The sequence below is a fragment of the Aptenodytes patagonicus genome, chromosome 3, assembly GCF_965638725.1.
Source record: "Aptenodytes patagonicus chromosome 3, bAptPat1.pri.cur, whole genome shotgun sequence".
Classification (NCBI taxonomy): Eukaryota; Metazoa; Chordata; class Aves; order Sphenisciformes; family Spheniscidae; genus Aptenodytes; species Aptenodytes patagonicus.
Window position 1 is genome coordinate 96300723 of NC_134951.1, and position 109131 is coordinate 96409853.

Consider the following 109131-nt stretch of genomic DNA (forward strand, 5'->3'; position numbering starts at 1 on the left):
AGCCCCCGGGGAGGCTTGTGGGTGTCCTGGGCCCCTTGCTGAGCTGCACCCGCCCAGCGGACAATGGGGTTTGTTTCTGCTTGCCCAGCTGGAAAACACCCACGGCCCTGCCACTGGGCTGGAGGCGCTCGGGGCTGAGGCCCTTCCCTGCCACGTCTTCAGGCCGTTTGCTCACTGGAGCTGCGAGTGCTTTGGGGGTAGCGGCGTCACCCCATTGCAGCTCAGTGTAATCAGCAAGGGGGGATGCTGAGCGTGGGGAGGCGGTGAGGCTGATCGGCAGCGAGTGCCTCCCTCTCCCCTGCCTCTCCTTGCAGGTTTTCACCCAGGGTTGCTCCTCTGCTGGCAGCGAGCTCCTGCTGCCCTCAGCCCACTAGTGAAGAAGTCACAGGCAACTGCCTGACTTTATCCCAACAGGTCGGGTCGTGCGAGGAAGCAGAGGGACAGCAGTGTGCTGGAGATCTGCGTGGCTCCCTGCGAGCGGTGACGTGCCTGGCTGGATCTCCGTGCCACGGGCAGAGCTCGGGAGGGGTTCGCAGCCTGCTCCTTCCCCATCTCGTCCCAGCCAGGCTTAGGCCATCAGGTGAGCATCACCCCCGCCCTGCCACCTCTCATTCCAAAACGCAGGGCAGGGCACTGGGGTCCTGGGGAGTCACCATCAGGAGCCCCGCAAACAACGACCAGAGAACTCCCACCCCAAAAAGGGTCTGCCAGAAGCTCTGCAGCCAGGACCCTGCTCCGGGGTCAGCCAGGGCCAGTGAGGGAACAGCAAAATTAAAACGGTCCCCGAGCCATTCGCTGATCTCAGCAGCAGGCTGAGATGCTTTGTTGACTGTCAAAGCATGCAGGATCGTTGCAGTCTCATTATAACTGGATTCCCAGGAGTCTGTAGTGTTGGTTTTTTTTCCCCATTGGCTAATAGGTTAATAATCTACTGGCACTTGACAGAGGTCCAGCATCTTCTGTGTTTCCCTCCATGTGACTGAGTAAAATGCCCCTTCTCCTCCTTTCCCAACCCGGCTGTGCTCCGCTGCCTTGTCACACATGCAGAGAATCGGATACGGCTGCTAATCTGCTTGCCACCCCACTCCTGCCTGCCTGCTCGGCCTTTTAAGCACACTGGCTCTCTGTTTCTCTGCTCTGTGGCACTGAGGGCTGGCGCAGAGGCTCTCTGAGCCGAGCCACCGATGCCTTCCTCGGGGACGGGGTGGGCAGTGCCCGATGGAGGGAAATGCTGTCGCTGTGGGTCATGCTTGCAAAGGGAAGGGCCATTTTGCGATGGAAAGGGGAGCTGGACGGCGTGCAGCCCCCCCGACCTCAGCCCTGCTGCAGGCTGATGGCCTCGCTGTGCCTCAGTTTCCCCTGCCCCTAGCACAGGCACATTAGAGGGAAAGGGAAATCTCATTGTAGAGGAGGAGGGCTGGCGGGTTAATTAATGTATGTTTGCAAAGTGCTTGCAAATCTCCAAGGAAAACGGTCGACGAGGGTGCCAAGTGTAAAGGATCCTGGAAACACTAAGTGCCTGCAAATGCTGCCTAACTCCCAAGGCCTTAAAACTCAAATACTGCCCAAGAGGCACGGAAAATATTCCTTCAGCTCGTATGATGCATTACCCTCAGCCTGGAATAAATCTCCCTTTTTGCTCTTGCTTTCCAAACCAGCTGTTTGTTTGCTTTCCCCTTTTGGATTTCATCGCTTTAGCTGAAGCAGGGAATTGCTACAAGGGGGGGGAAAAAAAAGCAGCTTTTGTGAAAGCTTTGGCAGCAAGCGTCTCTGAAGGGAGAGCGCTTCGCCTGTTTGTTCTGCCTGTTACACGCTAGTTTTGAGCTGAGTGTACAAATTGGGCTCCAGGTGATGGCCTTGCAATGCCTGTGGCACACGTTTGAGGTTTCAGAAAGAAAACTTGAAGGGCTGGGCAGCTTGAGCCCCATCAGCATGTCCTGGGGAGCATGTCCATGGGGCTCCCGGCCTTATGTAAGGGAGAGGCTTTGCTGGCTGCCTTCCTCTGGGAAAGCAGGGCTCTGCCTTCTCCCTTTGCTCTGGGGAGCGCAGCAATCTGCCAACAGCAGCAGCGTATTTTGGCACCACGCTGCTGCTTCGAGGATGGAGAGGGTAGAAGAGCAACAAGCCCCTGGGCCCTGCTCAAGGCTGCCTTTTCTCCTTGCCCAAATTACACAGGGGAGAAAGATCTAGCTCTGTGTGTTGTACTGGTGTTGTACAGCGGTGGGCCTGATACCAGTGCTGGGTAAAGCACCATCTGTTTCCAGTTTGGAGCAGAAACTGTTTCCGTAGCTGTTTGCTTCTTCTGGCAGGCTTGTTACTATACTCGCAAAAGCCAACACGATAACATTGAGAGTGACTTGGGAGCAGAGGGCTCTGCAAAGGCAACGCATCCCATCAAGATGAAGCAAGGCAGCTTGGCCCTTCAGCAAGGGCTCGTGTTTGCAGGGTGATAAGTGAGTTGTCACCGGCCGTGCGATTTGTCACCTTCCCTCACAGAGGAGGTGTCATCCCCCTGAGACAACACGCTGGCGTTGGTGTCACGCAGCCCAAGGACCATGCATCGCTCTTGAGGGTGGATGTGCTCCCTGGGGGGCTGAAGTGCCTCTCCCGAGACAAGACCCTTTGGTGAGATCTCCCCTGTCCTGCATCAGCCAGGGCTGGATTTTAAGGAACTCTCCCAGCCTTAGCTTTTCTCACTCCACGGTGTCTTGCTCGCTCCGGGTCTCCTGCTTGCCCGAAGGAAAGCATCGTTAGAGCCCGTCCTGCAAGTCGGTGGTGGGTGGGAGCACAGGTCTGCACGCAGAGAAGCAGCTGGAGGCCCGCGCTGTACTTTGGAGCTGGAAGCTGCCTTTCTCCTCGCCTCCCATTGGGTATGCTGCTGGCCTCCTGTCTGCCTGCGGTCACCAGTGGCTGTGACGCTGTTCAGCGCTAATGGATTTCAAACCCCATGTCTCCACTGAGAGACAGCTCTACTGAGAGATGTTGATTCCAGTGCTTGGGAGTGGCTGTGCGGACAGGACCAGAGCTGTGAATTAGAGAACATTTAATCCTGTACTTTGGGGATGGTAAGTGCTACGCACCCCGCTGCTGAAAGCCTGGGGTGAGGCAGCGGCTACACCCACCCCATCCTGAAGTGGAGACTTCCTGGAATATCCAGTCAAAGGTAAATTTTGTGGTGTTCCTCCTCTCGATGGGGTCTGAAGCCCTTAATGGTGCTGAGAGCCTTGTCTTGGCTTCTGGAAGCGTGGTGGCGGTTTGGCTGGGCACCGCTGGTCTGGACCTGTGCTTGGGAGTCCCTGGGGGATTGGTTCCTGCAGCTTTTAGCCTGTGCTGAAGTTGGAGCTTATATAGAAAAATAAAATTGTAGCGATGCTCAAATTTTAGCTCAATGCTGCTGAGCAGTGAGTGTGGACATCTCGAGGGGAAACACGGGGCCCGAGGTGCCATGGGATCGATGTCCTGGGGATTTCCACGGGGGCTCATAGGGCTTCATAGGTGAGAGCATGGCACATCTCAAAGCTAGAGAGGAGGCAATGTGAGACATCCCAAAGCAGGCGACCTTACTCTTCTGTTTTGCTTTTTTCCCCCTTGTCTATTTTGAAGTGATCTTGGTTCATGTTTTTCCCTTCATGCTCAGGTGCAAGGAGAGGAGAGTGGAGGAGAGGAGAGTGGAGGAGAGGAGAGTGGAGGAGAGGAGAGTGGAGGAGAGGAGAGTGGAGGAGAGGAGAGGAGAGAGGTTTTGCCTGTGTTGCAGCGCACCCAGAAGATCTTCCAGATCGGAAAGGCTTAGGGAAACTAGGCTGAAGAAAGGCAGGCCCAGGGCTTGGATCCGTCATTGCCTGAGAGATGCAGCAATCTCCTTAACTGAAGATGGGAGCTTTTAAATTTAATTTTATCTGATATGAATCTTACATTTAAGACAAGAGCCTCATGTCTCATTATCTGACAACATTGCCTGCTGCTCACTTCATGTTGTCAGTGCACCCTGCTATCTGACCCCAGAAACCCATAACTGCAACAAGTATCTACCACCAGTGCAGAGAGATCCAGCGGCAGAGGCTGCTACCGAGCAGGACAGCGAAGAAGTCGCTTCCTGAGGGTGACACTCCGCAGTGTCACCACTGCGTCTCAGAAAGCACCAGTAGCTGTCTCATCCCTGTCCCCACTGCTTTTTTCTTAGGCTTTGGGGACTTTTTGCTTACATGGCAATGTTTTGCAGGTCTGTCTTAAAATACAGGCTTGGTGCTTGGATTCTGCAGGGCAATGTGTGTTAGAGATCATCTCGCTGAGAGATAGTGAGGATGGGAATCTGCCAGAGCGTTTGGGGGTGTTTTAGTTTGTGATTTTAATTTCTAACCCAAACTGATTGCTGTCTGCAGAGAATTTTCCAAGGCCGTTTATTAACGGAGCAAACGTTTTCGCAGTCGAAGCTGCTGCAGGGACTTCCTGGTGCCACTGCGGCCGCACGGCATAGGTGAAGGGAGAGAGCCGAGAAGGGCCCTGTGCTCCTGGCAGAAGCACGTTGAAACACTGAGCTACATAAAAAAAGGTTTCTACAGACCGTTTAACCACCCGGATACAAGGTTGAATTCAGATGCACTCCCCTTTGCTGCGGGACAAAGTACCCTGAGTCCTGCTCCACCTTGGCACTTAAGCAAAACAACAGTCTTTTATCACAGTGGAGTAGATATCTATTCCGGAGAGATAGGAGTCTGGAGACGGGGAGCCTGAAAAAAAACAGCTTAGAGTCCACACCTGCCCTTTGGATACTGGACACACACGATACTTATATCCTCTGGATACAGGGGAACTGCTAAATTTCAGAGGGGTCTGCACATCGTCTGCCTTCCCGGGTAGCACCTGCATGAATGCACTGTGCAAAAAGCTGCCTTCAGTCCTCTCTGCAACCCAAGATAGTTTATATATATACACACACACACACTCGTGTGTGTGTGTATATATATTTACACCCATAAGTGGTGACTGCCAGCAGAGAGGGTTTTTGTCTGGATTAGGATGCAGCGTGGGGGACAAGTGATGGACCTAGCGAATGGGGCTAGTTCACTCTCCATTTAGAGCCGTAATATAATGTATAGCTCCCTTTAGAGCTATAATATTTACTAATGTATGGGTATTAATGCAAACCCGGAGCTGAGTGCAGCTCGGGAGCATAGGGGGGTGGTGTTGCTCTCTTTCCACCAGGGCTGGGCATTGCTAAAGCAGCCGAACCCCGAGCTGGGTGTTTCCTCGCCGGCTGCGGAGCGCGGGGATGCAGGGAGGCGCGGAAAGAGGTGGGGGGGGAGCCAGGGGCGGGCGAGCCCGGGGGTAGGGCCGGGAGCAGTAAGCGGCGCGGAGTGGAAGAGCGGGGCGCAGGTGGGTTCACCCGTGGGGTGAGTACCGCTGCCCGCGGAGGATCGCGGCGCCCCTTACACGTTCTCTCCGCGGGGAGGCGGGGGGGGGGGGGGGAAGGGAAAACCCGCCGCCTCCCCCACGCGGGAACCGCGTGGTGCTGAAGGCGGCAAAAATGGAGGAGGAGTTTCTGAAGCGGGGAGGGGGGAGGCGGTTTGCCGTCCACATCGGGGACAGAAGGCGCCGGAGCCGGCAAGGAGCGGGGGGCAGAGGTGGGCGCCCGTATTTAAGGTATTGGCTCACAGTCGCTAAGTTTGCAGCCCCCTGCCCCGGGGGGGGGGGGGGGGCTGCAAGCTCAGGATCCGGCACCGCAGCATGGGGGGGAGGCGGCGTGTGGGTCGCGGTTGGGGGTGTGTGTGTGATGCATAGGTGCTGCCTTTTGGGATGGGGGCTTTTCTTCTTCGCTGCCTTGCAGGGCGACTCCAAATCCCCTTTTGTAGTTACTGCCCGGGGAGAGCATGTGGTTTTTGCGGGCGCGGAGCAGAGCAGCCAGCCCGGGGTTTTGGGGATGCAAAGCGCGCTAATGCTCTGATGCCTGGGAATGCAGGACTTCACCAAGGGGTTTGTGCAGCAGTCCTCCGGCTGCAGGGATGTGCATCTCTGCCGAGCACTCATGTGTGTGCATGTCAGCGGCTGCTGGGGTGCCGCAGCCCGGCTCACGTTGTGAGGACCTGCTGCAAGGCGCGTGGGCTGGGCGCCATGTGCTGCTGTGCAAGCAGCACGGCAGAGCCCCCTTGGCTGGCAGCAAAGCCGCTGGGCCGGGGTTGCTCCAGGTCCTGCTCAAGAAAATGCTCCGAGTTGGCTGTGGGATGCTGTGGAAGATTTCAGTAAGCGTTTCTTTCCATTCCTGCGTTAACGGAGAGCCTGGTCCAGGCAGGAGCGCCAAGAGCTCCGTGTGGAGCCCCTTTGTGCTGTCCTCCCCATCCCTGTATTTAAATCTGAAGCCTCTAGTTAACTCTGAGCCTCTCACCCCTGCTAGGTGCTAATACTGCCAGATCAACACAGTCCCTGCCTGTACTCACCAGCGCTCCCATCTGCCTCTCGGGAACAGGCTGTGGAGCTGCGGGCTGTGTGGGAAGGCAGCAGCAGCCAAGCCCTGGGGCTGTGGGATCGCAGACAAGTGAGCCTGTATCCTTGAGCCCAATAGATTCCCCAGGGCTAGGGGCTGCAGGAGGAATTCGTGCAGCTGTTGGCCACAGCTGGATGCGCTTCCCGGCTGCTCCGAAGCAGGAAGCAGCCCGACGGCCCCTTAGTTGCCTGTTGCGAGCTGACACAATTGAGGGACTTCTGTGAATGCCGACACGGGAAATCCCACTCCCCTCCTGCACCACATCCCGGCTTGGCGGCATTGTTTCCGCTCACCAGCCCCTGTGAGCTACCAGACAGCCTCGGGCTCCCTTGAGCCTGCCTTCACTACAAAGCTATCTCAGGATGTGACTAGGCAGGGATGCTTTTCTCTTGGGTTCGCTGGTTATCCAAGTGCGGCTCATGGGCCATTGATACAGTGTCAGTGCAGCGCGGACACCACATGTGTGCCCTCTGGAGCACTCCTGCTCCCACCGTTGCCTTTTGCTCCTGGAAAAGACAAGTAGGCTTGCTCTTGGCTCACCGAGAAGGTCTTCACAGAGCAGGGGTGCTTTCCGTATGGCACCGAAGGCTGTAACATAGGCTCCAGAAGATGGTTTGCAGAGTGGCTCTTCCCCCCCAGCTAGCACAAATGAGAGGCGAGGGCTGTACCAGGTACCTGGAGTGAAGAGGATGAAGATATTCACTCCAGCCTGAACCAGCAAATGTAGTGCCAGCACACAGGGCAGTGTGGCACCTCCATCCTGCAGTTGTCCCTCTTCTGCCGTCCTCCCCAAGCTGCATAATTAACTACTGGCATCATTTCCCCATCATGGCATCCTTGCTCTCATTATCTTGGGCTGGGAGGTATTAATGAGCCTCTTCCTCTTTGAAGATGAGCCATGGGCTTTGTTCTTGCCCTCGCCTGACCTGTCTCCCTCCTTGTGGTCTGGGGGGGAAGCCAGGGCACGGAGGACAATGCACCCGTTCACCTACTCCCACGCTGCACCTTCTGCCTGGCTCCACTCCCAGCTTTGCTGGCAGAGGCAGGGCTGGGGACCGGCCCGTCGGGCCTGAGGGAGCCCAGGAGCACCCACCTCCTCTGTCCATATGGGAAGGCACCAGGCATGGGCTTTGGGAAGCCAACAAGCAGCCTCTGGTGCTTTCTCTAGGGCAGATGTAGATCTCAGTTGTTTTCGTCCAGCGTATGTTAACGCCAGGTCCTTGGCGAGTGTTAAGAAAGCTGCAACACCCACTCTTATCAGCAGAGTGCCGATTGCTTGCAGTCCTTGCCAGCTCAGTACTGACCCCACAGTGCAAACTCCGCTCATCTCCTTGCACCTTCCTAAGACCCCCTAGCACCTAGCTCTGCCCTGTGACTGGGGCTGCTGGGGCTGCAGGACCATGAGCTCTCGGGGTCGCATCTCCGTGCTAACTCGTACTCAGCTGCCAGCAAGCTCAGGTGCAAAGCACTGTGCAGAGTGAGCTACAGGCATTTGCAGATGGGCAGGAGTGAGGGTTTTAACAGCCACACAGCTATTGGGATTTGATTAAGCAGTGCGATAAAGACTAGGTGCTTTCTAGGTTAACAGTGTGTAAGACGTGGGATGGGGAAAGAAGCATGTGGAGTAGGGGTAGACCCTGGGTGGGTTTGGTTACATCAGGATGTGTGGTCTGGAGGGACCCCACCAACCCCAGCTGAGGTTGCAGTGCAGCACTGCACCCCATCTCCCACTCCAGACCCTGCAGACCTGGTCAGGGCATTGGCAGTACATGGGCTCTGGGGTCCCCGTGTGGGCGAGGAGCCACAGTGCTGCGTGAGGAACGTGTACAAGGGTTGTTGCTCCCATGAGACAAGAGAAGCTGTTGTGTAGGGATAGTGCTAGCCCTTTGTAACCTCATTGCTGATGCTGGTGGTGTGAAGAACATCACTGTTGTGACATTTTGGTCCTGCTCTGGCTCGGAGCAGGCTTTTACTTGGTCTCACTGATCCCCAAGAAAGGGGTGGCTCAAAGCACTGGCTATGCGTGGCTGTCATGCACCATCCGTGACACAAATCGGTGAGCCTGGCATTCTGGGTGCAGTGCTTGAGGCTCTCTTTCAGCCTCTTAATTAAGCTGTGCGTGAGCACAGTCAGGCTTCATCTCCAGGAGACCAGCTGTTTTTGAGGCCAAAGGGGAGCGGAGACCTGTTGCCTACCTGCCGGCTCATGCAGAAGAAGCCAGCAGGAGATCAGGCAGATTTCCACAGAGCCTTCTTGCCTTCTTCCCACCACACCACTGCCAGTGGGATTTGCTTTAGTTCATTTCCTTTAGGAGTTGTCTGATGGGAAAGCACCTCGCTGTGAAATTTCCAGCTGGAAGTTGATGGAGTGAGTGGACCGGGAAGCTGCAGAGGGAGGAGGCAGGCAGGGGCTGGAGGTGGAGAAGAGCAAGGCTGGGAGGGATGCAGCTGGGTCAGGAGCAGTGGCGGGACCGGGGGATCATGCGGTCAGCCTCCTGCCCAGCGAGCAGCCACTCCGGCCACGTACCAAGGCTGAGTCACGGCAGCAGGACTGGGTCATCAACCTTGCTGTGCCGAGGGCAAGCCATCGACCTGAATGCATACCAGTGTCCCCGGACTGCCACTGAAATGGCCCCAGCCCCAGCAAGGCTGCTGGGGAGAGGGGAGTCCTGCCTGGGCCACCCCACTTGGCTTCTCCCGCTGCTGCCCATGCTGCGGCTCCAAGTGTGGTCCTCACCCCTGCCTGGTTCATCATGCCTAGCACAGCCACCCACCAATGCCACGCAGGGACAGGGAGCGATTTACAGCTGCGGCCAAGGGCCAGCTTGCCTGGAGGAGCTCAAAGATGGTGAGGGCTTTGGGGTGAGCAGCCCTGTTTGATTTTTGCTCCAGGTTTGCTTTTGGGAAACCCTCGTGAGAGGAGCTCCCTCCTTTCAGGCTTGGGGATTACCCCTGGAGAACAGCTCAGGGAGGAGGGAGGCACTAGTGGCACAGCTCCCTTCTTGGTCCTGGCTAGGGGCTCAGGGTTGAAGGAGCTGCTTGCCCTGCCTGCCCTGCCTTTGACAGGCCTTGTCTTTTCCTGGCCTCAGGACCAAGCTGGAGGCAATTCCATTTTTTTGCCTGGGATATCCTCCCTCGGTGCTGTGGATGAGCTCCCCGATGGTGTTTGCTCCGGACGGGACCTCTGCCCTCTCAGGGAGACTGCTGCTGAGGGGTACACATGTGGAGCACAGTGCTTTCAGCCCATCAGGGTTTGTAGGTGTTGGGCTGTGGCTGAGGACAGCGGGGTTGGGTAGGTCTCCGCACTGTCCTGACGAGAGCAGGAGCGTTATCCATTAACCACAGGAGGAGGTAGACCAATGGTTACACAACCAAGCTATTAAGAAGCGATCCACCCTCCCCTGAAGTTTCTCCTTCCCGTCTTCACACCCGCTCCTCATGGCAATACAAGGCTGGTGTGACTGCATGGTGAACCACATCAGGGAGTTGATCTGCTGGCATGTTCCCAGATGGGGCTGTTACCCTGGAGGCAGTGGGTGCAGGGTGCCTGGGCGATGCAGGGCAGGAGCTGTGCCTTGCAGGGGGTGGAGGGAGCTGCCATAGGGCCCTGCGCTCCCCCTGCCTGGGCTCTGCAGCTGGGCTTGCTCCAAAAGAGGAGCCTTCAACCAGAAACAAAACCCAACAGCAGTAAATTGCCTGGCCGTCGATAAACAAACACAAGTCATCCGCCACCAGCTGTCCCTCCCTTCCCCCGTGGCTGCGAGGGGGATGTGGTGTGCCGGAAAGGGATTGCTTCAGCAGGGGTCAGCCCCTGGGCACCGCCGTGGGAGTGTATCGGCATTGCAGTGTGTTCAGGCACTTGGGCAAGCTCCAGCAGGACACCTTGCTGGATGGCCAGCCCACTCTGACAGAGGCTATGGTACCCTTGGGTCTCCCTGTGGGGAGTCTCAGAGCTGCCCTCGTCTCCTCTGTTCCCCGAATTAACGTGGGGAGGCTGGGATGCCGGCAGAGCCTGCAAGCCGACGCCAACCTCTCCAAAGCACCGTTTCAGCATGAGCAGAGCTCTTGGGGGCTCTCAGGTGGGGCTCTCCATGCCGACCTGAGGCATCCCTGAGGATGCTCATGGTCCCAGGCAGCCCGGGACCTTGTGGCTGTGGCACACCAGGTGGTGGCTGGTTGCACGATGCGGCAGTGTCTGCAGGTTGGGATTTGGAAGGGATATGACTTGCCCTTTCCTGACTTGCGGCCAGGCTTATTATTGTCGGTCATGAGGGAGAGTGTTTTGCTGGGGTTTGGGCAGATGTGAGGGTGAGCTCCCCACCTCCTCTTGGCTCTCCCTGCCTGATCCTACTCACATAAAGGTTTTCCTGTTTGCCGTGGGTTAGCCGAGGCCAGTGCTGAGAGCGGGAAGTTTGGGCTCTGACTTATTCTCTCCGAAGGAGGTGTCCGCCTCAAGCCTTGCTCTGGCTCCACATGTGAGACCTTAGTCCTGCCAGGGTGTTTGGAGAAGCTGTGTTGTTCAGGGAGGAGAGAAGGGGGTGCCAGAGGTGGTGTTTCCGCCCTGGGTGTTTACTCCAAGTCCTTTGCTTGCTCCACGCCACTGATGGCGTGCTGCCACCTTGGCTTCCCATTCCTTGGTCCACAGACCATGTGCTGCCCACATGGCTCTTCTGGAGCTGCTGCAGAGCGGGGACGTGGCAAGCCCGGCTCTCAGCAGGCAGCATCTTCCCCTCAGCCTAATTTAAAATCAGCTGGGAAATGTGCAGGCGTGTGTGGCTCTTGGAGTGCCCCCAACTCCTAGGACTTGTGGGGACAGCTTTGCCCTGCTGCTCGGAGCTGGCTGCAACTTTGGAAGTGACTGGCTCTGGGCACGGTCGACGTGGGGGGAGCAGACCCAGCCAGGGCATCCATCCCTTCTCCCTCCTTTTGTTTCTGGGGATCCTGGGGTGCCCCTCGGCTGGGACAAAGGGTGTGTGGGGGTGGGGGGGTGACAGACATGCCCCGTCTCCTGGAGCAGAGCCGTCATGCCCCTGTCCATTGTGAAATGGCTGTATTTAGCAGCTGAAGCCAGTTCGGAGTTTGAGAGATGCTGCGCCTGTCCAAGCAGCGAGCAGGATCTTGGCAGGACAGGCAGCTGGCAGAGGGACCGCGCAGGACCGCAGCGGGTGCCAAAACCTGCTTCCCCACTCGCCATTCCCTTTCCCAGTAGGACTGCGGACATTTCATGCCGAAAGCAGCGGTCAGCCAGGGCCCCTGTTCCTGAGCTGGCCTACAAGGAAAAGGCCGCTTGGTCTGTGGGGACCCAAAATAGCCCTTGTATTCTGTCCCGGCCACCGGGCACAGCTGACATGCGGAGGATGGAGCCAACCATGACCCGCCACAGGCCCAGTGGTGGTTGGCCCCCGCACGTCTGTCCCAGCTTCTGCCAGGGGGCTGCTGGTCAGCAGGGAGGAATTGCCCCTCCAAATTTTGGGAGCTGGGGAGATGGTGACGCCGGGGGAAGATCGTGTTGTTCTGGCTCTGATTTCACTCCTCCACCCCACTACTAAATTGGAAGCAGCTGTGCAGCCCGGACCAGCCTCTGAAAAACTGCTGAGGGGTGGCAAAATGAGCTCTGCCCCTGTGTCAGCCCCCGGCAGGGCTGGCAGCCTGCTGCAGCCACTCCGCCGAGTCCTCTGGGTGCAGGGGCAAGGCTCACTCCGTCCAGCCCTGGGAATGCTCTCCCACCTGCTCGGGGGGGCTCGGGCAAGGGGGCAGCGCAGTCCAGGTGCATGTGGTTCAGCAGCTCCCCCTGGGTGTGGGCAGCTCTTGCCGGCTGAGTGTCCCGCCTGCTGCCAGCTCTGCGCGTTTGCAGCCGGCACTGGCTCCATACGGGAAGGAGCCAGAACTGGAAGGACAGAGCCTCTCCCCCAGGAAGCGAATGTGCCCTGGGGTGCAGGAGGCAGCTGGGTGGCAGTGGGCAGGGGGCTGCTGTGGGCAGGTGCTCTCGCTGCTGGTTGACTGCCAGCTTTTCCTGCCCTTCCAGAAGCAGCCCTGTTCTGGGGATGAGCGAGTGACCCCCGGGCTCGGGCTCTCCTGGGGGAGAGGAGCCCCCATAAAGTGCAGAGTGGCATTTGGGGTGGGGGAGCGTGTTTGGGGTTGAGCTGAGCCCTCCAAGACTCCTCCGCCAGGGGCTCCATGCATAGCTTGGGGAAGGATTTAGAGGGGCTTTTGACCTTTCCAATGATTTCACAGCCCCCCCCCCCGCCTTGCTCCTCACTGCAGGGCTGTTTTGAGGACCTCTGGCTGCAATGTAAGCTGTCCCCATCCTTCTGCCCCAGCCCCTCACCACAGGTTGCTCTGTGCTCAGCTCCCTTGTGTCGTTCTTGGCCTGACTCCTTCCCAGGACTGCCAGCTCTGAGCTCAGTCCTGGGGCCAGGAACATGAAGCAATGAAGGAGGAATCCTCTCCACTCTCCATCCCAGCACCCTGGGGGCCACTGATGGGCAGGTGGCCTCCTGCAGTCCTGCTCTTCCCCTCCAGTACCGCTCCCTGAGCGGTGACCTCAGGGTAGCCACGTGTTGCTGGTAGATACAGCAGGGTATAGAGAAACTCATCTTGCCTCTCTCTTTCATTCCCCATCCATGGGACTCTCTCCCAGCCTGGCCCGCCTGGGTTTCTTCTCGTGCATTCATTGAGTCCATATCTTCAGACTTGTCTGGCCACGGGCTGTTTTGGTCTCGTCCTGTCTTGCCGTGTGCTTCCTCTTTACGGGTCTCACCTCCACTCCTTTCAGCCGCAGACATGAGGGGGAAATGGGGACACAGTTCCGTAGGCTCAGCCCATCCCTCCGATGTGCTGTTGCTGCTGCCCAAGGTGTGGCCGGCCAAGATATCATCTGTACAGATGGGGATTCCTCTTGAGCAAGCCGGAGCGTGACTGGGGGGAAGCTACTAAAGCAGAAGAGATGCATCTGGCAGCCATGCCCCAGGGGGTCTTACCTAAGCACTGCCCCAGCCCACCAGGGAGCATCCCTCTTCCCACCGGACTGGGTGGAAATGAGGAGTGTCACCTGCCCGCAGGAGAGCCGGGCTGCAGGCAGGCAGGAGCCAGCACTGTGCCTTGTGCTGTGGCATGGTTGGGATTGCCACTGCCCTCCATGCATGCCTGTCCTGGTACGTGGTGGCCTGTGCCACCAGTGCACCAAGCTCCAGGCTCCTTCATGCAAGGAGGATCCGCTCCCAGCTCGGGGCTGCCTCTGGCCACTCCTTGTGCTCCCAGCTGATTTTTACATTAGTGGTGTCCGGTTGTTCTCCCCAGGGGTCCTGTAGGGTTTTCTCCATTGGGAAGCGGAAACATGGCTTCCTCCCATTGTGCCTCTTCCCGCAGTGGCCCCCCAGCTGACCCTGGGGGAGCACCTCTTCCTGCAGCACCCCCCTCCCCGTGACCCCTGGGCAGAGCCAGGCAGCACCTCCGCCGGCCATGACGGCACCCCGGGGGGCTCGGACCAGCCCTGAGGACATGGGCTGTGGGGACCTTCCCGGTGCAGAGGATGCCGGGCGAGGATGAAGGTCTGGGCAAGGAATCCCCAGGCTCTCCCTGAACCCATAGCGGTCCCACGGGAAGCCTTGGCCAGGTGGCGTGAGCTTGGTGTGAGCCTCTGTGCCTGCCTGTAGTGGGTCATACCCCCCTCCCCTTCCCCACCTCCAGGCAGCCCCTGGAGGTACTGAGAGGTGCCTGGAGGCACCATCCAGGTCCTGGAGGTGGCTTCTGCCTGTTTTTGGAGGTTTCTGCAGCTGCATTGAGTGGAGCTCTGAGCAAATCCCTCCCTCCGCCCTTGGAAGAAAGGGTCTTTATTTTTCTAAGTTTCCAACAAATGGAGCCTGAACCTAGCCCTGGAAAAACGTGCCTCCTTCCCCAGCCTGCCGAGAAGCAGGTCAAGGTTGTGGCTTGGAGGGGATGGTCTATTGGAAGGAACAGCAGCCTGAGCAGGTGCCATCAGGGAGACCAGGTCCTCAGAAGAGCCCTTACGAATCCTGTCTCTGCAAACAGGCTCCCAAGAGCAGCTTATCTCTCCCTCCTCAGAAATGATGCCCCCCCTTAGCTCCTGCCCCCCCGGGTGCTGTATCTCCTCCTGCACCCCCAAACCACCAGCCTTGGAGCAGGCGACTGCTCCAATATTTGCAGGGCTTTTCCTGCCTCTCCCAAGGCTGCGCCGTCCCCCACAGTCCCGTGGCCTGAAGTGACCAGGAGCAAGGGTCTGGGACCAACCTGCCCTTCTGGTAAGCTTCTTGCTGTGACATTAAAATATCCCCCCGCAGCATTGGATGGGACGCTGAGCAGGAGCACCCATCTCCGCTCCAGGGGGTTGCACAGGTGCCTGGAGGGGTTTTCTCTGGCCCGGGGACCAGGTGTGCCCAGGCTTGGGCACTCACTACGTGCTGGGGAGAGAGGTGTGTGCATTCATCATGGGGCTGCCATCGCTAGGGACCCCTTGTTGGTATTTGGCCAGTAATATGTCAGGGCTGGAAACCCACTCAGCAGCCCCGGTGGGGAGGTGGATGCCCACAGCCCCATGAGACTCAGTGATGCGTGGAAAAGTCCAAGCTGCGTTGCCTGGGGGAGTTTATGGCTGGCTCTGCCCCATCACTGCCTGCTCCCCTCTCCCTGGTGGGAAGCCCTTCAGGGACAGCACTGGAGTCCCCTCTCCCTGGTGGGAAGCCCTTCAGGGACAGCGCTGGAGTCCCACTGGGCCCTGGGGAATTTGCCGCCCAGCTGGGTCGCTTTACCTCCTGGGGGCGAGGGCCCCCCGGGGAGCCTCTCAGGGTTCCTTGAACTCTCCAGATAAGGGACTTTGCAGCTGGCTGGTGTGTGCAGTTCAAAACACACCACGGGGCTGAATGCTCCCCCCGCGCCACCCGGCAGCCGAGATAACGACCAGCGGCGGGTGCTGGGAGCAGGGACGGCCTCCGTAGCTTCTGCTCTGCGAGGAGTTTGCATGGTGGCTGAGAGTGCCGCAAGCCTGAAGAAAGACAGGGTCTGGAGCTGCCTCTCCTTTTGCCAGCGGAGGAGTGGAGGGAGCAAGGTGAAGCAGGCTCAGGGTCAGAAACGGTGCCCAGGGCTGGGACGCTTCGCAGGGAGGTGCTGAGGAGGCATAGCTGCTGCTTATGGCGTAGAAACCTCTGTGGGGTGAGGGTGCTGCACGGGCTGCCTTGCAGGAGGTTTTTTCTGCCTGCCAAGCCCTGGTGATGCAGAGGGGTTTGTCTGCATACCCATCCTGCTGCCTCACCCAGCTCCCTCCTCAGGACACAGGCACGAGCAGCGCCAGCGGGAGCGGATGGTGCAGCAAGCCTGTTTGCAGAGAGGAAGGGCTCGGAAAGGAGAACAAGAATAATAGGAAGTGCTATCTGCTCTCTGATGGTAACTGTGCACAAAGCACATCAGGAGTAGGAATCCTGCCGCAGTCCATTGGAGGGATGGGGGATCGGAGGAAAAGAGGCCATAGCAGAAAAGCCAGATGAAGCTTTCGCTTCTCTGTCCGCTCCAGAAGAGCCTGAGCAGTTTCTTTCACCTTCTTTTGGGGAGCTCCTCAGAGCATCTGCAGAGGAAAGGTTAGAAAGGAAAGCTAAACAGCAACAAGTCTCTGGGGCAAGGCGATGTCCACCAAAAGGAAAGGGAGGGTAAATGGGCTGGCTGTCATGTGTGGCCTCTAGTCATTCATTCACAACTGCCCTGGCCCCCGGGGACTGGGAGGGGGGAAAGATGTGACGTTTATTTCTAAGAAGGGCTGGAGGGAACTTCAGGGAAAAGCTGACGGGTGAATCTGCTGCGTGTTCCAGGCATCTGCGCAGGGACGGGGTCTGTGGGCAGGTGGGGAGGCTCCTGCCGAGGGGCCCCCAAGCTGGGGCAGCACTTTGTAGAGACTCTGGGCTTGTGGCGCCCACGCCGCTTCTCAAAAAACATTCAACCAGGGCTTTCAGCCCAGTTCTTAAAGGAGCTGGCTGGTCAAGAGGGAAGGTCCTCGCATGGCTCCGTAATTGGTATGAAAACAGGAAGGAGGGCGTAGGAGTCAGCGGTCAGTTTTTGCAGTGGAAAGAGATCGCTGCATCGGGTCCCATGTTTTTTCAATGCATTCGTGAGTGACCTGGAAAAGGGAATGAGCAATGAGATGACAGGGCTTGCTGAGGCGATTGGATTACTCAGGTTCGTAAGGACAAGTGCCAGCTAGGAGGGGTACAGACGACCATTACAACACCGTCCGGTAGGCAGATGAAATTCAGTTTAGATAAATATCAAGTGATAGACGGGGGAGGGGGGGGAGCCCCAAATCCACAAACAAGATTACACACTGAGCTGGCCACTCACAGCAAGGCCTGGGGCTGTTTCAGATAGCTCGGTGTGCATAAAAACACATCAAATCATCTTTGTGAGTGACAAAGCAGAAACAAAGCAGGAAAGCCTTGTGCCGCTCTTCAAATTCACTGCTCACCCCCTCGCAGTCCCTGTGTGCCCCCAGCCCCAGCATCTCTGGAAGGGTTGAGGGGAGCCGGGGAAGGTTGGGAGGAAAGCAACAAGGAGGACCGAAGGTGTGGAGCCGTGCCTGGATGACTAAGTGAGCTAGAATTTCTCTGTTTGGAAAACGTGCTGTAGGGTGGATACAATCCAGGCCTGTAAAGCCGTGGCTGGCATGGAGAAGCCACTCCAATGTTCATCCACCCTTTGACGGCAAGGGAGCCCCGGCCAAGGCCCTGCGCATGGGGAGAGATGCTGCCCTCACTCAGAGGCTCCCAAGTTAGAGGGGGAAGCAGGGATTTCACAGAAGTGAAACCCGCTGCAGGCTACAAAACACGTGAACAGCATATCTCTCCCAGCTTGGAGACTGGGGGAGCAGTCAGGGAGTTAGTCTATGCCTGTGCCACTCTTACCCTTTTTTGGCATTTTGCCCTCTGATGGAGACAAGCTTTTGAGCCAGACCGGCCTCTGATTTGACCCAGGGTACCTGCCCTTATTTTGGGAGGGCTCGCGTTTGTTCCAGCACTGCAGTGATGGTGCACAATCACACACACTCATACGTCTTGTGAAATACAAGCATGTGTCCTTGCAGCTGGTAGATGAAGGTGGAGGCGGGCAGGATGCTGCCCAGGAGGCTGGTTCCCTGGACCCCGGCACAAGGTAGGAGGACTCACGAGCAGTGTGGTTAGAGTTCAAGCATGCACATGAAATCTCATGAAACAGGCGGTCTCGGAGCATTTCCCATTCTCTAGCTGAGTCACGGCCACCAGGGCTTCATGTGACTCTCACACCCGTGCCCAGCTTGTTTCCTGCCCGCAGGTAAACCTTGATGGGCCCCCAGTTCAGCCTTCCTGCCAGGAGGGCTCTGGTGTCACCCAGGGGGGCGAGCGGATGTAGGGGATGGGGTGAAGCCTGGTGAGGCAGCTGGCCCTGCCCCGTCTTGGCTGCGGTCGGAGGAAGTGCTGACCTTATCCCTGCAAAGTGATCCCCTACAAGTGGCGGCAGGAGGACGCGTGGTGCTCACCATTGGGCCTGCTGACAGCCCCTTGTCTAGGGACTGCAAGGACGGTCCTACAGCTTGGCGTGGCGTAAAGGGCTTTTCTCTAAAGAGCTGGTGTTTCTGGGTATAAACCCATAGTGTGCCTACCCAGCACTGTGAAATTGCTCTTGAGTGTAAAGCCAAGCCTGCGCTGTGCTCACCTTCGGTGAAGGCAGCAGAAGCAGGAGAAAAGGCGATGCGTGGGAAGGGAGAGGTAGGGAAATCTCCGACCCCGGTGACAAACAGCTGCCTGCAGGTGTGGCTGTCCTGCAGTGCAAGTTTTTCTGTGGAGGTTAGGCAGTTTTGGTGACAGCCGGCCCTGCCGTGGGCTGCCAGGGCTTGGCTGGCAATGGGATTGCGCGTGGCCCAATACTGCAGGTGCCTCTTAGTGTCTGTCAAGGCCTTTGTGCGGCACAAATGGGCAATTAAAATTGTGCCGTCTCTTGTTTGTACATGCTCAGAGGTGCTAGCCTGTGGTTTGTTAAGCCCACTCCTTGTTATCTTGCTCCTTCCGCTTACACATCGCTTCCAAGGGGATGAGACGGACTGCTCTACGCCCAGGAACAAAATGGATGTTCTTATGCCAAGGCCCCGCATCGCTCCTCCTTTCCCCTGTTCCCCAGGCTGTGCAGCCACCGAGTTGGTGCCTGGGCTAAACATCAGGAGACTCCTCCGGGAGGTGGTTAGAGCTGTGCTGCGCAAGCCCAGTGGCTGGTGGGTGGCCTCCGTCCCCTGGTCCCTTACGGTAGGGCTGCTCTCGCCGGGTGGGAGCAGGGTTGCCCCCTGTTGCTGGTGTTGGTTCATGTGACCTTTTCTGTTTGTTGTAGGGTTGTTTGCAAGAGCCAGTGGCTGGATGCATTTCCTGCCGTAATGAGCGCTGACCCGTGTGCCCCTTGGCAGGCACTGGCTCTTTGTGGGAAAAATTAGGAGGCATTTAGAGAAGTCAGACAGAAAACAAACAGAGCAGGCAGGAGGCTGCAGCTGGGCAGCTGGGCAGCGCCTGCAGAGGAGGTTGGGCTCCTGACGCAGGGATGTGGGCGCTTTCCAGACGGAAGCAGGCAGTGGTCGGGAAAGCAGTGTGGCGGAGCAGCACACAGCGCCCTGCCACGGAACCCGCCGAGCCCTGATCCCCCCCACCTCCTCCCTGTCGCCCCTGGCTCCTGCCACCTCCTCCACGACACCCTTCCCCTCCTCCCTTCCCTGGACGCCGCAGACGGGCACCTGGGCAGTGGGACCCGGGCCGTGTGCCAGATGTAGTACCCGACACCTCTTCTCCTCCTCCGCGGATGCCACTAGACCCACATGGCCCCAGCCCCCGTGACTTGAGCCGGGGCCTGACACCCACCCCCAAGAGCAGGGGGGTGCGGAAGGGGGGGACCGTGCCGCCTTCAAATACGCTGAACACGTCGCTTTCCCTGGCTCCGTCCTCCTCAGGTATGTCTGTGGGGTCGGTCCCTGCCCCGGTTTCTTGGGACACCGATGTGAATTGGTGGGGGGCTGGGAGGGGGGCCGGGGGCTTGGCTGGGCAAGGGGCAGCATGTTGAGGGCTTGCTGGGGGCCTGCTGGGGGAGCTGGGTTTCTCCCGCCTGTTTGGGGGAGAGATCTGTTTGCTCAGGGACAAGCAGTGGCCCCAGCGGGGTTTCTCTGTGTGAGAGGGTGGCAGTCATGCTTGCAGATCCCCCTGCTAATTCCGGGTCAGGGCTCGGGGCGTCCTGCCCACAGAGGCACTGGCAGGCTGCCGGGAGGGGATTTTGGGATGTTTTCTCTGGAAGCCCGGGTGGCTCACAAGGGCAAGGCAGGAGCTGTCATACACTGAGCTGTCTGCGTGGGAAGGCAGGGGAGCAGCGCTGCAGACGGCTCCGGCATCGTGGGGTGGCACCTGCTGGGTTGGTGGGGCTCTCAGTAGACGTACCTGTCAGCCTCCTCTGGCTTTTCCAAGCAGCCAACGGGCTTCCCAAATCCCTCTCCACATCCTGCCGGCTTATGTTTCGGCTGCATCATAGCTGTAGGCTCCCCAACGTGCAGGACCACACCGGGGGAGGAGGCGAGCTGTGCCCAGAACCACGCAGGCACCTGCGACAAGGGACGGGCTCTGCTGCCTTTAATGCATGCCGGGGCTGGCAGGGACTACAGATCCCAGCATGCTGCTTCCTGCCTGCCTCCTCCCACGCCCTACCTGGCAGGGTGCAGGCAGGGATGCTGTAGCCAGCAGCGGTGCAGGCGGCTGAGGGGCATGCCCTGGGGGGGCCGGGGGCTCAGCGCCAGGAGCCCCACCGCAGCTGAAGCCCCGGGAGAGGTGCCGGAGCACCCTATGCTGCGCCGCCCGGACTGGAAAAGGACAAGGCAGGCCTGCAGCTTCTCCAGGGCGGCTAATCCCGCTCTGCCCCAGGAAGAGGGGGGAGGACCGGGGAGGGAAGGTCCCTTCTCGGGGGTCCTGGGGCTGCGTCTCTGGGGCTGTCTACGGGGAAAGCAACGCCAGGGCGGTGGCAGGGGCCGGGCAGGTGGTGATGGGGGAAAAGGAGCGGTGGGCACTGGGGAGGAGACAGCAGTGCCAGCGACGCCCTTGGCTTTCCAAGGTGACCCAGGAGAGGGCTGCGAGAGCCCCAGGGAAGCAGGAATTGGAAATGGGGGGGTTGTGTGGTTCTGACTGGAGAGGCTGCTGAATTAAATGTGTCTTTTGTGCTGCCATGCCCCGGGAGGTTGGAGGGAGGTGGGGAGGGCGGGGGGGCGGACACAGCCTGCTGCGCATATGCTTTGCTCACAGCCTGAGGATTGGGGGCACAGAGAGCTGCAGGTTCACAAATCCCTTAAGAGCCTGCTGCGGAGCAGCTGGGCAGCCGGCGCTGAGCAGCCTGGGCATCTCAGGAAAGCGGTTTCCCTTTCGGAGGGAAGGCTTGGTGTCCCTCAGCCATCAGAATAAAGCCATGTGTCACAGCCCCTCGGCTGAAGTACTCTGAGCTGCAGGTTTCCAAAGCTGCTGTGCAGTGCTCTCACCATTTGCCGGCTCTGTTTGGCTCCCAGTACTGTGGAGCACTTACCCAGCGGCACAGCCAGCAGGTTAAAACCAGCACTGCCCCTGCCTGGCCTGCGTCCCTCACTCCCCCATAAAATCCTGTTTGCTTTCCAGACGGAGAGCACGAGAGCACGAGACTTGCTGGGACCTGTGCTGACTCTTGCCACACAAGATGACAGCGAGAGACGGGCCCCAAGATAGGTAATGCCGGGCTCTGGTGTAGGTGTGGGGGCACATCCAGGATACCAGGAGGTGAGGGAGGACAGGGGGACCCAGCATCTGGTGGACCCCCTCTCCTGCATGGTCACTGGGCTACCGAGCTGTCCCTTCCCTGAGATGCCCTCTGCGTAAGCTTTTCCATAGCAAACGGGCTGTAAACAGCCCCCAGCGCTGGGACACACCTGGGGAGTGTGACTCCCTCCCAGCTCTGGCAACAGCTGCTGTGCGTCTGGGTGCCACATGCTGAGGAGCAGCCAGCCTCCCCCCCACCTTCGTACCCTCCCGCGGAGGGCCTCCCACAGCCCCTCTGCGGTGCCACATCTTCTCCAGCAGCCCAGGCTAGCAGGGGCTGTGGGGCAGGGGCAGGGGCAGGGACAGGGCAACAAATTTCATCCTCCCTCCTCCTGGTGCCTCCCGCTGCGGGGTTAGGGACAGTCAGAAGCGATGCCTGTCCCCTGCCCTGCCCAACATCCCGCTCCAAACTGCTCTGTCTCCTCCGCAGGTACAAGGCTGTCTGGCTGATCTTCTTCATCCTTGGCCTGGGAACGCTGCTGCCATGGAATTTCTTCATGACCGCCAGGGAGGTGAGGGCTTCCCTCCCGCTGCTGCCCATGACACGTCCCCCTGACGTCCCCTGTCACGTGTAGGGACCGTGGTGTAGGTGTGGCAGCACGGCACAGCATAGAGCCCCCATGCAGGAGACAGAAGCGTGGGTGACCTGGGTGGGACGAGTGGCGCTGAGGCGGCAGGAGGGCTGGGCATGGGGCCAGAGGGGGGACAAGGGTGGCCTGAGTGTGCTGGGGGGAGGTCTTGCAGCACCTTGGCCCCACCAGGCTCCTTCCCTCGCAGTATTTCATCAGCCGCCTTGCGGACCCAGAGATGAGCCACTTCTGGAACCAGACCAGTGAGGCTGCCTTGTCCCCCTCCTACCTGCAGTCCATGTTTGACAACTTCATGACTCTCTGCGCCATGGTGCCCCTCCTCATCTTCACCTGCCTCAACTCCTTCATCCACCAGCGGTGAGCCTTGTCCTGTCCTTGCCCCTGCCAGCCCCCATAGGGCTGCCCAGCCCTGGCCCATCCTCCTGCCCCAGTACTGAGCCAAGCCGCAGCCTGTTCAGTCAAGTCAAAGGCAAAACACTGGTCTCCTGTGCTGGGGTTTGGCTGGGATGCTCATGGGAGAACTTGGCCCCAGCCTCACAGGCTTTTGGGGGGTGGGTTTTCCTCACTGAGACCCTCTCTTGCAGGATTCCCCAGCAGATCCGGATCTTGGGCAGCCTGGTGGCCATTGGGCTGGTGTTCTTAGTCACTGCGATCATGGTGAAGGTCGCCATGGAGCCTCTTCCCTTCTTCGTCTTTACCATGATCAGCATTGTCTTCATCAACTGTGAGTGAGGCAGCAGGGGGAAGGAGAGGAGCACAGCCCCATGGCTAGGGCTCATCTCTCTGGGAGAAAAGCATGAACTTCACTGTGGGAGAGCCAAGGAGGAAGGGAACCTGCCTTGCCTCGCAGGGTGGGGGCCTTGGCTCCCCACAGAGGTACAGTCCATCCTTGCCTTTGGTTTCTCATTTCTGCTCATCTTTCCCCTTCACAGCCTTCGGCGCCATCCTCCAGAGCAGCCTCTTTGGGCTGGCAGGGCTCCTGCCTGCCAGCTACACAGCTCCCATCATGAGCGGACAGGGCTTGGCAGGCACCTTTGCTGCTTTGGCGATGATCTTCAGTATTGCCAGTGAGTAATCCCTTCCCTGAGGGTGACAGAGCACTGCTGTCAACAGGATCTGCTGGGGTCATGCTGTAGGGTTGGATGGGACATGGCAGCAGGGCCTCGCTCCTCTCAGCCCTCATCATCTTCTTCCTTTTTCCCCCCGTCTCCTCCCTTCCTGTGCTCCCAGTTGGCGCCCAGCAACCTGAGAGCTTCATTGGTTACTTCACCACGGCCTGTGTGGCGATCGTGCTGGCAATCTTCTCCTACATCCTTCTGCCTCGCATGGTGAGACTTTGTTGTTGTGGCGGGGAAGGGTGTGGGGACATAGGACCTTCACGCATCACAGCACAAGGACCATGGCCCACTAGCACCCCAGCCTTGGCTCCTACCAGCCTCTACCTCCTGGGTCAGGGCAAGCTCTCCCCTGTCCTGAGGGAGCTCTCTGGGATACTTCCCACCTCGGATACCCCAGTACCCTTGGGGTACTGTGGAAATGAACCCCTGGGTGAGCTGGAAAGGATCAGTATCGGACATAAGTCGAAGGAATACTTTGCCCATATTGCATTTGCCCATATCTGCTATTACCACACAGCCCCTGGCAGCCTTCTTTCCTCACGCATGAGTGAGTTCTCCGTGGCTGTCTCTTTACAGGATTTCTTCCGATACTACTTCATGAAGGACAAGACAGAGTACCGTGTGTACAATGCAGAGCTGGAGACCAAGAGAGACCTGATTAAGAAAGGTGAGGGGCTGAGAGGAGGAAGAGGAAGGAAAAAGAGGAAGAGCTGAGAGGAAGAATGAGACAGAAAGACTAAATTAGATCTCAGCTTTCTGGGGTCTGCTATGCCTTACTTGTGTCTCTCCCTGCAGACGAGCCCAATGGGATGGAGCAGAATAACTCAAAGATCATCCCTATCCACAACCCTCACGAGAAGCCCTCGGTCGTTGCTATTTTTAAGAAGGTCTGTGAGTTGCCAGCAACCTCTGCCCTGCCCTTCATATCAGGGGATGGACACAGGTGTAGGAGAGCATGGGGAGAGGAGACCAGCCCTGCACTGGTCTCTTGCCCTGTGTTTGGTACCAGCCTCTTTCTTTCATCTGCCTAGCTCTGGGTCATGGCTGTGTCTGTCTGCTTCGTCTTCACTGTCACCATCGGCGTCTTTCCTTCCGTCACAGCTAAGGTGTCCACTGTCCTCGGAGAGGGAAACAGATGGGGTAAGTGTGGCCAGGGATGGGGTGGGGTAGGAGGAAACTGGGAACAAGGTAAATGGAAGAAAAGAAAGTGGGGCTTGAAGTAGTAGGTATGCCTGAGGGGAAGAGGAAACCACTGTGCACGATGGTTTGGATGTGGACACTGGCCTGGCTGGGAGACCATTCCAGCCCTTAGTGGGAAACCAGGAAGACCTAGACCTGAAAGACAGTCTCTGAGCAGCTGGCAGGAGGGCCTGGGGCACCCTGAGCTCATCAGTGACCTTTTCCCCCTTCTGCAGGTCTCTACTTCATCCCTGTCTCCTGCTTCCTGCTCTTTAATGTCTTCGACTGGACAGGACGGAGTCTCACTGCCCTCTTCACATGGGTAAGCATGGGGAAGGGAGCAAAAGCCCACGCAGGCTCCATCCCCAGGCCCCTTGGCCATGGCTCTCACAGGGGCTGCCATCCATGGCTTGGAGCAGGAAGGAGGTGCAGAGCTGACTCCTGCCTTGGCTTTAAGTCCTAAGCAGAGATTTATGGGTCAGAGCCGAGAACCACAGCGTTGTCCTGTCTTCCTCCCACCCCTCTTTCAGCATGGCTTGGATGAAGCTGCCTCCTCCACTTCAGCCTCTTTGTAAACAAACCTTCACTCCAGATATGCAAACAGCCAGGCAGGACAGCGGCAGCAAATGAGGGTGAAAGGCAGGGCAGCCCAAAATAAAACCTCTGGCCTCCGCACAGGACACAGCTGCTCTTTAAGAGTCTTGTCTTGGGAGCAGGGCAGAGTCATGCCACGTGGGTCACAGAGCTGTCCCCTGCCGCATCCCCTTGCTCTCATCTCCTCTGCCTGGCTCAGAGCTGCTGGGGCTGAGTGATGGGAACTGTGATGGGGGTGGGTGAGGAAGGGGACTGTCCCATCTGTCTCTCTTCCTGCCCCTTCACCCACCCCCCAAACGCCATTTCCCCCTGTATTGTTTAGGCTCTTTGTTTAGACAAGCTCCTCAGCACCATGTGCTGTGGGGTCTGTCCAGGCCTGGCTTCCCTGCAGCCTGGAGCTGCTTCTCCCCTGGCTGTCACTGCTGGCTGCCCTCGGCCTTGGCCACGAGCCGCGTTGCCTGGTGTCCAGGCCACAGCCTCCGTGGTGGGATGACCCAGCAGGAGACGTTTCCAAAACAAGGCTGTGTGGAAAGTCTGACAGCATGTGGTTTGGGCCTCATTTCCCTGGTTGGGGCCCCGCTTGCTCCTTTTCTCCTCAAGCAGGAGAGGCTGCTGCTCTTGCCAGTTTGCCCACTGACACAGCAGCTGGCCTAACCCCAGCTTCCCCCTGTGCTCATGAAGTATTCTGTGGCTACGCCAGCCCAGGCAGCTCCCAAGGCAGCTGTGGGTCTCTCCTGACCCTAGATCAGTGAGCCCTGTCATCTGCGACCCTGGCAGCCCACTGAAGGGACCCCAGATGGAGCCAGGCACGTCTCGTACCAGGGGCTGCCTTGGTCCCAGCTGCAGGGACAACACAGGGGGACGGTGCCTCCTTCTTCGCCCCAGCCACACGTGTCCAGGGACTCTGTTAGGACCCGAGGAGACCGTAACTCGGTCTGAGCCTTTCCTAGCACTGTCCGAAACAGCCCCAGCATAATCCCTTTCCCAGATTGCTGGATCTCACCCCGCTTGGCTGGGAGATGGCGTAGGAGGCTGAAGAGCTGGTTAAAGCCCAGTTTGCAGGCCCTGAGGTGCCAGAGGGGATTTACCTCAGCCAGCCTTGTCCTGCACGGTGGTTCGCTGCAGGAGGAGATTGCGTGAGCGTGCACAAGGCTTTCCTGCCTGCCTGCCGGCCTGCCTGTTTTTTCCAGCAAGGCCTTAGCAATCGCTCGCAAGCCCAGCTCAGTATTTTGGACCTAGTGTTGCTGCTCTCCAAGTCGGCTAGGATAGGATTTTCAGACCTAGTAGGACCTCCTTACCACAGCAGGTGGTGATGCTGAGATCTGTTGCAGCAGCAGAAGTCTCTCAGCAACTTCGCCATCTCTGTGTCTCCTCCGCAGCCCCGGCGCAGTAGGGACAGCCTCTGTATAGCCCCTGCTGGCATGCCATGGGATGGGGAATGTCCACTTCTCAGCTGCTCAGTGACCTGTGTTTTTCTCCCAGCCCGGGAAGGACAGCTGCCTCCTGCCAGTGATGGTGGCCCTCCGTGTCATCTTTATCCCTCTTTTCATGCTGTGCAACGTGCAACCCCGTGACTACCTGCCTGTCGTATTCTCTCATGACGCCTGGTACATCATCTTCATGATCTTCTTCTCCATCTCCAACGGCTACCTGGCCAGCCTTTGCATGTGCTTTGGGCCCAAGTGAGTAAGAGCTGGGGACAGGGGAAGGGTTGGTTACACCCCCAGATGCCAGCCCCAGCATGACTCCTGGAGTCTGGCTCTGCCCAGCTTTGGCATCCGGAGAAGGGGATGCAGGCGCAGAGGGGAATCGCCACACCGCCTCAGGAAAGACAACTCTAGTGTCCCATCTCCCAGCCTTGTGCCTCTATATCCTAGCGATGAGGAAGCTATTGTTTGGGCTCTCCGTTTCCCCCACCTGCCACGCTGGGGAAGGGGCCGGACGCAGTGGGGATCTGGAGGGGAGCAAAGCAGGGCACAGCACCCACAACAGGGTGAGCAGTCTTGCCCAGCGCAGGAGCACAGGCAGCACGAGGAGCCCAGCTGGGGCTCAGCCAGGCGGGCTGCACTGCATGGGGGCAGGAGTCGGGGAGAGGTGTCCCTGGCATCGGGAGCTTCAGGGCAGCCTGCCTGATGTACTTTTTCTTTCTTTACGAGCCCGTAACGTGGAGGCAGGCTCCTGGAGCCAAGGTGGATTTGCTCTTGCTGTTCCTCTGCTGCAGAGGAGCACAGCTTCTGGCTCCTCTGTGGCCTCCTCCCATCTCTCCGTTGAACTCACAGCAGGACATGGGGTACAAATCCCCGAGGACAGGTCGGACACCTGTTTCTCCCCTAGGAAAGTGCTTGCCCACGAAGCAGAGACAGCTGGAGCCGTCATGGCCTTTTTCCTGTCGCTGGGCTTGGCCCTAGGAGCTGCCGTCTCCTTTCTGTTCCGAATTCTCATCTAGCAGAGGCACCTGGAGGGTGCAGGGACACCGAGAGACGGCTCCACATCCTCCTCTGAGGCCCTGGACACCTTGGCGCCGTGGGGAGATAACACCTCATGCCTGCCCCTGCCAAATCGCACTTCCACGGCAGACGTTACGCCCAGGGACGGTTCCACTCCTGCAGGGTTGGCTTGGCTCCTGCCACGCTCGGCTGTGTGATGCCTTCAGGCCTACGTGCCTTCTCCTTCCCCATGCTGTGTGTATGTAAGACCCCTGGGATCTCACAGAGGTCCAGCCGCCTACCACGCTGCGTAATTTCCCCAGCTCAAGGCCAAAAGCCATTCTCAGCCTCCTCCTCTCTGACAGAGTTGAAGGCTGGTATCCAGTGTTATTCCCTCTCTTGCCCTTGTCCCCAAGGTGCCTAGGGACTTGCTTTCCTCTCCTGTCCTCTCCTTCCGGGGGCCTGGAAAACATCTCACACCACTTCTCCTGCTGGCAATAATTGCAAAACGGGAGGAGAGCCCCAGCCAGCCTCACCATGCCCTCTCTCTGCTAGGCACACATCCCCCTGCCCAGCAGCATCCCAGGGACATAGACATCTGTGTTCCACCCACATAAAGAGCCAACACCGTGGCTAGGCTGAGGGAGGAGGAGGTCTCCACACCCCACCTTGTCCCCCTCTCCTTGCCTTTGTTCCCTACTTTTTTTTTTTTGGTGATTCTGCCATTGTTTTCTTTCTGCCTCCTGGTTATGTGACAGGAGGTCCCACCATGGGCTGCAAGAGAGGCGGCAACTCCCTTCCGACCCAGGCTGCCTTCCCTGCCCGCCTGTGCTGCAGGGGGAGGCCTGACCTCTCCCTTGGCTTTCCCATCCCTCATCTGTGTAAATGTGTCTGTATAGTTGCCGTTTTCTATAAAAAGACCAAAACACCCGTTTGGGTATGTGTGTGTCTCCATCACCACAGGGGGAGAGGGCTGCGGAGGGGCAAGGGCTGAAGGGAGTGGGCACCGGCATTTCCTGGGTGGTCCCGGGGTCCCCTGTAGCCAGCATCAGGCGGTGAAGCGGTGTGCGCATCCCCTGCACAGACAGGCCCAGCGGCTCTCCGCTACGGGGACACGGGCAGCATCGGAAGGGGGTGCTGCCCTCGGGGTATGCCAAGGGACCACTGGCACCTCTGATGAGGGGATGCACCTGCACATTTTGGGGTGCAGTGACCTGCAGCACATGCACCTGGGAGTTTTCCTTGTGCCTGGGAACAGCCGGAGTGCCACCTCCTGCTCCTGGGGGGGAACTACACCACCCTGCCAGTGGGCCTCCACCCCACACACCACCCCTCTGCCCCACATCATTCACAGCCATCACCTCCTCGGCACCCCCAGGCACCAACAGCCAAAAGCTGTGGGGTCGGGGTCCCCTCATCCCACCCCAGCTTCCTTTGCCGGTCAGGCCTGCGTGCCCACAGCTCCAACAAGGATAAGGCATGAGGTTTATCTTATTGCCCTTAGACACTAAAAATACAGCGTATCCAAACACTGGTTTCCAACGGGGAAAACGGGCCTGCTTTGCTCTCAGACCCTGACACGATCCCTGCAGCCTGTCTCCAGGGCCCGTCCCCTCCATCTTGTCCCCTCCTCATCCGCAGGGCCTCCGGTTACACCCAGCCTCGAGACGGCAGAGCTACATGGCTCTCGGCCTCGGGGGGCGCCGCGGCGCGGAGCTGGGGCAGCGGGCACCCCCTGGGACTGCGCGGATCCCCGGTTCCCTGCCCAGGCCCGGAGCCTGCGGCGGAAGGGAACGGATGAAGCACCAACGGGGGCGCCGCCCGTGACCCCCGTGGAAACCTCTGGAAGCGAGCCTAGCACCACCTCCCACTCGCGACGGTGCTCCTCCGCCGCCGCCCGCGGAAAATAGTCCCCCTCCGGGGCTCCCCGCCGCCCCTCCCCGCCGCGCCCCGAGGGCCGCGGGGACCCGCAGCCCTCGGGGCGCGGCGGGGAGGGGCGGCGGGGAGCCCCGGCCGGCAACGGGCCCGACAGCGGCAAGGGGCTTGAGGGCTTGCGCGCCCGCCTGCGCCATGGCCGCCGCCGATTAAACGGCAACGCCGATGGGGCCCCACACGGCGTTCTGCCGCCACGCCCGGGGCGGGCAGCGGCAGCGGGGCTGGCCTGTACCGCGTCCGGTGGGGTAGACAGGGGCGGGTGGGGTAGGCAGGGCCGGCGGAGAGGTGCGGTCGTGAGGGTGGTGGGGGCTGCGAGGCTGCAGCAGGACCCGGAGCCGTTTTAAGGCGGAAGGAGACGGCGGGCGGTGCCACCCCCCCCCCCCCCCCCCCCCCCCCCCCGTGCCTATAAAAGACGGCTGGGGGGGGTGTAGCTCTTTCGCCGGTCCCTGACGCCAGACACGGTAAGGAACGTGCGCCGGGCCGGGCCGGGCCGGGCCGGGCCGGGTGCCCCCGCTTGCCCCCTGGTGCTATCGGCTTGCGGTTGCCTTGCAGATGCCTGAGGAAGTGCAGCACGGGGAGGAGGATGCGGAGACCTTCGCCTTCCAGGCGGAGATCGCCCAGCTCATGTCGCTCATCATCAACACTTTCTATTCCAACAAGGAGATCTTTCTGCGGGAGCTCATCTCCAACGCCTCCGATGTGAGTCCGGGCCCTGCTCGCCCCTGCGGGGGCGGCCTTCTTTCTCTGCTCGGGGGAGGCTGATGTCCCTCTGGGGGTGCCCAGGGAGAGGCCGGTGCCTGGGCGGCCCGCGAAGCTTTTGCTGGGGGAGGGAGGCGGCTGTTGAGTAGGGAGGCTGTGGCGAGCATCATCTTCTCCCCTAGGCTCTGGATAAGATCCGTTATGAGAGCTTGACAGATCCCTCTAAGCTAGACAGCGGTAAGGACCTCAAGATCGACATAGTCCCCAACCCCCGGGACCGCACGCTCACCCTGGTGGACACTGGCATTGGGATGACAAAAGCGGACCTCATCAACAACCTGGGCACTATTGCCAAATCTGGTACCAAAGCCTTTATGGAAGCCCTGCAGGTGGGTTGCCTTTGGCTGCACGGGTTCCCTAGGGCCTGGGCCATAGGCTTTCGCTGGGGTATAACCCTAGCCTTGCTGCCTTTTTTGCTGTGGGAGCTACTGGCCTACCCGAGTGTGCTTCCTCACCTCTCCGGCAGCAGGGAGGAGCTGAGGGTAGGGCTGGCTGCCTGTTGGTGCTTGTCCCTTTTTCTCTGTATGCTGACCCAGTTCTTTGCTGCTGTGAATCAGTTGCAGACATCTCTCCTCTCGTCACTGGTCCGTTAGGCTTTCTCTGCTTTCACAGGCTGGCGCAGACATCTCCATGATCGGGCAGTTTGGCGTGGGTTTCTATTCTGCCTATCTAGTGGCTGAGAAGGTTGTTGTCATTACCAAGCACAATGATGACGAGCAGTATGCTTGGGAGTCGTCAGCTGGGGGCTCCTTCACTGTCCGGACTGACCATGGTACGTGTTGTACAAAATCAAGCGTATTTCTCTGCTAGAAGCATCCCTTTTCTTGGTGTTCCCTAGAGCTGGGCTGCTTTGTCAGTCACGCTTGTTAATGTGAGGTGTCAAGTAACAGTTAGGCTCGAGGAGCTGGTCCTACTTGCTCTCTGCCCTTTAACACTATGCCTTGAAATGCTAATGTTTCTCTCCCTGCACTGTAGGTGAGCCCATTGGACGGGGCACCAAAGTGGTCCTGTATTTGAAGGAGGACCAGACAGAGTACTTGGAGGAGCGGCGTGTCAAAGAGGTGGTGAAGAAGCACTCCCAGTTCATTGGTTACCCCATCACACTCTATGTATGTAAGGGAAGGACTGGGGGGACCTACTGGAAAGCTGGAGGCAGGGGTGGGTGGTGTTGGTAGCAAGAGCCCTGAAAAGGGCAGACTACGGTCTCGTGTTCCCTTCCATAGCTCCTGGCTGCTGCGTATTGAGCAGTGGTGCTTCCAGCTTCTGTGGCCAGAGGTGATTTGAGGCTGGGGGCTTATTGGAGGTGGGGGGTATCCAGCCATGCTTTTGGCCTTTGATCTGTGCAGCTGGAGGTCACAGCTAAACCAGCCATGGAGGGAGGAGGGTTTCCTGCCCCTTGTCTCATCTTCTCAGACACAGCTTTTGGTGGCATGAGCTGTAGAGGGACTCTGAGGGCTGGTTTCAGGGGAAGCCCTAGTTCTAGGTGTTGCATTTGTTGAACCTTGTGTTACATCAGGAGGATACCCGTTTCTTTCATCTGAAGCAAAAGGATTCCTGGTAACGGCTGCTTCGGACTAAACCTGAGCTCATGGCCCTGACTCTTCCTTGTCCCTTTCTCCACAGCTGGAGAAGGAACGTGAGAAAGAGATCAGTGATGATGAGGCAGAGGAGGAGAAAGACGAGAAGGAAGAGGAAGAGCCAGTGTCCAAAGATGAGGAGAAACCCAAGATTGAGGATGTGGGTTCTGATGAGGAGGAGGAGGAGGGAGACAAAGGCAAGAAGAAAAAAACCAAGAAAATAAAGGAGAAATATATTGACCAGGAGGAGCTGAACAAGACCAAACCTATTTGGACCCGCAACCCTGATGACATCACCCAGGAGGAGTATGGCGAGTTCTACAAAAGCCTCACCAATGACTGGGAGGACCACCTGGCTGTCAAGGTGGGTGCTGGGCCACCCTGGGAGAGACAGAGGGCCCCTTTCTAGCCCCATACCCAGAGCCACCACGTGGTTGTGCCTCAGTTACAGGACTGAGGGCTCCCAGGCCACCTGCTGGTGCCTCAGCCTGCACTGCAACTCCTGTGCAGGTGGTGGGGTTGGCAGTGCCAGCCTAGAAGCAGGATAGGAGGGTGTTGGGCCTCAGGGAAGCATGACTCCTCTGTCCAGGCCTGCTGGATGCCAGAGAGCCCTGGCACATAGGGGGCAGTGGGATAGAGGAGGTGGAAATGCAGGCTGCTTGGATGCTAGAGACCCTGCTGTGCCCTCCTGCCAGCACCAGTGATGAGGAATGGCAGTTCAGGCTGCCCACAGCGGGTCTTGGGGGAAAGGGTAGCACCACGGCAGCTGTTTTTTCTTCCTGGCTCCGCAGCACTTTTCCGTGGAAGGGCAGCTGGAATTCAGAGCCCTGCTCTTCATCCCACGCCGTGCCCCTTTTGACCTCTTTGAGAACAAGAAGAAGAAGAATAACATTAAGCTGTATGTGAGGCGTGTCTTCATCATGGACAGCTGTGATGAGCTCATCCCTGAGTACCTAAGTAAGAGCCCCTTGCCTCAGCCTCCCAGTGTGGAGCTGGGACCCCTGTGATACCGCTCCCCGTACAAAGCGGTTGGCTGGGGCACTAGCTGGTGTTGGGCGTACAGCAGTCAGTGTGTCTTAGCACTTCTCCTCCTCTGATGAAGCTCAGAGCTCCTAACCTGACTCCTGTTTTCATTTCCCCTACTCAGACTTCATCCGGGGTGTTGTGGACTCGGAGGACCTGCCTCTGAACATCTCTCGCGAGATGCTCCAGCAGAGCAAGATCCTCAAGGTGATCCGCAAAAACATTGTGAAGAAATGCTTGGAGCTCTTCTCTGAGCTGGCAGAGGACAAAGAGAACTACAAGAAATTTTATGAGGCCTTTTCCAAGAATCTGAAGGTGAGCTGGGCACCCTGCACCTGGAGGAGGGAGGGGCCCCTCAGGGTCCTCTGCCTGAGGAGCAGGCTTGTCTCTGTGCCATGTCTTCTCTGTGTGGGTGTTAGGGTAGAGGGAGTCTCGTAAGTGCCCCAGAGAGCCTTTGTGAGCAGCTGGCCCCTCTGGTTGCGCTAGGCCCAGGGCTCAAATGGTTAGGGGGTGGGCAGAGATGACTGTGCCTCGGGGGTGGCCAAGTGCATGCAAGTCCCATCCCGGAGACTTCATGCATCTCTTCTGTCTCCAGCTGGGTATCCATGAGGACTCAACCAACCGAAAGCGCCTTTCGGAACTGCTGCGTTACCACACATCCCAGTCGGGTGATGAGGTGACTTCACTTTCAGAGTACGTGTCCCGTATGAAGGAGACCCAGAAGAGTATCTACTACATCACAGGTGAGCCAGAGCTCCTCTGTGCCCTAGTGAAGTGGAGGCAGGCTACCTGCCTGCCAGCCCTAACTTAAAGCAAATTTTTCCGGGTAGGTCCTGCTGCCTTCAGCAGGCCCTCCCTGCTGAATCACAGCCCATCCCTGGGGGCTGGGGAAAGATCACCAGGCTTAGAGCTCCGGCTGCAGTCCGTTTTATGCTAGGGGTTCTGAGTGACTGGTGCTGTTTGTCCTGTTGTTACCAGCTCTTGCACCTTGGTGACATCTCATTTCTACACCCAGGAGAGAGTAAGGAGCAGGTTGCCAACTCAGCCTTTGTGGAGCGTGTGCGGAAGCGTGGCTTTGAGGTGGTGTACATGACGGAGCCCATTGACGAGTACTGCGTGCAGCAGCTCAAGGAGTTTGATAGCAAGACCCTGGTATCAGTCACCAAGGAGGGGCTGGAGCTGCCTGAGGATGAGGAGGAGAAAAAGAAGATGGAGGAGAGCAAGGCCAAGTTTGAGACCCTCTGCAAACTCATGAAGGAGATACTGGACAAGAAGGTGGAGAAGGTGAGATGGGTGGAGAGCTCAGCCCAGGGCTGTGTCCTGGGCTGGAGGGGGAGGAGGGCTGGGCCCTCCGTGATGCAGGCAAGGGCCCCAGCTCAATGCATGCCTCTCATCTCCCTCATCTCCTGCAGAGGAGCCGCTAAAGGAGACTGGAGGTCCCAGCATGCACTGCACCATCTTGCTCTAAGCAGCCAGGCTGCAGGTGAGGGGCACTGACCCAAATACGTGCATTGATGGGAGAGGGTAAGTGCGGGAAACATGCAGTGGGTGCTGAAGGTGCTGGCTGAGCTGTCCAAACTGGTCTATGCAGCAGTCCTGGAGCTGCTTGGAGGATCTCTGCTTGCTTTGGGCTGTCCCCAGGTGAACCTGGGGCAAAGACCTGGGGTATCATGTGTGCTGTGGCTGGGCCCAGTCCAGGGCGTTATGGGGACCTTGCTCAGCTAACCCTTGGCTACATTGGCAGGTAACTATCTCAAACCGGTTGGTCTCATCTCCCTGCTGCATCGTCACCAGCACCTACGGTTGGACAGCCAACATGGAGCGCATCATGAAGGCTCAGGCACTGCGGGACAACTCTACCATGGGCTATATGATGGCCAAGAAGCACCTGGAGATCAACCCTGACCACCCAATTGTAGAAACCCTCCGCCAGAAGGCTGATGCTGACAAGAATGACAAAGCTGTCAAAGACCTGGTGGTGCTACTCTTTGAAACTGCTCTGCTGTCCTCTGGTTTCTCCCTGGAAGATCCCCAGACGCACTCCAACCGCATCTACAGGATGATCAAACTGGGGCTTGGTAGGTGTCCATGCAGCTTCTCGGGCCTGGAGCAAGTCCTGAAGCAGGTTAGCTGGGCAGGCTAGCATGTAACTGTCTTGGGGCAGGGAGGAGGCCGGTAAGGGAGCCATGCTGGTGTGGTGTGCAGAACTGGCTGTGTAAGGTGGCTAGAGGCAAGTGGAAACGTGGAACAAGGTACTTCAGGAGGGCTCAGGGCTCTGAGTGGACTGTCCTGTCTTCCATGAGGCCAGGAGCCACCACCAGGCTGCTCAGATGAAAAGCTGAGGCTTCTCAATTCTTCACAGTGAATGCCAAAAGTCTGCCACGGGAGATGTGACCTATCTGGTAAAACAGCTTGTGCTTGCACCCAACTTATTTCTCCAAACTGGCTTTTTTAGGCAGAAATGTAAATGAAGAGGTGCTGTGGCTTGGCATAACTACTGGATGCTAATAGGCCTGTCCCTCGGGCTGTGGGCAGGAGTCACCCTTTGCTCTGGGAGAGGCCCTTCCTCTGGGATCACTTGGTGTCACTTGGAGGCCTCACCTATTCCTTTCCTCCCCTCTCCCAGGCATTGATGAAGACGAGGTGACTGCAGAGGAGCCCAGTGCAGCTCTCCCTGATGAAATCCGCCCTCTGGAGGGAGATGAAGATGCATCCCACATGGAAGAGGTAGACTAAAGTAGGAGGAAGCCTCTTCCCTCACCTGCCAGGCCTCTGCCCCATCTTATGTCTGCTTAGGAGGGGGTCTGCTCCCACCAGCTGCTACTGACTCCTTGGTGGTGTCTCTTTTTTGGATTTGTTTGGTTGGTTGTTTTATTGGCGGGGGGCAGGATCCTGGGCATGATTCCGTTTGTCAGTAGTGAGTGATTCAGGCAGCCTGAGGCCTGTCTGTTCTGTGTCTTTCTGCTTGTGTAGGAACAGCTGATGGGGAGTGGAGGTGAGGAGGCATCAGGCTTCCCCTCTCTCCCCTGCTATGGGGGGGTCTCCCATGTTCCCAGTAGGCATCAAACACTGCCCTTCTTCCATCAGGATGGAAGAGCCCTTCCTCTGAGCTGCTGCCCCCCCGAACCCACAGGGTAGGATATTGTATTTCGGTTGGCTTGGTTATTTTTTGTTTATTTTTCTGTTGTTTTGTTCTACTGGAATTAAAGTATCAAAGAATGTGGTTTACATGGCGGGGTCCCTTGTGTTTTGTGTCTACCATATGGAGGAAAGGATCTTGGCCCCTGTGCCTGAGGGTATCGGGCTCTCCTCTGCCCTGACTGGTTTTCAGAGCCCTGCTTCAGCTGATCTCTACCCCTTCCCTGCCTGGCCACCATGAAGTGGGTCAGAGAAACACATGACCTGCTGTGCCGGTGGGGTCGTCTCCAGCAGGCAGTAGTTGTCCACCCAGAGCACTGCATGCCCCGCAGCCTGGGAAGAAACCTTTCCAATCTGCACGTATCAGCTGGGCAAGCTGTGCCAGGACCTGAGCCTACACTGCTGCTGGCTGGTCTGATCTGATCTGAGCGTCCCTGGGGGTGGGAGCTGTGGCAGGAGCCATCTGCCTGTTCCCTTGCAGTGCAGAGCGGGGGGTGGAGTGACAGCTCAGGACCGTACTTGAGCTGCCTCTCTTCAGCTCTTAGGCCAAACTGCCTTGCTCTGTGCTCTAGACTCCACCTTTCCCTCTACCTCCAGCCTGTCCTTTCTGGGCTTCTGCAGCCCTGGGGGGTTTGGCAGTATCTGGCCACCCCCTGGCTTTTGCCTGTGTCCCAGATGACAGCATCACCTCTGATTCATCTGCCCCTTGCACTGAGCTTGCATCTCATGAGTGGGGTTTGTCACCCTCAACCACAGTGGCCCCTGGGGTTTGGCAGGGGAAAGTGACACCAACATCATGGTCTCTTGCTGGCTGCTTGCCAGCAACCACAGGCACAAAATGGAGTGGGCTTTAGCCAGTATCCATCCTCAACAGGGAGAGAGGAGGCAGAGCCTGCTGGAGGAGTCCCCTCGTTGCACACCAGGGCACTGTGGGGCACTACGCTGCAAGTGTGCAGCTGTTTGGGTGCAGGCTGCTAGGGCAGTGCTGGAGCTGAGCTAGCAAATGCCTTCAGGGTGGTTTTCTTTCCCCAAGACGAGAGGAAAAAAAAAGTTTAAAAGTAAGATTTCTCTCTGGATAGGAAGGTTTTGCCAAATAACAAATCAGTAAAGTCAATTCTTATTTTTAACTTAGAATGTTTTGGGGTTTTTTTTTCACTAATTTTTTCTTTTAAATGTAGATTTAATTAGAAAAGGGATCCCATTCCCAACCTGGCAGACCACCTATTTTTTTTTGACCAAAGAAAAAAAAAATCCATTTTCAGTCTGTCAGCAGATGGTGGGGGCAGACACTTGGGGGAATTTGTAGGGGAAAGATGAAGGGCTGTGAGGCTGCACAGGCACTTTCACGAGCTCAGAGCTAGGAAAGCAGCACAGTTAAAACTCTGCTGGAGAGCCAAGTGCTCCGAAGCCTGGGCTGTGCTCAGCACTGTGAAAAGCAGCTCCTGTCCCTCGTCCCCTCCTTTGTCTCTCCTGTAGCCTTTCTTGAGTCTCCCCTTTCTCTAGCTCTGTTAGTCCAAGGTCCTGCTCCTGACCCCAGACCTTGCCATGACCAGATCGCCTAGGCCTACAGACAAGGTTTTTCACCAGGCCTCCCATATGTGCTAGTGGGATGTACCACCCACACCCCAAGCCTCCCCTGGCTCTGGTGTGGGGTCCATGGAGCTGGTGTTGGTGCAGACTCACCCCATAAAGGATGGGCTCCTCCAGGGCCTTGCTATAGCACTGGTGGCCCTGTCTGGCAGGTGCTTAGCAGGTCTCTGCACCATCTCCATCTAGCTATGCAGGCTGCAGCTGCACCCGCTGGGGCTGCCCAAGCTGCACCATGCAGGGAACCCAGGAGCCAAACCAGAATCAGGCCAACAGCTCCTCCACTTGCCCACCAGCATAAGCAGAGGTCCAAACCTGGCTATGCTCCCCAGTCATATGTGTAAGGATCTTGTCAGCTGCTGTCAGGGTCCAACCCTGGCTGATACCTGCCTGGGTGAAGGCAGAGGCATCTGTGTTTGGAAAGGAAAGACAGACAGCTTTGCTGTCCCACAGAGACTAGGGACACAGGAAGGGTTGGGAACTCTCTCCCCTCCTTTCAGGTACATGGGAAAAAAAACCCAATAAAAATGAACATTTACCCCCAGGGCACTATATGCAGCATATTTTAATTTAATAAAATAAAAAGAAAAAAAAATTGCCTTTCAAAAGTACCAAAACCTGCTGGCTTGACAGTCAGGTTATATTGAGGAGAAGAGGGTTAACCAGTAAAACCCAGGCTCCTGGGGAAGAGCAGCTTCCACTGCTCCATCCCCTGCTGCCTGGGGAGCAGGTGCCCACTTGCTCCATCCCCTGCTGCCTGGGGAGCAGGAACAAGGCACCGCAAGCGGGCTCTGCCCCATCTCTCAGCCCTCCAGGCGCAGTGGGGCTCTGGCCAGGCCCGAGGAAAGCCAGGGCCAATGCCTCCAGTTGGCAGGAAGAAGAGGGGCTATTTGTGCTTCTCTGAATGGCAACCTCAAAGCCCAGAAACCGTGGCACTGAGACACCCCGAGGCGACGCTGGGGCTTCTGGGCAGCGCAGCCTTTGACCTGTGACAGCAGCGGATGTAACCAAAAAGCAACCTAGAACAACGCAGCGAGCCTTGGGAACCGTACCGGCCAGCCTCAGTCTCTGCATAAAAATCAGCCTGGGCTGAAGGGAGTGAAGAAGTGTGTCTTGAAGCAGGGGCAAGGAACTGATAAAACCAAACTGGGAGGTACCGGCTTTCACTGCAGAGCACCCTCCCAGAGCAGATTCCAGGCCTGGGGTAGGACAGGCTGGGAGTCCTTCCTTTAGCTGTACCTGTCCTACCTGGAGCACCTCCTGGGAGGGGGGCTGAGAGCTCCCCCGCCTTACGACAGGCTCAGCCTGGGACGTGCCTCACATGGAGGTGTTTCAAAAAGAGCTAGTGTTTTGCTTGCCCTTTCCTCCTGCTGACCTCTGTAGTAGCAACAGACATGGAGGAGCATTAGCCAGAGGCAAGAAGGTGCCAGGGAAGAGCTCCCTTGCTCATCAGTGACTTTGGAGAGAAGCCACAAGACAGAGGTGGCGCAGGAGCACCAGCAGCCCCACGCTGGTTTTCCCCCAGGATGTAAGCCCCCAGGCCTGTGCCTTGGCTAGAAGTCTTTGACCTATTAAGGCAAACGGAAAAGTTTGGAGCTGTGGCAGCCCAGAGCATTCCCTAGAGCTGTGGCAGCCCAGAGCATTCCCTGGGCTTGTTCCAGCCCCTTCCCCAGGAAAAGCAGGTGGAGAAGCGAGTCACTGTCCAGCCTATCCGTACCCCACCCTGCTCCTCAGCGGGTTCTGAGAAATCAAGCAAGTGCCCCCGAGCGGAGACAGGACAGCAGGCATGGCTTAAATGCCATGGCCCCACCTCCTTAGACCTTTTGTACAGGGGTCTCGCCTGGCGGGAGCTTCTTGCTGCGCTTCTTCATGCGGCTGCGGGCGTAGACACGGAGGAAGAGGGCCATGAAGACAACGGCTACGCCCAGCCCACCCACAACAGTGACAGTGTGCCCATAGATGAGGCAGGAGAGGAGGATGGCAAAGGCCTGGCGGAGTGTCATGATGATGGTGAAGACAGCTGCCCCGAACTGGTTGATGGTGTAGAAGATGAAGAGCTGGCCGCAGGCGGAGCACACCGAGAGCAGCACGGCGTGGGCCGTGAACTCCGAGTGGCGGGCCATGAAGCGTAATGACTCCAGCAAGGCACCCTGCTCCAAGAGCGAGCCTACCGTGAAAAGGCAGGAGAAGACATTGACACCAAACATCATCTGCACAGGAGACATCTTGTAGGTGAAGAGGGCGTCCTGCCAGTTGGAGGTGAAGCTGTCGAAGATTATGTAGCCGGCCAGGAGGACTATGCCTGAGAAAGTGGTGACAGTGGACATGTGCCTGTTGGGAGCACTGGAGAGCAGGAACATGCTGACCCCCACGGAGATGAGGGCAGCAGTCAGGTACTCCCAGTACTCGTAACTCTTGCGTGACACCAGTTTGCCCATCATCATCACTGGGATCACTTTGGAGGCCTTGGCCAGCACTTGGGTGGGGAAGCTGATGTATTTGAGCGCCTCATACTGGCACCAGCTGCTGAGGATGTTGGAGAGGGAGGCAAAGGAGTATTTGTACATAGGAGCCCCATGGCGTGGCTGCTTGGTCAGGGCGCAGTACAGACCAGCCACTGTGAAGGCCAGGATGCGGTTCATGAACACTAGGAACTGAGAGTCCTTGAACTTCTCACCAGGGTCCGTTTCGGTGGCACCGTACGTTCTCGTCATCACACGCTCCTGGAGGACGCCCCACGTGAGGTAGGAGATCTGCGAAGCAGGAGGAGCACAGGGAGAGTCAGGACCCGCAACGGCAGCTGCAAGCAGCCACGGGAAGAACAGACCCCAGGAGATCCTTGCTTGCCCCAGCGTTGCCTCATCCTCTGCATGGCAGTGCTTCCCTGAGGCACTGGGAGATGGGGCCACCCCCGACTCCACCCGTCTGAGGGAACCCACTGTCCCCTGTGGTTACAACCAGGAACATCCTGTCCCCAACAAAACCTGCTCAATTTACAGCCTCTTCAAGGGGAGAGAAGCCCGCAAAGCAAACACCCTGGCATACAGCAAGCGGTTCTGTTTTAAGCTGCCTGTTGAACCAGATGGACAGGATCAGGGAACGTTACCGATGCACAGCTGCGGTTTTGGTGCCAGCTCCCTGCGGCAGGTCCTGGCAGTTGTCCCAGTGGCCTCTGCATTGGTTTTCACTTCCAACTCCCTAGGCCCAGTTCTTCTAGCCAAATCAATTCTAGTTTCAAACCCAGCAGAAGAAATCGTCCTCCAGGGATGATGACTATTCTGGCTGTCACCTCCACTACTTCTGCAGTCCCGGTGCCACAGTACCAAGCCCCTCACAGAAGTAACACAGACTTCCTCTCACCACACAAACCCTCCTGAGAAACTGAGGCACAGAGAGATAGAAGGACTTGGTGGTGACCCGCAGCAAGTCTGAATGGGCTGGGATAACAGGCCAGAGAGTGGGTGTCTTCTGCTGGCTGTGGGATGCGTGGGGTTTTCTGTCACAATGCCCACATTTCTACTTTTAATCCTCATAGACCCAAAAAGCTGCCCTTCCTAATGACGCTCAGGCTGTAGCTCAGACTTAGGGAAACTAAGATTAAAAAATCCTCTTTATCTGTAGCTGAATTCAGTATTTCTCTCCAGTATTCAAATCCAATCCATCAAGGCAGGACGCATCAGCCCCAGAAGGTGACCCAGAGGAGAGCCTGGGAGATAAGAAGCCACAAAACTATCTGCTGCTCTGACATGAGGGCCAGAACAAGAGCAGCCCTAACAATCTGCTGAATCACAGCATGGCTGCAGAGGACTGAGATTGGACAGACAAGAGGTCCCAACCCAGATGACACCAGCTAAATGGACCTCCGCAGCCCTTAGAAGTGACACAGCAGCCCTGGGGGACTATCCTGGTTGAGAGGCTGTGTCCCAGCCTCCAACCCTGCCCCGATCAAGGACAGCACTGCATCCTTGGTCTTCAAGGAACTGACGGCCACAAACCCACTGCCCACCTCCTGCTCCCGGAGTGGGATGGCCACACACACATGCACAGGGCCCCTACCTGTAGACCAGCAGCGCAGAAGAGCAGCTTGAAGACCTGTCGGGCTGTAGAGGACTCTGTGGGCTCCACTCGGGGTGGCAGGGAGCCATCCTCCTGGTGTACAGACTTCACCTCAGAGCCGAACACGCATGATTTGATGACAGGGAAGCAAATGCCTCGGCCTGAAGGGAGTAAGAGAACATAGAGACAGAATTAACTGCAGCCTGGACACCACAAGCCGCACCAGCTTGAGGTGAGGCCTCCCTCCTTATTAGCCTCTGCATCTGCATCTGAGGCGCAGGGGCCTCAGAGAAATTTGTTTCAGGGTAGCACCTAGACAGCTCTGGGATGCAGCTCTGCAAGCAGCTCGCTCCTGGTCTGACAAAGCAGGTCAGGGAAATGACCTGTCAGCGCTGAATGGGGTGCAGAGAGCTCACAGGGAGGCAGGATGTGGAAGGGAAGCTCCTGCCCTTACCTGTCTCCAGGTAATTCCTTCTCTTGAAGTACTGGATGAGAAGAAATCCCGGCACCACAATACTCGCGTAGCCAGCAGCATTAACAAAGAAACGGAAGAGCCAGAAGTCCCCCCACGAGTCCTGCAGGACAGGGGGGATCTCTTCACCAGTAGCCATGGTAGGGAAGGAAGCCAGCACAAGGGAAAGGCAAAATCTGTGGAGAGACAAAGGCAGGCAGTGGGCAGCCAGCACACGGCCAGCTCTGCTCCGCATGCCTGCGCCACCCAGCCTGCTCCCCACTGGCAGGCAGCACCCAGATCCCACGACAGCGATGATGGCAGCATGTGGAGTAGGAAAAGCCCTCTGGCACATGCCAGACATTTATGTTTGCTTCTGTTAAGGGTGTTTGCTCTAGCTTAGGAACACGTGGACTTAGAAACTTGGATTTCCAGGGTCAGAGAGAATGTTTGAACACTGTTGTAATCATCTGGTTTTCACAACGCCCTTACTCCAAATGCAAGGAGTACCTCGCACCTCCCCTTTTTAGTTAAACTTCAGCGCAGCTCCTGGGTGGGAAAAAAAAACAGGTCATTGAATGGAAAAAGCGACTGCTACCTAGCAGCTCATGTTTCAAGCCTGCGGCCAGAGCAGCCTTCCTCTGAGAGCAAACGGCTCAGAGCTTCCTCCTCTGGCAGCACCACCTGAGTGGAGGAGAGCCGGGGAAGGCTCAGGCTGCCAGCCTCCCCCACCTCCCCACGCAGCCCTGGAAGGGAGCATGCCAAGGCATTCCCCACAGCTCAGAGGAAATTACCAGGGCTCACCCACTTGACAAGACACAGCCAGAGAGCAAGGCTGGGAAGGAACTCTCCTAGCAGCTGGCTGGTTGGGATTTTACCAGGACTATCCGATAAGGTATAGCTGATACTCTTCAGCTATAGCCCTAAGATGGTGACCTAGCCAGCTTTAAAACAGCTTTAATACTCCCTGAAGGAGTTCTTCCCTCCACTGTCCCCGCCCTCACAGAGGCAAACCTCTGATATTCAGGGGCCATGCAAAGAACAAGAGCACCAGGTACGCAACAGAATGAGCAAGCTGGTAAGGACTTCCTACACCCAAGGCCACCTGCATCCTCCCCTCGCACAGCAAGCTGTGGATGCCTGCATCGGGGTAGGAGGTTTCCTTGGTCCATGCTCCATCCCTGCCTCAGTCTCTCCAGTAGAAAAAGCCTCCTGACGGCCTTGGGGGCCAGGTGAGGGTGCTGCGGGGCTGGCTACATAAACATGCACCAGAAGCAGCTCTGGGCTCCTGTGATGGAAAGGGCCAGAGATGTCAATCCCCCCACCCCCAAAACCAACTAAGTCATAGGAATTTAGGCCCTCCGAGGTGTACCTGGCCCCAACATAATATAGCTGTGACCTCTAGTAGCCCTCACATGAAACTCGGAGACTTACAAACTTAGAGCTTTAAAGGCAAGAAAGTCCCCTGCCATTTCATGAACAACAAGCCCTCCCCACCAACCTCTTGTCCCCTTGGGAAAGGCCTCGGGGGCTTTTCTTATCCTCAGTTGCTGTGGCCAGGACCCTGGAGTCCAACAACCTGACCTAAGCCAAGGCTGTGTTTCACCCTGAAATCTCCCTTCTGTGACTTAAAGGACCCAGAAATTCCCAGCCCAGGGAGAAGTGCAAACAGCTGGGGGTGGGTTTCTGTGCATGCTTCCTATTCCCCCCCTGACTCTCCCCTGTATAAAAGGCAGTTTGACACCTCCACCCCTGTCCTCTCTCCTGCTGCAGGGGCCTCATTGCAGGCTGTAGGAGTGCTGCAGGATGCAAGAACAGGGCCCAGTGCAGGCACCTGGGGCTGAAACTGCCCACACGCAGCCTGTATTAAGTAACCCTGGTTGATCGCAGCAGCCCTCTTGCTGGGGATAGGGTGCAGAAATGCCATTCGCTTTTGCAGAAGTGGGATATAAACAGCAGGGTCGGTTGCTACACTCATGGGCCACGTCTACCTTCAACTTGACAAGAGACTGAAAGCCAGCTGGCTCTGTTTAGCGTGACTGCGCCTGCTGTTACCCCCGCTGGCCCCCTCAGCGCCGCCACAGGAGGAGAACCAGCTCTGCTCTCCCACCGCGACCATGAAGAGGAGGCTATGGAGGGACAATGGCGCTCTCTATGCCTGCGCTAGCAATTCCCAGGCCCCGAGAGCTGACTCAGTGCAGCAGGCCCTGCCCTTCCCGCTGAGGCTTGGAAGGAACAGGGATGCCAGTGTTACAGGTAGAAAGGGGGGGGGCCACGCAGGGCAAGCAGGTGGCACGCCAAGGCATGAAAGGAGCCTTAGTCTGGGGCCCGCAGAACAGCCAGGGAGCTGAGACGACAGACTCAGCTACTGTTCCCCTTGGCACAGGAGGGGCAGCTCTCAAATGCACCGCTCCAGAGCCGGGCTGGGCCACAGCCCTCTGCCTGTGATGCAAAATTTGGGTCCCGGGCCAGAGGTCTGAAAAAAAATTCCTGCCTGCAGCCCTGCTACTCTCGAGCGCATCGCTAGCACCTCGAAGGGCTGAGGTCAAATGCAAGCCTGGAGCTTATAAGTCCACGGCCACCCACTAACGGCTCGGGATCTTATGTCTCCTCCCTGCCCCTGCCCCGCAGCCGGCTCAAAGCCGGGTCGCAGGGACAGCCTGCGACTGTCCCCCCAGGGTCAACCGCTGCCTCCGCCCAGGGGCCGCTACCAGGGGCAGCCAGGCTCCCGGATCTCCCCCGGCCGGCCGCAGGGGCACCCTCCGCGCCCCCCGCCGCGGCCAGGGCCTGGCGGGCCCCGGGGGTCCCCGAGCGGGGGAAAGGCGTGCGGGGAGCCCGCTTCCCGCTCGAAGGCTTCTCTGCCCCGAGGCTCCGTGCGCCAGCGGCCTCTTGCCCGGGGACCGGCCCCGCGGGCCCAGGCACGGGGAGAGGCAGCGCCCGGCCGGGTGCGGGGCGAGCGGGGCCCCGGGGACGCCCCCCCGCCACGTCCGCAGGGAGCGGGCCGGCAGCGCGGCGGCGGCCCTCGCCCACCCCTGCCGAGCGGGGCGGCTGCCGCCCGCGGCCCGACCCGCCCTCCGCGCCCACCCCGGCCCCACTACCCACCTGCGGCCCGGCGCCGGCCCCGGCCGGCTCCCCTCGGCTCCGTTCCCGGCGGCGGCGGCGGCGGAACCCCCGCCCGGCGGGCGCGCGGCGGCGCCTCACAGCGCCCCCTGCCGCTCCGGAGGGGCCGCGGCTGAGGGGCGGCCGCCGTGCCCGCGCCGGGCCCGGGCTTCGCTGAGGCACCACCGGGCCCACGCCTGGCTCGGCGGCTGGAGGAAGGGAGCGGGCCGGCGCGGGTAGCGGGCCCTGCCGCCGCGGTGCTCGGCCCTGCCGGCCTCCCGCGGCCCCCTGCCCCGGGAAGGGGCCAGCATCGCTTCCCCCGCTCGCCGGAGCGGAAAATTCCGAGTCAGGGAGGGGAAGTCACCGGGCCGAGGAGGCGCCGGTTCCAGGCCGAGCACCAGAAGAGGTTTCCGGGCCGGGGCCTGAGAGCCAGGCCGGCCCTCGCCGCCGGCCCACGCCACCCCACCGCCTCGGCCCCGGACACGCTAAACCCGCGGTTGCCGCTCAGCTCCAGCCAAGCCTGATGCAGGGGAAAAAACCCGCTTGCAGTGCAGAAGCCCTCGAACCTCTTGCCTCGCCCCTGGCCTCCCCCTGTCCCTGCCCCGGGGCTCAGGGCCGCCGCCGCCGAGCTCCCAGCCCTCCCCCGGGCACACACCCCAGCCGCTCCCAGCTGCGGGGCAGGACGGGGCCTTCTCCGCCCCCACCCTGCCCCCCGCTCCCCCAGCCCAGCAGCCCTGCACCCCCATCCCGGCCCCAGGCAAGGCTGCGGGGAGTGCTGCAGCCACCAGGTGGCCACCCAATAATATTTTACAAGATACTAATTTTAAAAAAAAAATTTATTTAAAAATAAGAAAAAAAAGATGGCGCAGATCACTTCTGCCTTTTTCCTCCCCTTCCCATCCAGCTGCAGACCTGGCCCCACCATGCTGCTCTGCCCTCCAGCGCCTGTCTCTCCCGCTCTGGGCCACCCGGGAGTGCCACACCTCCCCTGTGAAGGTGGCAGCGGAGCAGCTCCATGGGGCACCTGCTCCTGGCAGGTGCTGGCCAAAGCCCATGAGCAGAATATGGCTTGTTTGCAGCAGGGTTGGGGCCCTGCCAGAAGGTGAGAGGCAAAGATGCAAAAGGAACGGAGCAACCCAGCCCAGGGCTGCTGAAGAGACCAGGCAAGCTCCAGAGAGGCCTGGGGGGAGCCCATGCTGCTTTCCTGGCAGCATTCCCTTGCTATCTTGTCTTTCCAAGAAAGGAGGAGGAAGACAACGGCTCACTCCAGAGCATCTCGGGTGATTGCGCCATCTGGGATTTGCCCCAAACAATAGCAGCTGCTCCCAGGCAGCAAGTGGGGAATTTCCCTGGCTGAGGTGGGGTCAGGCACGCTCGGTGTCTCCATTCCCACAGCACCTTCCATTGCTGGTTCCCTAATGCGTCGCACGTGTTCCTCTGTCTTGGAGAGGGGGCAGGGAAGGGTAGTGAGCTGAACAACAGAAGGGATGTGGAAATAACCCTACCGTCTCCTCCGCTTTCAGCCTGGGGGAATCAAAAACCCAGGGAAGACCCATGCCTTAAGTTTTTTAACACCCTCCCAAGCTGGGAGGTGGGGCAGGATCTTTCTATCCTCTTTGCAGAAGAGGAAACCGTGGCACAGTAAGGCAGTGAGATGTCAGGCACGATAGCAGAAGCACGGATCCATGACCTGGTCTTCTGGCACCTCCTATGCTCTGTCTTCAGCCCCGATGCCAGACACTCAGCAGGACGGCACGGGAATGGAGCGCCAGGCTGGGATCCCCCAGCTTCAGCCTTGAGCACTGGAAAGGCTCTGCAAGTGAGGAACCCTCTGCACTCCCACTAACCTTCTGCTGTGCGAGGGAGGGAGCAGGACCCAAGGGAGCGGGCAGGCTGGGGAAGCCCCCGCAGCCCTCACGTGCCAGTGCGCCTGGGGTAATGCTCAGCCTCCCAATGCTGTGGGGGAGGGCGTGGGTTAGATCACATGAGACCTCAGGCACCCGCAGCAAGAACAAATGTTTATTGGAGTGTGTGTTAACTCTCCTCACCCCACACTTATTCTGATGGTGTTTGGGGGTGCCAGAGGATGCTCCATCCACCATACAGTGTGAAAAGGAGTCCTCTCCTGCTCCTTCCCTGGGTAAGCTGGAGACCCCCAAAAGTCAAACCCATGGCAGGAATGGGAAATTCAGTCCTGCTGCAGGGCACAAATAGTGTTCATACTGCCACCTTCTTCCCTCCGAGAAGGCAGCCTGAGGCTAACAAAAGTTTTCCAATGGGGGAAGGGGGGGACAACGTCTCCCGAAGTGGCTCTGCTCCCACTGAACTGCAGGCAGGCAAGGTCCCAGTGGGCAGCAGGGCAACAGCACAGAGAGAGGAGGCAGCCCGACAGGCCGAAGGAGTCCAGCCGCTCATTCAGAACACACAACAGGCTTCCCCGAGATCTTCAGGTCATCGAAGGGCAGCAAGGCGAGGAGCTGCAAAGGCCAAGGGTGCAGAGGTGTAAGGATCCAGGGTCGTGCCTCCACTGGGGCTGGGGTAGGGGCCCAGAACTGTCCCCCTAGCCCTGCAGCCTCCCCCACCTCCCCAGGGAAGTGCCAAGAAACCCTGGCTCGGTTTTCCCTAGGGCTCGAGGCAACAGGCAGTCACCCCACGCACCCCCAGAGCCAACGCCTGCACCCTATAGGGGAGGACGGGCACAGCTAGAAACTCCTCCTAGGAGCTCCCCCCAAATCGTCCAACTCCCGCACCCTCCGACATGCTTGCAGAGCCACAGACCTCCCCTCATGCAGACTCACATCATCGTTGCCGTCAGCCAGGTCCTGGGCTGTCTCATTCTCCATGTTCCTCAGCAGGGTGTCAGCCCCAGAGTGTGAGAGGATGGCAGCGATGGCAGCATCCTTGCGGCCCACGGCCAGGTGGAGCGGGGTGCACCCGTTGTACATCTGGGCATCCACATACGCCCCGTTGCGCAGCAGGAACTGGACAGCCCTACGGTTGTGGCACTCCACGGCCAGGTGCAATGGGGTCTTCCCGCTCGTGCCCTCCTGCAACCCGCAGACCACAGGGGCATGGGTGCGGGGTCCCCTCAGATGGGCCCCACAGCACCCACCCGCACTCCCTTGACAGGGTGCAGACTGGGCAGTCCCCACTCCGATTGCTGTCACGGCATCCCACAGCCCCTCAAGGACCTTTTCCCTCTGCTCCCTCAAAATTCAGTGCCTCCAAGCCCCACAGCAGTGTCTGCCTCGAGGCTGGAGGGAGTGCCCAAGGGAACCACGCACCATGCCCAGCCTTACCTGAACATCAATGTTGGCGCCGCTCTCCAGCAGCAGAGACATCATCGGGATGTTCCCCTTCAAGGTGCTGATGTGCAGACAGGCCAAGCCTGGGATGGGGAGGCAGGAGAGAGTGCCACAGTCAGCCTGGACCACCCCGAGGCAGGCCAACCCCGGCCCCGTGCCCACTCTGCTGAGCTCCCGGATCCCTGCATACACAACGCACGGTCTTCTGCCCCAGCCCGGCCACCAGCTCTGCACTGGGCTGCCCCCAGGTCTCACCTTGCCAGTTCTGGAGCTGCAGGTCCTGGTGGTGCCCATGGGGCTGGGCCGTGCCCTCCGTCAGGGCTGTGCCCCGCAGCAGCTGCTGGGCACACCGCAGGTGCTGCTGCTCACAGGCCAGGTGCAGCGGGGTGTTTCCATTGCGGTCCTGCAGCCCGGGGTTGACTCCCTTGTGGATCAGCGCCTGGATCACGCTGGGCTGCTCCAGGTACACGGCGAGGTGGAGCGGGGTCTAGAGAGGAGGTGGGGACACAAATTAGGAAAGGGGGGGATGCCCCGCAGGACACCAAGCGTGATGAGCCAAGCCAGCCTACAGGAGCCAGCCCCGTGGCACGGGCAGGCTGCCGTGCAGGAGCCCATGCCTGTCCCGGGGTTAAGCATGGCTGACACCGGGGGGTGCAAACAGCTTGCTGCCCCCCCACACCTCAGCTCAAGGATCACCCGTGGGGGCAAATCTCACTCTCCCAGGTTATCTACCCTGCCACATTCAAGCCATGCCTGTTCCACCCTCCAGGGCTGTCTGCGACATCCTGGGGCCTCGTAAAGGACCCCTTCACCCTTTGGTGCTGGGAGCTGTCACACCTCTCAGGGTATCTCCCACACCCTTCTTCCCCTCCCTGAAAAGGGGCTGCTCACATGGGACCTTCACCACGGTCCGGAGGAAGTGGGTGGGGGGTCCTAGGGAAAGGGCAGATGGATTGGGCATCTATCCAGGGAGCAGTCTGTGGCACTTGCCTTCCTCCCATCTTCTGCCTATCACATCCACATACCTGGAAAAGATCATTTTGGATCTCCAGCACCTCCCTGGGCAGCTGAGCAATGCAGCAGAGTGCCACAGCTGGGACGCAGTGGATAATGGCCAGGTGAACCAACCTACAGAGGCGATAAAGGGAATGGGGGAGGAAAAAAAAAAGAAAAATGAGTCCTGAGTGCCATGCTCAGGAGCAGAGATCCTCCACTGCTGCACGGAGGAATAACCTTCCCACCTCCCCCAGTCCCCTTCCCTTCCCACCAGCTAGGAGCTCCTCCATCCTGCCCTCTCCCTGGGGAAGCTCAGCAGCAGGGCAAGGCTGGAACATGGCCTGAGGCTCCCCAGGGCAGTCCTTCACTCCAGTCCCCACAGGGAGCGAACGCTCCTGTCCCCACAAAGCACTGCAGGGTCCTCCCTTGGACCTCACAGCATGCACGGGGCTTGGACCCGGCACTGCCCAAAGCCAGACCTCCAACTGGGGCAGGTCTGAAGAGCCTGGGATGCGTTCACAGAGCCCAAGGGCCGGGTTTGGTGGCTGCGGAGGGCGGTCTGGGCTCTTGCAGCTGCCCGGGGAATTCCAGTTCCCCGCTGCTGGCTGTGCACTGCACTTCTGCTTTCCCCTCTGTGAAGGCAGGCAGCCAAAGCCGGGCAGGAGCCCGGCACCGGTCCAAGATCACCTGCACGGCACAGTCCCCGTGCCAGCCGATCTGCTGTCCCACACTGATTTCCTCTTCTCTCCCCCACATCCTTCCCTTTCAGCACTGCCGCAGCAGGGCTGGCACACAGCCCGCTGGCGCAGAGGGACACCGGAGGTGTGGCTGTTGGAACTCAGTGGCCAGCAGGGAGCCCACATCCTCAGGACCGTGGCCCCCGCGGCCATGGAGTCCCCCAGCCCAAGGAGAGGTTTTATTTCCAGCCGGGTCTGACGCCAGCCCCTGGCGCAGTCATAACAGAAGTGAGAGCACGACGGAGGCAGAGCTGAGAGGGAATTTCCGGTCCCCTCCACCGACCTGCTGTGCTGCCAGGCCCCCCTGCCCAGAGGGACTGGCCCCCTGCCACAGGGCAGCCCCCCGGGGCCAGCTCCGGCCATGGTGGGCAGCAGTGAGGAGCAGGCAGCAGCGAGGAGCAGGCAGCAGCTCCCGCTCTGCAGAGCATGGAAGGCATGAGCTGAGCCTCCTGCTACCTCCTTACCGCTCGCACTGGGGCCCCTGGGTGGCTTTTATCTCCGGCAGGCATCAGCTCTGAACCAAAGGCCTGGCTCTAAGCGGGCTCCTGCCACCCACACTGCTTGGCAGAGGCGGGCAGGGACGAGGGATGGAGGGCGAGAACTGTGCCAGCCCCGGAAAGACAGTCCGCTCACCGGACAGCCCAGCTTCGGGATGCCACCTGCAATGTGGGGGATGGACAGCGTGGCCCTAAAGCATTGCAGCAAAGGAGTAGGGCTGGGGATAACTTCTTGCCAGTTGCAGGGGGCACATGGGTGCGCTGAGGAGCCCAGAGGCCAGTCTCCAAAATGTCCTTTATCCACCTCCTGCCAAGCGCTGCCTGAGGGTCAAGACAGCACCTGGGACCCCGGGCACCCTCAGCTGAGCCCCATTTTTGGTGGCAAAAGAAGGCCGGTTCCCGTTCGCCCTGCTACGAGGGGAGAGGCTGATAGGAGAGGCTGCATCCCCGGGGAAGCCCCGGGTCACGCCATGGCAGAGAATTCCCCGCTGGAAGGAGAGGCCACCCACATTTGCCTCTGCACTGCCATGGGGTGCCCCCTCGCCGCCAGTGCTCCTCGGGGCAGGGGAGGGGGCTGCGAGCCGGGGCCGAGGGTCCCCATGGGCAGGGTCCAGCTGCCCTCAGCGTACCACGGGGCAGGGACACAGCCAAGGGGCCCGGGCCAGGCTAGCTGGGGGCAGGAGCAAGGGGCAGAGCTCGGGGACCAGCTGCAAGAATACGCCTCCCCTCGGCGAGCTCTCACTGGCCCCAGCCCGGGTATGATCTGGGCAGGGAGATTCCCTGCTGGGTTTTGCATCAGGCCCCCGGTCCCCGTGGCGGCACCTGCGCTGAGGTGTCCTTTGCCCGCTTGCAGGGACAGCCCCTGTTTCTCCAACCCGCTCCCAGGCGCCACGTGCGGGAGGAGGCTGCGGAATCTGCCTTTTTCAGGTACGGCAGAAATAAGACTGCTCAGACAGGGGACTTTCCAAGGCAATTCGGCTTGAACTTTAAACCTCTGCTGCTTTCACTTTCCAGAGCCACGCTGTGCTCCCAGGGGAGAGAGCAGCGCCCGGGGTCGCACCCCCCGCAGCCAGTCCCCGTGCCCCCAGGAATCCCCCCGGCCCCTCTGCCACAACCCACACCATGCCGCGCCGTCACGTGGGGACAAACGGGGCAGTCACCCAGGGGAGGTGAAAACCCCGGGCAGCCCTCTGCTGCCACCGGCACCTCACTCTTCCTGACTTGGGTGGCTTTGCAGCTCAACGACGCAGTGGAGCCACTCGGGGCTCAGCTGATGCTGAGCTGATGCCGAGCAAGTTTGGGCATCTATGCCACGGAGGCGACCATCCCCACCCAGCCAGAGCTCAGGCTTTCACCTTGAAGCTGGGACATGCCTGCTTTGAAGGACTGCTTCCCCCCTGCCCTTCCTTCTCCACCCAGGCGCAGCCTCCTCCCGCGCTTTCATTTCTGCATTCATTCCCCCCTTTCCTCATTGCCAGCCCTCAACTTCCTGAAAGGGCTGCGAGAACCGTGAGGTACTCGGGGGAATCACGGCGAGGCCACCGGGCTGGGATGTGCCTACCAAGAGTGCGTGTGCATTGAGGCACTCTGCGCCACGGGCAGTGATGCCAACCAGCAATCGGGATTGTCTCCTGCTAACCTGGGAAACCTCCTACACCCAGGAGACGTGAGGTGCAGGCATCGTGCCAATCTCCGCTTTCTTCCAGCCAAGGCGACAAGCACACCTTTCTCTCTGCCATGGCAGCCACGTGGTCCAGCCGCTGACGGGCTGCTGCATGCTGGCACGCAGTGCTTACAGCTGAGCCCCAGAGCCAGGGCATGACGACGGAGATACCCGCTCGCTGCCAGACACCCCTCCTCACCCAGCCACGGCCCCGTGCCTTTGCCAGAACAAGCCCTCCACCCCACCACACTCGGATCCTTGCCCTTCCCGCTGCCTGCACACCTCTCCTTTGCCTTCCCCCACTTCCCTGCTGCCTCCCTCCCCATGCTCCTGCCTGCAGCACTCCTGCCTGCAGCCACGGGGGTGGGCGCTCAGCGGGGACTTTTGGAAAGGGCAACAGGGAGTTTTGGAAAGGGCAGGGGATGGAGGAGCTGTGGGCAGGGGAAACGTGGCCAACCTAGTAGGACAGACTGCTGGGCTCGTTCTCAGCTTCTCCAGTTGCTCACCAGCTCCATCCTGGCACAAGGGGACTCATTAGCGCTCTGAATCGCAAAGGTCCCACGGGCACAGGGCATCCCAGGCACAAGGTGATCTACCTATCACCAGAGAGATAACGATCCTGGAACAGAGGGGTCAGGGCTGTCCCTGGGGATGTCCCCGGGTCTGAATATGCAGCGCTGCCGTGCCCAAGGTGGTCCTAGTTTAGGCACAGAAGAACACCCATTTCCAAAGCGCTGCCCATCTCCCAGGCTTCTGAGTGACCTCAAGCACCTGGTAGAAAAAGTGTCCATGTCTGAGGATGCCTGCAACTGGAGGCAAGGAGTAAGGGTAAGGGTGACACCCAGCTCTGACACACAAGCAGAACTGATGAAGTCCCACCAGTTCTCCGGCTATCCTCTTCCCTCCCTCTAGAAAAGGGGCTGACCATGCAGATCCCCCCATCTGTGGAGCAAGACACCTTGTCCTCAAAGCAGCCTCTCCCTTCACCATCTCACCCCAGAAGCAGCTAGGACAAAGGAACCAGCATTCAGTAGAATTTGCTTTGACAAATTTTTCTCCCTCTCTAGATAAAGTCTCTGTCTGTAGCGGGAACAGTTTGCTCCTGGCTCCTTATTTTGGCTGAGCAGAGCAGTAGGAAATCATGCAAACAATTCGCACAAGAGAAACTTGTTCAGGGGAGGAAATGGCCCCAGCAGCAACAGAGAGGAGAGTGAGGGAGGAGGAAAACAGCAGGGGAATTCCACGCTTACCCTGCTCTCCTGTTCCAGCCCCGTAACCTACACTGCTAACCGCTTCCTCAGCCATCAATGTGAACCTCTGCCAGCAGGCTCAGCAAGCACAGCTCCGTCCTGCCCTGCAGCCCTCCACCAGCCCAGCCCAGCCTCCCTTCCTCCCTGCATACCAATGCGATGCTGCCCGGCTCCATAAAACTGTGCCAGCTGCCCTCTGGCAGCTCCAGGGGAGCAGCAGATCCCAGCCGGCTGTAGGCTCATCCCCATGTCCTCTGCTCCTGCTCTGAGTCTCTTGTTCTGCAGGTTTCTTCTCCCCTTCCCTGGGCAAAGCCCCTTCAGCCATCGGGTTCAGCCCCCCTGATCTCCAGCCCGGGCAGCAGCTGCTTCCCAGCCTGCTGCTCCTGGGGCCAAAGGGAGGGGTGAGAAGCGATGGGCAATCAGGGGAGACAGCCTCCACCTTTCCTGTGGTTCTCTGCAGGGGGTCTGGTCCAGGTGCTGGCAGATGAGGGGTGCTGGAGGCTGACTGGCAGGGGAGGCACTGCGAGAGGGCTGCAGGCGCCTCATTTTTCAGTGAGGTGGGGGAGGAGGAGGTGGGGAGGTGAAGGTGCCCCATTCACTCACGTACTGCACCCCTGGCCTTACATCGTTTGGACTCTGCACCCACATGTTTGAGCATTTTTCTCCGTTTCTGAGCAGGTGGTGGGTCCTGGATTGCAGAAACACTAAACATCATATGCACGTGGACTACCCCCTGCAAAACAAGGGGTCTGTCCTGTACTACCATCACTGCAGGGGTGAGACAAGCCAGAAAGCAGGTCAGCCCATCCCAGGTGGATGGAGCTGGTTTCACAGACATGGGCCGAGAAGCGCGATGAATGATTGCAATAAAAACAGCAAACATCCTGAAAGGTCCATTGGCCATGGCAACTCCATTTCAAATGGAGCAAATTCCCATTCTTGCTCATCAGGAGGAAAATATGTTCTACAGTTTCTGTACACACAGAGATATCTTTAGGTCAGAACAGCCTCTTGCAAGAGGACAGTGCCTGGACTTTGCCAGAGCCAGTACAACACACCCTAACAATCATTTACAGCCCTGCGCACATATCCTTGCTGCCTCAGGATTTTCTTTTAATGAGGCACCAGCCATGGGCCTAGGATGTCTCAGGGCCCCCCTGAGAGTCAGAGGGGCTTCCCATCTCTGGGATGCACAGAGCATCCCACGCAGCTCACTGAGAGGTGCCCAGTAACCACTCTCACAGCTCAGACCGCACGACCTCTCTTCCTACACAGTCACATCTGACTCCTCTTTTATCCACATTGTATTAAAAAACCCCCAAACCAACAAAAATCAAAACTTTCATTGTTAATTTAGCTGAGCTCAACCCTTTCCCAGCAGTGGCCAAGCCTGCCTGCAGACTGCAAGGACCCGAAGCCCTCTGCACCTTGACTGATCTGTTACAGCCAGGCATCAGGCTTCCACATGCCAGGACATGGAAATTTCCAGCCATTCTTTCCCTTCCTCTGTGCTGAAGTTCCCTGTGCCTCTCCTCAGCTCCAAGGCAAACCTATGCAGGTGGAAAGTGTGAAGAAACTTCCTCCAGGCCAGGCTGAAGTCATCCGAACAGGGAAAAAAAATCTCTTCTTGCCTGCGATCTCAGAGGGCTGTGAAGACTTGCCCACCTTACGCCAAGGCTGTATGTGTGTGACCCCTGTGGCAGCCAACAACTTCTGGGGCATCCTAAAGGAGCCTGTGCAAAGCTGCCTGCCCTTGCTTGGGGGAGCACCAAGCCCTCCCCTGCTCACCAAGCTTCTGAGCATGCACAGAGGAAGAGCTGAGAGTCCAGGCATGGGGAGCTGGACACAGCACATTCCCTTCTCCCTCTGGCCAGCCCCACGTTAGGACTCATTTTCTTCTCTGCCCCACAACAGCGGTGTGCTAGGGAGCAACCCGAGATGGACTCAAACTCCCATGGCAATCGGGCAAGAAGTTTTCCAAAGCCCCTCTGGAAAAACCAAGAGCATCCCTGCTTGCCATTAACTATGGCCATCCCGCTGCTGGGCAGCCAGCAACAGCCCAGCTGAGAAGGGGGACTCCCAGCCCGACCAACAACCATCTGCGCTCTCTGCATCGGACTTCTTTAATCCTTCTCCTAAAACTGTCTCTCTCCAGTCCTCTGCTTCTTTTTTCTTCTTTCACAGTGGTTTCCCTTTGCTGTCACATGCCGAGCGTTCCCCCAGGCACACATGCTGGGATCCAGGGATACGGGGGTTCAGCAACACCCCTGTTCAGCAGGGCAAGCGCTGAGCAAGCAGCCACACCGGAGCAGACAGCCTGAATGGGGACAACCTCTATTCCTCTGCATGGGGAAGATGTCTAGCACAGGGCTACACGAGATGGGAGGGTTACGACTGGCACATGCCGGTGAACAGTTAGAAGTGGCTCCTGGCCCCGCTAGATGACCCTTTGCACTCAATGCTTACCCACGCAGGCAGGAGCTCAGCAGGGAAGGCCCCTTCGCTACCATCACACAGAGGAGAGCTCAGAACATCAGCTCCTGTGGGGCCCCAATTTTACTCGATTAACGGTCCCCAAGGCCTTGTTAAGCCATCTCAGCCCACAAGTCACTGGCACGTGATTTCTTATCAGCAGACGGGGCAGCACTTGTCTCTGGTGGAAGGAGGAAGTCAGGCTTCCTCCACTCCCCTCCCTCCCCAAAACACGCACCCAACCAAAACTGCTCGGTCCCATTTTCCATCTGAAGGAGGCCGAGATCTCTCTCCTGTGATTGAGCTGGGGACCCCCAACCTTCACCCCCGCAGAGGAGCCATGCTGCTTTGCATACGGAGCCCTGGACAGCCACCCTCCTGCGGAGGCGCAGCCCCCAGCCTTTCACAACACGGCACAGCCAGAGCGCCTAGAGCAAGGCTGCAGGCGCTGTACCCAGCTGCCCAAGGGGCCCATCACCGTGGCATCGGGTACTGACGGCATAAACTGGTGTGTGGCCCAAGGACCATGGGCAGAAAAGGAAACATGTTTTTAAGTTTAAGATAGAATATATAGTCCTAGAGAGAGGAAGCTCAGTCTAATTTCCCACACTGATGAATCAACTCTGCCTCTCCAGAGTTGGCAGAGGCTGCCATAAGCCCAAGCAAATGGGGAGGTTTTCCCTTGTTCTGTTACACGACAGGCGATCCCATCACACCCCACCCCACCTCAGAGTGGTCCCACACTCACCGCTTTCCCAGGACACTGGACTCATGCATCTGCCTGGCAAGGCCGGGAAGGAGGGGGTTTCCTCGGTGAATCCTAACAAAGGTTGAGCTTGTCCGGAGGCCGGACCACAGTGACAAAGCTGCCTGCAGCCTGCTCAGAGTTAGCCATGCCTGCAGCTGGAAAGCCCCTCTCTTCACTTCCACACAGAGCAGTCCCATCGGGACTCAATTCAGCAGAAAAGGAGCTGGTTTACATGGAAGAGATGGATGCATGGAGGAGACTGCTTGAGCTTGAGCACACAGGGCTTGTTCTCTACCCAGCCGCGGAATAAGCAGGATATGTATCACTGCCCTAAGCGCACCCACCATCTTCTGCTTGTCACCTCATTCCTCATCCTTGACCTCTCCTGCCATACCAGCTCTGCCGCTCTCTCTCGGGGACTGATGTGCCAGTGCCCAATTACTGCAGCTCTGACTTCCCCGAGGCAGAGGGACCGCCAGTGGCACTGGGGAGGCGTGGGGAGGGCTGACGCTTGGGCAAATGATTCTTGGAAGACGGCACACACATTTCACAGACCATCACTCTCACATCTCCCCTGTTGGCCAATTTCCTTCCTCTAGAAGCGGGACCCCTTCTAATTTTGAGCGCTGGAAGAGACAGTTTTAGCCCCATTGCTTCACCCTGCCTGGGTTAACACTTCTCTCCCGTGGAGGTGGGCAGGAAGGTATCCAAGGAAGATCCTGCTGACGCTCCAACCGCCCAAGCACATGCTCCTCGCCTCTGTCTCCACCTTGTACACTTCCCCCACAAGCAGCAGGCTGACAAACACAGCCCTCTCTCAGGCACACCTCGAGGTGGCACAGGTGGGTGAGCCTGGGGGAGCTATGGACAGCCAAGACTTCTGCCAGATGGACAGCCAAGACTTTTGCCAGCTCACTTCGTGTGAGCCCATTGCTCCTCTCTGCTCAGTACCAGCCAGGGCATCTGGGGAAACAGGAACTACTTGGCCAAAACCCCTGAACTTTTTGTATTTTCAGAATTACAATTACAGGAAAGTGTTGTTGCCCAAGTCTTCTGAAGTATAATGGTAGTATGATTTTAATTCTCCGCCTGGAGCTGTTTTGTGGCAGACATTCAAGCAAGGCACACAGAGAAATGGGCTGCTGACAGAGATGAAAAGAAGTCAATGGGTTTGTCTGGCTGGATGAAAGGGATACAGCCTGTGGCCATCTGATCCCTCTTCTCTGGGGACCTTCTGTCACCGGATGAGCAATTGCTCCATAGACTTTAGCATTACTATCAGCCCCGACTTGTTTTTGCATACAAAACCGGTGGCAGTTCAATGAGTCGCTGGGTGCTCGCAGTCCCCATTTGCGTTTACTGAGCGGTGGATGTTCAGCATTTCTAAATATAAATGCCTCCTACCTCTCCCGCAAGGTCAGGAGGAGAGACAGGAATAGCAGAGGCAGAAATCCACAGCCGCGCCGCTCTAACCACAAGAATAATTTTTTTTCCCAGCACTGGGAGCGGATCCCAGGAAAGCCAGCTCCTCCGCGGCCACGGGCAGCCCGGAGCTGTACAAGCTGCAGCACCGGCAGACTTTTTGCTCCCTCCCTCGCTCTTTACAGATTTCCTGTTCTGAACTGCACTGTGAGTGAGAGAAAACAGAAGAGCAACTGCAACCGTTTGGAGCGCTCTCCTGCCTACAGTAACCAAGGCACCACGGATTAATGTTTCCCTAGTTAATGAGATGCTTGCATTTGGCTCTGGCCAAGCAAGTCTGATAAGCAAAGGGCTCAGCCACCTTACAAGAGAGCCCCAAGCAGCAAAAGCATCTCCAAGCAGCTGCATCTACCAGACTCACTAAAGAAAAGCAAGCAGGGAGCCCTGGGCACACTGCAACAGACTAGCCTGGGGGCTTTTCTGAGGTGTTACTTCCACAGCTCTGCTTAAAAGACCCCCGGCTCTTGCCGTAGGCACCTTGGCTCTAGTGTAACAGCTGGGAAAGGTGGCAAAGCTCCTCCATGCCGAGGAGCCCCAAAGCTAGCCTGCAGATAGGACAAGACTAGAAAGCACTATCCAGGTGCCCGGCTGGGGAGCGTGGGAGGCTGGGTTTAGTCTAACCTTGCTTGCCACTAGACTTCCAGCCAATCCTCAGAGCAGATCCCACAGTGAGCACCCACAGTGAGCATTAATGAACTAATTAGCAGATGCACAAGCTCCTTCCTAACCGGGAAGTAAACACTCGGACTGGCTCCCAGCTCATCTTCAGCCTCAGAACCAGATGTGCTCTGCCAGGCAAGGACAGAGCCTCCTTGCTGCTCCCGCTACTGAAGACATTTGCTTGCTCGTGTCAGTGCCTTAGTTTCTCTTCCTCTTGCACCATTACTCAGTATTAAACTCCAGCCTGGGTTTGGGGCAAAACTTTGCCCTTTTCAGCTGCGAGCACGCTTCGCTCATGCTGTGTGTGTGCACTCATGATGAAAACCTTCCGTTGAGGGAATGTATGACAGGAAAGAGCTGTGATTAGCTGAAGGCAGTTACTAGAAGCCAAACCAAATACCTCCAGCGTGATGCCTCTGCCCTTGAGAGGGCATTACGGATGCGGGAAGCCCTCCCTCATTAAGAGAAACACTCGTCTCCGTCACAGAGGCTCAGGAGGGCAGCCCCGTAGCGGGGTGTGCGTCACAACTGTGCTGAAAGCTGCGGCTGTGCAGGTGGGTTGGCAAAGCAAGGCGATTTCCACCTGAGAACAAATAGTTCTTGGGTTGCTCAGTTGAGCAGCATCTGCGGCCCTAACACAGCTATCTCAAGGTCTTGCCTTGCACAGCCAATCTCATTTCGGGTCTTGCTTACGCGCCATCTCACGCAGCCAAGCCTTCCCCATTGGGGAGGAAATGTTGCATTCTCTAGGGAAGAGACAGCGGGGGGGCTTGATTTGCTCCCGCACCACCTTCTAGTCGCTAGCAGCCCCTAAGCAAGTGGAAGTTGGCTTCCTGCGGCGGGTCCGTTCTGTGCCACGTTGCCTGGGGTGCCTCTCCCTGCTCACTCTGCCGGACCTGGCTCAGATGTCCCACTGGTCACCCACCCAAACCCACACCAGGGTGCCAAGCATCCGTGCGCAGTGCAAGGCGGGAGGCTCTCAGGGGCTCGGGGAGTCCTTCACAGCCCGGCTGAAGGGGCGCTCCTCGGGAGAGGGCTGGGGACCACTGCAGAAGAAACCCGGCTTATCTCTAGGCACCGGCTCCGCGCCGCCGGCCGGCTGCGAGGGGCCAAGCCCGGGGCTAGGGGGGCCCGGCGCTCGCAAGCCGCCCCCGGGGCAGGTGGGAGGGCGGGGGCCGCGGTCACTCACGTGTCTCCGTCCTCCGAAACGTAGGTGAGCGCCTCCAGCTGCTGCCGGTTGAGCCCCTCGGGCGGCGGCGGCGGCTCCTCGGCGCGGCAGGCGGCCAAAAGCCCGGGCAGAGGCTCGGGAAGGGCGCCGGAGCCGTAGCTGGAGTCGAGCCGCTCCTCGGCGGCGGCGGTCTCGGCGGCGGTCTCGGCGAGGGTCTCGGCGGCCTCGGCGAGGGGGATCTCGGCGGCGGCGGGGGTCTCCCTCCCGCCCGGCAGCGAGCGCAGCGACTCGATGCCCGAGTCGCACTGCCCGTCCTCGCCCTCCCAGCCCGCCGCCTCCTTGCGGCAGTCGCCGCCCGCCGCCCGCGACATCGCTCAGCGCCCGCCGCCCGCCCGCCCCGGCCCCGGCCCCGGCCCCGGCGCCGGGGGGCTCATGGCCGGAAAGCCAGCGAGCGGCGGCCGGCGCGGAGGCTAAGGCGCCGCGGCTCCTCCTCCTCCTCCTCCTCCTCCCCCTGCCCGCACTGACTCAGCCGCGCCCGGCCCCGCCTGCCCGGGATTCCCCCCGCCGCCGCCCCGCCGCGCTGCCCCGGCACCCTCCCGCACCCCCTAAACGGGGGGCTGCCTCTCCCCGCCCGCTTTGTCCGGGGGCGGCGCAGGAGCACTAGGAGGGAGGAAACCCACCCGTGGGGACGGCACGCGTGGGCGAGGGCGCGCATAGCCTGGGGTGCGCGGGGGATGTGGCCACACGGTGCATCCCTATGCCTGGCAGTACGTGCCGGCGTGTCCTAGACCTGCCTCCTCCCCTGCCCTGTTTGTTGGGGTTCTTTAAATAGCAGGCAGGTTTGCCAGGGGTGGGAGAGGGACCTTGTCAAACCGGGCGGTGCGTGGGTGAGGATGCTGTTGCGTGCGCAGAAGCTGACTGAAGCCGCAGGCTCTGTGGGACACGATATGGTGGATGTCACTTACTGGCAGCAGAGATAGGTGCGAACGAGATGTTTGCTTTTCCCGTGTGCATGGTTTAACCCGTTTCACCCACTGAGACACTCTCTTGCCTGTCCTGCCTGTACAGGCAAAGGTAAAGGCCAGGCGGTCACTACAGTTGGCTGCACAAGTCACTTGGTCCAGCCGCTTCCCACCACCTTTCTGTGTTGCAAATAGAAAGCCCAAAGCCCAGAGTGGCTGCCGGGGCTCACACAAGAGCAGCCAGGACACAGAGATCAAAGCTGAAAACAGAAGCTCAGACGAAGGCCCAGCTCTCTGCCTGTGAATGATTGACCAGGCTGCGATTCAGTGCTCTCCTTCCAACATCAAAACTATCCAGTTGTGTCCCTCATGGATCTGCGTAGACTTCATCTAGTTACTTTCCAGTGTCCCAAGCAGTGGGCTTTCCTCAGAAGACAACCTAGATAGCTCTGAATGCAGGTGACACTTAAAAATCGGTTTCACTTGTTGCTTTTATTGCCTGATGTGCCTCTCTGCCTCCGCAGGGTGCCCATCTTTCCAGTTCAGCCCAGCAGGAGGGGAAGGATCTCTTCGTGCCACACACCTGCAAGGGAGCTCACCTGGGAAGACCTTGGTGGTGGGTACGGGACCAAGTTCACACAAACCACATGCAAAGCGTCAATGACTTCCCCCTCCCGCGCTGCAGCTGCCGCTTCGGGTTTGCGTCACTCCCCCAGCACTGGCCGCCAGGACTTCAACCGCAGCCTTGCTGCAGGCGAGCTACCCACGAAAAGTGCCTCTGACCAGGCAGGAAGAAAAGTTTTGGGGTGTGAGGGCAGAAGGAGGCAGGCAGGGGAAGTCTCTGTTGGCATCAATAACTTCTAGTCACAAGTTTTCCTCCCACGCTTAGGATCTGTTTCAGTATCTCCAGTTGTGTCCCTGGCGCTGCCTGGCTGCGAGACTACAATTGCTAAGGGAAAGGAGCTTCTCCCACATCTTATCAGCTCTGTCCAACGCAAGGCAGGGATCTGGGCCGTATATTCATGTCACTCCCTCTCACACCCTGGTGGTGGCTGCATCCCAGTTCCACGTGCATCTGCAGCTGACGTTCCTGACCCCCACCCAGAATTTCCACACTTTCAGCTTTCTGTACCCAACTGCTTCTAGGTTACCCATCAAATACCTTCCAAAATGCCTTTGCCATTTTCTCTAGCAACATACTAGATGTTGCTAGAGATGCAGCACCATCATGGAATGATTTCTTATAGACATTTGCGTGGATGAAATCAGGTATTGGGAGAAATCCATGTTGGTCAAATCAGCGCAAACCTGTGTGGTGATGCACAAAGATTTCACTTTTCTGTGAACTAGTTGCTGCTTGGCTTTGCAGCAAGTGGCAGTCACCCCTTGATTATCTTGCAATGTCGTGTTCCAGTTGCGGCATAGGTGTGGAGCCTGCTTCCAGGGCTAGCACAGGTCCAGGAGTGTTTCAGCCAAAGCACAGAGCCTGAGCTAATAAGCCCTGGACCAGCTCTACAGGGAGGCAACTCGAGCTCCACCACTTGGGACCCTACAGTCCCATCCACAGCAAGCTGTCTACACCTCTAGCTGCTGAGCAGCCCCTGGAGGTAGCCTTCCTCTGCTGCTGGTGTGCACTTAGCTGGAGCTAGTGATCTTGCAGCTTCCCTGAGGGGAGCCTTGAACTTTCTTGAGCTGGCTAATGCTCTCCCAGGGCTGTGTTGCAGTGGTCTGCTGCAGCTGAGCTGCGGAGACCAGGCACTCCCCATTAAAATCAGCTATGCCACCCAGGCACCCAGGTCCAGCCACTCTGCGCTCTGACCTTCCAACTACACCCACTAATACCCAGCTCAGGCACCATCTCCTTGCCATCTCTTTTCTGGCTGGGTGTGCTTCTACTATCCCTTCAGACAATTTGACTGGGAAGTCTGAAAGATGAACTTGGCCACTCTGCCTCGTTATTTGCCTTCTGTCACTCATTCAGCAAGGCTCGGGCTCCATGTCATGCTGTCTTCCTGTCAGAGAGCTTTTCTGCCTGACCACGTGGCTTTTGGACTTACATTATTTTCACAGGCTTTATATACAGAGAGTTACACATATATATACACATATACACATGCATATGCACATGCACATATATATATTTTTCATATATCTACAATGTATTGGCAGGTAGTGGTGGAGGGAGTAAAAACATTTAAATAGAATATGGAGCCAATCTTGATGTTCTGACTTGCTTTTGAGGATTTTAAAACCGAAACTCTAATTCTGGGCTCTCTCCAGTCCCTTTAAGATGTGTCACTTAAAATGGTTAAAATTGCAGGGAAAAAATAAAGAGACAGGGATCTAGTCCCACTAGAGGTCAGTGTCAACACACGCCACTCGAAGGCACCCAGAGCTACTCAAAATAACCTCTCCAGCAAGAAACTCGGCTCAGAAAGGCTCTCCCACCACACTGCGCTGCCAGGAGCATTGGGGCAGAGCCTGGGCACGGAAAGGACTCCCCAGGTGACCTGTGACCCCCGGTACTGTCCCTGATAATGTACTGTCTCCAAGTACAGCCCTCTGATTTCCTAAGTGAAACCCAGCTGTCGGCACCCGACTTCTTGAACCTGAGCTCTGCCCACATCATTTGCAGCCTGGGCCTGGGACGAGCACGTTCTCCACTGTTCCTCAAGCTGTTAACTGGGTGAGATAAGTGAGATGAGGCTGAGAGAGATGGAGAAAGGGAGTTTATGCCCAGTCTGGTTTTTCCCAGAGGAAAAATAATGGTACCTTAATTGCCAACTGTGGTCCTCCGCCATATTTAAGCAACATAGGTTACCTGAAATTGTTAAAAGCAGTTATTGCCATAGTAATTCACACCAGGCAATGTGACCAGTGCTGGATTCCCCCCATGCAGACTGTCCACTGCGCAGCTGTGGTCCCACACAAGCACTGGGATGCCATTTCCTGGGGATGCAGCCCTTTTCCCCCAGCCGCAGGAATCCTGAGCCCAAGAGAAAGGTGCCAGACCCTCATCTGAGAAAGATCCCACTGCATTTTCCACACCAGAGATGTCTCTGGGCGCCCCGAGCAGTAACCCAGACCTCCGCCTGGGACTCCAGCTCCAGCTCAGGGAGCTCAGCCCAGAAACCATGTGCTCTGGGCTCTTGGCTGGGAGCAGAGGCCCCGGGAGAGCAAGGAAAGCCACAGGAAAGATGACAGGCTCTCTCCTCCGACTGCTGTTCCATGTATCTGACAGCAAATCAGCTCTGTAGTGCACCAAACTGGGTCACTTCACTTTCTGGCCTAACAGAGTAAAGCAGGAACATGACTTTTAAAGATTCAATGCCCAGAAGCGAGGCCGAGCTTCCTAATAGACCAGTGCAAAGCAGCTCCTCCTCAGGTACCCATTTTCTGGGATAATCGGCCCAGAAGACGCTGGCTGCCCTCTTGTGGTAAGTCTGGCTGAAATCACAGGGTCACTTTGAATCTCTCCAAGGATGCTGCTCTGGGCACCTGCTTGCTTTTGCAGTAAGGGATTACTTCCAGTCGGAGTTTTCCTCACTGCAATCTGTGTTGGATCCCTCTCGTCCTTCTGCTGTGCACTCCCATAACGTTACGGGACCCATCGCGCCAATACGGTGACACAACCCGGAGCAGATCAGGTTTGCCTACGTGTGGTAGGTGGTCAGCAAGTTGCCCAGCTAATGCCCTCCCTGAGAAGGACACACGATTCCCACTGTTGCCCAGAGTCCCTCGGTGGACAGGGCAGTTTCTAGCTCCTTCTGTCATTCACTGTGTGTATATGTGTGTATGATGTGAGGGAAGTCAGACAAGGAGGATTAATTATTTCTTTGAATGGGGGATATCACCTAACTCACACCGCTCTCGGCATTCACTTCCACAAGCAGAAGGTGATCAATATAAAGATGCACTAAAAATCCTCGAGCTTACAAAGAAAACAAGCAAACCCCCCAGATATTTTAACAAAATTTCATTCTAAATTAGATCCTCTTTGTGTAACTCCTGCCAGCTCAGTGGCTGCAGCAGCAATGCTCTCTGCTCGCATCTGGGCAAATGCATGGCTGATAAGGCCTCGGTACGTATTTATTTATGTGTCTGTGGGTGCAGCTGTGTGTGCTCAGAGCAATCCCAAAGGAGATGGCAGATGTGGTTACAAATGGGGAGGGGATGGCAGATGGTCTTGGAGAACTGATAATAAAACCATGCTTAAATAGATGGTGCCCTAGGTGAGAAATCTTGTCACCTGGGCCTCCCTTTATAGCTAGTGGAGAAACAAACTCACTTCCAGAGGGTGGCTCTGATAACCTCTATCTGGACACACCACTTTAACGAAGAACGCTCCTCCCTCCCTGCAGAATAGCTGTGGAAGGCAGTGCTCCATCGCTGGGATATCACTTATTCATGACTCTCTAAGCACAGTTTATCCAGCAGGGACTATCCAAAACAGAACAAAACCCTCAACTCGCCCAACCATCCCTCAGCTCACCTTGCCAGAGAGAGCAGGACGGATGCTGCCAGTGCTGCATCCCGGGCTTCAGCATCACCACTCTAGACCTGATGGCTCTTAGAAAGGAGGATGGGTTAACTTCCATTTTTGAGTTGCTTCTGCTTGAGTCGCTTCCCGCTTCACCCCAGCCCCTCACTGTAGCCATGCGGCCCCCCGCTAGCCCAGTCCTTGCCTCCTGACAGTGCTCCAAGTGGCTACTCTGCTGGTCCCTAGCAAGCTGCGCAGTGTTGCCAGAGGTATTACTCATGCAAGCTCAGCTCTGCTCTCAGGAGAGTTAAACCTCCCAGCTGCCAGACTGAATTAGAGCTTGTGTCGCTCCACACTTGCATCAGAGTGATTTGGGAACAGGCCTGGTGAAGCCACCCTACTGTAAGCAAGTGAGGAGCCCAGGCAGGGGTTAGGAGAGAGGGGTGAGCAGGATGGCTGGCTCTGGGTGGCAGGGAGGGGAGGTGGGGGTTGAGCAAACCGTCTGAAATATTCAGGTGTTGAGCAGGAGCACAGGGCACACAGAGGGCAGGTGGCCATCTCCAGGGGCGGAGGAGCCCCGGCGCCACGATTAAGTGATGAATGAGTCCATGTTGCCCAGGTAACAGCTGCTCCTGGTGCACTGAAGGTGGGATCGCAGCCATTCCCCAAGGTGGGATCACAGCCATTCCCCAGGACGTTGTCCTCGCCACCAGCCCCGGCCCGTGCGATGGCCCCTAAGTAATGCAGACAGTTATGTGGTGGGCTTTTAGCCCCTTCCCCAGAGCGGCCTCGTCTCCCCCGCCTGCCCGGGTCTGTGGGGAGAGTGGGGTGACGAGGGGATGCTTCTCCAGATCAGGATATCTCAGTTCCAACCACTCCAACCCGTGCGGGAAGGGCAAATTGCAACAGAAACCTATTTTCTGCTTTTAGGGAGGTGACTCGCCAGACTGTAACTACAGATAGGCTAAATTCTCTGAGCCATTTGTTTCTGTGCCTTATTCTTTTCTGAGGGTGATGGGCCAAAAGGATCAGGCAGAAGAAAACATTTGCCAGGGGAGGATTTGGCTCACTTTCCAGGCACTTGGGGTGGTCGCTGCTGCTCCGGAGTTATGTCAGACAAGATGTCCTGAGGACTGTCAAACAGCATCTGGGCAGCTCTGAATCCGCTTTTCATTTCTAGGGGGGATGTGAGGGAGGGCCCTGGGTATCCTGCTGGGCTGCTGCAGAGAGGAAAGTGATTTAACACGAGCCAGAAACCTCTGTGGAGCCTCACAAATAATTGTGCTGCTGAAGAAATAGACTCTCATGGGGCTGGATGAAAAATAAGCAAACAGCACACAGGCAGCCTGTTGGAAGGGGAAGGATCAGAGCAGCGATCAAAGAGTTTCCAACAACAGCAATTCCCATCTGTGAAATACAACCCAGAGCATGAGCTACAAACCCACCTACTTCACGAGGTTTCAGACTTTGCGCTTTTGTGGACCATTGGCATCTTGCCCATGGAGATGCGGACCCCTGTCTAGTGATGCTGAACGGAAACTAGTTCCCCAGGCACAAATTAGTGACCCCTGCAGGTTTCCTTCCCACGATAAAAAAGGGCACACCTGGATCTCCTCCCAGCAGACATGAAGTCTGAGTGTAGCAGAGGAAAACTTAACCAATGGCACAGATTTCCTTGAGGACAATGACTGCAGAGGTAAATGGCACCCACGCAGTCAACACCACCGACCAGCAATGGCAAAGGGATATTGTTTAACCGCAGCAAGAGGCATGTTCCTTCACCCACGCTCCCCTTGTTGCATTAATAAGGAGTAGTTTAATTGGAGCGATGCATTCTGGAAGGCTCAGGCAGCCAGCACAAAATATCCTTGAAATTCCTAAATTTAATAGGCATTAGTTTCCGAGTGTAGAAAATCCTGCATCCTAACACGAGGGGATTCTCTGCTACACATCTTCTTAAGAGAGAAAAAGCAGCAGACCGCTAGGAATCATTGATTGCTTCGAAACAAAAGACTAAGTTTTGATCACACTTGGCCTATTGGGCAAAATAAAGCTAAACACAATATTTTTTTTATATATATGCATACACGATGCTGCAAAATCCAGTTTTATATTTAGGCTACAAATAGCAGCACAAGGATAGATATCTATGGTCACTGGTTTAAAATGCAGCCTCTGTCAAAATTTTTACAGAAATTAAATGCAAATTTACTGCATGGGTAACAACTAAAAACATATTTAACCAGGAGCAAAAAGGCTATTTTCTGTAACTACCAGAGGCAGAAGTGTGAGACCTTTTCTGGCTCGATGCATTATGGAAAGTGAACAAATACTGCTAATATGACCTAGTACTTTATGTCTGCTTGGAACAGATATGAATGTCTCTGCAGGGTGGCAGATACAAGGTGTCTGGAGAACAAACCTATTGATATCCCAGTAAGGGCATCACCTCTACTTCAGTTGCCATGTCTTCTTAAAAGCCTCCCTGCTTCTTTCAACCATTTTGTCACATCAGAAATGCCCCCGTACCAGAAATGACCTGCTCTCCAACATGATCTTCCAGTAGAGCATCCCAAAACCTACAGGAATAACTGGGGGGGATTCTCACATATTAGAGCAAAGATATTTTTGTCTCTTGCCCTCAAGAGAAGGGGGGTTGAGTGGTTAGGGCAGTGTGTTACAATTTGGACTGCTGGGTTCTCCCTCTGACGGTGACACAGAACACAATCTTGGACGTTGGCCATCTTGCCTCAGTTTCCAAAAGGCCTATGCATCATATAGCCTTATTTCTCCCATTCTCGGGGGAGTCCTGTGCTCTTTGCAATACGTTATCAGCCATGCCCTCGGGTTCCTATCCGAGCGTCGAAACCTGCCACGTGCCTGTTTCCTGCAGAAAACGGCTGAGAACTTGCACAGCTTCAGTTCTGACGGAGCAGGGCACAGGACTTCTTTGTGGCTTTGTGACTTGGCAGTGTTGTCTCCAAGACACAGAAAACATGCTGCCAGGACCAGCATCCACGATGCCTGATACAAAAAACCCTATTTCTGGCTCACCAGTAGCTACTGAATCCACTGGTGGAGGATAAATTGCAGGGCTCTGTGTGGGTGGGTCCATAGGGGTGGCAGCAGCCTACTTCCCAAGGATTAGTCCTAGCGGGTAACAAGCCCAAAATGGGCACACCAAAGGAGGCTGCTCCTTGAGTCTGTGGGTGTGCTGTGGAACTCCTTGCCACAGAATGCACGCAGCATCTACAAGTCCAAAGTTAACAGGAATTCAAAAGTGAATGGGCAAATTCCCTGGAGAAAAAGCCACCATGGGCTATTAAATGCAAAGGCATAAACTCGTATCACCTTTTTTCCCCCTCCACCCTTCTGATTTGCTCTTTTTGGGTGGCATTCCCGCCTTTGAGAGAAAATCAGAGCTGTTCCTGGAGGGCGATCATCCCACAGGCGCCTTTGGGTCTAGCCGAGGTCACTTCCTCCAGGAGTCCCTAGCACTATAAAAAGCAGAAATGCGTATACAGATGCAAATTATTTGCAACTGTCTATTAGTGTGCAAGCAACAGCATACAGTGCTGCTACAGAAATCCTGGCAGCTCTGGGCTTGTGACTCTTTGCCTTGCTCTGCCATGGTACACACACACACACCAGTCAGCTCTCCTTGGAGGCATGGGATCCATCACGTGAGGATGGGTCTGAAACCCTTGAGAGCCAAAGTCTGCCTAGAGGATTGGGCAGGGGGTGCCTGAGCGGTAGGCAGCGAAATTCAGAGCAGGCTGCTTCTGCTTGCTGCTGTTCCCATGGAAACAGGGGAAAGGCGAGAGGAAACGCATCCCCAGCCTCTTTTGAAGATGAGCTCCTTCAGCAGCACCCCCGGCTGCCACACCTATTCCCATAGGAAGCAGTGGCTGGCAATTGCCCTCGGATGCGTCTCCTGGAGCGAGACCACCAGGCCTACGGGCTGTTCCTTCCCCATCCCGAGCAACCGAGTGGGCAAGAGCAAACCACTCATCCCAACCCCAAGGCTGAGCCTCAGAGCTCAGAAAAACTGAAGCAATTTCCAGCAAATTCTGCAGCTTATGTTTTTCCCCAGTTTGGATCTGGGGAAGTACCTGCAGGGACACCTGCTTTTCGAAGACTGTCAAGGAAGCTGGGCTCTACCTGCAATATCTGGACCTAGATGAGTCTGGACCCTTCCTGAGCCCTGTGTGTGTGTCCCCTGAGGATGCTACTGTGAGTTTAGGTGGAGGGTCTGAAGAGACTTTCCCACTTGCCCCTGCAACCAAGCAGGTTAGGTCTGCGGGTTAAATATGCTGCAGTCAGCTCTGTGACAGCTAGCTGAGCATCCTTGGGCCTGGTGATCATAGCAGCGAAGATACTGCCCGACCTAAGGTTTTCCCCCGAGTGCTGGTATTAGCACTGATGGCCAGCCTTACCCCCCAGACCAGCTGGGGCTGCCCACAGATTAGAAAAAACATAGCTGCAGCTCATGCAAAGCGCTCCTGGTCCTCTGAGCTCTCCCACTTCATCCCGAAGGGAGGAAAACCCATGGGACCCCTCGCCTCCCCATCGGGCAGCCCGGCCGGGGCCGAAGCCCGCCCGGCCGCCCCGGCCAGCCTGACGTCCCCTCGGTGGGTCTGGGAGCGGGACCCCTCCCCGGCAGCGCCCGGACCGCAGCTCCGCTCCCGGTGGGGCTCCCGAGGGGCGGCCGCACCGGGCTCCCTGCCTGCCTCCCTGCCTGCCTGCCTGCCGCCGGCGCTTCAAGGTCACCCGCCGCCCCGCTCGGGGCGGGCGCGGATCCCGCCGCGCCCCTATCCCATCCCATCCCATCCCATCCCATCCCATCCCATCCCACCCCATCCCATCCCCATCCCCATCCCCATCCCCATCCCGTCCCCCCCGCCTCCGCCGCGGCCCTCCCACCGCGGCTCTGCCCGCCCTCCGCCGCGCCGGGCGCGGGCGCGGGAGCGGGAGCGGGGCTGCGCTGCGGCGGGGCCGGGGGCCGGGGGCCGGCGGGCGGCGAGCGCTGCCGCCGTGCCGCGGCTGGGGGCCATGCCGCCGCGCCGCCCGCCCGCCGCGCCGCCCCGCCGCCCGCCCGGCGACCGGCGAGGCAGCGCCCGGCGGCGGGCGGGATAATGCGGCTGCCCAGCCCGCAGGCACCGCCAGCGGGGCGCCCCCGCCGCCGCCGCCGCCGCCATGTCCCCCCCGGCCTCGGCGGCCGCCGCCAGCGAGGGAGGCAGCAGCACGCCGGTGCCTCCGGAGGAGGAGGCGGAGGGGGCCCGAGAGGAGGTGAGGAGAGCGGCCGCCCCCCCGCCCGGGGCTGCCCCCAACCACCCTCCCTCCCCGCCCGCTTTGCATGGCGCGCTCGTTGACCGCCCCGCCGCGGTCCGGGACGGGCTTTGCCCGCACAGGTACGGACCCCCTCGCCGGGAGCCCCTCTCCCCTCCTCCGGCCCCGGGGCTGCGGTGCGGGCCGGCTCGGGGGGGGGGGGCGAGGAAACCCTCCCGTCGGTCCCCGCCGCCGGCAGGTTGCCCGTCTCCATCGCTCGCCTGTCACCTCGGGCTCGGCGCGGTGCCCCCGGGGCTGGCAGGGGCGCAGCAGCCAGCGCCGTCCGGAGATGTGGCCGGGGCCGGGGGTGGCTGGGGTGTAGGAGGAAGGGAGAAAATCACAAAAGAGAAGCGCGGGGCGCTGCTTGGGCGTACTGCAATGGGAAGAGGTTGTTATGCCTGGGAGAAATGGATATGGAGATCCCCCTTCCTGCGCTCTGGCTTTGGGGGTGCCAGGAGGTAGCACAGCTGCCTGGGTCACTGCGAGGGAAGACGCTGTGGGCAGCAGGGGAGATGGCTTGGGGACATGCTGAGTCCTGGGGTTGTCGCTGGTGGCTGCTCTCAGCTGGAGGTAGGCTGGGGAGAGCAGAAGGTGTGGGCTAGGGCAGGCCAGGTACCAGCACAGCCTTGCTTCCAGGTATGCTGCAGTCCTCCCCCCCAGCTGATGACTGCTCTAGCGTCCAGGCAGCAGACGCCAAAAAGGGTCAGGAGCAGGGTGCTCTGTGCATAGGGAGCAGCACAGGGAGGCAGATATGTGAGCCCCTTTGTCTGCCCCCACAGATCCTGCTTGCAGCTTGGGCTTCCCGAGAGGAGAGAACGCAACCACACTGACTAGCAAGACCCTGCTATGGGGCTCGCGGCCCATGGAGGGCAGCTAGGCAGTGTAGGAAGGGCAGCGTTCTCCTGGCGTGGTGTGTTGTCCTCACCGGTGAGACAACAGCTCAAAGGGCAGCTTGGGGGGCTGCTCAGAAGCTGGCGCATCACTCATCCTCTGCTGTTGAGGAGCTGCGGTTAGCAAGTGCTGCATAATCCTGGTATTCTCTGCCTCCTTGACTTAGGAAGAACATGCATGCCCGTGCACGGTTATTCTATATATACAGACTTATATTTAGATATAAATAATTGCGGGAGAGGAATGCTGAAGTTCAAGGACTGGGAAGCTGTAAAAATACCATATACTCTGCTCTGCGGCTGTTCCTCTGTTCTTGCTTCCATTCAGCAACCCCTGGTGCCATGAGCCCAGGCTCTCCAAACAGATCCTGACTAGTAAAGCTAAACCGTGAGGTGCCTTTTTAGCATGAGGACATGCTTGTGCCACACTGGGACATGGTCCCTTGCCCTCAGTGCCCTGGCAGTGCTGGTGCTACATTCAAGAGAGCACAGTGGCTTTTGAGAGGTGCCAGAGCGAGAGCTGTTTTGGATGAAAGAAGCGTAGCAGGGGCAGTGCCCGGGTGAGTTTCCCTCGCCTACAGTGTCCCCTGCCTCACGGGGATTACAAGAAGATCGTCTGGGCTTTGATTGCTCCACGGTGGCTGCCAACTAGGGTGTCAGTATAATCTTACCCCGTGGGAGCAGGCAGAAGGGCTGCAGTCCATGACCTGCACTGTTTAGGCTAAGGGCACGCTTCCTGTGGCCAGAAGCTATCACAGACTTGTATGAAGCAGCTGGTGGAGGAGAGGGATGCTGCAGCCTCTCCTGACAGTGCCATGCTTGCTGGTGTCTCCTCTGATGCAATGAGAAGAGACCTTAGTGGGGAGCTTGGATTCATGGACTGACCTAGGGCAATCCTCTTGTCTTCGGAAATATCGGGAGGGGAGGGTGTTCCTGCTCCCCTATAGTGCCTGCGTAAGGCCTTACTGGCAGTGTGATGTCCTCGTTTCCATCAGGACCAACTGCTGCTGCCAGCATTGCTGAGTGTCCCGGGAATGTGGCTGAATCCCACCTGTAAGGGTCCATTGGCCAGGGCTGGCAGGGAGCCAGAGGAGATGTCTGGGGACTGGAAAATGGGAAATGAGCTCTGTCCTGTTTGAAGGTGCCTCATCTTGACGTGTCTTGGGCCACTGTACCTCGGAGGCATACAAGACTTCAGGTGCTGCTCAGCTTGTCCCAGCAAGGCAAGTAGCAAGAGCTACTGGCCAGAGCTGGCTGCAGCGGGCTGGCTGAGCCCTTGTTCCCTGTTGGCATCACACGCATATACCTACACTTAATGGTGGTGAGCTGAATCTCACTCAGCAATGCATTTCCACCTTGGAGGGTATGAAATGCCAAGGGACAAGCTCTTCAGCTTGGGAAAAAGCAAAAAAATGTCCTTGTCCTGCTGCTCAGGTGGGATCCGATGGAGGGAACCAGTCCTCCTCCAAGTTGCTGTGTAAAATGGAGACCTTGGTACTGTTGCAGGAGCTGACTGCTGGCAGGGTTCCCTGGCTCCTAGATGCTCAGCCTTCCCCTTTCCTCTGCAGTTGGCAACGCTGCCAGCCTGGGGCTGGGCCAGCTCTTTCTTCTAGGCAGGTAGCTCCTGAATCTGGGTGGTAGGCGTGTGGGGTGTGATGTGGGGGTTTGCTGAGACCATCCTGACCAGGAGTTGCCGATGTCTGTCTGGGGCCTTGGAAGACGGTGGCAGTTCCTAGAAATGACTGGATCCTCCCCACCTGCCTTGTTCTGGGGATTCGAGGTCAAAGGGGACAGGGCTTATTCATTTGTTGCATGATGTAAGCAAATCAGCAGGGCAGAGCCATGGAAACTGATGCTCAGGAGTCCCACTGGAGTCCCCTGCAAGCTGCTGCCACAGCCTGGCACTCATGAGCTACCTGGGCCTTCAGGCTGCTGCTCTGGGGCTTTTGATTCATTTTTTCAGCCCTGTAGAGGGCTGTATCTAGGACACCAAACCCTGTGAACCCCGGGGCATCTTGTAAAGTGAGGACTTAGTGTTCTGGGGGTGAATTGGAGATTTCAGGCTGGTCTCTGTAGGGAGAAGCAGGTGAGAGACGCGTGAGGTGAGGACATGGGTACACTTGTTAAATGGAGGGACAGTAGATGGGGCCAGGGACAGGCTGTTTCAGAGAGAAGCTTTGTAGAGCTTGAAGGATTTCTGGAGTTGTTTAGTGTTCAAATTTGCAGGGTCAAGGTTGTAGGGGCGATGAAGGTGTTTTGGCCCATGTGCTTGGCCACAGGGGCTCTGGGCAGGTTTAACCCCTCAAGGCTTTTTTGAGAAGAGGAGTCCCCAGATCTCAAAGGAGTTAAGTGCAAGCAGCGATGGGGGCCCTCTCTTCTACTGCCTCTGCCCTGTGCATTGCGGGCATCTCCATTTGTTTCATGGCTGCTCATAAGTCATCCCCTCCATCCCTTCCCATCCATCCCAGAGCAGCAGCTGCAGGTGTGGGACTCCATCTCCTTTCACCTCAGGGGCAAACACTATGTATGAGGGAAGGGGAGGCTGTAGCAACACTCTACCCCTTGCCCTTCCCAATGTGTGTTACAGTTAGTGCCCAGGCGCCTGGTAAGGGTTGTCCCATGCATCCTACATGGTGAACGGAAGCACAGAGAAGGGAGTTGACTGGGGTCCCACAAAGGGGTTGGCCAAGCCATGGCTGGACCAGTTCTGCCCTCTAGCACTGCAGAGATGTTTAGGTGCACCTGCAATAGCGGATTTGCTTACCACTCTCCAGTGCTCAAGCCTGAGCAATGGGGGAGGCTTCCAGTGATGGAGGGAAACCCTGTTTGCAGTGAAGTAGGGCAAGCCTTTCGCCTCATTCCAGCAGACTGCAGCGGGCAGATGACTATGGCATTTATATCAGAGCCTGCTCTCCTCTCAGTGACACTGTTCTGGGACAGAAAGGATTTCCCTTTCCCCAGCTTTTTCATCTGCATGTTTGCTGTGCTGGTCTTCTCCAAGGCTGGTTAAGAGCTCAAGGAGGCAACCTTATTCAGCTGCCTCTGCAGGGGGAAGCCGCGGAGCCAGTTGTTTGCTCCTGTGAGCCCTTTGCAGCCCGGGAGAGGAGCAGGGATGCTGCAGTTCCTACTGGGATTAGACTCTGCAGCTGGCTCCTCCTCCGTCTCTGCTGTGGTTGTATCCCCTGTCACTGGCACTTTATCAGCTTTCAGAAACCCCACCAGCGTGGCCGATGTGTATGTGTTTTACCTCAAAAGCCTAGGACAAAACTGGGTTGTAAACAGTTTACAGCAGGGGGTTAGCGTGACCCTGTAAAAGCGCTGCAGTATCTAAATGCTGCGTAGTCCTAGGAGGAGACTAATGCGTGGACTAGAGCCCTGCTAACACAGTTCCTGGAACCAAGCCTGGGCTGCATCGCACTGCCTGCCGCCCTGCCCCGGGTGGGTAACCGCAGCGGGGCTTGCCTTCATCTCCGCAGGACGACAGCCAGCATCGCCCTTCTCCTGAGCAAGATGATGCAGGCAGTGAGGGATGTGAGGGGCCGGGGAGCGACTGAGAGGTGAAATTTGCTTTTCCGAGATGGACCTGGCCGAAAACCTGCCTCCCTGGTGCCCCTTCCCCAACTTGTCAAATGAGTGAGCTGAATGCTTTGCTTTATTCCTTGTGCTCCATTTGCAGATCCCCCCCCAAACAAGGCACTGTTTCTGTGCAAGCCCTCTCACCCCACAGACACCCCAGGGTTAGCATGTGCCTTGCATCTCCTGCTCAGACCCCCCTGTGCTCCTTCTTCGGCTGAGCAGTCCCCTTAGAGCCTCACAGCCAGGGCTGCCGCTGCCAGGGAAGATTTGCAACGCAGAAGGCAGCTGTGGGAGAGGAAACCTTCAGCCACCTGGGTAGTGGCACAGCAGTCCAGTGCAGGAGAGCCGTGCTGCAGCCAAGCAAAGGCAGAGGGATCCGGGCAGGCTCTTGTAACCGCAGCGTGGACCTGAGCAGGCAGGGCACAGCTCAGGTGGCTCTGCCTACTGGGTGCCCCCCCTTCCTCTCCTCTCTCCCTTTTCTCTTACCCGGGGTTCCATTCTTGCCCCACGACTGTGAGGCTGCCACAGTGGAGGGTCGCCCTGGGAAGACTGGGGCGCACATGTGTCCATGCCAGAGCTGCTGAGCAGAGCCACCCCGCGCCCCTCGCTGTTGCCTGCAGACCAGCGCTACCCCACCTGCCTTCCCTGGGCTCTGTGTCTCTGTCGCCAGCTCTTGCTCTCAGCCGGTTGCCCCAAAGAGGGGGGCTTAGTGCTACTGATGCTCCGGACCCCGACTGGGACATGCCATCGTTCCCCTCGCCACCCCTCTGGATGTGACGCCTGCTCCGCTCATCGCAGGCTGGCTGCTGGGCGGGCGGGAAGGGAAGCTCCCTGCCTCCGGGAGAGAAACCTCTGTTGGAGATTTGGGCCAGATCCAGCCCTGCTAATCGCAGTGGCAGAAGTCCCACTGGCATGGGGTGGACCAGGCTTTGGCAAGGTATAGGGAGGAAAGATTAGCACGTGGGACTTCAGGGGACCAAGCCAGGGCTGAGGGGCTCTTCAGGGAGAGCAAGGGGGATTTCTCAGAGGAAAGAAGAGGCCCAGATCTGTCTCTAGACCTGCCAGTGACATTGTGACCTCTGGTTCTTGCTTTAATTTCCCTTTTCATGCGAGAGTGAAAGTGACCCCCCTGCTTTCTAGCAGCGTGAGCCCATTAAGCTCTTTGGGATCCCTGGATGAAAGACCTCTCCAGCCCAGTGCACTCAGGAATGGAGGAGGGATGGGGACAGGCTTGGACTTCACTGCCCTGAGTGGTGTCATTACAGCTGGTGTTAGCCCCTACAATGGCGGAGGTGAGCTCAGGAGCCGTGCTGCGTGCAGTGGGGGAGGAAAAGCAAAGCTGAAAGCCTCTTAGTGGGTTTAGTGGCATCTGCACAAGGCTGGGGTTCTTGCCCCCCTCTCTCAGGTTGCACCTTTGGAGGTTGCTGGGTTGGATGGTATTTGTGCTGGATGAAGTCTTTTGTGTAAGAAAGCAAATAACCTCTTTGCCTGTTCTCCCTTTGGGTGTGATAATGTCAGGTCTCACTGACCAAGCTGGATCAATACTTGAGACTTCAGGGTGTTGCAGAGAGTGACAGAAGTTTCCTTAAGTGTTTTTTTTTTCCCAGGTCTTTGTGAAACCCTGCACAGTTCCGATGGTGAAGGCACCAGTGCAGTCTCTTTTAAAAAAGTCCTATTGCTGAAGTCCTGCCCTTTCCTCACCATGAAAGACCTCAGAGCAGTTTTTCCAGAAGTGTGGGCTGTCACACCCAAATCCCAGTACAAGCAGGGACATTTGCTGGTAGCCGTGACTGGCCACTCGCCCTCCCTGCTACTGCAGAGCAGTGGGGTGCTCTCCTCTTCCAGCCTGAACACCTTTTAGGACATTATTCCATATTCACTTTCTCTCCCACCAGAGGTGGCTGCGTTTCAGTTGTGGAAAAGTACTTTCCCATTTGTGTGGTTTATAAAGCACTTGAGAAGCACTTCAGAGCCCCTTGGGCTGCCAGGTGTTGTGGTGGGAGTTGCCATTACCAAACAGAGACCTTCCCAGCTGCAGAAGGTCTGTTTCCCCACTTTACAGGCACCCCAGGACACTTGTGCTGCCCTGGTAGGAGAAATCTGAATGCTGCTGTTGGTCGTTACTGGGAAAGGGAGAGAGACTTGTGTGCGAGCGGTGAGAGGCATGGTGGGATGAGCTGCGGTGAGGTGTTCAGGTGGGACGACCCATCAGTTAAAGCTGCCTGCGCTGGTGAGATGGGTGCAGAAGCCGAGGTATGTGGGGGAGATCCCCCAGCCTCCATCTTGCTGTGCTTCAATACCCCTCCCTGGGACATGGTAGTGGTGGGGGTTACTCCCCACTGAAGAAGGGGGATGCTCGGGGCGCAGGCCAGCAGAGTTGCCCTCTGCTGCTCTCCTCCACATCCAGCTGGGCTCTGGCCATCTCCCAAGGAGGGGCAGAGCACCGTGAAGGGAAGTGGGGGTGACAGCTGCCCACACTGTGGGACTGTCATCCTGGGAGAGATCCCGGCCTCCGGCCTGCCTGCTGAGGCTAGGAGCCCTATGGCATCTGCTGTTTTGTCCCCGTTCACAGAGCTACAGGTGCCACCATGGCACCCTGCTGCCTGCTCCCCTTCCCCCTGCCGCTGCAGCCTACTGACTCCTCTCTTGTTTTCTCTTCCCTTCTCTTGGTCCCCCGGAGCAGCAGCGGCCAGTGAAGCAGTCTCTCAGCAAGTCCCTGTGCCGAGAGTCCCACTGGAAATGCCTGCTGCTGTCCCTCCTCATGTACGGCTGCATGGGAGCCATGACCTGGTGCCATGTCACCAAGGTGACCCGGCTGACCTTTGACAGCGCTTACAAGGGCAAGTCCATGATGTACCACGACAGCCCCTGTTCCAACGGCTACGTCTACATCCCCTTGGCTTTCCTGGTGATGCTCTACGTGGTGTACCTGGTGGAGTGCTGGCACTGCTACACCCGCAATGAGCTGCAGTACAAAGTGGATGTGGAGAGTGTGCACGAGCGCGTGCAGCGGATGCAGCAGGCGACCCCCTGCATCTGGTGGAAGGCCATCAGCTACCACTACGTCCGCAGGACCCGGCAGGTTACCCGCTACCGCAACGGGGACGCCTACACCACCACTCAAGTGTATCACGAGCGGGTCAACACCCACGTGGCAGAGGCTGAGTTTGATTATTCCAATTGTGGAGTTAAGGACATCTCCAAGGACCTCATTGACTTGGAGAGCTACCCGGCCACGCGGCTCCGCTTCACCAAGTGTTTCAGCTTTGCCAATGTGGAGTCAGAGAACTCCTACCTGACCCAGCGGGCCCGCTTCTTCACGGAGAATGAGGGCCTAGATGACTACATGGAGGCCAGGGAGGGGATGCACCTCAAAAACGTGGACTTCAAGGAATACATGGTGGCCTTTTCCGACCCAGACAACCTGCCTTGGTACGTATCCCACTATGTCTTCTGGGTGGCGGCTCTGCTGACCCTATCCTGGCCCCTGCGGGTGCTAAATGAGTATCGCACCTCCTATGTCCATTACCACGTGGAGAAACTCTTTGGGTTTGACTACGTGGCGGTGACGCCGGCCGAGGAGCGCTCCTTCTGCCGGAGGATGCCCCGCGTCAACACGGTGGACAGCACCGAGCTGGAGTGGCACATCCGATCCAACCAGCAGCTGGTGCCCAGCTACTCGGAAGCGGTCCTGATGGACTTGGTGGGGCTCTCTGGCTGCACCAGCTACTCCACTTGCCGGTACGGGGGCTACCGGCAGAACTGCGAGCGGTGCCACAGGACTATAAGCAGCTCCTCCATCTTCTCCCGCAGTGCCCTGAGCATCTGCAATGGCAGCCCCAGGATCCCCTTCAGCAGCAGCCGCTTCTCCCTGGGCCGCCTGTATGGCTCGCGACGCAGCTGCCTCTGGCAGAGCCGGAGCGGGAGCCTGAATGAGCAGAGCTGTCCCACCGAGCAGACCCGCCTCTCTAGCCAGGTGACTGTGGAGGAGGAAGACCCCCCTCCTTACCAGGATGCCCTCTACTTCCCCATCCTCATCGTGCACCGCAACGAAGGCTGCCTGAACCACGACCACCGTCACCTCCACCGCAACGGGTCCTGCGTGGAGACCTCACTGTGAAAGCAGAGGGCGGTGAGATCTTGTTGTCTGTTGCCTGGCCTGAGCCAGTGCAGGATTTGGGGAGAGGAGCACAGGGGAGGGAGGTGGCCCAGGAGGACATCAGGATGGAGTGGACATGGCATCTCGCTCCGGCAGACAGTGAAAGCTCACCCTGCTGTGGCTCTGACCCCCCAGAGGGGTGAGTGCTGATGCTCCCCCTGACATGGCACAGAACTCTAGACCGACCACCACAAGCAAAAAAACCCAAACCCAACGAAACCAACTCCAAAACCGTAATTCATGGCATCAAGATACAAAGGGGGGAATAAAAAGACAGGCCTGATGCAGGGAGGGGGATGCTTTGGCTCCCAGCCCTGGCTCTAGGCTGGCTTGTGCTCCGAGGAACCAGCAGCCACCAGAAAGCGCCCTGCTGCGCCTCTGCCCACCCCGCTGCCCACGCTGGAGCGAGACCCCTCACAGGGTGGAGGGGAACGGGCCCTTTGGGAGCAGCGTGTAATTGCCTGTGCCTAAAGGTCTGGGGCATCCAGGCACATGGAGCTGAGCGGCAGGTTAGAGCAAAGGCTGAAAGCCATGAATCAGCTCTTCCCCTTCCCCCTGACCGTTCCCCACCCTTCCCGCTTTTTTTTTAGACCACGCTTCGACTGTTACTCTGTTCTCACTGTTGGGAATGGCACCGCCTCCAGAGGATCCCAGGTTCGACTCCTTAGGAAGCCTCAGCACGCCAGCTCTGAGAGTCGGCGTCCCCTAGGTAAAGGGCTTTCAGTTTGGGATTACAGCAGGCAGGCAGCACTGGGGAAGGGATGAATGTGCAAACCCAGATTGCACTACTGATCCGCTTGCTGGAGGAGGGCTCAGCTGGAAAGAGAAAACGGGAGGCCCCCAGTGAGCTGGGGAAGGGGGAGAGGATGGCCCTGGGACAGGCATCGTGGTAATAGGCGGCGCGTCAAGTGGCTGGGGTCCCTTCCTGGCTTTGAAGTGTGTCCTAATCAGTTCAGACAAGCATCAGGGAAGGCTCTGGTAGATTCAGCTGCAGTTCACCTATTGATAATAGAGCAGCAGGTTGGTGCATGTCTGCAAGAGTGAATTTTGCATGAGATCAGGCTGGGCTCTGGCCGCAGACTCTGAGCTGCAGGCTCCTGGCAGCCTGGTTTTGTCAGAGGGCTCTGAGGGGCCGCACGGGAGAAATGCAAAAGCACGCTGGAGCATCGGGAACCCGGGCTGGGGAAATGAGGAGCAAAGGGATTCCCCTTCTGAGGGCCCCCACCGTGAGTGCAGGACCTGCAGCTGGGAGGCAGGGAGGCATCTGCCGTGAGGGATGCTCTGCAGAACAGAGGCTGGGGATACATTAGAGGGGAACCTGCTGAAAACAAGTGGTTTGCACTACAGAGGTTTTTGCAGGGAGGTGTCAGGCTGTGAGAAGTGAGGTGGCTTCTGTGTAGCCCATTAGCCCCTGGGTTCCTCTGCCTTGTTCTTGTCAGGGCAGGTTGCCCTGCTCTGAGCTCTGTGCTGCCCCTTCTATCCTGCTGGAAAGGATCTTGGTGATGTTGGGCAAGGAGCCTTCATGTCACTGAAGCTGCATCAGTGGCTGCAGCATGCAGGCACCCAGCTTCTCCTTCTTTGTCAACACATCCCCAGATCTCTCGTGTCCCTGTTCTCAGAAAAGCTGTCTCTTTTTCAGTCAGCTCTTTGGAGGGGCACATGCCAAATCAGCCAGCAATCTCTCCAGACAGCACTGCTTCTCAGCCTCACCACGCTTCCCTCATCCACTGAGGCAAACAACGGCTGAGAACAGCAGGTCTTGGGTGACAAGAGCAAGTCCATTAGCACCTGGGCTTTCGAGCTTCATGTCTGCCTCTGCATCCATCGCAGAAGGGCAAGATGTAACAGCAAACAGTAAGGCATTTTATTTAGTTCAGCTGGTCTTCCTCCTGCCAACTTATTAATAAAGGGTCTGTTTCTCTAGTCAGGCTGCTGTACTGCTTCCTCCCAGGTCTTGGCGAGGCTGCAAATGCACCCTTCCAGCACATCAGTCCTCTTTTGAAAATCATCTCTTGCTGGCAAGCCTGGAGCGGTCAGCACCTGTGGGAGTTGTAAGGCTCCGCTTGGCTTTGCCCCCAGAGTGGTCTGTTCTTCTGCTCTTTGTGCCTTGCGTGTCCTGGTCAGTGTCTCTTGCCCTTGTCCTCCTGGATCTCAAGTGCTAGACTCCAAACAATGGCAGTGTGAACAGAAAGGCCCTTAAAATCCCACTCTGTTATGATTCTGTCTTGTAATCTGCCCTTACTATCACTACCAGACCTAGATGTTGGCTTAAATAAGAGGGTCCCTTTGAGAACAGGGAAGCATAAGGTCTCCAGTGTGGGCACACCCTTCTCTGCGATTTGTTCTCATCATTATTGGCACAGATTCAGACTGGGTGAAAGCGGCTACAGGCCCCTTGGCTGCCCTGGGATTTTCTTGCTTAGTGATAACATTTGGCTTGCTGTGCGCTTGTGCTTCTCTCTCCAAGGGCCTAATTAAGCCAAGGCCAATGCTGAGGGTCCTCGTGACTCTGGGGAGATAATGGTGTGTGCTTGTATGTCCTGGTGAATCAGGAGACATTCAGTCAGTGGAGCTGCAATGGGTCATTAGTGAGGAACGTGGTCCGCTTGTCCTTCCCAACATGTTCTCTTTGAAATCTCCTACACATTGCTTAAATTAGGCTGTGATGGCTTGTCTTTCTATCTCCAGCCTCCAAGGTGCCTGGGACAGAAGGATTTATCAAAGGTTTGGCAGGCCTTTTAGCTCCCTGGGGCAAAGACAGTCCTCAGAATAGGGATAGATTAGTAGGGTCTCTGTGCCCCCATTCTTTAGCACCTGCAGCAGAGTTCTGCTTTCAGGCACCTTGTCCTTGGCTCTTTCTAGGCCTCTTCGTGAGATTGCCTCAATTCATTCCTCTGGCCCCATTTTCACCCACGAAATCTTATTCTGGAGGTGGTCTATCCAGGCGGATACACGCGTCTTTGAGGCACGGCTGCTGCTCTGGCCTGCAGGATCCATGCAGAGTCTTCCTGCTGCTGAACACCTTCCCCATGCACATAGTGCCAGCTGCAGCCAGGTCCCAGATGTAGTCCCAGTGCCACAGTCTGTGGCCATGCCAGACCCACAGCACCCTGAGGAGAAGTGGGACCTCTCTCACCAGTGCTCTCCACTGCATGCCAGGATTTCTCGGAGATCCCTTCCTCATATTCCTAGCCCTCCTACCCACTGCACCTGGTGGAGCTGCCCCCCCGGTCCAGCCTACTCCATTCTTGCCAGGCTGGAGACCTTCCTGCGCTGTCTTAGGCTCAGGAAAGGGGGATGGCATGCTTGGGCATGGAAGGGGAGCCGGACTGGGCAGGAGGGACAGGAGCTGCCTGCTGGCTTGGCAGAGAAGTGGTGGAGCTGGAGAGGACAGACTGAAACTGGGGTTGTGCTCCCTCTCCTTCTCCCTGCCTGCAATGGCAGGGCAGCATGTCTAGCCAGGCAGGGAAGTTCATGGCAGGCAGCTGGGCTCTCCCTTCCCACCCCCAGCATGAGACGCAGCCAGCAGAAGGGGTGTGCGTGTGTAGGTTTCCTCCTAAGTGTTGGCAAAGGACCCTAGTGCCCCGGGCAAAGGGCAGCTGATTTAATTCTCCTTGCAGCTCGGGTTATCAGCACAGATATCCAAAGATGGTCTGTCCCTGTTCTGGCGCACAGCCTCTCCGTGGTGGAGTGGTCCCATCTCCCCCGGCACACAGACATCCACCCGCCACAGCTCCAGGCTGAGCAGCAGTCAGGCGCCTGCTCTTCCTGCAGACTTGTGTCTGCTCTCTGCCGTGTCTGTGTCGGTGACGACGATTCCTTTGGCAGCTCAGTCGATGGCCCAGTCTGCTCCTTTCGTGATAGCCTTCTCCCTTATATCTAACCTGAATTCTCCCTGCTGTATCTTAATCCCATTACTTCTCCTCCATTGACTGGTGAGTTTAATTGGCTCTGCTCCTTTTCCTCATGGCCTTCCCGACACAAGCAGGTGTTATCTGGTCTCTGCAGCCTTCCCTTCACCAATCCCAGTGTCTTCTCTCCCCCAGGATCTTACTGGGCAAACCCTGGCTTGCATGATGGTGCAGAAGTTTTCCCTGTGTAGCGAGTCTATCCTTCCTGCTCTGAGCCTGGCCTGGGCGAGAAGAGAGGGCCAAAGGTGCAAGCAATGCCGTGGTCTGTCAGGCTGGCTGTGTCCTCATTTCTGGTGCAGAAGATCTCTTGAAAGTGAGCAAAGTACACAGAGCTGCTGGCCCCTTACGCAAGGAAAGCAGAACAGCCTGCATCACCCTTCGGGAAGGTGAAAGCCGGGTGCTTGTCAGTACGAGGGGGCAACAACTAGAGGATCCCCGCAGTCAGACGGCTTTGTTTTTTTCCATACATCCTTCACCCGTTGCAGCTTTCTGTGGGCTGAGAGTCAGGCTCAGCATTGCACTTGTCAGCAGGCTTTCCTCTCATATTGGGACGAGTAAAGCGGGAACACTGCCAGCTCCTCTTCCTGGCGCTTCATGGCGTTAATACCTCCCCAGAAGAGAGCTAATCCTCACTGCTGCAAGGCTGGACAATAAGTTTAGGCTATTTGGTGTTTCCCGTTGCTGCCAGTATACTTGCTGGGTACTTAAAAGCTCTCCAGCTTTCCTGGACTAGAAAAAGAGAGAGAATGAACATGTGAGAAGCTCTGGATTAGCTGACCTTCAAGACACATCACCACCCATTTATCCATCTTTCAGCACACACTGGAAGCTTCCCAGATAGTGCCCAGCTCTTTGTTCCTGTAGGACCAGGCGGTGACACCAACCAGCCTGGTGGTACTTCTTGAGCCCACTGCATGTCAAGCAGACCATACGAAGGAGGGAGATTGCAGAGAGGGCTTTGGGGTTGAGCAACTGTAGGGGCGTTTGTTAGGACAAGGAGAGGGAATCTCATCTTATGGCCAATGCCAAGCCTTCCAGAGTCACACACCAGGCAAATACTCAGGATTAGTGCTGGGGAAGCTGCTGTTTTTCTGATTTCAAACAAGCACACCCACCTCCTTTTCCACTCCTCATAAAATACATGTTAGAGACCCAGGCTGTCCCTGCCCTCTTTGTTGTCTCTCCGCTCATGCTCGAGAGGCTGCAGAGCTGTTTAGTAACTGATGGATGCCCATGGAGAGAGGACTGCAGGAAGAGGTTTATTAAGTGGAAGTTTAAGAAAGTTAGGTAGCATCCGATGCCAGTAAATCATTGCCTGCTGATTAGCTTGTGGGAAGAATAATATCGTTTAAGCTCGCTCTCTTTTAAGCCAACCGTGGCTTCAGTACTGCTGTCTAATATCATAGAAACATAGAATGGTGGTTGTCCAATAAGGTTGGAAAAGACCTCTAAGATCATCGAGTCCAGCCGTCAATCCAACACCACCATGCCCACTAAACCATGTCCCTAAGCGCCTCGTCTACACATCTTTTAAATACTTCCAGGGATGGGGACTCAACCACTTCCCTGGGCAGCCTGTTCCATCACCAGGGTGCTGCCTTACTTTTAGCAGGGTGCGACCTTGCTGCAACGTGCTCCTACTCTGCTGCAGTAGCTGTAGGGCATGGGTCTGAAATACACCACCACCAAGAAGTTGTGTTACCAAAGAGCTGTAAGTCTCAATTTGTGATATGTGCTTCTAATCATGTTTCATTCATATTCAGTGGTTAGAATAAGGTCTCTATGAATATGATCTGGATCCATATCATCTCAGAAATGGGACATGGTTTAAGTGTTAGCTCTATTTGGTAATACTGCCTCCTGTGTTGCACGTGGGCCTAGAGTCTCCACCGAGCCAGGTATGCGTGGGCACTAAAGGCTGGTTCATAGGACCTGGGAGCCCAGTGGGGACTTGGGAGGAGCCTGCCTAGGGCTTTTTTCCCCGTGAGCTTTCTGGAAAAATGGGAAAGGGGCTTAGTCACATTTCAGGTAGAAATTAATGGGCTATGTTCATTCCTAGTGTAATTTTATTGAAGCCAGTGGTGCTATACCAATGTGAGCTTGGCTTAGCAACTCCTCAGAGTGGTCTGTTCTTGAGTCCAGACAAACTGATCTGTCACAGTGTTGCTTTGATGCATAGAGTTCGTGTTGGGACTCGGCCGACATGAATGAATGTTGAATATCTACTGTCTCTGCAAGCAGTGGGTTGAATTGTTCTGCTCTACTGCCTCCATCACAGCTGCTCCACCAAGGGAAATGTTATGCCCATGGATACGATCTCGTCAACTCCCTCAAAAGCAAGCTAACAAGCAAATTGACCTCCACCGCACTGGGAGAGGAGCCTTCTCCCACAGGACCGTAGCCTTTCCGCACACAAGGTAAAAGAGGTCCCAAGGACAGAACTGAACCTGAAAGACCCGTGGCCTCATGGCCTCCCCTTCCTCCTTCCCTCCTCCCTCGTCTGTCTGTCTTGGGGGAGGGACAGCTTCTTTGTGGAGTTCAGCAAGCTCCTCTTCCTGCAGCTCGTAACCAGGCTCTACTAACAGGTACATCATCCACCTATGCAACACTTCCAGAAGCTGCCGAGTTTTCAGGAGCCCATTACAATGTGCGGCGTGGCCATCCAGCACTGAGAATAAGCACAGCGGCTGCTGGAAAGCTAAGTGGGTTTTATTCCTCCCCTCCTTCTGAGGAAGACTGTTTTTGTTGGGGCTTTTTGTTCGTTCGTTCGGTTTTTGTAAAATTCATGTGGGGAAATGAAGCTTGTGAGAAATTGGTGCCCATCCTGAACCCTCCCCAGTCCTTCGAACTTAGGGAATGGATGGATCACCTACTGTGATTATAATTTAGCGGACTTTGTAGAGCAAAGTAACTTCACACACAGACACACGAGATTCTTTCACTCTCCATCAGCACAAGCCGCTTCTGCAATCGTAGCTACTCACATTAGTGAAAGAAAAAGCCTAGCTAGAATGTGGTGAGATGACTTAGTATTTTGTATCAGTCCCATGGTCCCAATGTCCATTAGGAGTGCCGTCAGCTGCCATGCCATGAATTCGGACTTTGGATGGCAGCCCACAAACCGGTCAGGGTGGAAAGGTTTGGAAAACCCAAGCCTGAGTCTATACAGGTCTCCAGAAGCAGATACAGAGAAAGGATCAGCTGAAAGCAGATGTCGCCTCCTGCTTAGCCCAGCTGGAAGCTGGTGGGCTCTATCTGTGCTGCACCTGTCCCCAGGGGCCGAGCAGAGGGGAATGAAAGTAACTGAGCATCTGACAAAGCAGCGCGCACAGCACCGTTCAGCCGGTTGGCAATAAAGCGGTGACAACTAGACCCCAAAATAACAGGATTTCACTTTGGAAATGCCAATGGCTTTTTCAAACTGAAACGAGACTAAAAGCCCTTAACAGTTGTGAGGAGTGTTTCAGGTTGCTGTTCCTTGCTTAAAAAAATTAATTTTTGACAATGGGGTGGCTTTAAACGCTCCACTTCAGCCAGCTCTGATAGAAATGCACAGTGCTGGTGGAAAAAAAATGCTCAAGGAAGGTTGGGATGGTGTCCCTGTGGCTTCGCAGTGGGGTAGGCTGATCAGGAACGGAGGCTGGAGTTTAAAGTCTTCCTCTGCCCCTGGAGGTGTGACCTGGCTGTCCGCCCAAGCGTGTGTGCGTGGCAGGGCGTGCTTCTGCGTGCTCGTGTGCACGGCCGGGACCCGCGGTCCTGCAGAGGGTTGGTGTGTTTGTGGCTTTGGTCTGGTGTCACCCATCTGTCCTCACGGCGAGGGCTTTGTAAGGTGACAGAGCATTGCTTGTTCCTGGTGAGAGGAAGCTCCTGACCTGGTTTTTGTGAGGAGGTGGTGTGAAGTGTCACATTTGCTGCAGTGAGTGGCAGGGAGCAGGGATAAAAGCATGGAGCAAGCTGTGTTTGAGAACAAGCTAATCCCTTGCTGGCTGCCTGAAACGGGAGAGCTGCTGGATCTGCTCCCTGGCCAACGCTCTCCAGCTCTTCTCACCCTCCCCAAACCCGATGTGCAAACTGTCATTCCTCTGAGCTAGCCAAAGCACCCCCCTCCCCTGAACTCCTCCGAGGCTGTACATTCACATCATTTCGGTCCTCTCCCTGCTAGGCACCATGGGCTGGCCGTGAAACGCCAGTGGACGTGTGATGACCTCGGGCGTGCTGGTGGCCAGACCTCACCATAACCTGCTGGTTTGCCTGCGCATGGCCTTCCAACAATGCTCCCTGCCCTAGCGTGCCTCATGCTTGCTTGGTGGAGAGACAGCACAGCCTGCAGAGCATTGCAGCACATCCTGGCCTCACTTTTGCATCACTTTATGCTTTCCCAGAGAATTTCACAGCACTTCTCTGAGCCTTTGTAGACAGGGTAAGTTTGACAGACTGAAGTTAGAAAACATTTGACATTTTGGTGGTCCTGATCTCCAGTGCCCCAGTGCTGTCCCTGGGGAGGAGAGGCAGGTCGGCTGTTGTGGTGGTGCGGGACCAGGGGACGGCGTCGCAGTGAAAGCAGCGTGTCTGCTGGGAGAGTCTCTGAAGATGGGCTCTGTGCTTCTCCACTGGGCCAGAGGGCAGCTTTGCTGTGGGCTGAATGATGTGCAGCTGATGGATGAGGTAGCTGAGGAGGGCAGAATAGCATGTAAATGCTCAGCAAGATGTGTGGAGAGGAGGGGCTGTGTGAGAACAGCTGTAAAAGGCTTTGCAGATGCAGTGGTTTTTGTGGGAGACACGAGGCAAGACAGGGCAGGAGGCTGCTGTGCTGGAGCAGTGGTGCTGCGAGGCTCGGAGGATGGAAGGGAAATGGAGGGAGCGTGGCATTTGATGGAGAAGCCAGGGAACAAAGCGGGCTTTCAAAGCAGGCTGTGCATGCTCTGGCCGAGGAGACAGGCAGGAGGTATTTCCAAGCTGAGGCGCCCAGGCCAAGCCTCGCTGCATTGTCAGAGCAGTGATGTTGCCTCCAAGCCCAGCACTGGCAGCTCGAGCGTGTCACCAAACTGCAATGGCTAATGCAGCCACAAGGTGTAAATGTCACTAATGAATAAATTGCCTTGTGCCTTGGAGAGGCTAATTGATCACGGCCGGGGATGGGGATCTGACAGGCTTGGCTATTTCAGGCATAGCCTGTAGGGAGGAGGAACGCTTCATTTCTGAGCTGTCCCCTCCACCTAAGGAAGCCAGTTCGGGGCTTGGCTCTGCACTGCTCCCCAGCTTCCCAGCTGCATGAGCTCAGGCTTCATTCCTCTTCACTGCAACTGAAGGAAAGAAGCTGGAGAGGGTCTAGGTTAGACAGAAGTGCCCTGTCAGCAGGGCGGTGCATGGGCCCGGCCAGGGCTAGCTGGTGAGGGAGTTTGGAGGGAGGCTGCTGCACACAGGGCACGGGTGGTGTAGGTGCTGACAAGGTAAAGTGGTGGGTCCCCAGCGATCAGGAGAGCTTGCGTCAGTTGTCTGGGGTGCAGGGCCGTGGCCTGCACCGTGTGTGTTTCAGGCCAGTAGTGCTTGGCACCGTGTTTTACAAACGTGCCGTTTACTCCCCAATTCAGTTTCATAGTTTCTCCCTATAAGGGATGACCTGGAAATGCTCCGAGCCTGCCCCAGCCCAAGCCCTCACCCAGTCTGGAGACAGCTCTATTATGCTGTCCCAGGGGCAGCGCACAGGCCCCCCCGATTTCCCCCCCTGCTGTTGAACTCCAGCCACCAGCACCTCGGCTGGCTGTGCAGAGGGCCAGCAGGTACCCAGCAGGCAGGGACAGAAGCTCAGCGTGGACAAATCCAGCTCCGTGGGAGCAAAAGCAGGCTGAACGCAGCAACCATTTCCATGCACAGCCTCTGCCCATCCCCACGTCAGCCTGCTCCTCCACCTCCAGTTGGTGCTCAAAACCAACCTGCCGTCCTGTTTACGACATATGCCAGCGTGACACCTTGCAAATCGATGCCTGGGTTGCTGTGAGCAGAAGCCACCAGGCTTGGGAAGCTGGCCACCGGCTCCTGCTGCCGCGCACGCTGTGCTCAGAGCAGCGGAAGCAGGGCTCGCCATCTGCTGCGGGAGGGAGCCAGCCGGGTGCCCCTGCTCCGGCCTGATGGGGCACCCGCTGGCGTAGGTAAGTGCAAGCCCTTGTGTCATTCCCTCTCCTTTACTTCCCGGCCACCCCCTGTCTCCCCCATCTCCCTGGCACAGACCCACAGGCAGGGGATGCTCCCAGTTCGGCTGGAGTCCCTCTGCTGCCGAGTGTCACTCACGCTGTGTCAGTGGATGGCGGCGGGAGGGAAGACCAGGTCCCAGGCAAGGTGCCAGAGGTCGCTCCCTTCTCTAGATGAAGGCCCACAGCTGACCCCCCTCCTCAAAGCCCCACAGTACTCCTTGGGGATGGATCTCACGGATGAGCTAAGGGGTCCATACTGGCCTTGTGCTGGCACGTGCCCTTCCCAGCACAGAGTGACCTGCTAGTTACCACTCTGCAAGGTAGTCCCACACCACGGTAACTGGACCTGAAGCTGAAAAGTGACCCACCAACGGCAGGAGCGTTCACACTCAGACAATCTGCTGTTGCTGTCAGGGCTTTCATTTTTACCAACGTGTATGGCGTTTGAAATGCTTTCAACCCTTGCAAACTGGCAGATAGTGGACTGTTGGTCTTGTGTGTGGGCAAGTGGTGCAGGCTGCTTGGTTTGGGCTTTGCTCTTTGGCCAAGAGATTGATGGGAGGGAAGGCAAAGGGTTTTCCAGGCAGCAGCTACCTGTCCAGGCGTTCCTGCATGTGGCAGCCCAGGAGTGGGTTTGGAGGGTGCTCAGGTGGTGTTAATGGTCTCGGCCATTTGCAGGAGGAGGAGCCGTGAGTATCCTGGAAAGCAAGTCAACGGTTGTTCTGGTCATGATACGTTTTCCCAAGCCCTTTTCTTTCCATCCCTGTTCCTCACTGGCTCTGGTGGCCAATTTCTCCTCATGTGTCTTCTAGCATGTCTGAGGGATCTCATCGCTGCCCTCCCAGCACGAGCTTTCATTGCACAGCTGGCTGACCAGATGCAGCCCTGTACTTGGAGCTACAGGCAGGCTTGCCCAGGACCAGGCCACCCCCATTAAGCCCCCACCCCACCCTCGCTGCTGGAGCTGTTCCTTCATCAGCCTGATGCTGATCTGGGTCTTTTCTGCTGTTTCTGAACACGAGTTCTCATCTCATTCAGGTGTGTCATTCAGTGGAAATATTTTGTAAATGCAAATAAAAAGAAATAACTCTATTCAATACCTCGGTCTCGAGGATGGGAAACAAGTAGTGGGAGACGTCCAGGTGGGGAGGTTTCACAGCTGCTGCTGCTGGTTAAGTTTTCTTGTGGATGTAGTCCCTGGAGCATCCACAAATAGTTGGGAAGGGAGCTACACAACCTGCGAGGGCTTGGGGCTAAGCCCTGTCGGCACCCCTCAGGCAGCCACTGCCGCAGGGGACAGCCTCGCACTCCATCATTTCTGCTCTATAAGGGGCTGACATGGCACAGGTAAAGGTCCTGTTGGCTGGTGTCCGGGGGCGCCACGGGCGTCTGTATCCATCAGGCAGAGCAAGGCAGAAGCGGGTACGTGGCGAACAAATTCTTTTGTGAGCACTGGGAAACAGTTTTTACTTTTCAACTCTGTCAATATGATCTAGCTCTGTCTGTCTCTCTATATATGTACAAACAGTATATCACAATGTTGCCTTTTTTGTTGGAAATATCAAAGTACAAAGATTGTAAACCAAATCGGTGTAATAAAAGTTTCAGATGATTCACTGAGGTGGCTGCCAGCGGTGGGTCTGTGAGCGCTGGTGCTGGGCAGGGCTGGGAGACGCCTGAAGCCCCCGCATTGCTCAGAGGGCGGGAGGGAATGGAGGTCAGCCCACTTGCTTAATTCCCTGCTGACCTCTCCTGAGTGGGGCAGTCGAAGGACTGAGGCAATCAGGTACGTGCCCTGTCCTGTCCTCAGGTGGCCACAGCCCACGGGGCAGAAGGAAGCTGCTCCGTTTTCCTCCAAGCCCAAGGAAGCTGCTCCATTTTCCTCCAAGCCCAAGGAAGCTGCTCTGTTTTCAATGCTGTGGGCTGTGTGGGCCAGCAGTCCTGCAGGGACCCCTCTAGCTTGAAGTTATGCGCAACACAGATTTTTTGGACAGGTTTGCACAGAAGAGCACTACTAGTTAAGGTAAGCATCTGGTTGTAAAGAATTCATCTGTTTGCAAAGCAGGCTAGCACTGATCAAAGGCATAGCAACCCAAAGCAGGAAACCATAGTGGAGAGACCTGTCATTTATTGAATTTATTTTTTTTTACTTTTCACCACCCATATCTGAGACTTCAGACAGATTTTGCTATAAAAACGAATAAATCCTTGAGCAGAGCGATAGCCAGAAAAAGCTGCCGAGGAACTAGAAACAACATTCCCTCTATCCTCTATGCATCTCACGTCCTCCTCTGCAAAAAGCCTAAAAGAGCTGCCTGCCCTGAAGGTTAGGTCTGGACTAGACCATTTAGGTGGTGGAGACTTCACCTTAGCTGCTTTACAGGTGGAACAACATCTAGTTGCCGGAACTAAGCTTGCTGCTGGAGCATGTAAGAAACACCACCGGAGGCGGGATTTAGTCTCAGGTGCAGTGGGAGAGAGGGCTCAAGAGGCAGATGGCTTCTGTGATGCCACTACAGTCCCATGAGATCTAATCTCTGTCTCGTGTTAAGTCACAGGTTGGATGATGGGGATCTGGGGAAGGCTGCGGTGGTGGCCACAAGTTGAGTGTTTCTCAGAAATACGAATAAAAACAAGCCTCTGAAGTAAAGTATCATCTCCAACACTGCACCTGCAAAGCTCATTGCTCTCTGGAGTGTTTTCCTCAGAGGGGTTTGGTGGGGGGGTGCTGCAGAGACCCCAGCCTCGCTGCTTCCCGGTTGGCCCACACAATTTGGTGAATGAGGTACTCGGTCTCCTGGCCCACCTCTGCCAGGCGGAGGTCAAACTCAGTCAAAGCCTTGTTATCCGCCAGCCCGTCAAGCAGCTGCTTCCCACCATCCTGCAAATGGGTAAGAACAGGGGTTAGAGGAGGAGATCCAAAAGTGGAGTGTACTGCTCCGTTTCCCTCCTCCCCAGGGCAACTTCTCCTGCACTTCCCTGCTGCCAGTGGTGGGGAGCCCATGAGATGGTGCCAAAAGTGTCAAAGGCCTTCGCCCAAGCCTGAAATGTTGCTCACAGGAGAAGTACACAGGGAAAGAGTGTAACCTTATGCAGCACTCAGTGATATGACACATGCTAATGACTCCCTCTGGGTACCGTGTCAGGAGTCCTCAAGCTCAGGCTGGTTAATAGCACGGCTGGCGATGATAACCTGAGAGGAGTCTCTGCTCTCCCCTGTCCCCTGGTCCCCAGCTCACTGCTGGCTGGGGACAAAGGGCAGTGTGATTAGTATGCTGCTCCTCATCTCGGCAGTGGCGAGAGCCCCAGTGCTGGCAGCCTCCTGCCTGGTTGCTGGGTGGGCTTTCCTGGGGGGAACATCTCATGCAACTGAAGTCCAGCCTGTATGGGACAGAAAATGCAATGTAGATAGCCTTAGGGAGGCAACTCACTTTGGGAAATTTCCCTCCCTTACCTGAAGCATTGTCTTTAGGGATGTGACAATTTGACTTCTTTTCCCCCATAGCTATTCTCTTTCAGGTACCAAATACACCTCCTGCCCCCATCTCCTCCATCCAGGCAGTTCCCTCATCCCAGCACCCTGCCTCTTTGACCTTCTGCTAAAAAAGACAGGGCAAAAAGGACAGGAAAGGAGTCTCTTTTTAATGGGGTACGGAGGTCAGAATTTGATGCGTCTCCAGCAAAGACCCCCCGATTTCCACAAAGATAATACCACCAGCCCACTTGTTGGGCTGCTGTGGAGCTTCACAAATGGATACCAGGAGAGGTCATCAGAAGGAAGATGCTAAGCACAGAGATTCTCCTTTCCAACCTTTGCCCCCTTGTATCATTACACTCAAATGGTTTTCCACGTCTAGGATCACAAACCTCAGAACTCACAAAAGGTTTTCTGCCATCAAATCCTTTTAAAACCGTTGTCAAACACATTGATGCCAATATTCCTGCTAGCAGGGACAGCTGGTCTTGCTGTCTCCTTATTGTGACAGTGAGAAAAATTGAGGCAGCACAGAAAGTTTAAAAGCCAGCATGATTGCATTTGGCTGTCTAGTTTCAGATTTCTAAAGCTCTTTTTAATCAGCAGAAGAGAAGCGGTCTGGTTTGTGGGCATGTTGCATACTGCAGCTCTTGGGGATGTAGTAAGACCTGTGGATGCTCTTCTGTCTGGAAAATGTAAGTCTGTGGCTTAGAAGCCACTTGTAAGCACCCAGATGTGACACTTTTGACCTACCGCACCGCTCCAGAGCTGCAGGGTGAGTTAAAGGAGCTCAACAACCGAGCCAATTTTCTAAGTCTTCTCTGAGCACGTCAGACAGGAGAGATTCTGGGAAGGGTGACACTATCTGTGTGCTGCTGAGTGACAGATGGCACAGCAGATCCAAAGCACGGAGGATATGCATAAGGCTCTCGTCTCATGCCACCTATCATTATTATCTACTCCCACGTGTGTGAAGCGGCTGTGATTTTTCCCAGACATATTCCCTGGTTTTCAGTTTCCTGGGGGGAAAATCCCTCTCTGCCCAGAAGCCCAAAGCCTGGAAGCCAGATTCAGATCGAGAGCTCTGTGAACAGAGCTAGATGTAATGAGTGAGATAAATGTGTGTGCGTATGCAGAAGATGCCCTTCTCCTTCCTGCCGTCTGCTAGAGTCTCTTCCCTGCTCGCAACTGATCGTTATCGCAGCAACACTGCAAAGTGAAGGATGCATTTGCCTCTGAGGCTTCGAGGCAGGGCAAGCTCAGCATCTGCTTTGCACTGCCACCACGCAGGCTCACAAACTGCAGGGAGAAGGGATTTCTCTTACCAGCCCCAAATGGTTGCATGAGAAGTTGATACTTGTCAGGGTGGTGTTCTGAGCCAGGACCTGGGAGAAAAGCGTAGCGGTTGGCTCTGACAGGTTATTACTTCCCAGATGGATGGACTTCAGGGTGGTGTTGGTCAGCAGGGCACGGCCAATCGCCTCCCCGCCTTCATCCTCCACGCAGTTGAGGCGCAGATTCACGGAGGTCAGGGTGGAGTTGTCAGCCAGGGCTCGAGCAAGAGCCTGAGCCCCCAGGTGACGGATCCGGTTGTTACACAGATCAAGGGTTTCTAATCTGCTGCGGTTGATCAACTTGCCAACAGCTCGTGCCCCTTTGTCCCTGATGAGATTATGGGACAAGTTCAGCTCCACCAAGCAGGGGTGATCGAGCAAGTTACGGACCAGCAGCCTGGTCTTGTCATCGTCCACTTTACTTCGCGTCAGCTTGAAAACCTGTGGGGATAAAGGACAGGGACGCCAAAACAGCCAGCGCTTTGGACTGAGCTTTGTACAAGACCTCAAGGGAGTTAAGCCCATGGCCCACCAGACAGGATTCACCTCCCTTCACTTCAGACACCTTTAGTCAGTAGACTCAAGTAGTTGCTTTTATAGTAGGCACATACTTCCAGCAGGCAGGACATGCCACTGATGTCCCGTGCCTATTCTAGGGAGAAATGGTTCATCTCCTGGAAACACCTGTTCCTCTCCTCTGACTCCACGGGATCTCTGACACAGGGGGCTAAATTAAAGTGAGATAAAGCTGCCCAAATGTCTGCAGAGGGTAACAGCAGAATTCACCCCAGATCGCAGTCGAACACTGTCTGAATAACCACATGCACCAGTGCTAACCCACAGTGCTCTTTGTGAAGGGCAATGTCCTTTGTGGCCAGGGCACCTCAATAGCCACAGGAGAAGTAATTTCTCTTCTGGAAGCCAAGCAGACAAATATTTCCCAAAGCACGCCAGTCTGTGGGGAGAGCGTTCAGCCAGCTCCCTCTGGCTGTGCTCTGGATAGCAATGCCCGCTGACGTTTTGGAGGGGCTGAGTATCTGCACTGCAGTTGCCACAGAACTGAAGATTGCGTTAGCGCCCAGAAAGAAAAAGCCTCATCACTCTAAGGCAAATGTGAATATTTTCCCATGCCCTTCTTGGGGGTGTCTGCTGCTCTGAGACATGTTGATATGTATTCACTGAGCACAACCACCAAAAATTCCTTATGAAAAACTCTCCCTGGGCTTCTCCTCTCCTCCCTCCCAGAACTATGTGAGGAGTTAAAACAGGAGTGTTGCTTTCTCTTGGGCTACCAGGAACATGTTTTGTGGGAGCAAGTATTTTTCTCACTGACCCTCTGACAACCTGTTCTAACAAGGACATATGCAGAACAAGATACTCAGCGCTAGGCCAGCGAGTTAACATCTCTGCGCTCTGCCAGACTGCAGCTTGCAAAGGGAAGGGTGCAAAGCAAAACTGGTCCCTGGGTTTCTGTTCCCCGGGCAATTTGAAGATCTAGCTGAGGAAGAAAGGCTCAGTTTGGGATACGTTACTTTCAAGTTGTGGCACATCTTCACAGCAACAGCCAGGTTGCAGCAGTCCTGGTGGGTGAAGTTAAAGAGGTTCCACTCGAAGTTCATGCCACAGTCCTTCACGCCGTAAGTGAGATGAAGCTCCTCCAGGTGAGGGAGAGCCGTAATGAGGACTCCCAGGTCGTAGTGATGCACGGAGACCTCACCGAGCCCAAAATCACTCCCTGTATCAGAGACGTCATCCCTCTCCTCCTTTTGATCCACCTTCACTGGTGGCAGGAACTGATCAACCTCCAGTTTCCACACATAGTCTTTGCAGAGCGGGATGAGCTCTAGGACCTGGTTGGGGTCTGTGGTGTTAGGGATGAAACATTTCAGGATGTTCTCCAGGTGACGTTCGAAGAACATCCGTTTCCAGCTGTCTCCATAGTTGGAGATGTCACACACTTGCCAGCGGTCAGTGCAGCACCTCTTCCAGTAGTCCTCATCGCTTATTAGGTTGGCAGTCACAGCGAGCGGAAGGCCAGTGGAGAGCCTGTCCAGCACCTTCCTTTGGTGCTCAGGCAGAAGACAGTCCAAAATAGGGTTCTCTGGAGGGGAGGAAGAGAAGGAGAGGTTGGTCTGGGCTGTAGGAACCATGGCTGGCACTATGGTTCTGCTTGAGCCCCCAGATGTGTGCCCATGCCCTCCCCTCTGCTGATACTGGCTCTCTTCTCAGTTGCCAGCGGCTGGTGCAGGGAGCTAAGCTGGCAAAAAATGTGTAGGATTCATCTCCTACATTTCTGTGTAGGATTTCTAATTTTTACAATAAAACATCAGTCCAATTGGGTTTACTCCCATAATATTTGGGAACTGCACCAGTAACTTAGCTCCCAGTTTAAGTTTCGTTTGAATGCAGTTTATATTCAGAGCAGGACTTCTGCTCCCAAGAAAGCTAATTCAGCCTTACAGCGATGGGAGAGCTTGGCTTGTCATTTGCTGAACTTTCTCCCTTTGGTTTCTAAGCATATTGAAGGACAATATTTGAGAACAACTGTCTGTGTGCTCTTCATGCAAGTCCTTGTGCCTTTTTATCTTTACTCATGTGTTTGTCTTACCCCAAACTGATTCCTGTTCCTTTCCACTAAGACCGACTCTTAGCTTTTAGATCCACCTTGTTTAAAAAAAAGTTCTCTTTTTCCAGGAGCTTTCTCCCCTCAGTCTCTTTCCCGATGCTTGTCTGTCCTGGTTTCAGCTGGGATAGAGTTAATTTTCTTCCTAGTAGCTGGCATAGTGCTGTGTTTTGGATTTAGCATGAGAATAATGTGATAACACACTGATGTTTTAGTTGTTACTAAGCAGCATTTATACTAAGTCAAGGACTTCTCAGCTTCCCATGCTCTACCGACTGAGAAGGCCGGGGGTGCACAGGAAGCCGGGATGGGGCACAGCCAGGGCAGCTGACCCAAACTGGCCAAAGGGATATTCCATACCATATGCGTCATGCTCAGTACATAAACTGGGGGGAGTTGGCCGGGGGACAGCGATCGCTGCTTGGGGACTGGCTGGGCGTTGGTCAGCAGGTGGTGAGCGGTCGCATCGCTTGTTTCCCCCTGCCCCCGCGTTTTGTTTCTCTCTCTCTCTCTCTCTCGTTGTTTTACTTTCCATTACAATTATTATTATTTTATTTCAAGTATTAATCTGTTCTTATCTCAACCCACGAATCTTCTTACTTTTGCTCTTCCGATTCTCTCCCCATCCCAGCGGGGCGGGGGGAGGGTGAGCGAGCAGCTGTGTGGTGCTTAGTTGCCAACCGGGGTTAAACCACGACATTGTCCTAAGTCTCAGCTGGCTTCCGTCTGGTGGAAGTTCTTTGCGGTAAGAAATACCAGAGAAAAGCCATGTGTACTCACACCATGAATGCTTGGTGACACATACACGGTAGTGTTGACTAACAGAAATCATCAGTGGAGAGGATGATTTCTCATCTGATATGGGATGATTTCCCATATCTGCGCATGGGAAATCAGATTTTGAGACACAAAGGGGGGTTTGCTTTATATTTCCTCTGTCTCTGTGGCAATTCCTTCCTAAGGACTCCCAGAGTTTTACCATAGCCTCTTCCTGGAGTGTCTTCTCCAGTGTCCTACAGCTGGCACTGCAGTGACCTTCTCTGCAAAGTCCCACAACACAAGCAGAGGTGGGACACGTATGGGCAGAACTGGGCTAGCTTCACTCAGGCTCACTCAGGCAGCACCAGTGAGCAAGATGCAGCTGCACAGCTCAGGTGAGGGTATGAGGGTCCCCAAGACACCGAGCACACTGCTTTTATGTGCACGCAACATATAGGTCCAATCCATTTGGCATCAGACTGACTGACCAGGCTGATAGGACTGTAAGGGTCTCCCAGCTCAGACCCCCAAATACCATCATCAGCTCCTGGCGTAAGGCAGCACTGAGCTCCTCTATACTGCCTTACAGTCCCAATGTAGACATAGCCTTAGACCTATCTTTGGTCTTTGCTGCCACTCCACTGAGCCAGCCAAAAAGACAGGTAGGCCCTTTCTTTCCCCCTCCCAGTCAGTTCCCAGGTGAGACATGCTTTTTCTGTTCTGCTGTGCTTCATCAGTCCACCTGCTTCAAAAGCATATTCTCTGCCTGAGGATATAACTTGTCACATCACCACCAAAAGCCATGAAGAAGGCCTGAGACTGTGAGTACAATATGTATCTGAGATGGTAGCTCCTCCGAGCAGGGAGCAATTCTCCAACTCTTTGTACAGCACTCGGCACAATGGGGCTCCATCCTTGAGTGCTACCATGATGCGCATGCATGAATCAAGAGAAGGAAACAGCGACTTCACAGCCCTGGTTGAGGTAAGTGAGTCCAGCAGAGCAGGGAAGGAAGAATAAATGATAGGACAAGGTTAGGGCAGAGTCACATCCTGGACAGCAGCCCAGAGGACTACAGCCATCCCTGGAGTGTACAAGTCCATACTTAGCAACTGAACAGTTTGTTTAACTAGCTGCCTGAGGGGATGTTTCTCCCCATCTGTTCCTTTGGCAGGGCTGGGTACCACACTGCCTTTTAGATGCATCTGCCTGCCTTGTTGACCCTCTGCTCCCCGGGACTGACACTCTCTCTCCATGTGTCCCAGGGGAAACACGCTCCCGCTTACTTTCGAAATTGTGAACGATGTGCTGGAGGCAGAGCTCAGTGAGATGGGGGACAGTGGCGAGGGACCACTCGGGATCCTCAATGACGCGGTGTGTATAGTACGAGTCAGCAGCAAAGCTGTCCTGGGATGGATACGGCGAGGGAACGGCTGTGCTCCTGTCACCAGCCGCTGGCTGCTGCATCCTGCTCAGGAAACACTTCTCCTTCAGGAGAAGCAAGAGGAAAATTGCGTGAGAGTCACCACCACATTTTCGAGCTGGGCTGCCTGCAAAAGAAAAAGGCAACTTTAGAAAGAGGCCAGCGATAAGAATGGTCTGCTCACACTGCTCTCCTGTAATGCACTTGGCCCCTGCCCTTTGCCTGCCTCCTCTGCTTGGACTGGAAGCACTGAAGCAAAACAACTCTTATTCAGCCTTATCTTTATACACTGCCCTGTACAGAGAGGTCTCTAGGTACCATGTGTAATAAGCAGATAATAACGTGGTGTTAATTCAGAGTGCTGTTGAAGAGGATGGACAGGAATTGATTGTTTACTATCTTTTCCAGTAAAAGAAATAGGTGAAGCTGGCAGGAGCTGGGTTTAAAGCAAAGGAAAACAATGGTTCTTCACACGGTCTGCAGTTGAACTGGGGAATTCCTTGCCACGGGATGTTGTGGATGCTGAGAGTCTGTGCAGGTTCCAGGACAAGTCCATGGAAAAGAAACCCCTTGAGAATGATTCAATGCACAGAAACCACATCTGGCTCAGTGTGAGTTGAACACAGCTGGAGGCGGGGAGAGTGCTGGAGGAAAGAAACTCACATACTTGCATTGTTTTTCTACTCTTCTCCAGGCATCTGCTTCTGACCACTGTCAGAGTTGGGGTACTGGGCCAGACCATCCCCTGGTTTGATCCAGTATGCCTGTTCTTATGACTCTTTAAAGACAGATGATTTACAGATGAATACACTATAAGTGTATTAGTTTTTTTTTTCTGCTTTTCCCAATTAGTCTCCAGCTGAACTCCTTCCAAACATCCATTAGCTGATGAGATGGGTCAGACCTGTTCAGACCACGCTGGGCCTAAACAGATACGAGCTAAAAGAACCAGCCTGGAGCAGAAGGCAGGATGCCCAGTCCTATTAGCTCTGTGGAGCTTTCCCAGACCAAAGTTTTCCATTTGCTGTTTCCTGCCCCAACCTCAAGACCAGTGCTCTCAGTCATCAGGATCCCACGTGTATGGTTATTGCCTGGAAGTCCTAATGGTTTCCTTCCCAGCCCCACCAGTCTGAAAGAGGCAGAGAAGACACTAGGAAGGAGTCTGCCCCTTGAGTTCTGGGTTCAACGAGAGTGCCCGGGCTTGGTGAGCGTCTCCCAGGGCACACAGACCCATGCTGATCCTTACTGGGGCTAACCGGACATAACAGGGCTGCAGCGCAGGGCTGGGCGGTTAGAGACTGCAGGACACCTGAAAGAAGCATGAGGCAGATGGATGGATGGCAACGTCAGAGGTGAGGACAGCTTCCTGCAAGACCAAGAGGATGCCTCTGGGCAAAGGTGGCCTTGCACCACAGTGGAGTCAAAAGGTGGTAACATCCTGCACAGAAGATAACTGCCATGTAGTATCTTGTGCCACAACATCCTCCAGCTGAAGAGTGCTTTGATCCCAAACAGCTCCTCCTTTGTGAAGGGTGTGAGCCAAACAGTGCTCCCCAGATGAAACGTCTTATGTCCTTCCCCTGCACAGGGCTGCTCCCTTCTCTGCCCTCCCAGTTTGTGCTGCCTCAGTCAGCACAGGCCCCTCTCTCCCTGAAAGCTTTGTAGCTGGCTTTGCTAGTGTTCCTGCCTCTGTTCCTTCCCCCTCCAAAAGACATCTGAGGAAGGGCCTGCAAAGGAACCAGCAAAAGGGGGAAGAGAGGAGATCTGTGAAATGCCAAGAACTAGAGGAGAGGAGCAAAATGATTCATGCTGTACTGCAGCAAATACGTCAGCAAAGGCTTCTTCAAATGCACTTGAAGCAGGTCCGAGAAGAGAGTAACCATTTCAGAATGAGAGTCAGGAAAGGGTGGAGATGGCAGTGGCAGGGCATCCTCCGGCACAAAGCAGGACGACGAAGGGCGCCAAGGGCAGGGAAGCTGTATTTCCTGGGAGGCACTGGTGTACAGATGACAAAGGCAAAGGTTGTAGAAAAAGGGTGCCTGGTCTGAAGAAGGGTGGGTGTGGAAGGAGAAGGAATGAGTGATAGGCAGATGTGAGGACCGGGGGTCCTTTCTCTGCGAAGCTCCCGGCCCCCAAAGGAAGGTGCTGTGATGGCGGGCCACCATTGAGGGGGATGAGAAGAGGCCTGATTCTCCACAGCACACTGACCCAGCTGAAACCCAGCTCTTGGTGCTTGATGGACTTCAGCAGAAGGGCAAAGCACAGCCGGATGGCAGTGAGGTGGCATTAATAGAGGAGAAGTGACTGGGAAAAATGTTTTCTCTTTGCTCCATCCTTTGTCCTATTCAAAAAGCATCTGTGTCACTCTGTCCCCCAGGCCAGTCACAGCTAATTGGAGCTTCTGATGGCTTTCCTGACCTTTTGGAAGCATTCGTTAAAGGCCAGCTGTTGGGGAAAGCCAATGCAGCATTGGTGGCCTAGGATTATTTCATGGCTGCATTCCAGCAGATGATCTGATTGCCAGTTTACCAATGGCAGATTGATTTTTAGAGGGTACATAACCCGTGGCGCATGCGGGACTGCCAAAGGGGCTCCTGGAGACCAAGTGGGAGACACAGCTGCCCTCAGGCAAAGCTGAAACCCAGCTCTAGAAACAGTGGAGCCCCTCCGTACATTGGATGAAGATTGCTGAGTGAAGCTCGCCTGCAGCAGGAGGTCAGCCAGTGTGCACCACCCAGCTGTGGACAAGCCCCAGTGTAGGGTGGCCCCAAAAGAGAGGCAAAGAGCTCGGGGTGTCTGTGTCCGGGCTGCTGAGGAGCTTTCCCTCGACCTGAGCTCCACAACAAGTCAGCTCAGCTGACTCCGCCATCCCCACTCGGCATTCGGTGTGAAGCCAGCAAGAGCAAGGCTGCCGGAGTGCGGCAACCAGCCCGCAAGGCATCTGAATCAACCCCACGCCTGTGGTGCCGGGGGTGTGTGGTGTGAGTCTGACGCTGAGTCACCGCTTGCACTGCATCCATTCCCACCACCCCCAGCATGGTAAGCACACCCCACCGGCTGTGCTTACTGCCGGGGGAAGGGCCTCTTTCGCCGCTGCATCCCCTCCGCCTTGGCTGCAGGAGTCTCATCCAGCCAGAGCTAACAGGCCAAGCCAGTTCCCGTAGCCGGGTTTGCTAAGCATGTATTTAAACACCGGAGAAGCGTTCTAATTCACTATCAATAAGCCAAGTCAACAGCGTTAATGCATGCTCCTTCCCACCCACTCTACATACACATCGGTCACCTATGCTAAAAAGGCTTTATTAAATGATATACAACGAATGGGGTCATGTAGTAAATTCCCAGTTTATGTCATTTAACACCCAGATCAGGCTGAAAGGTAAATGATGCTAAAACGTCTGAAAAAAAAAGAAATCACATTTCCCTTCCCAGGAAGAAGCCTGTCTTTCAGAAATCCACTCACACAGCCAACTTACGCTGCTACCTAGCATGCCTAACAAACCTTCTTCAGTTGAACCTGTTTTGATCTGGAAAGAAAGGATTTCTGCTCTTTTGATTCACACCAAAGCCCAAAGAGACCAAAAAAGAAGAGTTGCATGGAAACCAGTGACCTTTGGCTGATGCCTCCTACCAGCAGTACGGTGATCCAAGAAATGGAGCAACTGTAAACACTGCATTTACTGGAGAGTTTGTAACTGCAGGAGAAATTCTTTCTGAGGATGGTTATGCCCCAGCCGAGATTGCATTTGCACTGAAGCTCAGTCTACCCAGAAATCGAGGAAGGTCTCAGGTCACTGCAGCAGCACCCTGAAGATGCCAGCTGTTCTGCAGGTGTCCTGGCCTTTGTGCTGTTACCTCTACTCCAGGCAGGCTAGCGGGGACAACGGCAAGCAATCCCAAGTGGTGGCTAACACCGCTGATCCCGCTGCCCACCTGCAGGGACTTGCACTCTCCCTTGCACTTCGAAAAGGCTGATGCTAAGCGTGCATTAGGACAGCATATTGCAGGCTCATCAAGGGGCTGAGTCTCTGCAATGGGCTTTAAGTAAGTTAAAAAAAAAAGCATGCCGAATGAGGAATCTATTTAGCTTCAGCTATAATGGAATTTGTCTGTATGTAACAGGAGATTGGGCAGAATGAGGCCAGCCAGCCGTCTGGGAATATGGTTAATGTCATCACTGTAATCCAGGCGGTGAGAAGGGCCAACACTGTGGTCCTGGATATCTGCCAGCATGCCCAGGTAAGGGTCACTGCCCCAAAGGGATGTCAGAAACACGAAAGCACTCCAGGACCTGAGCATTGCCCGCTGCAGCCCTGGCCGCTCTGCGCAGCTGGCTCTGTCGTGTCAGCCCCCGGAGACTCGGGGAGGAGTCTCTCGCCCCCGGGAGGCAAGGAAAACATCTGGCTGCTGCTAAATGCCCCAGGCCCCCCGCCAGCCCCATCAGCCCAGCTCCCCGAAATGCCGGTGGCGCGGCCCTACGCTCCCCCCCCCCCCCCCCAGCGAAGCTCCTCTCCAGAGTCCCCGAGAGGGAAGAAAACTCATTAGCCCGGCCGCTTGATTAAGAAGACGACCTGCAAACTGCCGGGGGGGAGTGTGTGTGTGTCCACCGAGGCGACGCGAGGTCACCGGGAGGGGGATGCCGGCGGCCCCGGCAATGCCGCGGACGCAGCCCCGGCGTTAAACACGCGGGGTCCCTCCTCGCCCCTCGGCCCTGAGGGTTTCGTCTGCCGGCTCTACCGGCTGTCCCTGCCCACGGCTGCGGGGAAGGGGGGTACGAACAGCCCGGCCGCCTCCCCCCGGCCCCGCCGGCCCCTCACCCGCCGCCGCCGCCGCCGCCGTCGCCGCCGCCGGTCGCTGGGGACGCGGCCGTTGCCGGGGCGGGCGGGGTGGGGCGGGCGCGCTGGGCGGTACAGGGGCTTCTGCGGGGGCAAAAGCGGGGTGCGGGGAGCCCCTCCCGGCCCGGGCACGCGTGGCAGTCCGAGCCGGGGGGCGCGGGCTCGTGGGGGAGCTGGTCCCACGTCGCGTGGGGGGGTCGCGGGTGGGTCCTTGCCGAGCCGGGACTCCTGAGCAGAGCCGGCGCAGCGCGCTGCGCTCCGCGCCGGCTGTCACACGCCCTGCCTGCTGCCAGGGACTGCGCGGGGTGCCAAGAAACGGCAGGAAGGCAGAGGGATGGGATTTGGGGTTGCGCTCCCCCGTCACCCCGCCCCACCGAAGCTGCTGAAACCCAGTGCTGGAGGCCTGCGGCGCTGGGCCTTGGTGGAAGCCTTCCCTTCCAGCACGGAAGAAGCGTGTGAGCTCACCACGAGGTCCCTCACACCTCGCACTGGCCCAGCGAGCTGCTCCAGGGGTGCTGCTGGAGACATTTGCCGAGGTCCTGTACGCTCCTGCAGTGGCAGCTGCTGTGGCATCTCGGCAGCATGGAAAGAATGGGGCAAGCAGTGCTCCGTGAATGATCAGGTACCAGCATTCAGACAGTGAATGCTTTGCTGTGCTCAAGATACTTGTTTTGTTGCATATTTGTATTTTAAGGCTCATCAGTATTCACAACAACTTCCTTGCTAAAGATAACGCTGTTGGTGCCTGAAACTGGCTTGCTTCAAGGCCTCATGTTTTGGGGCCGCTACCCCTGAATGGCAGATCGCAGGCAGGTCCGAGGGGGAGGAGAGCAAATCTGAGAACTCCACCAACAGCAAGATCTTGGTCCACCTGCTGCATGCCCATCTCTCTCCCCCTCAGTCTGCTCTTTTTTCATCCTGCTAGTGAGCACCCTCTTGTAGAGCAGAGAAACACCTGAATCCTTGGCATGGCAGGGACTGCACACATAATGCTGTGGAATATAGAGAGTAAACAAGGGGATGAAAACGTGCATCTCCTCTTTCCCATTCCTCAGATCTAAGCATTTTGGTATTCGCCAGTAGATTTTTCAGACTGAAACGTGGCTTGCTTTTGCTCCTTCAAAATGCTGATACGCTCAGTAGCGGGTACATGACGAGCGTAGCCAGCCTGTGCCCTGTGGGAGCGTACACAATACTGGTGCCAGCTCTCATGATAGTCTTGCAAGTCCCATGATAGCTGGCATTTTGGGGAAGCTGCACTGACTTTCACATAAAATATACCTCCTGGTCGTGAAGAAGATGTTACAAACGTGATCCAAGATTACCTGAAAGGCTCAGCAGCAAAACAATAAATGCAAAGATGCAGAGACTAAACAAAAAGGATCAGGATTTTCAGGCCTCCTTTGTGAGTTTCAAAGATGGGGAGTTAGACTTTGGCAGCGATGTACTTCTTATCTAGGTGTGGCCTGATTCTGTCACTCAACTCCCCAGAAGACAGTGACACCGCCTGTGAGTCAAGCTGGTGTTTAACACAGCGGGGGTGTCAGAAGCCTTGCAAAGCCCTTCACAAACACTGGCCCCACACTGACCATGTTATTCCTGGCAGCACATCTTCAGGGCTTTTGAGATCTCAAAAAGCAGGAATGAGGGCAATATAGAACCATAAATATTTTCCCTTGCACTGATTTCCATGCACTTACTCCTGCATTCAGTTTGACTCCTGAATAGCAAAGGAGATAGCAAAACCAGATCCACAGAAATAGCCCCCTGAGTTGTCTCCACAATTGTGAACAGCAACAGGGAAGTCTTTAGCCCACCTCACGGCTCATATAATGCAAATGTCATGTTTTGAAGACTTTGCAGTTCAATGGAATCCAGCCGTGTCTGCCCAGAGTCATCGGATCCTAGAGACAATATTGCCCAAGTATTGCAGTCAGTTGTTGAACTGGATGCAACCAGGTGTTGAATCATATGCTGAAAACAAGTAGTGGTACCCTAAAAATGGCTGGGTTAACTCTTTATCTACCTTAGCATTTATTTCCATGCTTGTAGACATTAGCATGTGTTCCCAGTGGGGTGTGCAGTGGCAGTTGCTCCTCAAATGCCATGGAGTAGCTGACTATGTGGAGGGTAAAACACCGACATCCATTCCCGTTCCCATTGCCATTTCCATTCCCATCCCCCCTGTTCACATCTGAGGGGGCTGATGGGGAAAGGCACTGCTTCCTGGCCTTAGTGACTAGAGCATCATCCTACCAGCAAACCCCAGCTGCCCTCTGTATCCCTCCAGCTGTCAGGGCTCAGATTTCCCCCAGACAGCGCCTATGGTGGTGTTGTGCGTTATCAGCTCCGCCGTCTTTGCCTGCAGTTTGAGGACAGTGTAACAGTAGTCGAACTTCATGTCATAACAAATAAATACGAGAGGAGCCACGTCCTGCAGTGCCTTGTGTGGGGGCAACATATCCCACAGGGCATCTTCTGCTGCTAATGCGAAGATTCAGGTCCCGTTCTGGAGACAGGGCTGTGGCTGTAGGGTGACAACCTTTTTTAGTGTCCCAGGTATGGTGGACTAGAAACACGTTATCCTGCCTGGCTTCTCCCACTCTGATTTCTTTGTCTCTTTGAGGGCGCTTATAAGGACTTGCTGGGAGATGAGCCATGTGGGGATGAAGGCAGCACCATGTCATCCTGGGAAGGGGAGAGAAGGGAAAATTCTTGCTTCATCTGCCCACGACTTAAGCTCACAACTGGGTGTGATTTCTAGAGCTCTGGCACCACAACTGGGTGTGATTTCTAGAGCTCTGGCACCAGAAGCTCAGGCTTTGTCAGAGAGCTCCAAACCTCTGCTCCATCCCCAAATGGTCTTTCATAGCACCACAGACTGCGTTTGCTGAAGATCAGCCAGGGAGAGAGACTGGTGGCCTGTATGCAGCGTGTGTGCTGCGGGGACCTGCAGAAGTTAAAGACGGAGTTGCCTGTCCATGGCTGGCCTGGGGAGCTCCTTCTTTTGACCCGAACCTCCGCTCTTATGTTTTCCTTCTCTGCTGCTGTCCTGATTTCTTTTAGTAACAGGCTCCAGCAAGAAGCAGAGCCTTGCTCCTCTCGGAGAAGATGCTGGATGCGGCCCTTCTCAGTCTAGGCATCCTCCGCTTCAAGGTGAGCAGCTGAGAGAAGGGGACCCAAGGGGACCCTCGCCCCAGCAGCACTGAGCACAAGGATTGCTGACAGCCGATTGCTGACAGCCGTGCAGCACTGGCAGTGAAGCTGTGCTGGGTGTCCCTGGGACAGGGACTATTGCCAGGCATTGCCTAGTGCCAGAGTAGTGCCCAGGCACAGAAAAGTGCATTTCCCTCCTCCAGCCTGCTTTGCCCAGCCACCAAGACACCCCGCAGCCAAGCAGCTCTCCTCTCCTCTGATCTGCTTCTTGGTTTCTCCCTGGTGGAATGCCACCAGCACCAGCTGTCTTCTCAGGGACCGCCCAGACACATCTGGTGAGGTTTTTGCCCACGGCAAGGGGCAGACTGTTTGTTTGCAGTGGCAGCTGGAGGTAGCAGGAGTGGAAGGGGAAAAAAAAACAACAACTCTGCATGTGTCCTCCTGGTCAGCTCTGCTAGTGCATCTACTGCAGCCCCCTGTCTCCAGGCCCTCCTTTGGCTGACTCCCTGCAGCTCCTGCTGGAAAACACTGCTTAAAAACAGCCAGCATCTCCTGGAGTCCTGGGGGGAAGTGGCAAAAGAAACGGCATCCTGGAAGGAGGAAAAAGCCCCCTGCACAGCCAGCGCTGAAGGACGGGGGAGCAGGATGCTCTCCATGCTGCCGCTCCTCCCAAAGCTTTCCGCTCTCCCTGGGTCCCAGCAGGAACCGTGCAGCTGCTGACAGCTATTAATAGATAGGGAGAACGTGGGTTTTGTCTCCTACCGCTTCCTGGGATGAATGGTAATTACCCTTAATTAGACTGGATTTGGTTCCACCTCCTACCTTCCAGCCCCCTTGCCTGCGCTGGCAGGGAGAGACCGGCCCATCTGCTGCCTGTGCCGGCTCTGCAGGGAGCAGGGCTTGGCAGCGGGAGCGGAGGCTCGTCTCCCCGGGACATCCCGCAGGCCTTGCAGAGCCTGCCAGCTGGCGGGCTGCAGGAGCTCCTCTCACCCTGGCCTTTCCAATGGGACACAGGAGCCCTGCAGGGGGTGAGATAAATGATCCCACCAAAGCCTGAGGGTGCGGGTGGGTTGGACGCTCTCTCTTTGAGATTAATTAAAGAAACAAGACAGAGGAAGAAATAATCAGGGGATCTGACCTGTCGTTATGGTTGGCACCCCCACCACCAGGCATCGCATCCAAGGTCTGTGAAAAGGAGCATCCTTCCTCTGCTGCTGATGCAAGCCAGTCCCAGGATATGCCTGGACTTATCCTCCATCTCCCACGGGGCAGACTCCAGCTGCCGTGGGGTTAGTCAGGATACGACCTGCCCAAGGGGGATGTTTTTTTCCTTCTTACGCCACTCCACCTCTGGCCTGAACCCTGAAGCAGGAAGGTTTCTTTCATCCAGGTTACTTTAGCTCGGGTGCAAAAATAGTGTGGGAGGTTTTCTTCATCCTCTGAGGCTGTGCCTCCCAGGAATCACATCCCAGGAAGATGGAGGCAAAGGTGGATGGCTGTTAAATCTTTCCTGTGCATCCCAGACTCTGGCTCTGGGGCAGGACATCCTTGGCCCCAGTGTTTGCCCAAGATGCTTGCTAAGGCTGTGCTTCGCTAACCCCACCTCTGTGCTGTCCTGCCCATCTGAACAGCCACAGTGTCTCAACAGCCAGCCAAACCCTTGCTGCTCCCCAAAACTTTGGATTTATCCCTGCTTGGTTCAGCTCAGCGGCTGGTAACAGTTTCCACCGTGGGAACCCCTTTCCTTCAGTGACCCTTGCTGCTTGTAGCAGGGTGAGAAGAAAAGAGCGGACGCACTGCCTCATCCTGCCAAGCTGAAGCTCCCCAGGCAAGACAGTCTATTTGCCTCTTCTTAGTTTTTAACTTTTTTTTCCAGATCGTATGTTTTCTTGACTGAATGATGAAAACCTTCCTGCGGGCAGGATCTGTGCCCAGGCACCTACTGGCTCCCATTTGCAAACGCCTCTCTCCTTGCTGCTGGAGCCCCCTCTCATTCCCTCTCTCCGAGATCCCTCCAACGTCATGCCAGAAGACTCGGGCCCCTCTGCTGATTCCAGTCAGCCTCTCGTGTTGCATCCAAATGCCAGATGGCACACTAGGCTCGGGCAGGAGCTGTGCCAGGCTCCCCTCCCTTTCTCTCCACCCTTCGATCTACAGAAAAGAGATGGAGAACCAGCGCTGCCAGATTTCAGGCTGCCGTGTTTGCTC

General features: G+C 56.6%; 6 protein-coding genes across 15 annotated transcripts; 3 read left to right on the plus strand and 3 right to left on the minus strand.

The window, feature by feature from the left end:
* The first annotated feature begins 497 nt into the window (after positions 1-497).
* On the plus strand, positions 498-28148 carry SLC29A1 (solute carrier family 29 member 1 (Augustine blood group)). 6 transcript variants are annotated; one of them, XM_076334352.1, is made up of 13 exons: positions 498-580; positions 21135-21221; positions 21742-21823; positions 22089-22258; positions 22486-22625; positions 22834-22968; positions 23132-23229; positions 23596-23686; positions 23815-23906; positions 24051-24159; positions 24435-24520; positions 26275-26474; positions 27127-28148. In XM_076334352.1, exons 2-13 carry the CDS (start codon positions 21193-21195, stop codon positions 27236-27238), a joined length of 1344 nt encoding a protein of 447 aa, XP_076190467.1. In that variant the 5' UTR covers positions 498-580; positions 21135-21192; the 3' UTR covers positions 27239-28148. The 6 variants fall into 6 exon arrangements, with proteins under 6 accessions (XP_076190467.1, XP_076190468.1, XP_076190470.1 ...); XM_076334353.1 differs by lacking the exon at positions 498-580 and adding an exon at positions 2313-3163; XM_076334355.1 differs by lacking the exon at positions 498-580 and adding an exon at positions 5322-5373.
* A 1424-nt stretch (positions 28149-29572) lies between these two features.
* On the plus strand, positions 29573-35740 carry HSP90AB1 (heat shock protein 90 alpha family class B member 1). Of its 2 annotated transcripts, none has more exons than XR_012994989.1 (12): positions 29573-29614; positions 29706-29852; positions 30035-30241; positions 30525-30684; positions 30888-31021; positions 31536-31853; positions 32281-32446; positions 32637-32827; positions 33108-33255; positions 33528-33796; positions 33925-33995; positions 34257-34339. XR_012994989.1 is itself a non-coding variant. In XM_076334358.1 (12 exons), the coding sequence occupies exons 2-12, from the start codon at positions 29706-29708 to the stop codon at positions 35246-35248; spliced, it is 2184 nt and encodes a 727-aa protein (XP_076190473.1). In that variant the 5' UTR covers positions 29573-29614; the 3' UTR covers positions 35249-35740. The 2 variants fall into 2 exon arrangements, 1 of the variants encoding a protein (XP_076190473.1); XM_076334358.1 differs by lacking the exon at positions 33925-33995 and adding an exon at positions 35139-35740 and having other exon boundaries at positions 34257-34590.
* Positions 35741-37786: 2046 nt separating this feature from the next.
* On the minus strand, positions 37787-44893 carry SLC35B2 (solute carrier family 35 member B2). Its single transcript, XM_076334359.1, has 4 exons — positions 44847-44893; positions 41748-41941; positions 41294-41454; positions 37787-39990 (listed from the first exon to the last, which is right to left on the minus strand). Exons 2-4 carry the CDS (start codon positions 41902-41904, stop codon positions 39052-39054), a joined length of 1257 nt encoding a protein of 418 aa, XP_076190474.1. The 5' UTR covers positions 41905-41941; positions 44847-44893; the 3' UTR covers positions 37787-39051.
* Positions 44894-46846: 1953 nt separating this feature from the next.
* NFKBIE (NFKB inhibitor epsilon) lies at positions 46847-60192 on the minus strand. The gene is made up of 6 exons (XM_076334360.1): positions 59843-60192; positions 49174-49276; positions 48404-48635; positions 48143-48231; positions 47642-47890; positions 46847-47320 (listed from the first exon to the last, which is right to left on the minus strand). Exons 1-6 carry the CDS (start codon positions 60190-60192, stop codon positions 47255-47257), a joined length of 1089 nt encoding a protein of 362 aa, XP_076190475.1. The 3' UTR covers positions 46847-47254.
* Positions 60193-70459: 10267 nt separating this feature from the next.
* On the plus strand, positions 70460-90938 carry TMEM151B (transmembrane protein 151B). 4 transcript variants are annotated; one of them, XR_012994990.1, is made up of 3 exons: positions 70460-70552; positions 77741-79925; positions 85307-90938. XR_012994990.1 is itself a non-coding variant. In XM_076334362.1 (3 exons), exons 1-3 carry the CDS (start codon positions 70620-70622, stop codon positions 79175-79177), a joined length of 1638 nt encoding a protein of 545 aa, XP_076190477.1. In that variant the 3' UTR covers positions 79178-90938. The 4 variants fall into 4 exon arrangements, 2 of the variants coding, with proteins under 2 accessions (XP_076190476.1, XP_076190477.1); XR_012994991.1 differs by having other exon boundaries at positions 85406-90938; XM_076334362.1 differs by lacking the exon at positions 70460-70552 and adding exons at positions 70620-70674; positions 76953-77098 and having other exon boundaries at positions 77741-90938.
* A 1039-nt stretch (positions 90939-91977) lies between these two features.
* DRC5 (dynein regulatory complex subunit 5) lies at positions 91978-99630 on the minus strand. The gene is given in 5 exon segments (XM_076335549.1): positions 91978-92199; positions 94119-94568; positions 95660-96228; positions 98796-99059; positions 99600-99630. Coding segments are annotated over 5 exon segments (1491 nt in total). The 3' UTR covers positions 91978-92022.
* Positions 99631-109131: the final 9501 nt, after the last annotated feature.

Bases quoted from the DNA above. Each gene is read 5' to 3' on its own strand.
- SLC29A1 (XM_076334352.1), top strand. From the start codon at position 21,193: ATGACAGCGAGAGACGGGCCCCAAGATAG. The intron at 23,687-23,814 runs GTGAGGGGCTGA...CTCTCCCTGCAG, and splicing joins GAGAGACCTGATTAAGAAAG to ACGAGCCCAATGGGATGGAG. The intron at 23,907-24,050 runs GTCTGTGAGTTG...TCATCTGCCTAG, and splicing joins TCGTTGCTATTTTTAAGAAG to CTCTGGGTCATGGCTGTGTC.
- SLC35B2 (XM_076334359.1), bottom strand. From the start codon at position 41,904: ATGGCTACTGGTGAAGAGATCCCCCCTGTCCTGCAGGACTCGTGGGGG. The intron at 41,455-41,747 runs GTAAGGGCAGGA...TACTCCCTTCAG, and splicing joins AAGGAATTACCTGGAGACAG to GCCGAGGCATTTGCTTCCCT. The intron at 39,991-41,293 runs GTAGGGGCCCTG...CCTGCTTCGCAG, and splicing joins TCTGCGCTGCTGGTCTACAG to ATCTCCTACCTCACGTGGGG.
- NFKBIE (XM_076334360.1), bottom strand. From the start codon at position 60,192: ATGTCGCGGGCGGCGGGCGGCGACTGCCGCAAGGAGGCGGCGGGCTGG. The intron at 47,891-48,142 runs GTAAGGCTGGGC...TGCGGGTTGCAG, and splicing joins GCGCCAACATTGATGTTCAG to GAGGGCACGAGCGGGAAGAC. The intron at 47,321-47,641 runs GTGAGTCTGCAT...TGGCCTTTGCAG, and splicing joins TGGCTGACGGCAACGATGAT to CTCCTCGCCTTGCTGCCCTT.
- HSP90AB1 (XM_076334358.1), top strand. From the start codon at position 29,706: ATGCCTGAGGAAGTGCAGCACGGGGAGGAGGATGCGGAGACCTTCGCC. The intron at 30,685-30,887 runs GTACGTGTTGTA...CCTGCACTGTAG, and splicing joins CACTGTCCGGACTGACCATG to GTGAGCCCATTGGACGGGGC. The intron at 32,447-32,636 runs GTAAGAGCCCCT...TCCCCTACTCAG, and splicing joins GCTCATCCCTGAGTACCTAA to ACTTCATCCGGGGTGTTGTG.
- TMEM151B (XM_076334362.1), top strand. From the start codon at position 70,620: ATGGCGCGCTCGTTGACCGCCCCGCCGCGGTCCGGGACGGGCTTTGCC. The intron at 70,675-76,952 runs GTACGGACCCCC...CTCTCCCACCAG, and splicing joins GACGGGCTTTGCCCGCACAG to AGGTGGCTGCGTTTCAGTTG. The intron at 77,099-77,740 runs GTCTGTTTCCCC...CCCCCGGAGCAG, and splicing joins GACCTTCCCAGCTGCAGAAG to CAGCGGCCAGTGAAGCAGTC.